The 141126-nt window shown below is 36.9% G+C and overlaps 3 protein-coding genes and 1 long non-coding RNA gene across 4 annotated transcripts in view; all 4 read left to right on the forward strand.

The window, feature by feature from the left end:
• Positions 1-55651: 55651 nt before the first annotated feature.
• Positions 55652-64687, forward strand: LOC140230090 (aqualysin-1-like). The gene is made up of 8 exons (XM_072310297.1): positions 55652-55762; positions 56386-56523; positions 57247-57388; positions 58520-58626; positions 59151-59292; positions 61241-61425; positions 63874-64045; positions 64425-64687. The coding sequence occupies exons 1-8, from the start codon at positions 55652-55654 to the stop codon at positions 64556-64558; spliced, it is 1131 nt and encodes a 376-aa protein (XP_072166398.1). The 3' UTR covers positions 64559-64687.
• Positions 64688-82628: 17941 nt separating this feature from the next.
• On the forward strand, positions 82629-106676 carry LOC140230091 (aqualysin-1-like). The gene is made up of 9 exons (XM_072310298.1): positions 82629-82669; positions 83282-83402; positions 87753-87890; positions 92017-92161; positions 93080-93192; positions 93871-94012; positions 97887-98071; positions 103267-103438; positions 105311-106676. The coding sequence occupies exons 2-9, from the start codon at positions 83292-83294 to the stop codon at positions 105439-105441; spliced, it is 1137 nt and encodes a 378-aa protein (XP_072166399.1). The 5' UTR covers positions 82629-82669; positions 83282-83291; the 3' UTR covers positions 105442-106676.
• Positions 106677-119322: 12646 nt separating this feature from the next.
• On the forward strand, positions 119323-121421 carry LOC140229852 (uncharacterized). Its single transcript, XR_011901320.1, has 3 exons — positions 119323-119475; positions 120687-120753; positions 121274-121421. It is a non-coding gene; the product is annotated as an uncharacterized lncRNA (long non-coding RNA).
• Positions 121422-123584: 2163 nt separating this feature from the next.
• Positions 123585-141126, forward strand: part of LOC140229493 (uncharacterized) — a 17913-nt gene continuing 371 nt past the window's right edge. Inside the window, exons 1-11 of the mRNA XM_072309745.1 lie at positions 123585-123592; positions 125710-125906; positions 126870-126984; positions 128352-128633; positions 129164-129323; positions 130642-130717; positions 136462-137806; positions 138462-138706; positions 138907-139122; positions 139583-139732; positions 140187-141126. The exon at positions 140187-141126 is cut by the window's right edge and continues 371 nt beyond it. Coding sequence (XP_072165846.1) covers positions 125789-125906; positions 126870-126984; positions 128352-128633; positions 129164-129323; positions 130642-130717; positions 136462-137806; positions 138462-138706; positions 138907-139122; positions 139583-139732; positions 140187-140380 — 2901 coding nt within the window. The 5' untranslated portion in view covers positions 123585-123592; positions 125710-125788 and the 3' untranslated portion in view covers positions 140381-141126. The remainder of the gene's footprint in view (positions 123593-125709; positions 125907-126869; positions 126985-128351; positions 128634-129163; positions 129324-130641; positions 130718-136461; positions 137807-138461; positions 138707-138906; positions 139123-139582; positions 139733-140186) is intronic.

The following is a 141126-nucleotide window of genomic DNA, read 5'->3' on the forward strand; positions in this document are numbered from 1 at the left end:
TATAATGTCCTAATTTTTGTTTCTATTATTATTTTACATTATTATTGTTATTTACTCTTCTTTGATCTTTACATTACTGTATTACTGAAACTGTATGATCCATCCCCTCCCTTTCTGGGGGGGGGGGGAGGGAAGAGGGGGAGTGGGTCACAGCTTTTCATAACTCTTTTGTGTATTTGTCTGTGTGTGTGTGGGGGGGGGGGTCGGTGTGTAGGGACACGCCTGATTCTGTTTCATCTTCAAATTAAAATAAGATTTACTCCGTATAATGATCCACAGAGGAGGAAAAACAAAAACAAAACTGTACAAATTTAACGGGAGCGTCTTCGCGAAAGACAACGAGTAAGCAAAACAGAGTTTGAGAGTTGAATGATTTTTTTTTGTAAGCTTCTGGATATCCGCAGTAACAGTAGTCATAAATAATTCTAAGACGAGTGGTATATTTTTTTTTTCATTGTTTCACTGATATTAGTAGGGAAGAAGAGTCTTCCTTGCTAAAACGTGTGCGTGTGTGGGTATGAATGTATGTGCTGGTTTGTTTTGTGTTTGTTTTGAATAAGGGAATATTCCCTTATTCCTTTTTGTGGGTGAGCGTTTCTACAAGGCAGCAAGGAGAAGATCAATTTGGGGGGCAACAGGTTCAAATTCAGTAGCAACCGGTTAAAGCTGAAAAACGGATTTGCCCGTAGGACTCGATGATGTCATCAAAGCATGCTCTCCTTTTGCGAGATGTTTGAAGTTGAAGTTTGAGGTTTATTTGACACCAAAAACTAAATATATATCTGCGATTACATGAGTCATTGATACATAAAAATTCACAAAATACATATTGAATGGACTTCTATGGCCCCATGAAAAGCCACATAATACAATGAAATTAATATTTCACGCCATGACAAAACCATATGCCAACAGTTATTGACAAATCCATTCTTATTTTAAAGGACATCATGATTACTCACAAATAACCAGTATTTATGCACACATACAGGTAAGGAGAAAATCTTGACACATATTTGTACAGAAATATATTACGTCACTTTAAAACATACACTAAAGTGCATATCCGTCATTTCAGTTGATCTTGTATCACAAAGGATAATGCTCCGATCTCTTTAATCAAAAGAGAAAGAATCATGTAAGCAAGGCCAAAATTAAAGGGATAGTACAGTATTGGTGGAGATGAGAATTGGGTCTTTAACTTTTTGCGAGATACCAAGAAAACACTTATGATATAGTACAGAACATACCGTTTTAAGAGGAATTCAATGTTTATTTGACAAAAATCGGGTTTGGAATGACTGAAACATGAAAAAACAAAGTAAAACAAAGTGATCGTAATAAAGTGTGGGTCCCACACTTTATTAGAATCGCTCTTTTTTGATATCTCAGCCATTTCAAAACCAATTTTCATCAAATAAACGTTGAATTCCTCATGGAATTACATGCTTCTCTCACATTTTATAAGAGGTTTCTCATTATCTCACCAAAGAATATTAAAACCTGAAATTAGGTCTCAACCATAACTGTGCAATCCCTTTAACATCAAAAGTGCAATTAAAAAGACATTGTTATACTAAGCTTGATTTTGCACATTACACTAGGTTTTACATGTTACTGCATTTGTAGCAAAGACATTTAGTACTGCTGACTTGAATTTCGGTATGACATATGAACAAGACATTAACCAATAATTAGGCTCATATTTGATTAAAGAGAGTATACAAGATTGCATGTTCGTATAAAGAGAGCTACACTTTCACAACAGGCATATTCGTTCGCTCTCATGCGACTTTGCTTTTGAAGACTATCGAGCAAATTGAGTTGGAACCCATGTATCATACACTGGAGCATCCTAGCGCAGTCGTTGGTTTGACGAGCAATATTGTTTCATTAAAAAAACATGATTATGATGTTTAGCATATATTATTGTATTTTCTTTTCAGAATAAAATGAACACAGTAATTCTTTCACAATACCACAAAGGGTTTCACTACGTTTGAAGAAGTTGAAACAAACAACACACCTTAAAACCTGATATTCTTATTATATCATACTCTTACAATTTGAACCTCTGTTAAGATTTCATCGATCAAAGAAAAACGTGAATTCACAATATCCCTCTGAATATTTGCACACATTTTGTTTTGTTTTGTTTTTTCATTTTTTTCTTTATACAGGGCATTACAGTACATGATTACCTTTACACAGAAAAATCATGATTTGCAACCGTAGTATTAAAAGAGGAATTAAAGACGATAATTAACAGGATGGTATAGTTTCGATTAAGATTAAGATAAAATTGTAAGAGGAATTCAAAGTTTATTTGATGAAAGTCAGTTCTAAAATGGCTGAGATATTAAAAAACAAAGTGGTTATAAGAGGTTGGTCCCACGTTAAATTACAACAAGTGAAAAAAATCTGATCTGAAATTGTCTTAAATCAATAACCCGAGGTAACCTGCATAGCTAATTTTACTCAAAATAATGAAGTATTTCATGACACTATTTTGACCACAGCTATTCACCTTATCAACTATACATCAACTTCATATGGTGGAGAGGGCGCTCGCTATGGAGGTTTGAGGAGGTATTTTTGTGAAGCTCCGGGAAGTCTACCCCAAATTCATCGAAATAACATACAAATGAACTAGTTACATCCCGTAGTTTTGTAACCTACTATGACTACGAGAAAAGGAGAAAAAGTGCCATCGAGAGAACCATATTCGCTCCGGCAAAAACGGGAAAAAGGAAAAACCCCAGCTCGACCCACCGTGGCAACTCGGACAAACCCACGCACACAAGCTGCAGACGCCTCATCTTCACCTGTACAACAAACGGACGCCAGGCCCATACACTCCACGAACGACAGGCCTATACATTCCATGGACGATAGCCCCGTACATTCTGTGGACGACTCAGCGAATTCAAATATGGCGTCATCCTCAGCTGACTGGGTAAGTCGAGCTGTCTTCCACGAAACAACTAACAAAATCATTGATAAACTTGACTCTCTCAATACCAATATAGTTGCAATGAGAAGTGAATTATCTGATATGCGTGCATCATTAACGGATCTACAGGTGGCAGCTGCCGATTCTTCCGCTAGATTAACCAAAATAGAGAACGAATCTTTGCCTGAAATGAAAAAGGAGAATGTGAAAGTTGAAACTGAACTGAGAGAAAAGATCCTTGCTCTTGAGATCCACGACAGAAAAATGAACCTACTGATATATGGGGTAGAAAAAAAGTCTGGAGTAACAACTATTGAAGCTGTGAGGAATGTGATAAAGGAGCTGAAATTTTCATCGGAAGAGGCCAACAACATGTTTCTGGTGAACGCCCACCGTCTTCCACGTCGACCTCCCCCGGGGGGAGAGGAAGGGCAGCGAGGACCCGACCCAATAATTGTCCGATTCGGATCCATGATTGACCGGGACGCAATACTCGGAGCTTTTCAACAAGCCCAGGTGCGAGCAACCAATCACAGGGACCCGCGCACCCCCCGTCCGACTTTCCGCATTGTCACTGATCTTCCCGCGCAACTTAAGAGACGGCGTTTCATGCTGGAACAGACGGCCTATCAACTGCGGAAAAAAGAAAACAAATCAACACGAATTAAGCTAGTTGGAGTCAAACTACAGCTCGAATGTAAGGAGAAGGGCTCCTCTACAGCTTGGCGACCAGTGAGCGAATGATGTTTTTTTTTTTTTTTTCCTTCGACATTTTTGGCAAGAATAATAATGAATTCAAACAGCTATGAACAACAGCCCATGTGCCAGATTCCTAGAAAAAATAAAACGAAATATTGATGTTGTACAGTACATTTGTAGTTGCTTATATGCATACATACAGTACATGTATGTAGGTTGACAGGTGCTGCTCAGAGAAGACGCCGCTCCGCAGATACTTTTTGTAAATGGAGACGGATATCACTATCAAAATAATATGGATGTAAACAGTTAATACTGATCTAATAATGTTACGTTTTGAGCTTGTTTCAATATATATTTATATATATATATTTTTTTTTTTTTTTTTGCTGATATGGAGTGATATTGAACAGAGAATTGTTCGTGTTTACTAGGGGTGGTGCTTTCTGTCATGTGGGAATGTGTTGTCTTTTTGAACATGAAGCTTTGCTCTTGCATGGTTGGAAGGGACGGGTTGGTTTTCACACCTTATTCTTGATTTGGTTGCAAATACATGTGTCATGTATGTATGTGCATGTGTGTGCAGGATATTGATGTGCGTTTAATGTTTATTATACACATGCATGCATAATATGTACATGTCTAAGACGTTATGGTGGTTTGTTTGAAGCATTTTCAGGGTTCACTTGGCCTGATATTCATATCAGACATGAGTACATTTATGTTGGTAAAAAGCACTGGTCTGCGGGCTGCAGAGAAAACAATGTTCAATGTCACGCAGAGGTGCCACCATTCCCTTGCGTCTCCTTTTATGCATGACACCTGCTGTACAAGACATAGTATATTGTGGAGGGATGACACATGCTAATTGTAATTATGTTATTTGCAGGTAGAAATTTCATCAAAGTGGCGACGGTATTATTTAAATATGTTATGAGTTTGTTTCAACTTGCTCTGCTGAAATGGAGTGGTATTGAACGGAGAATCGTTCGTGTTTACCAGGGGTGATGTTTCTGTCAAGCAAGAACATGCAAATGAATAGCCAGATATTCTGTAAGTTTCTTTTTTTTTTTTCTCTCTCTCTTTTAATTATGGGCTGTGTTTTTGCAGGGTTGGCAGGGACGGTTTGGTTTTTAACACTTGTGAAAGTTCATACAGGTTGGTTTATTCATGATTGGGTTGCATACATGTACACGTGTATACGTATGTACATTGTATGTGCACGTGTGGGTACTGAAAAGGATGTGTTTCCATACTTATAGAATACATGCATGCATAATATGTACATGTCTATGACATTATAGTAGTTTGTTTGGGGTATTTTTCAGGGTTCATTTGGCCTGATATGCAAAACAGACACTAGCATTTTGGTAAAAAACATAGGTCTTCGGGCTGCAGAGGTGTAATTGAAAACTGTGTACATTCTAATTGTAAATGTGTCATGCAGAGGTGCCACCATTCCCTTGCGTCTCGTTTTGTGCATGACACCTGCTGTACAAGTGTACTGTGAAGGAATGACACATGCTAATTGTAATTGTGTTATGCACAGGAAAATATTCATCTAAATGGCGGCGGTATTATTTGTGGTCAGTGTGATCAAGACAATAATGGATGCTGAAGTTAATAGTGATTTTAATATGTTAAGAGTTTGTTTCAATTTGTTCTGCTGATATGGAGTGGTATTGAACGGAGAATTGTTCGTGTTTACCAGGGGTGATGTTTCTGATACAGTATGCATGAACGTGCAAATGAATAGCCAGATATTCCGTTTAAGTTTCCTGTTTTGAATATGGGGCGGTGTTTTTGCATGGTTTGAAAGGACGGTTTGCTTTTGAACACCTGTGAAAGTTCACACAGGTATAGGTTTATTCATGATTGAATTCCAAATATACGTATGTATGTGCATGTGTGGGTACTGAAAAGGATGTGTTTCTATGTTTATAGAATACATGCATGCATTATAAATTTTTGTACATGACATTATTCTAGTTTGTTTGAGGAATTTCTCAGGGTTCATTTGGCCTCATATGCAAAACAGACATGAGCATTTTGGTAAAAAGCATCGGTCTGCGGGCTGCAGAGGTGTAATTGAAAACTGTGTACATTCTAATTGTAATTGTGTCACGCAGAGGTGCCACCATTCCCTTTGCGTCTCGTTTTGTGCATGACACCTGCCGTACAAGACTTAGTGTACTGTGAAGGGATGACACATGCTAATTGTAATTATGTTATGCACGGGAAAATATTTCATAAAAATGGCGGCGGTATTATTTGCGGTCAATGTGATCAAGCCAATAATGGATGCATAAGTTAATAGTGATTTTAATAAATTATGTTAAAAGTTTGTTTCAATCTGCTCTGCTGATATGGAGTGGTACTGTACGGAGAATATTGTTCGTGTTTACCAGGGGTGATGTTTCTGTCATGCATGAAAGTGCAAATGAATAGCCAGATATTCCGTAAGTTTCTTTTGTTTTTGAATATGGGGCGGTGTTTTTGAACGGTTTCAAAGGACAGTTGGGTTTTCAGCACTAATGCCTCTTGTGAAAGTTCACACAGGTTAGTCTATTATACGTATCTACATGTGTGTGCATGTGTGGGTATGGACAAGGATGTGTTTCTATGTTTATAAAACACACGCACGCATAATGTACATGTATGTGACATTATTGTAGTTTGTTTGAAGTATTTTCAGGATTCACATGGCCTGATATGCATATAAACAGGCATGAGTATGTAGGTAAAAAACATATATCTGCTGGATGCAGAGGTGTATTTGAAAACTGTGTACATGTACATTCTACATTTGTAATTGTAATTGTGTCACGCAGAGGTGCCGTCATTCCCCTGCGTCTCGGTTTGTGCATGACACCGGTTATACAAGTGTACTGTGAAGGGATGATACATGCTAATTGCAATTGTGTCACGCAGAGGTTGGTATTTCTTTTATGGGTGGATATCACTTGGGGTCAGTGTAATCAAGACAATATGGATGCTAAAGTTAATAGTGATTCTAATATTATGTTAAAGGGATAGTACAGTGTTGGTGGAGTTGAAAATTGGGCTTTTGGCTTTTTGTGAGATACCAGGAAGACTCTTGGGACATAGTACAGAGCGTACCATTTTAGGAGGAATTCGGGGTTTGTTCGGTGGGGATCGGGTTTGGAATGGCTGGGGCATCCAAAAGCAGAGTGAAACACAGCAATCGTAATAAAATGTGGGTCCCACACTTTATTAGAATCGCTCTGTTTTGGATGTCTCGGGCGTTTCGGGGCCGTTTTTCTTCGGATAGACGTTGAATTTCTCATGGAATTACATGCTTTATCATATTTCATAGGAGGTTTCTCATTATCTCACCAAAAAATGTTGGAAACCTGAAATTGGGTCTCAACCAGAACTATATAATCCCTTTAAGAGTTAGTTTCAGTTTGCTTTGCTGATATGCAGTGACATTGAACAGAGAATTGTTCGTGTTTACCAAGGGTGATGTTTTTTGACATGCATGAACGTGCAAATGAATAGGCAGATATTCCACATGTTTTCCTTTTGAATATGGGGCTATGTTTTTGCATGGCGGAAAGGGATAGGTTGGTTTTCAACACCTGTGAATGCTCACACAGGTTGGTTTATTCATGACTGGGTTGCAAAAGTGTATATCATACATGTATGTGCATGTGTGTGTATGGATATGGATGTGTGATTATACATTATATGTCTATACATACATGTATGCATAATATATACATGTTTATGGCATTATATGGTAGTTTTGTTTGAAGTATTTTCAGGGTTCCCTCGACCCGAGATACATGACAGACATGAATACGTTGGTACGAGGCATACGCGGGCTACAGGGGTGTACTAGTATTTGAAAGCAGTGTGTACATGCTAATTTTAATTGTTTCACGCAGAGGTGCCACCATTTCGTGGCATCTCGGTTTGCAAACATTTTTTCTAAGTACTCTGGGGGTAGGTGTTCCCATGGAGCTTCTTTTGGGGTTTTGGGTTTATTTTATCTTTAATTGTTGTTGAGGGGTCGCTTGAGACTCTTCGGGTAAGCAACCGAGTTTTGGTTAGCACGCCCTCTCCCGTGTGTGTTTTGCTATTTGTCTTTTGTAGTCTATTGTGTGTAATTCATTTGAAAACTACTTCCACAGGTTGTCCTTTTGCACGTTTTCTGAAAGTATATTTACCTAATGCAGGATAATGTAACATTTATTTCGATGAATTGTCGTGGCCTAGCGAATAGCCAAAAAAGGCAAGATGTTTTGTCTTATCTGAAGTCAAAAAAGTATGATGTTTGTTGTATTCAAGACACTCATTTTATACCGAGCACTGAGGCAGAAATCCGTAAGGAATGGAAAGGTGAATGTTTTCTTTCATGTAATACCTCAAATTCAAGAGGTGTCGCCATATTATTTAAAGACACAATCCCAGTAAAAGTTAATAGAGTTATGATAGATAAAACAGGAAACTTTGTGATATTAGATTTGAAATTATATGAATATAATCTGACATTTATATCTTTATATGGTCCGAATACTGATAAACCTGATTTTTTTGTTGACCTTCAAAAGATTATATTAGAATTCGAAAACCCACATACTATCCTTTGTGGTGATTGGAACTTAGTTCAGGATACAACCCTCGATACATATAATTATGTACATGTAAATAACCCTAGGGCCAAAAAACAATTAGACACAATGAAAAATGATTTAAGTTTATGTGATCCATGGAGAATATGTAATCCGGATGAAAGATGTTATACGTGGCGGCAACAAAATCCCTTTAAACAAAGTAGATTAGATTTCTTTTTGATATCCTCCGAATTGCTCTCTTTAGTTTGTAACACTGATATTTCTTCAGGTTACCGTACTGACCATGCTAAAGTTTCTCTTAGTTTAAATCTTAATGAGTTTAAACGGGGACCAGGGTTTTGGAAATTTAATAATATTTTATTGAAAGATGAAATATATGTTCAGAAAATTAAACAAATTATAAAAGATACAATTATATTTTATGCAAAGGGAAATGTCCAGTTTGATCACAGTGACAACGTAATTGGTGAATGTCAGCTAACTGTTAATGATCAGTTATTTTTTGAAATTTTAATGATGATAATACGTGGGGAAACTATTTCTTACGCTTCTTATATTAAAAAGCAAAATATTGATAGAGAAAAGGAATTGGAGAAAAATATAGAAAATTTAGAAGAAAAATTATTACTGTGTAATAATAAAAGCGAAATATTAGATGAAATAAATAAACAGAAAGAAGAATTTGAAATATTACGCTCAAAAGAAAATGAAAGAATCGCAATGAGAAGCAGGATTAAGTGGATGGAATTAGGAGAGAAGCCCTCAAAGTATTTCTTAACCTTGGAAAAACAGAATAATGTTAATAGACAAATTCGTCAGCTCTTTTGTAACAATGATATTATTATGAATCAATGCGATATACAGAAAGAAGTGTTTAAGTTTTATTCCAGTTTGTATGAAGAAAAAGAAACCATAGATGTAGATTTAGACTTATTATTGTCATCTTCTGACATACCAAAACTATCACAACAAATGTCGTTATCATTAGAAGGTCCCTTAAATGAAGAAGAGGTATACTCTGTGTTAAAAAATATGAAATGTAATAAATCTCCCGGATTAGACGGTTTTACCGTGGAGTTTTATCGTGTTTTTTGGAAGGAAATAAAATCTTTTTTGTTAAATTCCTTAAATTATGCTTATTTTTCAGGACAAATGTCGGGAGCACAAAAAATGGGAGTAATCACATTAATTCCAAAAGTAAATCAACCCCGACAGTTTCTAAAGAATTGGCGTCCAATTTCTTTATTGAATGTAATATATAAACTGGCATCTGGTTGTATAGCAAACAGATTTAAGAAATTTTTATCATATTTGATACATGGAAATCAAACCGGATTTTTGGAAGGTCGATACATTGGTGAAAATATTCGTTTACTGTATGATATACTTTTATATACAGAGTTACATGATATACCAGGTTTGTTACTTTTAATTGACTTCGAAAAGGCTTTTGATTCTGTGTCTCATAAGTTTCTTTTTAAAGTTTTAGATTTTTTTAACTTTGGCCAATCTATGAAAAAATGGGTTCAGTTGTTTTACAACAATGCTACTTCCAGTGTTTTAGTGAACGGTTATTTTACAGATAGATTCAAAATAGAACAGGGCTGTCGACAAGGAGATCCCTTGTCACCCTACCTTTTTCTGTTGGTCAGTGAAATTCTTGGAATTATGATTAGGCACACAAATTCTGTGGTTGGGTTGCAAATTAATGAAAAAAATTTTAAAGTATTACAATACGCAGATGATACACTTTTAACACTTAACGGATCAGATCAAGATCTAAAAGATGCTTTTGAGATTTTTGATACTTTTGCTAATATATCGAATTTAAGAATTAACCCCAGAAAGACTAAAATAATATGGATAGGAAAGAATCGGAATTGTAGAATTAAATTATTGGAAGATTGTAATTTTGACTGGATTTTTCAGGGTAGGTACTTTAGGTACCTGGGGATAGAATTTTCAGTTAAATTATATGAAATGGTTGAACAAAATTATTGTGAAAAAATGAAAGATATTACAAACACAATGACCTCCTGGTCTAAACGATCACTTACTGTTTTAGGAAGAATTACTGTAGTTAAATCATTATTGATGTCAAAATTAAATTATTTGTTGTTATCACTTCCTGAACCAAATTTTAAAACATTGACAGATATAAATCGTTGTTTTTATTCGTTTATATGGGAAAATAAACCCGATAAAATAAATAGAAATCAAATGTGCCAGCTATATTGTCATGGTGGTACTAAAATGATTGATATTTTCATGCATGCTAAATCTCTTAAAATATCCTGGATCAGAAGGTTTATTAGTGATCCGCAGACTGAAAATTATACGTTCCACATGTTCCGTTCTTTCTTGCCCCAACCAGTATCGTTTCATTTATTTATGGGGTCACTGTACTACAAAAAACTTGCCAATGTAATGTCTAATGATTTTTGGAAAGAGGTACTTCTGGCTTTTTCAGAATTTCTACAAATCAATACAAATGATAATTGGGCAAGCCAGCCTCTTTGGAATAATCCTTTGATTAAAATGAATAATAACACTGTATATTTTAAGTCTTGGTGTGAAAAAGGTGTACGATTTATAAATGACTTGTTAGATAATGATGGAAAATTTCTTTCATATTTTGAATTTCAGAGGAAGTTTGATATACAAACTAACTTTCTTCAGCACGGTGGACTGTGTAATTCTATCCAATCATTTGCAAAAAACCGCATGTCGAAAATAGCAGACCCTTTTATTCCTCATGGTTTAAATGTAATACTGAAACATAAGAAAGGTTGTTCTGATATTTATCAAACGTTGTTAAGACACACGTCAAAACATTGTAACAGTTTTGTTAAGTGGAGTAGCATGTTGGATCTTGATGATGAAACATGGTCTTTATACTGTTTAATTCCTTTTGAATCAACTATTGATATTAATATGAGGTGGTTTCAATTTAAGATTCTCAATAGAATATTATATATGAAAGATGCTCTTTTAAAATTTGGTTTTGTAACAGATAAAAAGTGTACGTTTTGTAATGACAGTGAGGAAACCATAATGCATATATTCTGTTCATGTCCTTATTCAAATAATATATGGAATAAGTTTGAGCGATGGTTACTTTTGAAGATAGATAAACAAATTGTATTTACAAACCAACACAAGTTATTCGGATTTTATGGTCTCAACAACAGTGCATTAAACTGTATGATGATTGTTATAAGAAGAGAAATTTTTTCAGCGAAATTAAAAAAGACCGTTCCGTCATTCGAACATATAATATCTGAGATAAAATGTTATTTTGAGATGGAAAAATGTATAAGTCAAATGAATAGTAGAGAAAAAACTTTTGTGAAAAAATGGGCTTTATTTATTAAGTGCTTTTGAATATTAAAATTGCATGATATTCATAGTGTTTTCAGGGTTATTTCTGCCAATAAAATAAAAAAAATGATATAAGTTATATGTTATATGTACAAGTGCAGTAGGCCACTCTTTGTCGATGTTTTGTATTTAAAAAATTATTTGTAAATGTGACTTTCTGAATATGTGTATGAATAAAACACCCTGTGGAAGGGAAAAAAAAAAAAAAAAAAAAAAAAAAAAAAAAAAAAAAAAAAAAAAAACTTCATATTTTGAGTTTGTTTTTTTTTATCAAAACGGAATACAGACGATTACAGTATCTATCAAACGCATGTAAGGACAAATTCAAGATATCAATTTAGTTACTCATCAGCAAGGGCTTCTCGCATGAATACCAGATTGCTCTGAAACTAGGAAGCTGGGGCCCGTTGCATAAAACTTACCATTGAATTTTAATGGTAACTACCATCAAAATTAGGCATCACAGCCAATCAGCATCAAGGATTATAAAATTTACCGCTAATTTGCAGACTTACCGCTAGAAAGGAGCGGTAAGTCCAGCGGTAAGGGTTTTATGCAACAGGGCCTAGGAAGAAAAGAAACAATCAGAGCTGACACTGATGCTGTGGTGACAATTCACAAGCGTCACCTTGAGCGTCTAGTTGTCGTGATGCCAGCCTAACAAAGTTCTTCTGTGCTTTTTTTTTTCTGTTTTGTTTTTTCCAGAAGGTCTGCCCGATCCTTGAGTTGTATCTCCTTAAAATTTGAACAACGGACTTCGAAGTGCAATGTGGTTACTTGTCGCGCAAGATTAATTCGGGTTATTGTTGGAAATATTCATTAAAAAAGCAATATACATCAGCATTCTGTACGACAGGCACCTCTTTACCCTTGAAGTGTCAAGAGAGTTGTATAAAGAAAAGCTCCAAGCTGCTTTCCATCCACTGTCAAGTCTGACTTAAACAAAAAAGGAGATGTTCTGCTGTTTCATGGCTGCCATTGATTATCCTAATTGAGTGAGAGAGAGAGAGAGAGAGTGGAAGGGTTGGTCTCTATCTAGGACAAGTACAATTCGATATGCGTAATATTTTTTGAAACGAAAGTAGAACGATGTGAGGTTTCAATGACAAAGCAGTAAACTTTATACATCCGGGTGTCATTGCGTCGATGCATAATGCCAGTCTCCATACTTGTGTATGGGTATCACGCTCATGAATACGTTTAGACATTTAAAGTATTATTTTGTTATATTTTATGTGATTTTATCACCTTCTGAGGGACCTATATGATAATATGTTTAGTTTTCAAGCTAGTTCTATCCCACAGACAGACAGACAATCACAATTTTTAAATGCATCCAAATAACACCGGCGACGTGAATCATACCTTACGTGATTCTTGATTGTTATATGTTGTTTGTGAGCATATTGCACTGTGTTCACGTTCCCCATTTATTTCTTTTGCTAACCTGTTTCCATGTATTTAGATTGTATGACTGTGGAAAACTTATTCGGATTCTTAGTTACGCAGGTTCAGGCGAATTTCAAATACCCATCTCTACGCCCATAATGTTAATGCTTCTTCACTCGTGCAACACTTCACTGAGAATCATCATGCTATTTCGGAATCAAGTCAAATTGCGTGATGAGGAATATGCAGCCATAACTCTATCATGTCTATACGATGATGAACAATTCCCCTAGTTTCTTATAAATTGTTGTCACCAATATCGTGAAGCTCTGACTCATCGCCCTCTTGTATTTTCATTCTTACCACTGTGAGCTCTTTACGTAGTTGAGGAAGATTGCATGGTATACACTGGGGGACTGAGCTGCTGCTGCAGTACGAAGATCCATATCAAATGGTCAAGGTTTTATATAACATATTGATTGTAAATGCCCTTTCATAGACGATCGGATCAAGCTTGTCGCATAAAACATATAATAATTATCTATTTCAACTTTTCACTGCACATTCATTGACATTATTCTAATTTATATTATAATTTCAGCCACAAAGTTGAATTTGTCAGAAACTGAAGTGATAGGCAGCTTTATGTACGTATGTAAATAGACGTTTATAGGTATAAATATACTTATTATAGATTTCAGATAATGTGTTGTGAAGAATTAAAATTGACAATTTTTTTTCTTTTTTTTGTAGGGGGGGGGGAGGGGGGTCATGCCACAAGCTTGCTTCACCCGTCTTTAAAATAGGGTACCTATCATTAAAGTCATAATAAGGGCACACTAGATAACAAGCATTAAGATTAATGCCACATTTACGTATATGATTTAAGTAAATGGAATATTGAATTGCACTATGGGCCTGCAAACGAGTATACCTTGACAGGGACAATGGGACTGAATCAAAAGTTGGCACAATCAAGCACTTATCATATTAGCATTATAGTTAAATCATACTTGTCTCCATGTAAGTCTGTGCACAGGGTTTTTTAGTGCAGTGAATGTGAGTGTGTGTGTGTGTGTGTGCGAGAACCAGGAAATCAAGGAGAGGAGAACGAGGAGGAGGTTCTGCTGTGCATGTGTTCGTTCACAACAGCTACAGAACAGTTTAAACAATACAACTGATCACACACACACACACACACACACACACAGAACCCATGCTCGATTTACCTGCTTCTCCACCAGCTCAATAGCTCGTTCACTGTTCAACCTTGCCATGTCTGATTCCTAATTTGGAATGATGAAACGGCAATACACACTTCTTAAGCATAAAAACAAACAAACAAACAGTACATCTGTGATAAAAACACGAACAGCTTCTGGAACACAAAACCAGGCAAATGCTTTATGAAAAAAAGATTTGTTTTACATTTTATCACTCGTTTATGTTGTCGTAATTCATTCTGTTACTGACATTGTCAGCGATACGGAATGTAACATTATCTCCCTTGTGAATCAGAAGTGACTTATATACATATATATATATATATACTAGCAGCACCCGTGGAAATCCACGGGTCTGAGGGGTTTTATTTTTTTTTTTCTCATTCTTTCGTTACTTGTGCTCGATCTCTTCTATACCCATGACCACCATCCCCCCACCACAAACACACACACATTTCCACCCCCGCAGAACAAAAAACAAACAAACAAACAAACAAACAAAAAACAAAAAACAAAACAAAACCCTAAAACAAACATTCAGGTAAAAATTACCAAAAACGCTTATGAGATTCTCCGGAAGTTCTGCCCACAGATTATTCCGTCGGAATGGGGAGATACTATGGACACTATGACTTTGATATTAATTATACCCCCTGCTCTTGCATCCATGCAGGCACCCGAGGGAATCCACGGCTGGTCTTAAGGCCTAGCATTTTTTTTTTTCATTCCTATTTCTTTTCCCACGTTATGAGGGAAAAATATAATATTTTTTACCGTCTTCAATTGCTCCCTCCTTTTTGTTTTTAATCACCAAAACTTGGTTTGATAGATCATAGAACCATCCGTTTATCTGCTTCAGACTATACATCATTATTATTATCATATTATTATTCTCATTAGGCCCCCATTGTTATATTGCTATTATAATTATTATTGTTATTTGGGGAGGAGGATCTCAGTCATTAGGTTTTATAAGTATTAGGCACCCGTTGGAATCCACGGGTCTCAGGGCTTCGTATTTTTTCTCTAATATTTCTTCAACCACGTTATGAGAGAAGAAATACACAAATAATATTTTCGTCTTCATTTGCTCCCTCATTTCTGTTTTCATAATCAAAACTTGGTTTGATGGATCTAGAACCATCTATTTATCTCATTGATACTGTTCATTGTTTTTATTATCATAATAAATAGCATTATTATTATTATTATTATTATTGTTATTGTTATTGTTATTTTTATTTTTATTTTGTGGGAGGGGAGATCATAGTCATTCGGTTTTATTATTTTTTATATTATTCATTGACATGGGGATGAATCAAGGGAATTAAGGAAAAAAGTTTATCGGTCAAGGATAGTGAATATCTTTTTTTTTCCCGTCATGTCAAGGTTTCTCTATACGACTGATAGACGTTTCAAATAGTTTCATTATCATTGCTATTTCATCCAGTACCTGTTTGTGTCTCTTCCGCCCACTCTTAAGTTATGGATCATAGCACCCCCTCCCCATTCATTTGCATTGGCCTATTGTATTATTATCATTATTTCAGTGTATTATTGTTATTGTTATTATCATTATCATTATTACTAACATTATTATTATTTAGGGGAGAGGAGAGAGTAGAGTAATGATATAGGGATGATCAACCAAGGGAGGCAGAAATGTTAATTTGTTACGAATTGTAAAAATCTGTTTCCCCCATTTTTCTGCTCTTGATAAAAAGCATTTCTGAAGACAGCCCTGCGCAAACTGTCCAAAACTGCTTCACTGCACTAACATAACGTAATCTTGTGATGAGTAGGACTACTTCATATATAGACCCCTAGTGTTTTTGTTACTATTGTGCTGAGAGAAATTAAATATTTTCGTCTTCGTTTGCTCTCTTTTTGTTTTTATCACCAAACCTTAGTTTGATGGATCATAGAACCACCCGTTTATCTGCTTCAGACTGTACATTATCATCATTATTAACATTATTGTTATTATTAATATTATAACTATCACTATTATCATTATCATTAATAATAATAATAATAATAATATTATTATTATTATTATTATTATTATTATTATTATTATTACTAAATTATCATTATAATCATCATTGTTATATTTGGGGAGGGGAAGATCATAGTCATTAGGTTTAATAAGTAGGCACCCGTGGGAATCCATGGGTCTCGGGGCCTCGTATTTTTTCTTTAATATTTCTTTTCCCACGTTATTGGAGAAAGAAGCATATTTTTTGCCGTCATTTGCTCCCTCTTTTTTATTTTTATCACCAAAACTTGGTTTGACGCACCATAGAACCACACATTTGATGTCCACTTGTAACTTCAAAAATTGGCGGTCAGCAAAGCGAGGGTTTCCCCCGCGTCCGCTCGTCTTATGAATATTCATGTTTACAGAGCCATGCAGTAAACGAATGAACAGCGGCACGTGTACTCTGATATGGAAGGGTACGATCGGCAAGGACAAAATTTAAGTAGATATTTAGCCGTCCTAACAGTCTGAGTACAATGATAACCGACTTGAGAGTAAACTAAATGACGTACCTGAGCTGCATAGTATCCTGCAGTTGTGAAAAATACAATGAAATAACAGCATTCGTTGTTTTCATTTGGGCACGCCAATGGCGAACGTCGCTGTACGTAAATGCCCTTGTACTAACAATGACCGCGCCGTGTATTATACTACAGTATAATGAGTGTCCAGGGCCCCGTTGCAAGAAAGTTGCAATCAATTGCAAATAATTGCTAATTTTGAAACAACCATTCTGATTGGCTCAGGGTCTGCCCTATTAAGAAGACATGCATGCAACAATGATTTTGATTGGCCATTGACAATCAGTTGCAAGTTGCGTTTAAACGCAAAGTTTCTAGCAACGGGGCCCAGATCACGCGCACGCAGATAGTGTTTCGTGTAACCATCGTCAATACATACACGTTCAGGCGCAGGCCACACACAGGCATACCGTACCCGAGAGTAGGCCTACATTGTGTGCGTGCGTGCGTGTCCGCCGGAATATGACAGAAATTTCGCTGCAACGCCACCATCTTTTTGACTTTAGTATCCCCACTGTCTCTGCAAGCTAAAAGATGGACAATCGAAAAAGGCAGGAGTCCAGCGCAGGATCGGTGAATATTAAAACGCTCGAGTCTGACGTCACGCACAAAAATGCATTATGCATCTATCTAATTAATTTCTCTTTGTCGTCCTCGACGTCGACACGGAGGCGGAGCGCGGACGAAACCCGGTCCAAGGCACGTAGGAGACCCTCCCGCTGCCGACGGCACCGGTCTCGGGGGCCCGGAGCCGACGGCTCGGGAGGAGATAGACAAACCAGCAACGCCGGAATAAAACAGGAAATACATAAGGCCCCGACAACAACAACAACTTCGCCTTTTACTGTATAAGATACATATATATGTAAGAACGCATGCATATAAATATATATATTATATAAACTGATTTTCAACATTTCTTTTTCTTTTTAACCACGTCCTAAACCCCCCCCCCCCCAAAAAAAAAAAAAAAAAAAAAAGAATGCTGCCAGATTTCAGCTTCAGGAAAGTCAGCTCATTATAATCAAGTGATATTTTCTATCTTTGTTGAACTGTTAGTTTTGAATTAAAGGATGCAGATTTTATAACACCGCATATTTCTCCACATTGCATTTCCTTTCTTTCCGTTTCTTTCGTTAACTCCGACATTTGAAAAGCAATGCACATCCATTATTTCGCCTTCTAAAAGGCATAATAATTGCAGTTAAGCACACACAAACACACATACACATCCTTTAGTATGGGACGGCATGCTTGTGCAACACGATGAAGGGACCCACCTATCATAATTTCACTGGCTAGCTCGAAGAATCCAGATTCGTACATCATATTGCTCATCTCCTTACGCTTTTCTGTCATACAAAAACAAATAAAGCGTGTGCGATACAAAGAACCCTGAATTGCCAAGGTAGCTATCCAATGATAAAAACAAAGAAAAAACAATATTTTTAACTCCTTCAAAACAACACATCATCAAATGAATCCATTCAATAACTTAGCCTATGTTATGGTTAACGAAGGCCCTGGAGAAATTAAAGAAAGTTCCCCCTGTGTAAGGGAATCATCGATAGTTTGGGAAATAATTGTCAATAAAAGTGATTATTGCGCGAAAAGAACTTCAACTTTATAAGAAAACACCAAATGAGAAGTGGAAGTGGAACGTATTTTTTGAAAACACAGATATAGAAATAGGACTGTTTTACTTTATATCGTTTGTTACTTGTTTTGTATAAAGAGGTCACTTTCGACAATTTTTAGGTTGTCCGAAATGCACCATTGTCCAAAGACAAACTAAGAACATGAATTTACAATAAAAGCTAATCCTCACATTTGGAACAAAACATTTAATGTAATCATGGTCCGTGCTCTGTTATATACGTTTCTGTGTGGTGGTGGGGGTGGGGTGGGCTTTATTGTTTCATGAAGTCAATTTATTCATTCCTAGATGCAAGAATAGAAAGAGTGAAATTAGGATTTGGAAACCCAAAACATCTACAAAAACCTTGTATGTGTGTGTGTGTGTGTGTGTGTGTGTGTGTGTGTATGTGAGGAATGTTTTCAGCAATAGTTCTGACCAATTTTTGGGAAATTATGAATGTCGTACTTTTGCACTCACGGCTTGTCATTGATATTGACGATGGTATATTTGACATTAACAATAAGTAACTCAAATAAAAAGATAATGCCATAAATATATTTTCCAAGTCGTTTTTTATCATGTTTGAATAAGGCTACCTGATTATTCTTACTTTTAATTTGATGTATGTTCATAGTAAACGTACGCCCTTTGAAGGTGGGCGTGTTCACTTTTTTGTCCAAATAATTTAACTGATCTATTTCTATTGATAAAAAGCAGAAAAAACTAAAAATCCCATGCATGTCTTGTTTAGATTTTACCATTGTAATGTCTTTAATACAAATGCAATTCAGAAAAAAGATATATTAAAACTAATATATGAAGTGTTGGTATTGGCATGTTTAATGTAATATAAATGTAAGTAATCTCAAAAAGAAAATGTACTTACAGAATAACCTGCTATTACCACAGCACAGATATAGGCACTCATTTACTAACCAGAGATAAAATGAAAGGAAAGGATTATACATCTGGCCCAAGGATATGCATGTCTCACAGGATTCAAAGCTAAGGGTCCCGCGCAAGAACCGAGTGCCTGACACCATACATCAGTAATCAACAACTCAACAGGGGCCCGTTTCATAAAACTTGTTATTAGTGACAACTGCTACATTTCTATGACAACTTTGCTCTCAGCCAATCAGATGAAAGGATTTCATTAGCTTGTCACATCTATGACAACTTGTCACTGATGACAAGTTTTATGAAACAGGCCCCTGTTCACTATGACAAGGGATCTTACCTGTTATTATTACATACCTGCAAGTTTATCGCGTTTCTTTGATGGTGCCTCTTTCAGCTTATTAGACATCTTCTTGAAGTCTTCTTTACCCTGTTCTACCCATCTTAGAAGTAGTTCAAGGACGTCGCTGTCCTCGTGTGGGCCAGAGTACTCCCCTTTGACATCCAAAACCTTGCGTAACCGATCGGCTTCACTCGCAGGTATTTGACGTGTCAGTTCTGTGAGGACCGCCTTACTTGGGACGCAGTCCCTATAGTCACCTTGCGGTGGTAATAGCAACCAAGATTCGTCAATAATTCAACATACAAGGTAATGAAAGTCAAGTACGCAACACTTACCTTTCAAGAGAAAGGTGGGATGATAATTTTTTATGCATGCGGACTATAAATTAGTATATAAATGTTAGTATCAATTTCACACAATACATATTGATAACAGAATATCAAATATCAAAATAGGAACTCAATGTGTAGCCTTTCGGGTTGTATTACCCTGAGACTATGAAGCGAAACGTGGAGAATGGTGTGTATTGCAATGTCGTATTGGGTTCAATTTACATATCTTACAATAAGGTTGAGGGAAGACGGGCCAATCTGATTGATTGTTTATTTACTTGTGGGATGCTTGGTATTAAACGAATGTCATACCATTTGAAATCATGTAATTCGTGACTTAAAACCTTACGACTAAACTTATTTTGTCAACACGCTATTAATTAACATTTCAGTTTATTGTTTCCCCGTGTGCTGCGGGACGCTGTCATTCTAAACTGATTTATGCAAGTTATTACATATTACCAAATCATAACGATGTACATTGTCATATTTAGGATAATTATACCGTACCTACTAAGATCCCCATGGCAATATGCTTATATCCAGAGGAATACATAAGATCTGCCAAGGCGGAACGATGGTTGCAGTCGGGTGGACACATCACCATCCTCCACTTTATCAGCATATTCATGTTGTCCTTAACCTTGCATCCGGTTCGGTCTTGGGCCTCGGTGTGATCCTTGATATCCAGCATTTGAGCTAACTCATCGGGTTCGACTCGAGTTGCCACGGCCATCAGATCATTGACACTCACGTCGAAATCTGTATATGATGGTGCACACATAAGTGATATCAACAATGACACCAGCTCCTTCAGTAGAGTAGCCGCGCAAGTGAATGGCTTAAAGTGAAAATTCCCTTCACGTTTACATAGATGAACAGAAAAAAAAAATAAAAGGCACAACAGTAAAAGTGTCAAGACAATCGAACATGAGATTTAAAAAGTGCTACAGATACACAGGTTGCAAACATTTTTCACGAAACAGCGACACTAGACGGGGGCCATCACATGCGTCATTAAGTCACAAGTCGTTACTTTATTTTCCCACCTGCGAATGAAATAATGATCTTCTGCGATACAATTTGCTTTGCAATAACCTGGCAATGATGGCTTTTAGCGTTGAAGAATGACTTTGTTACATCTTATGTGAATTTATTTTGAATCCAATGCATGTCCCGTCACGAAAACGTATGAAACTTTTTCGATATTTTTTACATATTGCAAATGCGATTTCAATAAAACTCTGTCATTCTGTGGATTTGATTTTACTCAAGTAGTAATATTGACGAACCCTGTGGCATTCATCCTTGCCTTGAGTTATTCTTACCCTTATCCTAGAATTAACCCTAACCATAACCTTATCCCTAACCCTTACCATACCCATCTCAAAAATGTCTGTCGCAGAGCCTGGCAATACTCAAATATCTGCATAGTACAGCCCTACCTATCGTTATATTTTTGATGAAATAATACTAGTATTTACATATTTACATATCACAGGGTGGCTACAAGAGATAGTCCTATTACTGCAATCACTTGTGAAGATTGAAATATTTCCAGTAACACATGTTTGTTGTCGTACAAATTCAATGAAAACAAAACGTACAATGTATTACAACAAAAATGCATATATTATGGAACTAATTGAGTATATGAATATAAGAACGACCCAAGTCCAATTTTTGGCCAAATTAAGTTTGACATGGGAAATTGTAGCTTATGCATCGACTCATCTTGTGTGCAAATGATAAATCCTAATTACCCCCGGAAGTGCCTGAAATGAATGAGTTAAATCCTATATTAATGTAAGAATGAAGGACTTGGGTCATTCTTACATTCATATAATAGCGCCCTCTCTCATCCTTCTCCCATCTCTATAGCAGAATATCATGTATATGAATCAAAGAACGACCCAAGTCCATATGAATCAAAGAACGACCCATGTCCACCACACAAAATGGCCTCTCCACAATTAATGTAAATGTTAATTGCCATAATGATATATGTTCTAATTTGTATATACAATGTTGCCTTCCCACCACAGTTAAATAGAATATTATTGGACAAATAAAAAAGATATGAAGTTTTTTTTAGTTTACTCGAAATGATCTTCCATGGACTTGGGTCGTTCTTATGTTCATATACTCAATTACTCAAAATAAATGCGTTCATGGAAAAGAGGGACCCGCGTAAAAGACAAGCGTGTAGTAATGTGGGCCACTCCATATATTGAGTGGCCAATACCAATCATGTACCCCATTCTTGCAGGAAAAAAAAAATATACTGTCTCGTTTCAGATCATAACCTATCCAGCAAATGACTGATCAGTCCTTATGATTCTTATTATTACTTTAATGATTTTAGTCAGAGGCTTGGCATACTGATGGTAGTTTATGTCGTTATGGAATTCGACGCAAAATTGTTCCTCAGGGACGACGGCTTGCTTCTTCACTGCAAATGAGTTCTCCTAAGTTTTAAAACAGTAATCCTGATCTTTATGAATATTCCTTTCCTAATCCCTCCCCCCCCCCCGAAAAAAAAAAAGACGCTTACCAAAGTGATAGGCACGGGCTATACGCCAGAAACCACACTTTCTCAGTAGCTTGGGCAATGCTGCCCTTGGCTGACCCTTTCCAACCTCTTTATATAGGTGTCTCATTATTTCATTTGTTCCCTTCCTCTCCGCCGTCGAGCAATAACTGGGTTGAAATTGGCTCAACCGGTAACAGCTGTAGTCCAACGCTTGGGCGAATGGGTGGACATCTGTCATGAGTAGGCGTATAGCCAGTCGAGGAATCTCAATTTTGAAGGGGACGCTGTTCTTTTTCTCAGCAAGAAGATTTTCTGTTCAATAGTAAAATATTTGATACAGAGTATGTAAGTTAAACAGGAGTGTTTATCAGGCCCACTGGCGAGCAGGGATGAACAACTACTTATTCTTTTTTCCTTTATTTTGTAATCATATACAATAAAATGAAAGAATATTGTTTATTTGTCGGTGATTTTTGCAATTTGCATACCAAATAACCATCATGTCTTGTTCTTTTTTTTCATTGGACATTTTCCATGTACTCAATCCAAAGTGTGTACCTCATCGTTGAATTTCAATGCTTCCTTGTGTGAGGGAGTGTCCTCCCACACACTCCTCCAGTTCGGTTGCAGTGCGTATAGATGTTACGCCAATTAAAAAGAAAACTACGCAACAATGAAAAAAAAAATGTAAATTTGTGTGTTTTTATTTAGCAATTGACAGGATTCACCAACATAATCGCTTTAGTTTATTGATTAAATATATATTCCAAACATCATACCCAAAGTGTCCTCCACCTTTTGGAGGTGAGATTTTGAACATGCACTAGCTCCTAGTTTGGGAAGATCCCACTTCCATCCGCTTACTTTGCATTTTTAGAATCGACCTTTTTTTTGGGGGGGGGGGTTGAACAATTGTCAATGGAACGAATGTGTGCATTTTGACGTCTTTGCGTGTACGTTTCCACGTTTCTCCCACCTCTCTCTCCCTCTCTCTCTCTCTCCCCTAATGAGCCTGTCACCGTAGGACTATATAGGCACCTGGTATACTTGTTCACATAGAGAACCAAAAGTAGCGCAATTTCACAATTTAATTTTTTCTAATTTTCGTCCAATTTCGATCAAGTTTTGACTCTAATGGCAGCAAATCTAATTCTATTCCCAAACTAACTTTCAAGTGAGGGTATAGAATTCTCCCTTTTTCACACTCTCAACATTAACTTGACAGCACTTGCAGTTGTCAATATTAATTACTCTGAGACATTTTTTTTTTTACATAGATTAATAAAATAGACAAATGTCATGTATTTCGTATATCTAGCGAGGTATATTCTATTTAACAACTATCAGAACGAAAACTGACAAAAACGTGATTTATGCCCCCCCCCCCCCATGAAGTTAAAGATGATTCCGTACAACGTAAGCATCATTTAGCAAGTGTATCAAAATTAAGAAAAAAAGAAAGGAAAAAAGTCAAAACAACCAATAATCAAATTAAAAGGCTGTTGGGTAGGGGAGGGGGGTAGAAGATGTAAGTTTAATGCAACACTCCGGTATGATGAAAGAAAAATACTACACGGAAAACGATTAATTTACCGTATCTGGCATCCGTCCCACGCAGAAGTTTCCTAATTCTCCTTCTTTGCCATTTCCTCTCGCTTCCTTTCTCCAGCTGCAGCGCCCGAACTATGGCCACATCATCGAGCGACCCTGAGATGTTAAGCTTTAACTCTTCGGCGATACTTTGCACAATCTTCTGGTCGGCGTACTTTCTGATTAGTTGGATTTCTTCGACCGTTATTCTGCTTACTAAATCGAAGAGACACATAAAAAGAGAGGAGAGGCAGCCTGTTAGGTTGTACAGCGTGGTATATACTGATTTTCAGAATGGTCATATTTCATATCATTTTGACTGCTGCTGTTTAATTTGTTGCTTTCGTTTTTTGAGCGTTTTCATTCCTTTTTTTTTTTTGGCGGGTGTTCAATTGAAAGAACTAATATCCTGTCATAATTCATAAGGGGCATCAATCTCACCGTCGTAAACATCGATCGCATAAGAAAGAGACACACAAAACACTCACAAACACACGCAATAGAATAATTCACGTGATTTGTTTTAGTAACAATAATACTAATACATACAATTTCTATAGCGCCATTCTCCACTTTGATTAAATGCTCATGGCGCTTTACGTCAAAGCAAACAGATTGAAGATACAAGTACATTACCGTAATAGAAGATGAAGAAGCAGAAGAAGAAGAAGAAGAAAAAAAGAACGTATAAACGAGAAAGTAAAGTAAATGTGTAATATATTTTTTTTTCTCTTGACCAACAAAACGTAGAGGGCAATTATTCCGCTCACGTTGCCTCCCGTATTTTTCAAAGTGTTTGTGTTTCATTGTTTGTTTAGTTTGGTGTTTTTTTTTTTTTTGTGCGGAAGTAACTGAAAGAATGATCATTGTTACGTACTATGTCCAAAGGCATGAATATAAAAACGGCCAACGTCGAGTTAGACATGGGAAATTCTTGCTTATTACATTGGCTATCTTGTGTCGAAAATGAAAAATCTTAATTTCGCCGCAAGTGCCTAAAATAAACGAGTGAAATCTTGCATGACTGATATAAGAACGGCCCAAGTCAAGCAGTAGGGTCAGTCTTATCTTACATTAACACCCTCTCTCATCACTCCTTTTCTAATCTCAGTCAGTACTCCAAAACTTCACAAATGTTTGGCAAATGGTTGCACATTTGCACCTGCGATATTGCGCCGGTCTTATTTTTTTTCAAGGTCTAACTTTAGGATTAGAGTTGTAATAGGGTTTTAGGTTTTGTAATTTGATGTGGATAGGGTTAGGACTAGAGTTACGTTTGTGGATAGAATCTGTGTTATGAACAGCTGTCAGAGAAGCAAATGTCATGGAACCCTGACATAAACACAATGAACGTGACATGTTGGACGATGATGAGGAGCGAAGTGAGGAAATACACAAAAGCGGAGTAGAATGGAAGCACAGTGAATAAGAGGATAAAGTACAATGGTTGTAAAGGAACCACGAACCCGCCATTTGAATAAGACACAAGCATTTAGGGTATCGCCATGTCGAATGATTTGTGTTTTCAGTACGTATGTGAGTATGCATGTATATGGTCTGAATTCGGGAGTAAGTAAATACTATACGATATTTTAGAAAGGAGGAGGAATTAGTAAAATGTCAGCAGTTTCGCCTGACTTTTGAACGAAATGTATTTTCTTTTTCAGAGAATTAATGTCTGGTAATACGTATCTTATGTAGACCCTATATAATATAATATTTATATGTATATATGTATATGGACAAAAAAGGGACATTTTTTTTTATTTTGTCAAAGCTTTGACTTTTTAGGTTTGACCATTGACCCTGTGACCCAAAATTTACCGTAGACAATGTTTACATGGCAACACATAAAATAACTTTCACGAAAACACCTTCCGGCACCAGGGAGATATGGGGAATATTATGACATTTTAGAATTTGACCTTGACTAATGACTCTTGACCTTGAAAAACACATTTTTATCCATTCTTTCATACATAATTACGCGAAACTTTGATTTTGATACCCCAAGCAGTTTTTTTTTTTTTTTTTTTTTTTTTTTTTTTTTTTTTTTTTTTTTTTTTTTTATACGTCGTCCACAATATCGCTTCGGGCAAACGTAAGGCATGTGTGCCCACATCATACACACTCACACGCAAGCCCACACGCATGCACGTTCCCATACGCAATGAATTGCCATGGCTAGGTTATCTCTCGAAAAGTAACTAATTATGCTAGTAATGTACATTGCCTTACCGCCATAGTTGAATAGCATATTATTGGACAAATGAAAACAAAAATGTATATTTTTCAATTTTTTTTTTCGTTTTTTTTTTTCAGTTTACACGAAATGACCTGCCATATAGGCCTACTTGATTCGTTTTTATATTCAGATACTCATAATATCAAAAATGTCTATATGAGATTAAAAATCAGTAATGGTTCTGAAGTTAACTGACCTAAAGAATCATCTCCTTCGCCGCCGGCTTCGCTCATGTCTTCCATTTCATCAATTTGTTTCGCTCCAGACTTTTTGTCAGTCTGTCCCGTCTTTTGACGTTCTGTTTGAGACCTCCGTGCGGCTGTATGATGTAGACAAAAATCATGGGAAACGCATTAGAAAAAAACAAGCATATGAAATTACACAGAGCGGCCTCAATTATTTGATTCTTAGGGAAACGTGCTCTAAGGGTACGGAATGACAATCTTCACGTTCCAGAGCACACATAGGCAAATATACACATTGGCATATGTATATTGTATTCTTTTTGGTTCTGACATTATGTAATGTATTTTTTATGCTTTACTGTTTCTTTCATTGACTGTTTGTAATTCGTTGCATTTTCTTTCTGTTTTTTTTTTTCATTTGCTTTGCGCACACATATGTCATTATAATCGTATCGCTATATTTTTTTCTTTGGTATAATGCTCAGAGTGAAATGAATACAATTATTGAATGAAGGGGCACTGATATCATTGGCATAATGTTCAAGAAAAAAAATAGATTATACATTTCTTATCATTTTTGATAACATCTTATATTCCGTTTTTGAGGTTTTCAGAAATTTACCGCCCAAGAGACGTAAGAGATCAGATATATCTTTGAAGAGACAGGGAAAAAAGAAAGACCTAACCTAACATTTGGCTAACGTGCTTAGTGATGTAGGAACACCTCACGCAGACACTCTGGAAGAAAAGCCTTTTAACAAGCTTTCTAACACAACACTTAATGCTTACTTGCTTTTTCTTACTTTACATTTTTCAGTTGCATGAATTAATTTTTCAGTTTTTAGCTTTGTCATTTTTTTTTTGCATTTGAGGTTGGAATGAGTTGGCTTAGTGGATGTTTTTGCTTTTTGAGTGTTTTGTTTAGGAGTTTGTTGTTATCAGCATGATCATTATCAATATTGGAATGTTGAAAATCATTACGCTAATTGTTTTTTTATCATCGTTATTCATATATTTTTTTTTCAAATAATGCATTACAAAATTAATCGACATGATTCTTTACCCGTAATGCAGGCATTCTCGACATCAGCTGAGAAAACTTTGGTGAAAAAACCCCGATAGTGCTGGGGAAACTGTTTCTTTTTAATTAGATAGTTCATGTATCAATGGGTTTTATTAGAAGACAGCGTTGTCAATGAGTAAACAAACACTCTCTAGTGCGCAATCCATTTAATGTGACAGGCCCTTTAAAGTGGCTACCAGATATATATATATATATTTTTTTTTAACAACAGATGAATGAGTATTCTTGGAAAAGACCACTGTGTTGCAGCACCTTTTCTTAATTGTATCACCTTCGGAATAACTTCTGCATTTCCACTGAATATGGTTTATTTCTGCCAAATCTGGTAATTTCGTATATTTAAGGAAATTTTGACAGTGCTATTTTCACCTTTGGCAAAGGAAGAGAAATGTTTGTTTGTTTTTTTTTTTTTTTCTTTGTAAAGACAAATGCTATTTCCACAACATTCCAAACCCCAAAGTGTTTGCTAATTGAATATCTAATGACTATTATCCTACTTTATAAATTCCTACTTAGTAACACATTGTTTTCCATTCATTGTTTTTACATGCACTCTTATGTGGTTTTCTTAGAGGAATATCCTCCAATACAGAATAAATGTGGAAAAATACTGTATCAATATTTTCCAAATAATACAATACGCCGTCCTTGCCGTCACCACTTTCTTGGTTCTCGTATAACTCTCCCTGGCAGTTGTTTGATCCCGCTTTTCCATCAGTTTCCTCAGTCTTCTGATCTTCTGTTCCTGACATCAGTGGGGCTGGACATGAAGAACGATATAGGAAAATGCGTTGTTTTGTTGTGGTTGTAGTTTTGTTTTTGAAGGAGGAGACAAAAATGATTGAAACACGTACGCTCCTAAACACATTAAAGCCGAGCAACATGTTCTAAAAACCTACAAAACTCGTAAGGTTGCTGGCATTATTCTTCGCCTGGCTACATGAAGGCTTATACGACGACAATAACCCTTCTAACGCAGCGAATACATCAACATTGGACCTATTGAATGATTACAGTCTTTCTCATGCAAAACGTTTGCTTCTTCAAATGATTGAGACGCCATGCTTTAAACATATTTCATTAGCGGCAGCACCATCATGTTAAATTGCTTGCTGTAAAGCACTTGCATATCCTACTCTTTACTTTTAGAAAACTTACTCTGTTCTGGCTGCGTCTCTTCCAATGATCCGTCTATAACATTTTTTTCCGCCAACGGTGGAAGTTCCAGCATCACCATCAAGGTGTTTAAGAAATTAATCGTGGAACAAGGAGAAAACATGATGATTTCCTCACAATTCGATTATTTAGGGGGAAATGTGCATTTATTACAGAGATAATCAAGGCAGAATCTCTCTCGTTTGCTTTCGTTCATTTGTCTTACCCTGGACGATTTCCCACAGGGCTACAATTCCAAGTGCGTCTTTTAGATTTGTCTAATAAATTATGTTCAACTTTGGTATTAGTTTTGCTTAAATGTACTACCAAATCAATATTGTATTACTGCGTGAGAAAACGAAACCACAGAAAATCGTTTTACATCTTAACACCTTGTGGCTTTCTTATTTTTCCTTAACAATTTTTCCTTTCCTTTGTTGAACAGTCACAACTGCACAGCCATGTGGTATGTCTACCTCAATCCTGATTCACTCATGATATTTTAGTCTCTTGGTATGAAAACCTATATAAAGCTGTATTAGTTGACATGAATACATACGTATACTTGCAATTTGCTCATCTTTACCCGATAGTCGTCTTTGATCATCTTTACTTGACGTGCTTGGGGTCTCCTCGGAAAAGATGGCATATTGCTCCTTTTCAATGCATAAGTCTACTTGACAAAGAAAACAAAATGGTTTAAAAATGGGAAGTTGTTATTGAGATTAGCCGTGCAGTAAGTTGTGAAGTAGATCTATATATCAATGCATGTTGATATTGTCCTGCTCGGATGCCACAGTAATCTTCTTCAGGGGGTACCCAAACGTTCCTTCAATCCGATACGTGCTTATAGAATCCGTTTGTTTGATATGGTTTGAATATACTGTGAGCTGAAATAATTATTGCCATAGACATCAAAACATATCTATTAAAATTGATTGGTTGTCTTTGATCTCCCGCAATAGTAGTCACATGGGAACTACAAACAATCAATGAAACTAACAGTAATTAACTTTCGTGACACATGCTGCAGCTGACTGCTTAGAATTGAGCTGATATATTTGGTTTCGAATCGAACTAGTTTTTTTTTCTCTGACATATTGCTTTGCCATTTGATACGTGAATACAGATCGTTATCTTGTCTTCAATCCTTTTACCGTTTTATGTGTTTTTCACGTTTCTTCCTGGATAGTTGTAATGTTTTTTGCCAATTTGCATACACTTTAACTCGAAATGATTTAAGATTTTTTTTTTTTAGTATTCTCATATGAATATACACATGTATCGATGAAAGGTGGAAGGAATACCACGTCATCATTACCTGCAATGTCATAGCGTGCACATTTTTCAGCAGCTTTCCGAAGTCGACATCTAATCTCGTAATTGCTGCATTCTTGTCTCGACACCCAGTCTTCCAGCAGCTTGTCTGTCCTAAACAACCATTCTAAGTTCTCCTTGCTTCTTATAAGTATGTCTGCACGCGAGATGTGTGCCTTTCTAACCAGTGACTGGCAGTGACGTGTTGTTATATTAATAGCAAGCTGCTCAATATCTTCCTTACTCAGTGGCTTTTTGTTCTTTTCTGAAACTGTATGGGAGAGTAAAAAAAAAGATCCAGGATTTTTTTTTTTCCCCTTTCTATCTCTTCCTCTTCCCACATAATCATTACTCACTTCTGGCATATACAATATCCTCCTGTTCTTAATCTATTACAAGTAGTATTGAAGACCTGAACATAAGAACCACCCAAGCCCAATTCTTGGCCAAATTCAGTTTGACATGGGAAATTGTAGCTTACGCATAAACTCATCTTGTGTATAAATGATAAAGTCTAATTACCCCCGGAAGTGGCTGAAATCAATGAGTGAAATCTTAAATGAATGTAAGAATGACCAATCCAGGACTTGGGTCATTCTTACATTCATATTATAGCGCCCTCTCTCATCACTTTTCTCATCTCATGATTCAAAGAACGACCCAAGTCCATCACACAAAATGGCCTCTCCACAATTAATGTAAATGTTAATTGTCATAATGGTATATGTTCTAATTTGTATATACAATGTTGCCTTCCCATCACAGTAAAAAAGAATACTATTGGACAAATAAAAAACATATGAAGTTTACTCGAAATGGACTTCCATGGACTTGGGTCGTTCTTATATTCAGATACTCTATCATCTATAGCCTTCAGCTTTAAATGTGCGGGTTTTTTTTTTTTTCATTCTATTTACCACTACTTTGGTTGAGTAATGTTAGTAATTTTACAAGGCTTTGACAACCTATTTTCATCTATTTTTATCATAGTTCTTCAATCCACCTGTGGCATTGAACGTTCCATATATTACAACCAACTTGTCATTTTGAGTGACAAACTATGACATAAATTCTTGTTTTACTCTATTGTTGGCCTGAATACATGAGTGATGAGGTTAGAATGTCATAACACTCATTTTCTGGCAGATGAACACTTACTTTGAAAAAACGTCTTTGCAACTTCCTTGCAGCCAATGTTTTCCAGAGCCAAGCACAAAGTCACCCCAACGTTGCAATGTTGGCCCCCAATTAGTTTCATGCGCTCTTCTTCATCGACATCAGTAGTTTGTTTATATTTATCTGCCCATTTCTTTAGCTCCGCTGAACACTTCTCCACCCTCGCCCTTGTCTCTTTTGCTTGGAGATCCACTTTGATATTGATGTCTAATTGCTTCAGCAGCATGCTCAGCCGTCGGGACCGTTTGACAACACACCAACATATATGACTCATGTCTTCTTGAGAGATATTGCACTCTTCGTAGTGATACTCTGACAAGTAAAGAATACGTAACAAAAAAGAAGTTCATTTGTATATTAAATAAATCATAATGGAGAAGAAAAATATTCACTCGTACTCTGGAGGGAATACCATAGAGGACGACACTTTTAGTTTTGCAAAAACGAACTACGAAAACAAAATATGCCCCCTAATCAGGCACTATTGAATCTTCAAATGCACTTACACACAAACAAACCAGCATAAACTTGAAAAAGTTGCAATGCATGATACAACAACTTAAAGCGTCTGGGCAGATATGCACGAACCCATATAAACGGGCATTAATGCAAGCAAGAACATACAAACATACACGAAAAACCACACTCACACAACAAGCGAACACACACTTGTCGACACGCACACGCATCAACACACAAACGCACAGACACACACGCGTGCGCACGCGCATGTAAAACCTTTCATCTTTTCCTGCAAGGTGATATTCTTGGTAAGGAAGTATTCACTAAGCTGGCTCCACTGAAGTCGCCATTCAGTCTTTTCTTTCCATCGGCATAGAGCCTTAAAGATGACCTCAACTGTCAGCATCAACTGACAGTCCACATCAAGTTCATTTTGGTCAATGAGGAATTCTCTGAGGACCCAAGCAAGTTTGTCGTCATTCTCCATCTGGGAACACATCTCCTTCAGCTCGACGTAGGAAATGGCGTCTGTGAACATCAAATTCAATGTACTCTCACGTAATGGATAGAATAGTACCTAGTATTGTATCTCAAATACGTCGTTAGAAAAGTCATTGCACCACCATACAATACCTGGCCATATGTATCTTTAACTACTGCTCTGAACAATGATGTACGTATTATTATTACATTAAATTTGGATTTTTTTTTTTTATTTCAGTTGTTCATTCATTAGTTTATACGTAAACTTTCTGGCTTAGGTGTTAATTGGGAGCAACCGTTCTCATTGACGGTGGAATATTAGTAATTGGGAGTTAGTAATTTAGGTCCATGTTTCTTTGCATTCTTATGTTTGTGTTTATAAAGGTAATAGGAGCAGGATGGATAAAATGCATCGTTAGGCATTCATGTATCATTGCTTGTTGGTGCGTCAGGTATGATGGTTTTGCATTTGTAGATGTAAACATCAAAAAGTAATATTACCCCTTGCAGCAACTAAATGTATGATGAATTAAAGGCTTGACTTGCGAGACCACAGGAGGGGTGAGGAAGGAGAACGATGTCATCAACTTTTCAAAAATTTTCTTTAAGCTCATTATAATACATTCATATCCCACATAACGCTCCATAGATCAATCATCTATATTTTATCCAAAAACCTTGTAGCGCACAAATTTATTACACACCACGGTCCGGAAACTCTCTGAGCTCCTTTAAAGCTCACACTAAACGTTATTACTGTACAATACGAACATTAAATCCCGAACACACGGACATTTATGAAATAATTGTGGTCATATATCCAATTGCTCTTTCAAAAGCAAAACAAAACAAAACACGAGAATGCTCAAACTGTGAGCCTTTACTCTCCCCATTAATTTTTAATCTCTCATTTAAGTGTAACTTTTCTTTTTAGAGACTGTCAACATTAGATGTCGAACTTGAAATTTTCAACTTCCTGCTAACGTTGGCGGTCTCTTGCATTGTTTTTTTTTTAATCCTTCATTCTTCTGCAAATTTTTAAACATTAGTTCCTCCTTTTAATTGATCCATTTCTATGTGTCCATTTGGGTCTCCTTGATATTATCTAATTGAAAGATATTTCATTATTCATTTAAATTACATAATTTATTGATTGTATTGATTTGAGAAAGAAAATGTAGAAATCAAATCAAATCAAACCCCAAGTTGTTTTGACGTATTGCGTATTGTTTTTGACTTAAATGACTATTTACCATGTTGCTTTGCTAATAAATGAATGTTGTAGTAATCAGTAAAGAAAAAATGTGGGAAAATATGCGAAAAATTCTTATTCTATTGATTTACATGTTGAGCAGTAAACATACCTCGGGCTGATTTTTTCATGGCACAGTTATGACTCATTTCATGAGACAATGGTTGTGCCTCCTCCGAGATTCTCGACTGCTGCGTTCTCCGCTTCCCTGCCAACAAGAAATTTAAAGGTAGGGAATCCCATTTTTTACATGCCTTAAATGAAGAGTTGTATAAGTACAGTGGTATGTTGAAGAGAGTATTATTTTAGAAACTCCCATAAAGTATTGAAAGTGGAAGGTAACATTTAGTACATTTTTATTGACTGTTAGATTTTGAATTGAATTTTTTTCGGGGCTCACCGTAAATTCCAGTACATTACTAGGCTACCTTTGCAGACCCATGCACTGCATGTGTGTCCATCATGTATATTTTGTGAAGAAAGTTCATCAAAACTTACAAACATTTCTATATACATTCTTGCCACACACTCTATATGTTATTACATCAGCTCTTATACTTTTAGATTTGTGTTTATAGATAAGAAAAATACAGAAGACTGCAACAAAAAGGCTTAAGTGTGGCTGACACACAGAACTACTGAGCAGTTGAGTTTTGTGCATTATTCAAATTGTAGATAACTGTTGACTTCCAAATTTCTCAGCAGTGGCCTAAACAAGTCCCCTGAGGTTCATATTTAATGTTTTGCTGCATTTCGGGAGGTCTGTAAAAGGTATCCCCTACCTTTAAGGCTTATATTTTAGAAATGACCTTTGAGATAGGAAAACACGGGGAAAAATTTTTGCCTGTTTGAATTTCAGTCTCATACTAAACTGGGTGCCAGTATACCACCTGTATCAAGATCATGGAACTTTAAAAGTATAATTGATAAAAAATATTATACTGCGAAAAATAGACAGGGAGAGAGAGAGAGAGAGAGAGAGAGATCTGCAAGAAAGAAACGGGCGATGTAACATATTTCAACATGTACTCCAACCCCGCCCCCCCCCCTCCTCCCCAGCACACACTCACAGTAACACACGTCTCTGTCTTGAATGTCTACACTTACTTTTCCTGAAGTACCAAATCGCCAAGCAGGTAACACTAATACCACTAGCAGCAACAACGGCGCAAACAATCACTGCTGTAAACAAAATATAACATGATTTAAGAGTACAGAGAGATTGCAGAAGCAATGCAAGATTTTGACAGCGATTATCGGTGAACTTAATCAACTCATAATTATTTTTCTCGTCTCGCTCTAAAATTATCATAACAATGCACTTTATAAACAAGGGGTCCCTTTCTCTTGCTTGCTTTTCTTATTACTGTAATGATGTCATTTGTTGGTTCTTTTTTTTTCTTTCAGTTTCGTTTTCTTGCATGGCCTTGTACATGAATTTGCATTATAAGTCACGTGTGCCGTAGAACTTTCTAACTCGACCGAGTACAACCTCTTGTTTGCTCTTGATGGTTTAAGTGTTGAAGGTTAAATAGTCACTGCTTCGACACTAATATGTCCGGTTTACTTCATATAGACCGCGTCGTTGTCAAGCGTTTCACGGTTTTCGCACCTCAGTATTTACTTGTCACCAACATCGCATCGTGGACTGTTTGAACACCGATTACCCTTAAAACTATGTTGTTCGTTGTACAATACTCTCTTGCAAACTACATATTTGATCACGTTGTGAGGAGGCAACACATGATATCGTGTGTGTACCAATTACGTTGGTGAATATTGCAAAACATAAGTGAACTTTTCAAACATATCACGTTAGTTTCGTGCTAGAAAGCACTGTGCCGGAGGAAAGACAAGTGTATATCTTACTGTGAGACTTACAATATTCATTGATATCACGAAAATTCTTTGAGATTCATTGAAAGATGAGACAATCTTACAGCACATGTAAATGAAGAATATGATGTAAATCAACAACTCGTTTCTTACATATGTAAACACGCATTCAGTAAAGAGGACAAAGGCGGTAACCGTTGCATTATTTCGTAATATTGTTTATTAGAAAAATACAAATAGCAAAAACATGCTATAAACTGATGTTGGCTGGATATCGTTTTGTTTGCCTAAAATGCATGCTACGAAATGCATATAGCTAACACTGGGATTGTCGTCTAACAACAGCAGACACAGCCCTACCTATTGTGATCCCTGAAGCTGCAAATGTCGTCAACGTGGTTGTCGAATTCGATTGTGAACCCACAATGGTCACAGAATTTCCCTCGAGTTCTGCATAGGAGGTAATAATTATAAAATTTATCAAGTACAATTTGACTATACACACTGTGCCTTTTGTTTGGATTAACATTGCATTTCATGAGCGAATTCGACTTAACTTTTGATAGCAAGCAAATCACGCGAGCAGAACAGAAAGGTTTACGAAAATTGGACATTTACATTATGAAGATATTGAAAACTTACTGCACTTCACGGTTACTTTGGTCTCAAGACTCTGAGGTTAATTGTAAATACAGTGTATTATTGTGAAGCGTTGTCGCGGAATCTTCATTGATCTTTCGTATGCATAGGCTATTCCAAATTTTTAGTATTTATGGTCTTGAACAGGAAGATTAGAAACAAAACAAAATGATGTCCCAAGATGATGTCTCTCTATTTAGAACAAGTCAAACATATTTTATTCTTTCTACCCAAGTTAAACGAGAAGAAAATGATAAGAAATAGAATATCAAGAAGGAGAAGTAAAACAAATGTCTATATGGTGGAGCATATACGTTCTTTTCATCCTCTGCATTCTGTATCATTCTCAATTTCTTTTATGACTTACCGACTCCTGTAGTGATTGCCACCAGAGAAATAGGGAGGATGACAAGAGTCAAGTAGGAAGCCATTGTCCTTTCAAGCTGATAAACACATGAAGAAAGAACGACTGTATAACTGAATGTGTTACTGTGTAGATGCAACTATATATTGTTTGTTTGTTCATTTCCATCTGAGAAGATGGCTGGATAGCCCATATTCAGCTACGCTAAGCTGGTCTTCCATGGGGTCCAGTTGGATGTGGGGTGGGACCACTTCACCGGAATAAACACCCTGCTCAAGTATTTGCGATGAATGAATGAAGCGGGATCTTTTACGTGCATGGGTTGTGACTCTCTCATACATGGTCCTCCATTTTATGTCCTATCCGAGGGAGAGAGTGGTTTTGCCTCTTGCTAGAGGGGACGGTATGATTACACACCCTTGCTCAGTCCAGACTCGGGTTCGAACCCGGGCCCTTAGGATCGTGAGGCAGACGCGCTACCGACTAAGCCAACTCACCGCCCTTATATATAACATTGGGGAAGAGTGAATATAAGCAAGAGTTTGGAAGGTGGGTTTTTTTTTCTGTCTCTTAAAAATGTGATGAGTTTTTCGTTCGTACTTCACTATCAGGTTTCCACCATCAAATTTGTTCTTCCATAGTTTCATTTCTTTCCTAATATAGGCATAAACCCAGCTGTAATATCAGCCACTAAAGTCGCAATGAGAGATAAATCCCACATGCAATGATCTTAATTTACATGTGACTCCATCCTTCACAAAGCAATATATTCTTGAATGAACAGATAAAATTGTAACCCCCTATGGATTGTAAAGGAAGGGCTAAGAAATACATGTGGTTGTAAACTTATTTACACCCTGCAAACATTCGAATATTTTCACATATTATTCACTATTTCATAATTAATGGGAATTTCAAATCTGGCCACCGTATTAGTGGCCATCTTGAATATCTCAAAACCCTCAAGGATGCAAGAGGTGCAAGAGGATTCAGACACCCAGAAATAGAGTAAAATCGTTATAAAAAAACACAAAACAAAATAAAACGGTAAAACAAAGTTCCATCTCTGGCACCTATTCTATAACTGCCTATGCCCGTTACAGCCATGGTACCTGTTGGCAATATCTATTCACGTCATGCTGTACTGTCATGAAAATCAAAATGTGGCATTAATGGTACCATTGGTACACGGTTTTGTCTTTTAGGTTTTTCATCTCAGGGTATGAATCCCATAATCTACTTTTATCCGATTATTATCTCGATGTTTCGGCCCAGCATATCCCATATTTACCTTGATCTGCATATCTAAACTGCATTCTCGTAAATGTTTGCTGAAATAAACCTTCTACATGATTTCACACGCCCTTTGGACAGGCGTTGAATGTTTCTGCATCCACTACAAGGTACATACAAATTTACATGACAAGATTGATCCACACAGTGCTTCGTCTTGGCTCCGTGCAAATGCATTACATAAAAGTAACATGGCTCTCGACCAAGGTCCACATAGGGTTAAGTATTCTTTAGTATGGCGACTCAAAATATTTATGAGATCATTAAAATCACGGGACATGTGCATGCAATCAGACCAGCTTACCTTTGCAGTATGATGTCTATACATTTATCAACGTTATCACATTTAAATTACCATGAATAGTTATAATTCAGGTCACTCATTAGATTATATAAAATGCACAATTTTCACTATAAATAAGCATATCAATCAAATCCAATTAGAGCGTCGCATACCCATCATTGTACCTAAAGGGAAAAAGTCTCCGATCAGATAAACATAAACAGACCTACATTAAAGACAGCCAATCCCTTTTGCATGCAAATTTTTGAAAAATGAATAGTGAGAACAGTTAGGTATTGAAGAAAACCCTATTTGGAAACCTCCTGTAAATTTTGAACTCAAGATGGTCTTTATTTGTTTAGTTAAATTGACCGTTAAGATTTGAATAATATTTGCGAACTTCGCAAAAATTACAAATCTAAATACTAGTCTAGTTTTACAGACCTGTGTGATGCACTTAGTTGTACATATAGTTCATGTTTAGTGGTGTGTTGTTATTTGCCATTGATAAAAAAATAAGAGAAGCTAGTGAATTCTTCTTTTCTTACAGCTTTAACATGCATATCTGTTGTTCGAAGTATAAGTATCATTATTACAATCACAGGAGGATTAGGCCTAATGTGTGCAGCTGTGCCTAGTACACAGAATACGTTACGGTGAGCGTTTGGTGCATTATTTGAATTTTAACGGCTAACAACCTTCAAATATCACAGAAATGTTATAGATTTACAATAGTCTTGTCATTCTGGTGGAATATATCATGTTCTGTGCTTTTTGGGAAGGAATGCAAAAGGGAAGGGCCATCTTTAAAATCTAGTAATATACGAAGAAAATTCGGAATCAACGTGCACAGCTCGGAGCGCACGTATGTTATGTCCGTGTCGTACACTCGCCTGTGTCCGTTTGCCATATGCGTGTATATATGTACAAAGATGCATACACGGGTAAAACACACATGTACTTATGGTAACACCAAAAAATGTGAATTTGAGAAACAGTATTTGAGACTGCAAGCGTAAATGTCAGGAACAACCGAATGCCTGAGACACTCAAACTACAATTCATACACCGCCACTTGTTAAATCAGTCACGAACACCATATTATCCCTATTATAAGAAAGGAAAAAAAATTGCATGCAATTATTGTTGATATTTTTTATTCTCTTTCATACTAGGGAAATGAATTGATTTGAACTGAATTTTGGGGGGTCACAGGAGTCATGATTATACACGAACAACAAATTAAACTGTCACTTTAAAGGCCCGGGAGTTGCTGTTGATTTTTTATAAACTGTACAGCATGATGATATATAAAAATGTGGAAAATGGACGTGAATACTAGGCTTAGAGGCAGAAATAGAAAGTGTAGGCACATTCTGTGGCGAGTATGTTGTTTCATCAAATGAATACAGTAACAGTTTTGTTACAAGTGCGATTGCTTAAAAGAAGCATGTACGCGACACGAAAATTGCACTTACATGTTTCCGAATTGCATTTAGTCTTGGCGATGTTCGAGCTCGTCACCTTCACATATATTCATTGACTAACGAAGCGTCACCTCTCATGCAATTTTGGCCTCTCTGTGCTTCCGGGAAAATGTCAGTGTACCATGCTGCAGCTGTGCGATGAGAGGAGAAACTAGAGGATCATGTGTGGCGAGTGTTGAACAAAATGTTAAACGTTTGTAGGTGCATCGTTTGTGACATAACTGTTTGTGTGTGTAGGCCATTGATATCTGCCCTGTTTTGGTAGAGCTGCTTAGATTTGCCGACAGCATATCAGGTGATGGCAGCATTCCAGTTTACCATACCGACCAAAGCACTTTCGTGAATAGGGTAGCCTTTCCTTTGACATGCCGTGGTGGCTTCATTTTTTGGAGTAAGACAGTTGGGATTTGGACAGGACATAACTTAAGAGATTTTTTTACCATAAATCTAAAAAAGTAATTTTCACCAAAATTGGAGATGCAAGGTCTTGTCACCCCAGCGATGATATATATAAAGGTAAGAAACAAAACTGGAAGAAAGTTCATGCTCTATTCACCAACAATTTATTTCTGCACACAAATTTTCGAGCGACTCGCTCTTTCTCAAGTGTTGGTACTGAGAGAACAATGCCAGCACGTGGACAACGTACTCAATATCTCCCTCCCCCCCCCCCTCTCTCTCATATATATATATATATATATATATATATATAGTGCGAGAGATAGTTCCCTTCCCAAATGTGCGCGGTGCCTCATGGTGGGTAGCATATCATATAGTGAAATAAATTAGTCTGAGGCGGACGTTGCTCTCGATTTTGTGTCTCCCTTTCATTCAGTCAAGCTTTCGGCCAGTCATCAGGCGTTCCTCAGGATCTACCAACAACCTGATGTGTCATAATATATATTTTTGTATTGAATTGAATGATTGATTTGTGTATATAAGGAAAATAATTCAGAAGTTTGGTAATATATGAAATTACATTATATATTATGACACATCAGCTTATTCAGATAATAAATATTCTGTTGGTAGATCCTGAAGAACGCCTGATGACTGGCAGAAAGCTTGGCTGAATGAAAGGGAGACACAAGATCGAGAGTAACGTCTGCATCAGTCTAATTTTTCTCAGTATATATATATATATATATATATATATATATATATATATATATATTAGGTGAAGTGGGCTTGGCCTCGTACGTTGTGGGTGATGCATTATCTTTGTATAGGTATGACGGAGGAATAACTGCTCGCAGACGTTGCAGCATGTTCACTTGCAATTTGCATACATTTGCATGCATGCTGTCTATATTCCGTTTAATTGGCTTTTTTATTTTGCCTTGTTCTTTGCCTTATTCTTCTCAAACGTATGGAGATTGGTTGCTTTTTTGCTTTTGTGCTTACGTCATAAGTCCTTGAAAAATACCGGAAACTCGGTCGAAAGCTCGGGAGAATAAAATGTTATTAGTGAACATACAATGTACAGCAACGTTTGCGAGCAGTCATTCCTCCGTCACACCTGTATATATATATATATATATATATATATATATATATATATATATATATATATATATATATTGAAACAAGGAAGCACCGATCTAGTAATCCGGAGGTGTCGGGTTCGAATCCCGATGAAAAACCATTTTCTTTGCTCAAAGTTTTTGCTATATATATATATATAATATACATATATATGTATATATATATAATATATATAAATATATATATATATATATATATATATACATATATATATATATATATATATATATATATATATATATATATATATATATATATATATATAGTGCGAGAGATAATTCCCTGGGTCCCATACGTGCGCGGTGCCTCATTGTTGGTTGCATATATAGTGAAAGAAATTAGTCTGAGGCGGACGTTGCTCTCGATCTTGAGTCTCCCTTTTATTTGTCAAGCTTTCGGCCAGTCATCAGGCCTTCCTCAGGATCTACCAACAGAATAGTTATTATATGAAGGCTGATTATAGGACACATCAGGTTATTCATATATTAACTATTCTGTTGGTAGATCCTGAGGAAGGCCTGATGACTGGCCGAAAGCTTGACAAATAAAAGAGAGACTCAAGATCGAGATCAACGTCCGCCTCAGACTAATTTATTTCACTATATATATATATATATAGCGGTATATGTATTTTGGTGCCTTGTCTGCTACCGGCGGTTTCACGCTGCCGCGATCTTCAGGCAGACTGACAAAGTGGTGTGTTTCTGTGCTCATATGGCGCAGTGGATCGGTTTGACGCATGGATAGTTTTTCTTTTCCGGTGTCTGCATTTGGATATAAGTTTGGAGATTTTATTGAGTGCATTTTTGTTTTGGATGATGATGGCCTTCTCATCGAGGCAGAGGTTGCACAGGCCACTCCTTCTTAAAGTTAAGTTTGACTTTTTTTGGATGTCCCATGTCAGTATGAAGTTTGAGCGTTTGTCTTTCAGGCTCCAAATAGATTTTTGATGATATTTGCCCCTACATCATTGGGAAATTACACATTCAAGGGTTATAAAGCTTCTCAAAGGGACACTTTTGAAAATCATGCCCTTCGGAGTTTGTTTTTTTAAATAAATCTTGCAGTGTTCATCAGTTCTTCATAAGATGAATACATAGATGCAGGCAGTAATCCTTGATTATGGGGGTGTCATCATCACCTAATTGCCTACAAAGTACTTTAAAAGCCTTTGTTTTGTCAAACAGACAAAATTTATGAATTTTGACCTGTTTCAGTGGTAGCCAAAACAAAGAAATACATTGAAATAACACAGTCATTCAAAGTTGTGTGATACTGATGACTGCTATCCATATACAAAGATCTAATACAACAACAACATAATAAGAAAACAAATTGTAGCCAAGCAGAGTTGGGGGGGGGGGGCAGAGGAGAGGGGTAGAGGGGGGGGGGGGAGTAGGAAGGAGAAGGGGGAGGGAGGAATAGTTAGAGATCTGACATAATAGATCAACATAAACCAGCAGAGCTTGTATGGGATGAATACTTCCCATAGACTTGTGTGCATTGCATGCCTCCTCTATAGGGCTCACACCCATAAATGATTATTTCCCCATAGAGATGTGTGTTAAAAATCAAATTTCAAAAAAAAAAATCTGTAAAATAGCTGGGAGAAATGTAGTGTTTCAGCTTCACTAACCTGGATAAGTGAGATATACCCTTTCATCCATTAAATTTTCAGGGTGGATTCTTCAGTCCAAATTCTGTCCAGCGGTCCGCAAAGCCAGACTACGAGTTCTTGTCACTCAAATAATCGTCTATTTTCCGTACACGTACCCAATGAAATATAGTCCCCTCAAATTCCATCAGAAAAGCTTTCATCTTCCAACCAAAATGCAGTTTGTAGAGGAATTCATACTCAATATCTATAGCTATTCAGGGTTTTTTTCCAAACTACATCATTGATTCTTAATCAATTTTTTCCTTCATTTATTTTGGTATCTTTGGTACGAATTTGTAAAGGGGTCTGGGACATTTCATTGTATTTACGGGTGTGAGCCATATAATTCATACTCTTGCTGCCTGTCGGCAGATGGCGCCATTTTTATTGTCTGCAGCTGGCCGGCTGGATACACAAGTTAGAGATTTCTGTAAAAGACGTGAATAGATGCTTACTTCTCAGCAAACTCAGCAGTTTCAATTTCAAGTTTCAAAAACCAATGTAAGTTGAAACACATCGCCTAGCCCTCAATGCATAAGTCTGCATCTTTAATCACATCTTCTTTTAATGAGAACAGAATTTACACTTTCTGTTTCGCATTATCAAGGATTTTGTTTTGTTTTGTTTCGACGTAATATTTCAAGGTGTATATTTTCTTAATTTACTTCAAATTAAAATAGTTAGAATTATCGGAGGTGATTACAGATTCGATTCCACAACTATTTCCCAAATAAGCCTATAATGTACTCTGAAATTGCAACCGAATGCAAACCCTTCAGTTTACGTTTTAACTATGTCCCACGTTCGCACGTCCGACTCAGTCGACGGCGAGCCAACTTCGCATATTCTGCTCAACAAACAAAGCCGCCAAAACCGATCGATAAATCGCTAATCCCGCGGTACAATCAAAGCGTTTCTCGCGCTTTTGTTCCTCTCACATACGGCTTGCATTCTATGTGGTGAATGACTATCAAGCGGTGTTCCCAACTAGATTTTGCACGTACACTTTAAGTTTCTGTCACTATTTTATGTGCAAAAGTCATTCCTTTACAGTAATGTAGCAACTGGTAATTAAAAAGAAAAATTGAAAATAGAATTGTTATACATTGTATATGCAAGCAAAGTTTGGAATTCCTCTTTAACTTTGCTCACTATTATGTCCAGCTTAACAGAAATTTGTAGAAGTTGTACAGATTGGAAAAACAGAATTCTTTCTCTAAGCATGACTATCTTCGTGTCTAGAACAACGTGGCACACAGGGGGTTTCCACCATGGCACATAAAGAGTTAAAGAAGGTGTTTATCTTGATCACTGGTCCTAATCTCATCTTGTTGCCCTGTTAGCTGCCCACATGAACAGCCACTTGTGAGAGTACCATTTTAATTTGAAAGTTTTCGTGAGTGTGTGTGTTTTAATTCTTTATCATTTCCTTGGGTAAGGAATGCTAGGGGCTATCTTCATTGAGATTACCGTTAGAAAAGTATTTCATGACACGAAAGACTTCTAGCATTAGATACTATTTACCATTTTCTTTTAGCACGGTCGATGCTCTCGTATTTTTGTTGTTGTTGTGGGGGGGGGGTGTCTACAGTTATCGATAGTTTTCTAAGGAATTTGAACATCAGCTTTGGACATCAATGGGACTACATGCAAGATAAAAAAAGTCACCGAAAGTAAGGCACAAACGCAATTTTATGTACACGCTTTACACTTATATTCCGTGGCTTAACGTTACCGTTATGAGTTTCGAACGATTTTTTAAAAATCCACCCAAATAAACATCCACGCAACATACCACATAAGTGTCCAACTGGGTCGATAGAGAGATACGGAATACGGATTTTGCCATCGAAGCTTGACACAATACAACGGGCAGGCCAATACCGAGTTGACGCCAAATCACAAGATCGGACCAAGTCGAGTCGAAGTTCCAGGGCAACACTCTGGTCAGCGTGAAGTTTTGGATGAAGTGGCCAGGATTTTCTTCTTTCTTGTTAGTCGATGTCGCCGTTGCAATTTGTAAGGTCTTGTTGTTTTGTTTGTTTGTTTGTTTGTTTTTTGCTTGCTTGTCAGCTAAAGAAACCCTGAAGTAGCACAACTGACACTCATCGTCTGGAACCCGACATCGAGCTTTTCCCACTTTGGAGAGATACAGTGATGTGAACACTGTAATGTAGCTCGCCATTACGGGAATACAAAATTGATACCTCCTCCATGCAATCCCACAGCCACCTCACCGGTTAGTGTGTGAGCGACACAATTCATACTACATTTTTTCTCTAAGGGAGCTCTATTCTACCTGTTCTACGTTGAGCCTGCAGGATGGTGCAAAAGAAGTGACTCCTGAATATTTGCTCACCTGTCAGTGGCTGATCCAGGGGAGACTCTGGGGTGCGCATTGGGAGTCCGCTCCTTTTCTTTTCTTTGAAAATAAAAGAAATGAAAAGAAATATGAAAAAGGACGTGTGAACCCCCTGTAATTTTCGTAAAAGAAAATTGTGCTGAAACCTTTTTTTTTTTTCTTCTTATCAGTCGATGAAAAACGGAAGTGCCACGAGAAACGAAAAAAAAATGCATGGGAGCCCTTGTTTGTTTGTTTGTTTGTTTGTTTTTTGTTTGTTTGGGTGTTTGTTTGTTTGTTTGTTTGTTTTAGATTTTGTTTTTGTTTCTGGGCTAGTCAGTTGATTAAGCCCGGAAGTGGCACCAGAAATATTTTTTTCCTTCCTTTGAATTCCTGAATCCTCCACTGCCTGTAATCCAGAAGAGGGGTGTCGCGAGTTATGAAATCCCTAATGGATATGCGCATGAAACGTGATGAAGAACCACTCACATTGGTCTATCGCATGACAGCATTTCATGAGCATGAGAGCAAAGGTTCACAAAAACATTTTTTTTTTTTTTTTTGGCGAAATAAGATATGTAAAGGAATGCATGAAAGCACAATGTGAATAGGCCGAGTTGAATATCTGCATTAAATTTTGTATGCCGTTTATTCGAACGACTTAAAAATATGCAATATTCATTCCGCGTGATCAAGGGAATTGAAGTGGGCAATTGAATAATCTAACGAATTTTGTCTTTACCCCTCCTTACGTGTGTGCACAGTGCGATCGAATCCCTTTTGTTTAAAAGTAATTGCAGCTACACTAAAAAAAAAAAAAAAAAAAAAAAACCTCACGACCTACAGACTGAGCCTTGCATCTTTTATTTTTTATATACTTCTGCAAAAGTAACACCATTTCATGGGGATAATCAAAAAACGCCACCAGGAACAGATGAATAATTTTCGATAACGCCACTTCAAAATCGACGCAAAGTTGACGAATACTGATTTTAGTGCCAAGTTGTGTTCTGCGAGGTCTCCAAACCTTCAAACATTATGATAATCTAAACAGATTCGCATGAAATTCTATGATTTCTTGTCACATAGTTTACAAGAATATTCCTAAAAGGGATGTGAACGTTTACAATGACAGTAACTTGACAGTAACAGTATTTGAGCCATATGTGTTAATTCTTCGCTTGCACGTCAACAGACGGCGCTATTCTAACAATCTGCAGCAGTTGTCGGGTGTCTGTTATTCTGCTGCCCGCTGGTAAAATCCTTTGAAGGGCAGTCAGAGTATGTATTGAATATGGCCAGGAATTGTGTTGCATTCTAGGTTACGAACTTGTATGCTAGAATTTAATTGATTTTATCGAAACAAAAGGGCTAAGACATCACAGCGAAATTTGAACGATTAAAAAACGAAGCGAAAAGGATCAACTGATAACAAAAATTAAACAAATCAGCATAATCAGTACAAAAAAAAATACAGTTTTACAAGCAGTATAATGTACATTGTTTGACAAACAGTTTCAAGAAGTTTACGCAGAGCGTTGATTCGCCCCCAAGAGGCCCAAGGGAGAGTATAGAAACATGTATGCAAGTACTTAAAATTATAGATAGCAGCATCACACCTGTCCATCGTTTTGTTTAAAATAATGTGGAACCAAGTGGATGCCCCAGACGTCCCAAAGCCGGGGTTCCACATATTGACAATTATACGGCATGATCATTTTAAACAATAATATCACATCTACAAATTTTTCGCATTTTAGATATTTCGTTCAGCATCATGCTATGCTTACACCATGCATCCCCGTCAATCTCTTTTTTGTTGTTGTTTTATTCTAAAGCGTTTGACGACATGTCTGTACATTCAGCTCTTATCTCTCCTTTCTGTGAGTAAGCCATTCTTGCAAATGAATGGACATAACCTCCACATTAAGACTCTTCGAATAAGTAGTGAGCTCGAGCTACAACAACACATAACATTACATACAGACACCGATTTCAACTTCGGCCCTTGTGTGCCTGATACATTAAAGAAAAAATAATGTAAAACTGACGTGCTAACTCTCCCCTTTACTATACCGTCGGCTTATTCATAGCCGCAAGAAATGCATTCTTTGTCTGTCCGTCGGTAGATGGCGCGATTCTTTTCATACGAGACGGCTGAAAACACGACAACTAAGACTTATCCATGGAGAGAGGTATGAAGATTTATAAAACAAATTTCTCACCCAATTTCCAAAGCCATAATATTAAGAAAATTTCAAAATCAGGCTTGAAGCACATCACCAAACCATAATTATTAAGAAACTACTACTCCTTATCTGTAGACCTAACGACAATCGTTTTTATTAAAACAATAAATATTCTCTTTCCTGGGCACTAACAGTTTAATAGTTTTTGCTTTTGTGCTATATTTGTCTTGGTTCCGTCATTTACTTGAAGATAGTTTTGTATTGTCGATTTTTTTCTGATATCATTGTATTTATTTCTACAGCGATACGTTTCAATCTTTGAATTATAGTTTGATTCCTTCTCTGATGTGTTTGTCTATTAACCCGTTCCGTACTGGAACCTGGTAGCTTGCGTATTAAGTCTATGGGCATTTCAGAATTCAGTATGGAATGGGTTAATAAGTGTTATTATTACTTTTACTGTGAAATACGAGAAATGAATTCATATTGATTCAATTAGATTCTCTGTTAAAGACTCCACGGGAATACAACAGCATATACTTTATCAAAGTGTTGTTCTTTTCCATGTCATTGTATGCATGACTTTGAAAACAAAAATGCATTGCCTCATACTTGACTGGGAAACTGTAAGGAACTGAAGAGAAAGTCAAAATGACGTTGATTTTTTTTTTCACAACTCATGTAGATGTAATGAAGAAAAAGAGAAATAGATTGCACATCAATAGCTGTAATATGCCAATACTCTTATAATGGGACAAATTACTGGTATATTGTATTAGCCGGACTTCACTGCATGGGATTACGGTTGAGTAGACTGACTTCTGAATCAGTAATACATACTCAAACCACTTAAAGCGTCTCTCCATGTCCGTCGGACAGGATTATTCCATACATTTAGCATGTTTGTTTGTTTGTTTTTCCTTAAAAGTTATCATTTTCTGAAAATTTCCTCCTTCTCAAAATGGCACGTCGCACACAGCACAAGGGGACTTAATAGAAAAAAGGGTAAATGGAAAATGATCATACTTAATAATCATATGCTCGTATAGTATAGTCGTGATGGTAGGACCTTTATACACCATTTTTATAGTCGTGTGAATTTCACCGAATGACGAACAAAGGCTTATCGGTATAGTTACGCGTACACTGCAGGATCGTGCTGCCCCGTTTGAGATGACACAGCGTCTAGCTTTTGTTGATTGAATGTGCAAGAGGACAATTTCTTATCAACGTGTTTTCAGCGTTGGCAAAATATTATTCAAACAGGAGATAGATCTAAGGTGATAGAAGAGGGAGACAGTGTTTGGATAACCTAATTAGTTGGTGAAATGACGAGGATCTATTTAGATCAATTTAGTTTATCTATTCATAACTCATCTACATCTGCATGCCTCTGTATCGCATTCTTCTGCACCTAGACGTCTGCGCTCCCATGCTACTACCCATCGCACTAAGACACGCTACGAAGAACGCTCTTTCGCGGTTATTGCACCCAAGATTTGGAACAATCTACCCATTCATATACGACAAGCCCCATCAGTAGAATCATTTAAGGCACTTCTTAAAAACCATCTTTTCCCATATTGATTGCTTCCCCTAAGTTTATGTCCTGAGTGTAATTCAGTTACTGTATTTGTTTAATGACCGGTACACATTGATTTATGTCATGATATTCTTACTTGTGTTTTGATAAATTATGTCTGTAATCTCTCATTTTTCATTTTTCCTCTCGTCCTTTCCCTGTGCGCTTAGAAACATTGTATCAACCTCATTACAAATGTAATGTATTATTATTATTATTACTATTATTACTATTATTATTATTATTATTTCAAGCTTGTGTTGGTCGTATCTGTTCATCTTCATCCTCTCATTTCTCTTCACTTTTCTTACTATCCTGTAATACACTGCTTCCCTCCTTCCTTTTTTTCTGCGCCCTTCATCATAATGTCTTTTGAACAAAATAATCTACCTTCTCATACTGTGCTATTAATACAACACTTTCTCGAAAGAATTTTATATGAACGATCAAATTTTCATAACATCCGAAGTGTCTGACATTTCTATAGTAGAATGGTCCTTTTCTTACAGTACTTTTTTTTTGCCCCTCTACCTTCCAGAGTTGTGGTTGAAAGCGTACTGTTAAAAGAGGCCATTCACATTCTAAGAAGTTGTCGCAAAGGTACCCAATATTGGAGTAGATTTAAAGGGACAGTATACAGTATTGGTGGAGATGAGAATTGGGCTTTTAACTTAACACTTATGATATAGTACAGAGCACCATTTAAGAGGAATTCAAAGTTTATTTGATGGAAATCGGGTTTGGAATGACTGAAACATCCAAAAAAAGTAAAACAAAGCAATTGTAATGAAGTGTGGGTCCCACACTTTATTAGAATCGCTCTTTTTGTTGGATATCTCAGCCATTTCAAAACCAATTTTCATCAAATAAACGTTGAATTCCTCATAGAATTACATGTTCTTTTATATTTCATAAGACGTTTCTCATTATTTCACTAAAAAATGTTAGATTCGAAACCTGAAATTAGGTCTGAACCAAAACTGTATGAATCCCTTAATTGTATCAATCTGAAAAAAGATGGAGGGAAGCAAGACATGTCAATTATTACTTATCACTCTGGTACATCCCACAAGATGCAACGTAGTCACTTTTTTTTTTCTCGTCCTGCTTCATAGATGTTTGTTTTAGGTCGAGCAGGTGTGGAGTTTCTCATTTGTCTCGTGCACGTTGAATCTGAATCATAAATGAAGCTGAGGACACAAACAGACTGGACATCAAGTGTCTTGCTGCCAGTGGCTGCCAGCTCGTCACTATTCGTTGCTCGTTTCAGTGTCGCCCAGCAGGTAATGATAGTATATCATGTCATCATGGTTTTTTTTTTTTCAGCTTTTGTGATCTAGTAAAAGTTGTCGAACCTGAATTTCATTTATCATATCAGTTTATTTCATTCATTTTGACAGATGTACTCGTAATGTATTCTCTTCATCTTATCTATAGTATCTACACTCTCCGAGACCTTAAGCATTTTGTCAACATTTTCATAATTTTAACTTAAATCGAACTGTCATTTCAAAAAGCAGGACATGCTGTTCAAATATTCATCGATTGAATCAGACACAGGCCTATTGGTTACTTATCTAAGTGTGTTCATAAAAAATGAACTGAAAGTGCATGTTTCAGTCTTTTCAGTTATTAGCAGTATCACTCGCCCTTCTACCGTATCCCCTAGAGTGGCCGAATTGATTTAATATGATTTCGATTCAGCTGAAGAGTAGGCCTATCATTATGTGATCATAACATAATCTCAACAACAACTAATCAACAATCAACAACAGCAACAACAACAAAAAACCAGAACAAAAAAAAAACCCAAAACGTTTATGAGCTACTTTTATCTGAATGAACATTTGGAGTCACTATGGATTGAACGGCTTTGCAATGGTTTGGTTTGCTACTCATGTAATCAAATAAAATCAATATGAAAGCTTCATTTATTTTCTTCAAAAAATACAACGCAATTGCAATAATGTTTACGTATTGCGTAGATATCCAGACAGTGAAGCAGAGTAACAAAGTGAAGACAACAAACCCGTACTTTGCTCTAATAATATTTTCCATTCCTTTTTGGCACAAACTGTAGATCGTCAAAGATGAAGTGCTTATTTCTACTCGCCTTGACCGTGGCCGCTGCCAGCGCTTTGGCTCCGTACCACATTCCGGCCAAGAATCGCATCCAAGGTCGCTACATCGTGGTGTTGGAGGTGACTTTGAAACACATTTTAACATCATGATTAGTATTGTTATCATTATTATCATTATTATTATTATTGTTGTTGTTGTTGTTGTTGTTGTTATGTTTCTACATATTCCTTAAAGAAAGCGATAAATAATTTTTTTATACTGGATGTTAGGATATGTGATCAGGTATCCATGTAATGTGTTAATGATTATGTTATATGGGGAGGGCTGTGGGTGGGGAGGATATTTATTGTTGGCAGTTGGGATGTGAGGGGTAGCATTTTCATTTTTTTTTTCTTGTAATGCTGTTTTAGTTGATGTACTGATATATCAATATTTTGTTTGTATGATTCTATCAAGTGTAAGTAAGTGTGTGTACAATTAGTTTCATTGTATGGAGTTTTGATTTATGTGAATATTCAGTTGAACTTGGACTCTTCGGAAGACCAGCACGACCATGCCGGCTGATCTGCGAGCACAGCAATCCATCCGTTTACCTTCGGTTATATAGGGCCTATTATCATCATAGTTGTATTGTATCGTTGTTACTTTGTGATTTTACTGTGAATAAGTGAATAAATTGCCTTCTCGAATATTTGAGAGTGTTAGATTAAACAGTTTATGAATGTGAATCACGAGAAGACACGGACTCTGCTTTCCTTTAGGTATTATGCAGGACGACGTCGATCTAGACTCCTTCATCAGTCGTTTCAACAGCGAAGTTTCAGTGGAGAACATGATCAAGAGAAAGTTCTTAAAGGCGCTAAAAGGATTCGTTATACAAGCAGACGTTGCCGGTGTAGCTCTTAATCTTGTAAGTATAGAAGGGAAATGCCACACTGCGTGTATTTTAGATGTGTTTTGCTCACGAAGCTATACACACTTATGTCTTTATACTTTGGTAATCATCTGTTGTTGTTGTTTTTATTCTAATAACTTATATACATAACTGCAATCAACTCGTTGCCTTTAAGGTTACTAGCTGTTAGCTGTTGTTTGAAAATTATCATTACAGATTTAAACAGTGAAACAAAAAAAGACAACTCTGATTTAACCCCAATTTCAGCATTCCATTCAATTTCTAATAAAAAATAATTTGCACATTTAGAGAAGAAATCCTTTTCAAATATAAACGTGAAAGTGACAAGGAAGAGTAAAATATATATTACGAGTTGAAGGTCACGCTATATTAGTTTGAAATAAGCACAAAAAAAAATCAAAATGTCATAAGTTCCATATATTTCGTCTGATTTGAGTCACATTTTTATCATTGAACTCATAAAATTTTACTTTTTCCTATCAGACTAATTTATATTTAGAATGGATTTCCCCTTTAAACAATTATGACGCCTACACTAAAAAGATCTAAGAATTCCTTGACCAAGAGATATGTCGCGGCGTTATGATCATTGATCGCAAATATTAATTTTGTTTTCCGTTCTCACATGATACTGAAGTAACATTCTCGGTCACATTTTGTAAAATCACCACTAAAGTCCTTGAAGGTGGTTTTCCCTCATCTTACAATGATTTGTTTGTTTTTTTTTTCTATATAGCTCCGATCTCTACCAGGAGTTCGATATATTGAAGAAGACGAATTTATCCATGCCGAGTCCTCAAAGAGATCACCTGGCTCCTGGGGAATTGACCGCATAGATGAAAGAACATTACCGAGAGATGGCATTATGAAACTTAATGGTACGTACTGTTTAATCTTGATGTTTTACAGTATTTCAATTCTATCTTCTTCTTTTTTTTCTCGTTATATTTAGTTTATTTATCTAACTTTCCTAATGACTAACACCAATGGTTCACGCCAAAATCTTGATAATTCCATGACATGTTTCATAATTCCACAGAACAAGTTTTAAGTTGTTGGAAAAAAAAATTAACATTTTAATGCATACAGGTGGAGATAACGATATTACTCGTTTTTTACTGATTGGCGAATAAGATAATTATTGCATTTCAATTCTGAAATATCTACACTGCAAAAACATCGGCATAATATTTAACACCGTGGGTGTTAAATCTCACATCGATCAAATGTCAATAGAGGACAACACCAACATGTGTAGAAAGTGCGTTGTGGTGATGTTGAAAAGTATCCACCTGACACTTTATGGTGTTAATTTGACAATTTAGCTGGTTATATTTTTGACACTGCGCTGGTGTCAATTCAACAGTGACACCGCATCGTGTTGATTTGATATTGCTGGTGTTAATGTCACTGGTATAACCACCCGTCGAGTGCCAACAGCATACCACGCTAACTTTTGTTATTGTGGAGTAAATGTGTTTGTAACTTTTTTACCCCCAAAATTAAGTTCTTTATCGGAATGACCTAAATCGTTTTGTTTAAAATTAAAAATCAAAAAGAATGTTTAAGTGACACAAGGAGGTATAAATCTAACACCAATAATCAGCACCGGGAATTCAACATCACAAGGGGACTGAATAGAAAAAAAAAAGGGTAAATGGAAGATGATCTTATTTTATAATCATAATTATGCTCTTATAGTATGGTCGTGATGGCAGGACCTTTATACACCATTTCATAGTCGTGTGAATTTCACCGAATGACGAACAAAGGCTTATCAGTAGTTACGCGTACACTGCAGGATTGTGCTGCCCCGTTTGAGATGACAGGGCGTCTAGCTCTGTTGATTGAATGTGCAAGAGGACAATTTCTTATCAACGTGTTTTCAGCGCTGGCAAAATATTATTCAAACAGGAGATAGATCTAAGGTGATAGAAGAGGAAGACGGTGTTTGGATAACATAATTAGTTGGTGAAATGACGAGGATCTATTTAGATCAATTTAGTTTATCTATTCATAACTCATTTATATCTGGATGCCTCTGTATCGTATTCTTCTGCATCTAGACGTCTGCGCTCCCATGCTACTGCCCATCGCACTAAGACACGGTACGGAGAACGCTCTTTCGCGGTTATTGCACCCAAGCTTTGGAACAATCTACCCATTCATGTACGACAAGCCCCATCAGTAGAATGATTTTAGGCACTTCTTAAAAACCATCTTTTCCCATATTGATTGCTTCCCCAAGTTAATGGCCTGAGTGTAATTCAATTACTGTATGTGTTTAATGACCGGTCCACACATTGATTTATGTCATGTTATTCTTACCTGTGTTTTGATATGTCTGTTATCCCTCATTTTTCATTTTTCCTTTCGTCCTTTCCATGTGCGCTTAGAAACATTGCATCAACCTCATTACAAATGTAATGAATAATAATTATGATTGTTATTATTATTATTATTATCATCATTATTATTATTATTATTTAAGCTTGTGTTGGTCGTGTCTGTTCATCTTCTTCCTCTCATTTCTCTTCACTTTCCTTTTTTTCCTGTAATACACTGCTTCCCTCCTCCTTTTTTTCTGTGCCCCTCATCATAATGTTTTTTGAACAAAATAATCTACGTTCTCATACTGTGCTATTAATACAACACTTTCTTGAAAGAATTGTATATGAAAGATCAAATTTTCATAACATCCGAAGTGTCTGACATTTCTATAGTAGAATGGTCCTTTTCTTACAGTAGTTCTTTTTTGCCCCTTCATACATTCCAGAGTTGTGGTTGAAAGCGTACTGTAAAAGAGGCAATTCACATTCTTTGTCGCGAAGGTACTCATTAGGGCTTTATTACGAATGAATATTGCAATAAATGCTATCAATCTGAAAAAGATGGAGGGAAGCAATTTAGACATGCCAATTTACTCGTCACTCTGATACATCGTAAAAGATGCAACGTAGTCACTTTTTTCTCTCTTCTCGTCTCCACAAGTGTTTGTTTATACAAGGTCGAGCAGGTGTGGAGTTTCTCACTTGTTTCGAGCACGTTGACTCTGAATTATAAATGAAGCTGAGGACACAAACAGACATCAATTGTCTTGCTGCCAGCTCGTCACTATTCGTTGCTCGTTTCAGTGTCGCCCAACAGGTAATGAAAGTATATCATGTCATCATGGCTTTTTCAGCTTTTGTGATCTAGTAAAAGTTGTCGAACCTGAATTTCATTTATCATATCAGTCGATTTCATTCATTTTGACAGATGTACGTATAATGCATATAGTCTTCATCTTATCTATAGTATCTACTCTCTCCGAGACCTTAAGCATTTTGTCAAAATTTTCTTGATTTTAACTTAAATCGAATTTTCATTTCAAAAAGGCGGACATGCTGTTCAGTTATTCATCGATTGAATCAGACACAGGCCTATTGGTTACTTATCTAAGTGTGTTCATAAAAATGAACTGAAAGTGCATTTTTTAGTCTTTTCAGTTATTAGTCAGTATCAGTCGCCCTTATACCGTATCCCCTAGAGTGGCCGAATTGATTTGATATGATTTCGATTCAGCTGAAGAGTAGGCCTACCATTGTGTGATCATAACATAATCTCAGCAAAAAACAAAACAAAAACAAAACAAAACAACAACAAAAAAAAAAACGTTTATGAGCTACTTTTATCTGAATGCACATTTGGGGTCACAATGGATTGAACGGCTTTGCAATGGTTTTGTTTGCTACTCATGCAATCAAAGAAAATCAATATAAAAGCTACATTTTTTTTTTCTTCAGAATTTACAACGCAATTGCAAAAATGTTTACGTATAATGCGTAGATATCCAGACAGTGAAGCAGAGTAACAAAGTGAAGACAACAAATCCGTACTTTGCTCTAATAATATTTTCCATTCCCTTTTGGCACAAACTGTAGATCGTCAAAGATGAAGTGCTTGTTTCTCCTCGCTTTGACCGTGGCCGCTGCCAGCGCTTTGGCTCCGTACCACATTCCGGCCAAGAATCGCATCCAAGGTCGCTACATCGTGGTGTTGGAGGTGACTTTGAAACCCATTTAAACATCATGATTAGTATTGTTATCATTTGTTGTTGTTGTTATGTTTCTACATATTTCTTTAAGAAAGCGATAAATAGTTGTTTTATACTGGATGTTATGATATGTGATCAGGTATCCATGTAATGTGTTAATGATTATGTTATATGGGCAGGGCTGTGGGTGGGGAAGGTAATATTGTTGGCAGTTGGGATGGAAGGGGTAACATTTTCACTAGTTTTTTTTTTTTTTTTTTTGTAATGTTCTTTTAGTTGATGTACTGATATATCAATATTTTGTTTGTATGATTCTATCAAGTGTAAGTAAATGTGTATATAATTAGTTTCATTGTATGGAGTTTTGATTAATGTGATTATTCCGTTGAACTTGGACTCCTCGGAAGACCAGCACGACCATGCCAGCTGAGCTGCGAGCACAGCAATCCATCCGTTTACGTTGGATAATATAGGGCCTATTATCATCATAGTTGATTGTATCGTTGTTACTTTTACTGTGAATAAGTGAATAAATTGCCTTCTCGAATATTTGAGAGTGCTAGATTAAAACGTTTACGAATGTGAATCAAGAGAAGACACGAAATCTGCTTTCCTTTGAATAATTATGCAGGACGACGTCGATCTAGACTCCTTCATCAGTCGTTTCAACAGCGAAGTGTCAGTGGAGACCATGATCAAGAGAAAGTTCTTAAAGGCGCTAAATGGATTCGTTATACAAGCAGACGTTGCCGGTGTAGCTCTTAATCTTGTAAGTATAGAAGGGAAATGTCACATTGCGTGTATTTTAGATACGTTTTGCTCACGAAGCTATACACACTTCTGTCTTTATACTTTGGTAATTATCTGTTGTTGTTCTTTGTTTATTCTAATAACTTATATACATAACTGCAATCAACTCGTTGCCTTTAAGGTTACTAGCTGTTAGCTGCTATTTGAAAATTATAATTACAGATTTAAACAGTGAAACAAAAAAGACAACTGATTTAACCCCAATTTCAGCATTCCATTCAATTTCTAATAAAAATGATTTGCACACTTAGAGAAGAAATCCTTTTCAAATATAAATGTGAAAGTGACAAGGAAGAGTAAAATATAACGAGTTGAAGGTCACGCTATATTAGTTTGAAATAAGCAAAAAAAAAATCAAAATGTCATAAGTTCCATATATTTCGTCTGATTTGAGTCACATTTTTATCATTGAATTCATAAGATTTTACTTTTTCCTCTCAGACTAATTTATATTTAGAATGGATTTCCCCTTTAAACAATTATGACGCCTACACTAAAAAATCTAAGAATTCCTTGACCAAGAGATATGTCACGGCGTTATGATCATTGATCGCAAATATTCAGTTTGTTCTCCTTTCTCACATGATACTGAAGTAACTTCTCGGTCACATGTAAAATCACCACTAAAGTCCTTGAAGGTGGTTTTGCCTCATCTTACTATGATTTTTTTTTTTCTATATAGCTCCGATCTTTACCAGGAGTTCGATATATTGAAGAAGACGAAGTTATCCATGCCGAGTCCTCAAACAGATCACCTGGCTCCTGGGGAATTGACCGCATTGATGAAAGAACATTGCCGAGGGATGGCACTATGAAACTTAACGGTACGTACTGTTTAATCTTGTTTTACAGTATTTCAGTTTATTTTTTTTTTTTCATGTTTCATAATTCCACAGAACACGTTTTTAGTTGTTGGAAAAAATTAACATTTTAATGCATACAGGTGGAGATAGCGATATTGCTCGTTTTTTAATGATTGGCGAATAAGATAATTATTGCATTTCAATTCTGAAATATCTATACGGCAAAAACATCGGCATAAGATTTAACACCGTGGGTGTTAAATCTCACATCGATCAAATGTCAATAGAGGACAACACCAACATGTGTAGAAAGTGCGTTGTGATGATGTTGAAAAGTATCCACCTGGCACTTTATGGTGTTAATTTGACAGTTTAGCTGGTTATATCTTTGACACTGCGCTGGTGTCAATTCAACAGTGACACCGCATCGTGCTGATTTGATATTGCTGGTGTTAATGTCACCGGTATAACCACCCGTCCAGTGCCAACAGAATACCACGCTAACTTTTGTTATTGTGGAGTGAATGTGTTCGTACTTTTCTTCCCCCAAAAAATTAAGTTCTTTATCGGAAAGACCTAGATCGTCTTAAAATCAAAAAGAATGTTTAAAGGGACTGTACAGTACTGGTTGAGGTAGGGATTCATGTTTTGAACATTCCTAAGTGAGATAATGAAAAGCCTCTTATGAAATATGAAAGAGCATGTAATTTTAAGAAGGATTCAACGTTTATTTGATGAAAATTGGTATTCAAATGGCTGAGATATCCAAAAAAGTGCTAATAATAAAAGGCGACATGCCCCAACTTTATTAGTATCTCTTTGTTTCACCTTGTTTTTGGATATCTCAGCCATTTCAAAACCGATTTTCATCGAATAAACTTTTGATACCCCTTAGAACCGCATGCGCTTTGACATCTCATAGAGTGGTTTCTGAATATCTCACAAAACGTTAAAAGCTAAATCTTCACCTCGACCAGAACTGTACACACACTTTAAGTGACACAAGGAGGTACTAATCTAATACCAATAATCAGCACCGGGAATTCAACACCAGCTCAGTGTTTCATATCTAATATCGGACTTTTTTTTCAGTGCACCAAGCTATTAGATATGCGATTTGAAACTCTTTATCACTTATTACATCTTTATCAGCATATGGATATGGTAAATATATCTACGTCATCGACTCTGGTATCAACCCATACCACGATGACTTTGATGGCCGTGCATGGGCCTCAGCTGATATGATCGGTGGAAATGTAAGACAATTTTCAAAATGCTTCCATTTTGATAAAGAATCTGTGTCGAATAATGGCCGGTTTATATCAGAAGTAGCAGTGAAATTTACTGATCGACTTGTTTTGACTGATGGTTAAGGATCATTTTAGATGTGACTAAGGGAGGTTTGCCAGACACAGTTATATGTCAACAAAAACAAACAAAGAAACTAACAATAATCGACACTCAAAACGGATTATAGTTAAACCTGCATATTCTGTGCACTACCAGGGAAAGCAATAACCTACAACCAAAATAAATGTCATTCCTTTGTTCTTGGGCGTGGATTGCAATGTTTGACTTCTGATATGCTTCTCTCATTAAAAAAAGAAATAAAAATTAAGTGAATATCTTCACTCTTGAAAGAGTAAGGACATTTTCTCTCGATTTTCTGAGAGTATTATAAGATGCAGTATGTATGGCGCCTGACGTAAAGGCTTTGTATTTGAATTAATTTGATACCCCAAAGTCATTTATTGTTGTCTTCCTGAACCACTTTATGTAGGGAATCGACTGTGACGGTCACGGGACTCACTGCGCTGGCACTGCTGCCAGTACCACCTACGGTGTCGCTAACGAGGCACAAGTTCGTGGGATAAGGACCCTGGATTGCAATGGATCGGGCTACAAGAGCGACTCCATTGCAGGTAAGAATGAAAATGTGCTTCTGCATTAGAGAACCGACAAAAAGTCGCCAGATTTTTAGTTAAGGATAGATCATGAAACAGCAGAATTTTAGCGTTAATTGATGTATAATTCAATTGAGTATATGAATATAAGAACGACCCAAGTCCATGGAAGTCCATTTCGAGTAAACTGAAAAAAAAAAAACAAACTTCATATCTTTTTTATTTGTCCAATAATATTCTATTTAACTGTGATTGGAAGGCAACATTGTATATACAAATTAGAACATATATTATTATGACAATTAATATTTACATTAATTGTGGAGAGGCCATTTTGTGTGGCGGACTTGGGTCGTTTTTTTATTCATATGGACTTGGGTCGTACTTTGATTCATATACATGATATTCTGCTATAGAGATGAGAGAAGGATGAGAGAGGGCGCCATTATATGAATGTAAAAATGACCCAAGTCCTTCATTCTTACATTAATATAAGCTTTAACTCATTCATTTCAGGCACTTCCGGGGGTAATTAGGATTTATCATTTATACACAAGATGAGTCCATGCATAAGCCACAATTTCCCATGTCAAACTGAATTTGGCCAAAAATTTGACTTCGGTCGTATTTATATTCAGGTCTTCAATTCAAATGGACTCTTCTATCCTACCTAAATATTTGAGAAAATACACCCACTCTGGAAAAGCGAATGGTCTACTGAGGAAAGAGCTTTTTCTTCTTCTTCTTCTTCTTCTTCTTCTTCTTCTTCTCCAAGAGTATAGGGTCGATACTTCAGTAAGCATTGCTATAGCTTTGCAATGGATGGGACGAGAAAATAAGATGTAAAATGGTGTAGAAACAACAATGGAATGATTATAAGATTAAGATGACGTTAGACATGCCCTAGTAATTTAAGTGAAATACATATGTTTTGCTGAAAAAAAAACGAAAAAGATCTTGAAGTTGATATTGAAATTAAAATCAAGACACGTATCCACGATTAATCCCATCTTCCATGGCATTTACGATGTTCGTTCAAAAGTAAAATAGATTTGAAGGTGAAAGTTGTGTAAAGATTATTTCAAGAAATGAAATGGGACCTCGAAGAAAAAAAATCTACACAAATGTGATCCAAAAACGCCCTCTAAAAACACATTTTTTTTCATTCGTTTTATGACCTTAAATTTCAGAATGATGTCGAAGAAAAACTGCTCTTTTCAAGAAATACAAAAAATCTGAAGATTGATTAGTTTGACCAGTTGCACATGAATATCTGGAATCCTCATGTAAAATCAGAAAGTGGGACATTGTGTTGGTTTTGCGATACACGATATCCAATGATTGAATAAAAAAGAAAATGAGAAGACGAAAGAATTCTTTTTAGCAATGTGCTACACATTCTGGAAAGTTTTTTTTTTTTTTTTTTTTAATGATGATAGCCATAATATCTAATGCGCCCATACATATCAAACGGCATGTTAATCGCTATACATGTACCAATCTGTTAAGCCATGCAAATTCATAAATACCTTTATGGGAGGCCTTTCTTTAAACATTCAAATCAAGCTGATGCAGGTCTGGCTATACTTGGGAGAGTCAATGAAGCTGCGTTAACTGATGTTGGTTAGTAAGACAATGAAAGGGTTATGCAAAATACAAGGAAACATCAAACGCACACAATTTTCGCGATTTCCGTAGGGACTCGAGATTTTGCAAGCGAAAGCTCTTGTGTACTCTGTCAATTGAATGCCTATGGCAAATTCGCGAATATTTAATGTCGCGAAAAATGTTATCGGCTCCAATTTTGCCAAATTGTTTGCTTTAACAGTATGATTGTCTTTGACTTTTTGCTGTCACCAATCTACAAACATGATTTTATTTGATCTTTATAGCAGTGCCCCTTGTGAGATTTTGTGACATTCATCGTTTCTCGTAATTGCGATCTGTTTTCTACCCGATTGAACAGCTTTGGAATGGATCATATGGTATGGTCACAAGCCGTGCGTAGCGTCCATGTCCCTCGGCGGAAGCTATTCAAATTCGCAGAACGAAGCCGTGAAAAGTGCCAGGAAAGCTGAAATTGTGGTTGTGGTAGCTGCTGGGAACAGTGACGAGGATGCATGCGACACGTCACCGGCGTCTGCACCAGATGTATCAAAACTTTTTAGCCTCAAGAGTAGTTTCTTTGCAAGAAAAATTATCAATACTTCGTATATCTGAAAGGTTTACATTGTAATCAAACATTCAGCCTATATATTTCTTCATGATTTCCTCCAGAGAAACATTAATGATGAAACCTTAGTCACGGCAGAGCACTTACCAAAAATGATGCCTCCCGTATTTTTTTTTCACAAAAACAAAACAAAACAAAAAACTAAATGGCAAACACCTGCACACCATTTTCCCTTTTCCAATCTTACTTCATGATTTTGCCATATCGCGAAAACTCCCCTTATCACCATTGCTTTTATCAGGTAACACCAATGACTGTATGATATACAGGTAAAGAATTATAATGATTAAGTGTTTGCAAAACTTTGCATGAAAAAACAATGTAGTCTAATCTTACATATTCGAAACAATGAGATCAGGCTCCAACAAGACAATGGAAAGATGGTGCTGTTATACACCCAAGAAGTTTTGCGCTTTAGTTTACTACATCTTTATGACAAAAAGTACATTCAATTTTTAATGTATAAGTACTGTATGGGAATTATCAATTACCGCAAAGCACAGGTTTTTGGAAAACGTTTTAAAAACGTCAATGGACGTTACACAACGTTTTCGGTATGTCTGCTACGTCGACTTCCTCTTTAATTAACATTTAAAAAACGTTTTTACTTGGTCACCTTATACGTGTTCGTCAATAATGTTTCTTCATCATGAATATTCATGCATACTTATGAATATTCAATTGAGAAAATATAAGATTTGAAAACTAGAGGATATAGATGAAAGACATTGAAATCTAAAGGTGTATGCTGGGTGCAAACTTTCAGCGTTAAAAATTTTATCCTATATGTTATTGTTCAGTTATTCACAATATCAAATTGTGTTATGAAGACGTATTTTCATAATGTTAAAAGGCCTAATTAAGGTGTATTTGACTTAATCTTAGTAATATCTTCATGCATTACAACATTTTGATATAGAAAAGAATGTGATATATATTCAGCAATTGGGAATAGTATGTAGTATAGGTATAGGTGGTAGGGAATCAGGTACAGGTGAGGATAGGATTAGGATTAGGGTACATTAATCCCAGATTGTGCGTGTATAATCTCACAACTATACCTTTTTTTATACCTAATAAAAAAATCAACATTAGACGTTCTTAAAAGGTTTTATGGGTGTTGTAGACGGATATGGAAGGTATGTGAACGTTCTGGAACAGGTAATGAGACTTTTTAGACGTTCTTAAAACTTTTTTTGAACGTTCTACAGTTGTTCTAGACGGTTTTCAAAGGTTTTCTGGTCGTCTGCAGAACGTCCACCAAACGTTTTCTATATTCTTAAAAGGTTTTACTGACGTTTATAACGTCCAAAAGGTTTTCTGCAATTCTTTAAAAATCCGAAAGGTTTTATGATTAGTTTAACGTACATTTGAAACGTTTTATATACCTAAAAAATCTTCCACATAAAGACGTTCAGAAAACTTCCAAATGTAAACTTTGAATAAACACGACGTTAATCAGCATTGACGATTCCAAAACAAAATGGTTTAACTATCATTACATAAGTATGGAATAGGAGTAACAATCAAGAACTTTGCAACATATTTCAATTGTTTTTCAACAATCTTATATGGAATTGCCACCATGATATTTATCTTCTCTTTTTACTCTTACCCGCACTTCAGCTTCCCCTCCCATCCTCCTAAATAAAACACACATTTTTTATCATCATTATTATTATTTTGTATTTATTTTAACGTATAAATAAGTCCCTCAGAATCCATGATAAGGCTGCTGAACCTCACCTGAAGCTGTCATTTTTTGTCAGCCAGGCATATAACTACACCAGTAATATTAACAATACAAAATTATTTATCAATACAGGAAATAAAGAAAAAAATGATTATTACAAAAAGGAAATGAAGAAATGCAAGCTATAATCCACGATAAACGCACTGAATATTGAACACACACACACACACACACACACACACACACACACACACAAACACACCCATACACATACGAAGGTTACCATTTAACCAATGTCGAAATGTAATGCAATGGCATAATATTATGCGTAATAATGGTATGATAGATAGGATATATATACTATAGTATAATGTAGATGGTATTATCGTATTGAAGCTCAATCCTATGTCAACAATAAATCATAACTGAAGATCATAGGAGATTGAAAAATCGTGCAATGTGTTAAAAAAATATTGATCAAATGAGAAGTTGGAGGCATTATAGTTAAGTGCATGAGTGCTGCAGTGAAATTACTGTTTTGCTTTATTTTTCGGATGATGCAGATTTATAAGCAACGTCGACGTTTTTCCTTTACTTGTTTCAACTATTTATCTGTAAAATGACCATTTTTCCGAGTTTCTAAAGGGCAGTGGTTTGTTTCCGTTCTTTACAGGCCATCACAGTTGGATCCACTGATTATACTGACACTCGCTCGTATTTCTCCAACTACGGTAGCTGCGTCGATTTATTCGCTCCCGGCTCTAACATTTGGAGCCTTTCATACAGTAGCACTAACGGTGTCACTGAGAAAAGCGGAACGAGCATGGCCTGTCCACATGTCTCCGGTATGTGACTGCTTCTGACAATAGTCCTTACCATTATATTGAAGAAACAAAAACGCAAATAACGCTTCTTCCATTTATACTTGTTTACTGAATTTCAAATGAGAGTAACACGTTCATTAAGAAATTTCTCAATTTATTTCATGACATGGTATGCAGTATAATCTATCTTTTGCGTGGCCGTCCTATTGTCACTTTTTGATATCAATCATTGATTTAGATTTGTAAAGCCTTGACCTGTTTCTGTTTTTTTTTTTACTTGTATTAATGAATTGAAGACTATGTTATTCCTCTCATTGATTTGATCGTGCTGATGTAATACCGACTGACTTGCTGTGTTGGATGACCTTTTAAAGATGATTGTCTTTCTGTTTTCTCGTAGGTATTGCTGCTGCTTTGCTGTCAATGGGCTACAGCTCTGAGGATGTGTACTACTTGGTCGTTGAGATGGCCACTGAAGGAGTTGTCGATGATTGCAAGCTCCGAAGCCCAAACAAGCTGGCCTATTGTACTTGAACGTATACTGTGGGGTCTAGGGTATTTACCCCCTGGGCAATTACCGCAGACCCTTCCCTGACTCTAACCCTTCTCATAAATCCTGAACTTAAACTTAAGTCCAACCCTAATCTTTACTCTAATCTTTTAGCTGGAAAGGGGGGTGGGGGTAATTACCCTCGGATGGTAATTGCCTTGATACAAACGTGTCAAGATGGATAGACCTACCACATGTATCCCCAATGATTTTCATCCCGACAATAGAAACTTAAATCAAATTTCTCACTGATCTGAAATAACTGCACATCATGTTGATGACTCGGGTAATACGATTCGTCGGGTAGTTACCACACTGCATTTCGCATATCAAGACGTCATAAAACAAAAATAAATTTCAATTAAAGATAAACATGTATAGTCAACAGTAGTAGAAAGCACAGTTTCATCTAAAGGGTAAAACTAATGAGGATATCACGTTAAGAATTTCCACCAATTAAAATTATTAGAACGCAACTATCCTTTCAACATTTAATATAGGTTCAGTAAATATAAGTTAAAACAGCCTAATTTTCCATCACACTCGCCTTGTGTTTGTTGATGAACATGCTACCTACGTCTTAGCATTGTTAATACGATTGTTTAAAATACACCAAGGACTACGAATAAAATATATTCAATATATTATTTGGCCGCCACTGATGAAAATTTGTTTTATGGTATTCACATACCCATTGTTTTAAAGGATTTGAGCTCTTCTCTTTAGAAATAAGTTGGGTTATATATATATTGGGTATATGTAGTTCATGGGTATCACAAGAATAGTCTCAACAATAAAGCAATCAGACATACACACGCACCTATAATATATATATATATGTATATGTATATATATATATATATATATATATATATATATAATTCATATATATCTATGTGTTTATACGTATGGTGAGATATGAGAAAGGAAGGAGAAATCGGTGCGTAGCTTTGACACCATTATCATAATAAAGGTATACATACAATTTTCTTCATTAATCAATCAAGTTGCTGCTGGGAGCTGCCATGTTATCTATATCCTGCTTTAGCAAATTCTCATCACGTGCTTGAGATTTTATTTGTTATATAAAGCTATCTTATACGCATATAATCTATATATATATATATATATATATATAATATATATGAGAAAAATGAAGAGGTTGTAGACGTAGCCTTTGAATTCTCACAATTTGATTTTACTTCTATGTGTGTATATGTGACCTTGCACCTCAAAACAAACAAAAAGTCGCCCGATATGAATTTTTAGTTAAAACCATATTTTGAAAGAGCAGACTTTAAGCTTTAAAATGATGTATAACTCAAACCAAATGGACTCTCCTAACCTATCTAAATATTGGAAAGAAAGCACAAACTCAGGAAAAGTGTGAACTGAGAAAAGAGGCTCTGAAGTACAGTGTCTATTCAAGCGCTTAATCTTTACCAAACCGTGCTGGCTGTGCGATGAATGGGACAAAAAGCAGGAAGTAAACCACCAGAGTAACAACAATGAAGGGATTATCACATTAAACTGAAATTGAGCATGCCTCATTAACACATTCTGTCCATAATCAATGCCAACTTTCAAAGCAGTAGCACTATCCTTTCAAAAGTTATTAGAGTTGAAAGTGAAGAGTGTGGACAAGGTTTTCAGAAATGAAAAAGGGATTCTAAAGACACACCTAATCACACTATTCTACCAAAAATGTTCGAGATGAATTGCTAAAAAAAACCCACTTTTTCCTGCCCGTTTTATGATACCAAATTTTAGCATAATGTAAAAGAAGACCCGCTCTTTCAGAAAATATGAAAAAGTCAAGTTCGGCTAGGTTGACCCATTTCACTTATTTTCAGTCCTCACGCAAAATCAGTGTGTGCGACTTTATGTTCGTTTTGAGGTGCACGGTCACATATATATATATATATATATATATATATATATATACAATATAAGTTTTCGTTTGGGGACATACCGTATGTTGCGAAAAAAAATACAATCAGATGTTTGCATTGATAATAACCAATATGATTAAACTGTCTAAATGCTACTTCAGGGTCTTAAAATATAGTATCTTAGGTCTATTTTGCAGAAAACCCACCCGATTAAAGGGTGTTTACAGTTCTGGTTGAGTTGGGGATTTTGCTTTTAGCCTTTTGTGAGATATTCAGAAACCACTCTATGAGATGTCAAGGAGCTCAATATATCAATTAGGAATGTTCAAAACATGAATTCCCACCTCAACCAGTACCGTACAGTCCTTTTAAGCAGTCATAGAGAAATGTGGATTGTTGTAAAGCATGTCATGAGTCTGATTCTTCCAAGTTAAACACTTCAATGATCTTGTGTGTGAATAATAGACAAAACTTGGAGGGGAGAGATTAGTGACATCCCCTACAAATTTCCTCATTTCTCTCTGACCATTGATGTAAATCGAATGAGGTTTTCTATAAGATGTTGGCAATTAGTTTTATTTTCATACCCTGAAATTATATTTGGATTAATTCACTATACTTAAGGCTAACATTGCGGGGGTACCGTTGTGGTTTGTTTGTTTGTTTGTTTGTTTGTTTGTTTGTTTGGTTTTTTTTGGGGGGGTGGGGGATATACGGTATATATATCTATATTTGTCATGAAAACTACATTTTCCAACAAATCGTCACTGACATAGATAGGGTAATATAACTCTTCCTGCTTTCTTAAAGATTTAGGAAAATGTAAGTCTAGTATTCTTTATTCTATTTATATTCTATTCATTCTTTCATTTATTTCATTCTCATTTTTCTCTTTATTTTAAGGTAAATCAAAAAATCCATCATAAGCATTTATACAGTACAGAGTGTGATTTTTTTTAATTTATTTTTTATTTATTTATTCTCCACTCATGGGACGGATAGTCCTGGTCAGCTAAGAGCTGTTTTTCCCAGGGGTCCGACTATATATTACAAAAAAATACAATCATTAAAATGTACAATCATTAAAATGTACAAACATTGAAATACACGTAAAAGGAATAAAAAAAAAAGATAGAAAAAATATATATATAATATATGCAATGTGCTTAGAAATACACACAATACATTACAATATGATATACATTACATTATTATAAAAAAAAAAAAACATTATTCACACAGAAGAAAGGATGCCTCCATCGCTAAGCATTTTGTATGTTTTTATATGTAATGAGTTCCATGACCTTTTACCCCATGACCCTTAATCCAGATCAGTTCAGCTTCAGAGAAGACATAATTCTATTTGAGTTATCATAATAATAAATTTATTGATTTACTATTATGATGATTTAAGTCCCGTGTCCTTGACCTTGTCGGCCGTAATAAGGCAAAACAACGTAACTCAGAATATCATATTCTGAGAAAAACGAGTTTGAAAATTCAATTGGTTCCCATTTTTCCGTCATACGGGTAAAACACTTTTGAAGCAGCGAAGTTTTTTAGGCATTATTAAAGAATATCTCGGGAAAATTTCAGTAAAATAGGACCTCCCGTTTTAGAGTAATTGCCATGTTTAGAATAGATACAGCACTTTACCGAATCACAGCACTGTGCTGATGAGTAATTCTAGTTTGCCAAAAGAGCGTATCCTCACTTACGTTGTGCGAGAATCCTCACACGGCAACATATCAATTAGGCAAAAGAACGTATCCTGACTTACGGCGCGTAAGCATTCTCCCGCGAAGCCACTTCAGTATGCCAAAAGAACGTATCTTGACTTACAAATATCTGCGCCTCAACCCTTTAATCAATGTAATTAGGCAGAATGACGTATCTCGACTCAATGGCAACAATCTCTATCATTTATTTATTTTGACAATTTTGTTAACTGGATGATAAAAGTCCCGTTATATATGTTTTTCAATATATATTAAGAATAGTAAAACACAGTAGCTTGCAAAATTATCGATGCAATTGAACATGTTCATTTTTTTTTTCTGGAAACTTACCGAGTATATACTAAAATGTAATTAGTTGTTATCTACCAATTACCGTAAATTTTTGTTTTACTTCATTTGCATATACAGTTTACAGTATATTGAGATGTCCATTCTTTTTTATTATCTTTAAGTGTATGGTTTTTTTTTTATCCCTTGATGTAAGATTTTTCATTGGGAACATAAATATATTTGGTTTATCATTCATATTGATTTAACAAAAACATGGATTTGGAATAATATTGACAACTAAACTACGAGTTTCGGTAAAGTCTGTAAAATGGATTTCATTACACTTCTTATGCCATGTGATACAATTAAGATGAACTTGAAATATGTATAATTTTTAGCATGACAATGCATGAGTGACAACTATTATGACTGTGTGAGAACTGGCAAAAAAAAAAATAAAATGGGTATAAAAAAGAGTTGTATAGACATCTGTACATACACTTCGTTTCAAAGACACATACACGCATTTAATGTGTTAATATTGAGACTCCTATTTCAATTTCTATCTTTTCTTTTATTCATTTAACGATTTCCATTGAGATGAAAGGATTTGAACAGAAAGAATAATATTGTGTACTTTGTTTATCGCTATAAGTTGTTAATGTTTGGTTGATTGCATGAATTGTATCCGTAAGGTTAAAACTTCTAATGATAATAATATGGCTCAATTATTTGAGCAACAATAATAACAATGATTTATCAGGTAATTATGAATCCAGGTTTTAATGTTGTTAGGTGTAACTTGACCTCTCACACACACACACACACACACACACACACACACCGGCCCACCGCAGACTTGTCAGAGGTGCAAACATTCTCTCAGTAGAATACCTTTGAGATAGACATGACAGAAACGTAGATGCAGAGACTAATTTACATCTTCTGAAAGGTTTATAGGAAAAAATGTGTGTACAATTGTTTTTCAAAGACAACAGAATTACATAAATCATTTTATTTGCAAGTCCTAAAAATATGAAATAGATATCTACGCTTTCTTTTTACAATTAAAGAGAGAGTTTGATATGCCATTATGCTTTTATCACATTGAAAGCAAATCAGCAGTAACTAAACATTATCATGATGGTAAATAACAAATAGAAAAAAAAAATGTAATTTACTTCCCGAGTAAAGTAGCTTACATACGTACCACAGTTGAACAAAACCCTGGGAACAAAATTTTCAATTTCAATAGAACAGAACATAATTTGTGTTTCTGGAGATTAGCTATACTATTACCATATCAGACCTTCACATCAATCAGAATCAGAATATCCACAAATTACAAATTAAAGATAGCACACATAACATTTTTAATCCTTACTGTTGTTGAAGAGTACATGTAGTAAGAAGCAAATACTTGGGTAAAGAACAATTATTAGGCAGCTGAAACGAAGGGAACATTTGCAACAGTAATCACTAAAAACATATTTCAATAAACGTCGTATCACACCAGCGATTTGCTGTGCTGCAATACATCTGCGTTTTCTGAGAGCTCCCGGAGGGATTAGGCTCAAAATAAATCAAAATTATGCAGGAAATAAGTTTTCTATTTCGCTGGTTTTCTGAAATATGTTGACATGTTTCAATCGACATGATATTGATTTTGAGGGAAAGCATTTACAACAATATTTGACATGAACAAGTGACAGTTTTGTCTAAGTTGATAGTCATCATTTCAAAGGGCAATGAGCCCTCATCATATTTTTTTTTTCGAAATAGAATCTTTAGTTTCAAATCAATATAAAAAAAATCTTTCTTGTGCCTTCATAACGTGAGAATAGTCATTAACACTTCACAGTTCAGTTTTGCGAGTTCTTGATTTAACTGTGAAAAATTTACCTGATCCTATATAAACAATCCGAGTGTTATTATTTTTCTTCTAGAGTTGACTGATCTAGTGCATATTCCACTCCATCTTTTATGAGATTCTGACGGGCGTGCACAGCTGTTCTGAAATTTGTCCAGTTGCTTTTTTCTCTGCTTTTGAACTGCTCGGTAGACCACTGCAGGAAAATGTAAAAGAAACGGAAGAGAATAATTAACACAAAATAAGGCACTCTGCATTTTCGATAAAAGACAGCCAGTGAATTTCAACTCTGTTTTAGTTATATTATGTGATTAAATTCTTCATTAGACATGGTTGTATGTAACAAATCCTTTCTCACAGACCCCCCCCCCCCTCCAAAAAAAAGCAAGGAAAATGAGGATGAGTATTTATGAAACACACTCACAATATCTATTTTACAATATTCAACATCTTACAAATAACCCCTTGAGGATGTACAAGGCTGTTTGTTTGTTAAAGAAAGAATGGTGATTATTTCATCAGTTTTCATTAATTATTTTTTCATCGCTAAGGAATGAACTTTAAAATGTGGTATTCTCAAATTATCAGAGGGTCATCATCATGGATTCTGCCTTCTTTTATTCTTTTTAATAATTTTTTCCAAATGTCGGCTTGTGTCGCAGTGATAATGACAAAGGTGGGGTTCATTTCTTCCCCCTTCTTCTACTTTTTCTTTTTTTTTTTTTTGGTAAATAGGTGATTATTCGACTTGTACCTTTTATTGTACTTGATACACTGCATTCCTTTTCTGTGCTGGTCTAGGCTGGCGGTTTGTGTGGACACTGAAAAGAGAGACAAGGAAATATGTATTTCAACAAGAATGCTTATATCATGTAAAGTAGACGATTGGGTCTTAATATTTGAACTTTCCATAGTATTCAAAACCATCTAACTTAAGAATAAATGTTTGAATTCCATGAGCTTATGCCCTCAACATTTTTATGGGGGAGGGGTGGAACTTATAGCATGTATAGGATCTATCATGACTACAATACATTATATTGTATCGAAATGAAAAAAAAAATAAATGTTTTTAAGAATAAGTACAGCTGACTAAAGTTGCACAAAGAATAAAAAATAAATAAATAAATCAGGCCTCCATAGTGAGCAGGTACAGAGTACCATTAAATATGACTTTATTTTTTAGGCTGATTTTAAGTGGGTAGATTCCTGTATGTATGAAAACGCCACAATCACATTCTTCATCCTTTCAAGGAATAACAAACAAGATCTAAGACTACTTGTGTTTAACCAAAGATGTATACCAAACATTATTTTTTGTCCTTACTTTTCTTGCCAAAGTAATGATGTTAATGACATTATTAAAACATATCGTCTGCCATCAGTTCTTGTTGCCACTGAAGACTAAATGGAATTCATCAGTATCAAGCTTTATTGTCATTAGCTTGAAGTCGAGTCTACTGTTTACTATAAAGCTGTTACTTTTTTATACTTTCAGACGAAAACTGAATTTGAGGTAGGCGACGTCAAGTCGAATGATGTCGATGATCATAGCAGTATATTGGGGTCCACTTAATTTATTTGCGCATAGGTAAATTTCTTTTGAGTCACTACTTGACCTACTAGACCACTAGTATAGTACGAGTATCCTACATTTACATAGTCCTTATTACATTAGTAGAACCACAACCACAACCACACCAATGAGCCACGTTTTGCCAAGCCCACCGAAAAGAAAGGCTGTCATACTCATAGCTCTAAGTTTGCTCTTTATTTTCATAGCTTGCGGTGTTTTTGTTTATTTTTTTTACTCATCGTTTTCTTAAATGTTAGTGAAAACTATTATCGAAAGTACTGGACCCTACTAGCATATCGTACTGTCGTCCACTCTATACAGCCCAATCGCCGTACTTCGCACGGCGTCTGGTTGGGCTGGATCTTACTGCGACCAGCCCCATACGCTTAGAGCTATGCGTATGGGGCTGCTGGTCGCAGTTAGGCTGGATCAAACTTGGACCTGACAAAAAAATAAATAAAACTTACCAGTGTTACCGCTGATTTTCTTTATGGTGGCATTAACTGGTCAGGAGAATGTCCATTCCACGACTGCAAAACAGAACAATCGGCATGACTTCATGGTTCACACTGCAGCAAAGCTTGCCTGCCAGTCAACTAATACTCTGCTGCACCCAGCTGCTGCCGGCCTACTGCAGCACTGCTGCAAGCTGCTGCAGCTGTTGTCGCAACCGGCGCGGCAGCTGTCAGCAGCGGCGGCACTGCATATCTCACTGCCGCGGCTGAAATGGATCTGCAGCGCGTAGCCGTAGGTATTACACATAGAGTTATGCAGCGTAGCGTGTGTTGTGATGGCCACGATGTTGATACGTTGTTTTGCCGTGCTGACTGTAGCTGCGCGCATGGCCCTGATTTTATACAGCAAAGCGCTGTATGATGACATACGTTCTTTTGGCGTCGCAATTTCTTTCTTTTTTCTTGAGAAACCAACATGAAAAAACAGTGTATGTAAAGATACGTTTATTTGCCGTAACAGCGAAAATGCTTTCTTTGTCATTGTCATACGTATCTCAGGTTACGTTGTTTTGCCTAGCTGGAAACAGCAAAGTTGTGAAAAAAGTGTGTGAGATACGCTTTTTATCTCTGAAATGGTAAACATTTGAGAATTGAGACATTCACCATTAAAAAGAGCGCATTTTATTTAGGAGCCATATGCTCATAACTCAAAATACCCAAATTTTGAGTTACGTTCCTTTGCCTTATCACGGCCGTTGTGCAATGATAAATCCAAGGATAAACGATATACAACAAACTTATAGAAATAAATTATGTATATACATACGGGAAACACAAAAGTTATATTTTGAGAAGAAAAGAAAAAGAGAACTGAGAGGTCCACTAAAAGCAGTGCGGGTAAGATTGTGGACCACTCAAGAATTTCTTCCAAAAAGTACTTACTACTATTGCAAATACACGTTGTAATTGTAGTAATTCATTCTTCACAACAGAAACTGAAAATCCTTTCTGATATTTTTCATTCAATATATTTCATTATTTTACCTCAAATTATGAAGAATGTTCCAATGATTTAGATTATCTAGCGATATATATATATATATATATATATATATATATGAGTATATGAATATAAGAACGACCCAAGTCCATGGAAGACCATTTCGAGTAAACTAAAAAAAACTTCATATCTTTTTTGTTTGTCCAATAATATTCTATTTAACTGTGATGGGAAGGCAACAGTGTATATACAAATTAGAACATATATTTTCATGACAATTAACATTAACATTAATTGTGGAGACGCCATTTTGTGTGATGGACTTGGGTCGTTCTTTGATTCATATGGACTTGGGTCGTTCTTTGATTCATATACATGATATTCTGCTATAGAGATGAGAGAAGGACGAGAGAGGGCGCTATAATATGAATGTAAGAATGACCCAAGTCCTTCATTCTTACATTCAAATAAGATTTAACTCATTTATTTCAGGCACTTCCGGGGGTAATTAGGACTTATCATTTAAGCCCTGGTCACAACTCGCCGTGCGTGCTTTTCGTCCGTACGTTCTTGGCGGAAGCCACGGCATTCACGTTTTTTCTAAAAACGTGGGGAGGGAGTGACTAGCGCAGGAAGAAAGAACGTCAACGCACGACACTCGCACGGTTGCGCAGGGTGTAAGTACGTGGCCCGCACGCCACGCCTGGCCATGAGGGGTTACGTGCATCGTACGTTGTGCACGTGGTAAGTAAGTTCTACGTGCTTACAACTTACAATCTGCGTGCGATTGCCACGTTCTCTTGCGGAGGCTGTAATTACACGTGCTGCTCACGCACTGCTCACGCACGGTATCCCGACTCTGTTGTAAGTGCGTGCAAGTGCGATTATTTTTTTTCCCCCGTCAGATGCTAGGGGTATAGGCCTAATTATAGGACCACCTTCCGAGGTTCTTCAGATGTATAATCATACGTCTTCTCCATACGTGTAATGGTAGTTTAACCTTCTGCTTGTCATATTCATTTCATGTCTATAGGTTTTTATATTTTGTTGAAAGAATATGACATTGAAATAAATGAACTAAATGAAATATGTGAAATGTGTGCATATTTGACTCACTGACAGAGAAAGGGTTAATAGGCTATATCAGATATAGGACATAGGTTACATCACGTATTAAATGGCATTGTATACCTGATGTAGGTTAATCGTCTACTATCAATATCAGGTATACAATGACATTGTATAACATTATTTTGGTTGAAACATCCTAACACACTGGCACTGGAGATGAGATGCATATGATATGCTGTTATGAAGTCTACTATCTTTATACCCAGTATCAGAGGTGGTGGCATTTCAGCCATGGAGGCATTTTTGAGCTAGATTTATCATCATAGATTTATCAGCATATTACTAGAACAATGAATGTAGGCCAATGGTTTTGCAGTTTTATCCGAGTCTGAAGGTGTCACGTTTGCAATTAAGGCCCTATATAAGGTAATATTGTCATAGAAATTTCTTCCTTGCTTAATTTCAAAATATACACATTCTCAATTTCAGAGAATGGTACTGACTTTATCACTGGTCTGCATACACAATGATGGTCAATACCTTTTAACCACGCTTGTGCAGCTCTTAAATGTAAAAAAAAAAAATCAAAACTCCAAAAACCTGGTCACTTCATGTACTGACCACTCAGAGCTCAAGATTTCTATATGCTTTGCTTCTTCAAGCAGTTTTTGACTGTGTCTTATGTGCCGCAAAATATGATGCAAGTGTATATATATATATATATATATATATTATATATAATAACTTCGAAAGAGTTTTGAAAGCCCTTTCTAGTGATATAACAATCGTTTTTCTGTGTATGCGATATCTTCGATCCCATAATCCTTACAGGGCATTTCTGCCCGGTAGGTGAAATAGAACAGTATAATTGCCAACATCAGGACATCTTGAAAACGAAATGATGATATTCTTCCGTCGGCTCGGCTCGTGTACATTGCAGAAATCACTGCGCACAACTTGCGTTTAAGTGCGGAGCAGGTGCTTATTCGGCAAGTTCGGTACGGTCTGCGTGCTCTATTGAGCAGTTGAACTCAGGGAAGTGTCGAATAAGTACGGGCTGCGCACTTATTACGTGCTCAACACGTACGTGCTACGTGCGCCGTCCATCGAGCAAGTGACGGTGGGAAAATTTTAAAGCCCAAAGAAAGTTCTGGTACGCCTGCAAAAGTTGTCAAATTTTGCTCCAAAATGTGAACGTGTGCCTAGGAAATGTGCGGAATAACGCTGTAATAACAAGATATTCGATGGGTAACGACGAAAATGGGAAATATTAACCAAAAACGTTCAGTCTCAGAACTTACCCGAACGGGGTCAGGCTAGACTCGGACTCGGGGATAACTCGGTCTCGCTGTGCTTGACGGCGGGATGAGTTGTATTGGTTGTCCCTCTGGATTGTACAGCGGTGTACTATGCATATGGGAGCGGCCTGTATAAACTACATTGTAGCGTTCTGGCTAGCTACTCGCAGTAATGGTCCGAGTTGTTACAACGCGCGCATCAAAAACCTCTTTGGCGCGCATGCAAAATTAGTGTGCGCCTCTCAAGCACCTCTAAAAGCAATCAAAGACGCTTGATAAACAACAACAAAAACTTCAAAGACCGCGCGTCTCAGCAACTGAGGAAATGTGCGTATTTAGGCTTGAGGACCGCGCGCTGTCCATTTGTTTTGTACAGGATTAGCACGCACTTTCCTGTCTGCTCATCAAGGCCTCGTTTGGTACCTGTAGTATAGAGTACTGATGAACATGGCGATCACGAACTGTGTGTAAATTGTCTGAAATAGGGTCGAGTTTTCCCTAAGACCGAGTTAGTCTGGAGCCTTCTGGAATAAAAGTCGGTCTACCGACTTTTATTATTTTTCTCAAAATACTCCAAAACGACTCATCATTCCGGCAAACCGCGTCAGCCAGGTAAGTTTCTTTGTAGACTCTTTCGATATATTGCAAGCAAATGTGAAATGGTGTCAGACGGGTTCTCAGGCCCTTACCAGAACTTAGTTTTCACTTTAAAAGACGCACGGAGTCAGTGCGTTGTACGCACGTTCGCTGTAGAGGGCGCGTACGTTGCCCGCACTCAGGGTGAATCCGTAGCCCGAACGCAGCGAAAGTTCCTCGTGTCCTAAAAGTGCTACGGCGTGTCTGCGTGCTCCAAAATCCGTACTGAGGCGGTACTTACTACGTATGGATCCCCAAATTTTGCCCACGTTTTTGCAAGTAGACAGCACGCACTTGCCAGTACGGCGAGTTGTGACCACGGCTTTACACACAAGATGAGTCCATGCATAAGCTACAATTTCCCATGTCAAACTGAATTTGGCCAAAAATTGGACTTGGGTCGTTCTTATATTCATATACTCATATGTATATGTTTATATATGTATGTTGTTATTTATTTTTTGTGGGTCTAATCAGTAACAATGTCATGAGCTCTGTTAAATCACAGCGCAGTGGAGTATATTATTTGTATAGCTGCGCTATACAAATTTGTCTAGTCATTATAACGACTTAACCGCTCTGCCATACATAATATATATATATATATATATATATATATATATATATATATATATATATATATATATATATAATGGAAGAGCGGTTAAGGCGTTGGCGTTCCCTGCCAAAGACCCAGGTTCGATTCCCGGCTGAGACCAACTTTTCGACACTTGCGCTTTTCCGAAAAGGAGGAACAGTAAGAGGAATAATGATGTACGAAGCTCTGCACCGATTTCTCTTCTCATATCTCACCAATGCAAAATTATTCAGAAGAAGCCAAAAAGCTGTTGTAGCGGTGACGTCTTTTACAAAACATTATCCCAGTTCACCGCTACGTGAATCTCATTCGAAGATCCAGCTGAGGCACGCGGCTGGTTGTTATTCATGAACTCTCTGTCCCAAAAAAGAACATGCGCATAAAGAGTTGAATATAATGTTGGTCCGTCGGGTATTCGATCTTGATTTTGATTTCATTTATTCTCTGTATACCATTTTTTTCTTTTGCAATTGCGCCAACTTTCTGCAATTTCATTAACAAAATACAAAATAAGGGTATAATATGCTTTCAACAATTATCATCATTTTCATCAATTATACAATACATCTATATAATTACATTAGTAACATCTTGATAATTTTCATACAGAACGATTGCCAAAAATAAGCACAAAGTTTCACTGTTTAGCAACCGATAACAATCAACATTATAATGAAGCTTGGGTCTGCTTGAACCGCTGACGTCTCCGTGGCGGAGCGGTTAAGACGTTGGCGTTCCATGCCAAAGACCCGGGTTCGACATGTTTTACTATTACAATGCGATGATTACCATTAGGGTATATCACAACATGCCCAGACAGGAGAAGTTGTGGGAGGAAGAGGCGTTTAAGCTGGACCTGTCTGGCAGGACGACTATTATATATGATTGACCTGCAGTTCAAACCATTGATGAAGCAAACAATAAAATAAAGAAACAAACGAACAAAAAGCTGTCAGGAGCTGATTGTGACATCAAACAATCAACAACAACATCAAAATAAAGCAAGCGTTACAAATGTCTAGATGAACAGCCACAATGTAACGTACACCACACTTCTTCTTTGGAAATGTGCAAACTGCGGCATGCGAAATAACACACAATTTGCATATTCCTCGACCGTTCGCGCATGCGCGGAAATGGGTCAAAAGGCACTTCCCAGGGAAGTCTTCTTGTGATCGCAAGGGAGCTCGCATAATCGACACTGAAGACACTGAATGAGATCGCGATAACTCCCAGGGATCGCGTGCGATTCACAGAGATGACGAAATCGCTATCAACTCGTTGATTGACAGGATGCATAACATTGCATATCCATTTTGTAAGCAGCAGCTTCTTATCAATATTTTGCCGTTGCTGGCAAATTGCCATACAAACAGGAGACTGAACAGAATGATAACAATTGAGAATGATGTCATTTAATGTCATGGTAATCTAATTAAGCGGTAAAATTGATGACGACGACAACGACGACGGTGATGATGATAATGATGATGATGATGATGATGATGATGATGATGATGATGATCTGTTCAATTCGATTGAGCTTTCTTCTCTTCACCAAGAAAGGATGTAACAAAAAGTCCACAGTGTTGGCCATGTCATTCCCCTGGGTTCCGGGTCCTTACAGAAGGAAGTTATAGTGGGGGCACGTCTCGCGTCCCGATACTCACGAATCACACACCCAACAAGTCATAGACAGCGAAGAGCTAGCTTCCAAAAGGCGCTAAATTCATTGAAAAACGATGGATTTAGCGCCTTTTGGAAGCAAGCTCTTCATAATACTTACAATATGAATGCATCCATACTTATGATAGGCTACTATAATACACAAATACATTAATAGAAGCGCCCTCTTTCGACTTCGATTGGACACACTACATGCATGAGTTGCGTTTCGCAGTCTATTAGGTTTTTCATCTGAGAAGAAAGCTGAATATTGCAGCTTATAATGATAATAATAATATAATAATATAATAATAATATATCAATTTATAGAGCGCAAAACCTATAGTATATTCTTTTGCGCTGCAAAAGCTTCTGATGTGCTTGATACTATCGAACAATTAAATGAAAAGATGTGTTTTGAGTCGTGATTTAAAGACTGCTCCTGTTGGGGATTTCCGGACTTCTAATGCTTATATTCAAATGCACTAATTGCAGGTCCACGGACATGCATGGGGTTCAGTTGGATGTCACAAGAGGATGATTACTTTACCCGGTTACACTTCTATTTTGCGCTGAATGCATGAAAAGCGAAATCTTTTACTTTTTATAACAAAAATTCATCCGTACCTAGAGTTGTCTTTTTATACAAGAAAAAAAAAAATGTCTTGAGTTACCACACAAAGTGAAAATTCAAAGGCTCCTTAATACCAAAAAAAAAAAAAAAAAAAGGTGATCGAACTTTAATCATGAGCGTGTAAGTGAATCGACATCACGTGGCAGGACCTTACCACTCCGATTGAGTGGCGTGTGAATGTCACCTCCGCGTCCAAGGAGGGTAAGTAAATGCTTATCGGTTGCTGTCTGTAGCTGAACTGAGACGATAGTGTTGCTCCGATTGATATGAACCTCATGAAACATGGCGACTCTAGTTTTGTTGAACTAAATGTGATATAACGCTTTTTTTTGTTTGTTTGTTTTGTTTTGCAAGCAGGCAGCTTTTTATCAAAGTTTTGTAGCCTCTGTTAAAGATGTTCTTCAAAGAGAAGATGAAACTGAAACACCTGAGAACGGTGCCATTGATATGAGTGTAGGTTATTACACTCATAAGGGAAGATAAGGAAAGTGAAACGGAAAGAGAAGTGATCGTAACTTGGAAGGCGGGATAGGATTTAGACGAGTTTGTAGAATGAAGACAAGACACAAATTTAGGTGCATGGCCGGCGGAACCGTGGGGGCCGTGTTTGCTCGGGCCCCCACACTTTTTGTGCACCATACAAAGGAATATATAAGGTGTCATCACTTTGGGCACCCACACTTTTTTTAACCTGGATATACGTAACGCGTAATGTTATCTTTTTCCACTGAATACCTCTTTGTGTTTTTTTTTTTTTTTTTTTTTTTTTTTTTTTTTGCTTGTCAGCTGAAGAAACCGGGAAATGGAAGGGGAGAGATAATGAGCTGAGGACCTTTTTTTTATTTTTTTTATTTTTTATTTTTTTTTTTTTTTGCTTGTTAGCTCAAGAAACCCGGAAGTGGGCCCCCACGCTTTTGAAAACGCTCCGCCGGCCCTGAGGTGTGCATGGCTGAGAGGACTGTAGGACATCATTATGAATAACCAATGCACAAATTGCAGTGTCCGGCAGTGTCACCTGAACTATAGTAATACTTACAAAATGAATGCGCATCCATATGGGGACCTATGTACTATATCAATACAACTGAAGCGCCCTCTTTCGACTTCGATTGGACACATTGCATGCAGAAGTTGTGTTTCGTGCCTTTTATTATTGTTATTATTGTTAGAATTTTCATCTGAGAAGAAAGCTGAGTATTGCTGATATTCAGATTAACTATCTGCAGGTCCACGGACATGCATCATGGGGTCCAGTTGGATGTAAGGGTGATTGCTTTACCGCGTTCACTGTTAGAACGATGAATGCATAAAAAGCAAAATCTTTTACTTTTGAAGACAAAAAGAAAATCATCCGTACCTGGAGTTGTCTCATCATACAAGAAAAATTAATATCTCATACTGCACGAATTAAACATTCAAAAGCTCCTTAATACAAAAAAAAAAAAAAAAAGGTGATCGAACTTTAATCATGATCACGTAAGCCAGGCTACATCACGTGGCAGAACCTTCCCACACCACTTTGAGTGGCATGTGAATTTCACCGAATGGTAAGTAAATGTTTATCGGGAGCTGAACCTAAAGACAATAGTGGTGCTCCGATTGATGTGACCTTATATGGAACATGGCGACTAGTACTGACTAGTTGAGCATCCAGACAGCTTCATATCAAAGAGTTGTAGCCGTTGTTAAAGATGCTCTTCAAAGTGGAGATGAAGTTGAAACACCAGAGAACGATGCCATTGCTATGATAACCTAATTGGTGCATTGAGTCATCTCGGGGTCATCTCACTAGACCGACACCCACGAGTTCGACATTGAAAACAGGTCCATGAGTCATACAGCTCACGAGTCATACAGCCCATGAGTTCGACACTAGGTAAAAACAGCCCACGAGTTCGACAGATACAACACGGCGCGTAATGTGTCGGTCTCATGGGCCTTGTTGGCTTAGTGTCGAACTCATGGGCCTTGTTGGCTTAGTGTCGAACTCATGGGCTGTATGACTTGTGAGCTGTATGACTTGTGGGCTGTATAACTCGTGGGTGTCGGTCTCGTGACGTGCACCCGGTCTCGTGACGTGCACCCGTCATCTCAGCCATTTGCACCTGAATTTGTATCTCGTCTTCTATCTACAAACTCGTCTTAGTCCTATATCGCCTTCTAATTCTTACGATCATTTCCCTCTTCGTTTCCACTTTCCTTATCTTCTTGTAAGACTACGTCTCATACTTCCTCTCGAAGGTATGGTTACATGAGGTCCATCTTTCTCATTTCTCTTACTCCTCCATGCAATCGTCTACTGCGTCTAGTATTCTCCTCGTATCAATGCTCTGCAATGAGCAACTTCTCACTTTTTGAGTCTATTTCTCCTTTTTCTACAGCTGTAGAGGGATCATGTTTCTATTCCCCCTCTATTATAGCTCTTTTATTCCTTCTCGACGTTTTGTGCACAGCGCCACCCCTGCATCCCAGCTCTGCATCTACCATATTTTCATATTCCAATGACCCTCTCCCCCCCCCTTTTTTTTATTTGTGCGTTAGATAGTCTCCTTCTTGGATAGATTGTCAATATTTTTCTTCGTCTTTGTTTTTTCTTCTTCCCTGGTGAAAAAAACACAGTGTCCAACTTTGTGAAATACTTTATGAACAAAATGTAAAATCTCTTTACACTGTAAAATTCGAGCGCTTGAACAATCCGAACACATTGTGAATCATCTTTTCACACTGTGAAAGAGAACATTACCATGTGAATTGACTGGGAAAACCCCGCCACCAAAGGGTATATTCATCTTCATACTGTTATATTCATTGGTTTTTGCATAGTCGTGTATGTGAATAAACTGTGAACACATGCACTGTGAGGTGAGACACTGCGTACATTCTCGCAGGGTTTTCTACCCATATTCTTTATAGGATAATATAATGTGTGTTCGTTCAATTTCATGTCAAATTATTTCTTTTGTAATACATTCCTAGCACTTCAAATAAGGCTCAGTGTACCACACTTTGTCAGTTTCCTCCTTCTCTTTCTTTTTATTTGTACTTTTACCTTTAAGAGTTGTGATCCAGCAATGCAAAACAACTTTAGAATTACCTTTCACATAATTTGTGACAAAGTTACTCATTAATTTTTACATGATGATGCATTTCATATTGTTATCATTCTAGTAACGGCGACCGCTCTGTCGTATTATCAAAAAATACGTGACGTTTTCACAATTTTCTTTCTCGTCTCCTTTCCTGTTTGTTTAAGGTCAAACATATGCTAAGTTTCTCACTTGTTTGAAGCATGCCTAAACTGAATTATATATTGATACGGGACAGAGAGATTCCTCGCATTGTCTAGTTCTGCCTGGTACTCTTCGTTTCTCACTTCGGTGTCCGACAACAGGTAATAATAATTAACACGCTCAACTCTGACTTTGTCATTCTGATATGACTCTATTGTAATTTGTCTGAACTGAAGACAGATTTTGTAAAATGACTTGTCTCCATTTATTATAAATTCTTTTGAAAGCCTAAAAACTTGTCTTGCCTTAAAACTCTAAATATTTTTTTTTTTTCAGTTTGAAGCGATGGATTTCCTATTTTATACCCATATTGTTGGCGGGTCTTTGCTGCGATATTACCATATTTTATCGTTATGTCTTATCTCAGAGAAACTACGTTAATGAATATATTTTAACAAACCTTGGAATAAGAGTCCTTCCCGTTTGGATTCCTTCCATGTTTACTTGAATGTTTGAGTGTTGTTTGTATGTTGAACTTGGTGTCATGTAATGTCGTTTCAGCAGTGCAGTTCACGTCTGCTTGCTCAGAACTAACCTTTGAAATCCTCAATGTAGTTGGCTTCATGTTGTAAAATGAAACATCTCATCAATTTTCATCAAGCTTCCTTACTTTCTTCAGCAAGGTAATTTTCACCAGTGGTTGATAGAAGAAAGAAAGAGAACACAAGACAACAACGTAATTTGATTTCAATTTCCTTTGACACAAACTGCAGGTTATCAGCGATGAAGTGCTTATTTCTCCTCGCCTTGACCGTGGCCGCTGCCAGCGCTCTGGCTCCGTTCCACATACCGGCCAAGAATCGTATCGAAGGGCGTTACATCGTGGTGCTGGAGGTGACGGTTTAATTTAGTTTCTTTTGGGGGGATGGAGTGGGAGTTGGATTAGCCCCTTTCTTGTAACTTTCTCCCTTTCTTCTCAATTTTCTTTATTCATGTTAAATTTTTGTCCATGCTTACCATTTACGTTACCACTTATTTTGTAGCTGTCATTTCGTTCTTTTTGCTCGTAGGAGTAATTTGTGTAAGGGCAAATACACAAAAACGAATTTCCTTTTCAGGAAATTGTCCTAGCTATCTTACTTTGTTCACATCAACCGAGAGTGTTGTCATTTGTTTTATCAATATCAAAGTTCAAATTTATCATTTCAACAAACTTCATTCCACATTATAATTGTTCATTTTTTGTGTCATATGAATTGAGTAAATGGTGTAAATGATTGAGTGAATTGCTTTTCAAAGCTTTCTTGTCAGGTTAAAATATTATCAACATTTGGAATTGCGGTAATTTTCTAAATTCAGAAGTCCATTTAAAAGGTGATCAACTCTCTTTCAACAACCATCCATTGCATTTGGCAGCCTGTCCTTTTCCTGATTCCTACCCCCCCCCCCCCAACAATGATAAATAGAAAAGAAGAAGAAAAAGAGAATATGTTTTCCACATGACAAGAAATATTGAATTCGAATTCTCGCATGTTTTTGTTCGTTTTGTTAGCATTCACCCTTCCAACATAACATATACATAATATGAACAATTTGTTCGCAAAAGCGATTAGTCAATTTTCATTAAAATCAAGCGATATCTGTGATTTTAGGGACCAATCTGAAAATCAGTTTGTAGTAAAAACACAGTATAACTCGAAATTCTTAATTAAATCCCTTCCTCATTTGTTGCAACATCCAATAAGTCCATATCAACCAATCAGCTCGTCGTATATGTCTCAGGTGATTCAAGATGTCTGCCGTCATGTTACGCTGCGCTGTAAAATGTTGTACACTGTTATACAAGCATGATGAGGACTTCACGATAAGCATGCAGGCTGCAGCGCCAGCGTCGCGACAATGTGTTGAATTAATGAGCGGTGAATGCTTACAAACTGAAAGATAGCGAATTTGGGATTTGGCCAGGGTTGGTCCCAGATAACAATTCTCCGTTGGGCCAACGTCAGCAATGGTCACCACGGTTGCGGTCGGTGAGATGACGTTAGCTCAACGTTGGGCCAATGTTTCTATGGTCGCCATGGTCGCGGTCGGTGAGATGACGTTGGCTCAACGTTGGGCCAATGTCTTTATGGTCGCCACTTGCGGTCGGTGGATATAGTTGGGTACCCTACGTTGGGCCAACGTTGGCGATGGTCGGTACGGTCGCAGTTTGCAAACTAACATTGGCGCAACTTTGGGCCACCGTCTCACCTTGACGATGATGCAAGATAGAGTTGGTAATCCTAAGTTGGGGCAACGTTGGCAATTGTCGGCACGTTCGCAGTCGGTAAGCTAATGTTGGCACAAGGTCGGGCCATTAAAAGGGTTGCAAAAAGGTTCGTTAAACAGTTTTCCCTGTAGTAAACAAATTTCGAACAATTTGCAAAATTTATTTTTCCCTAAACAGTTTCAAGCGTTTGCAAAACAGTCGTAAAATCTTTGCAGAACTTTGTATAACGGTGTCGCTGAAGTTCTTTCTACTTCACCAATGCTACTCACACGCGACCATTATGGCTTCTGTATGAAATCGATTCATTGAGAGAACTTTGCAAAGTAGATCCCCCTGCCGAAGAAACAACCACTCTCTGACCCTAATAGCAATTATCTTTTCCTTCTTTCTCTTCATCTTCTTTCTATATCTAATTTGCACGATATGGTGTAGCAGCAGCAGCCAGGTTGCAAAGCAGTTCTTTAAGGGAGGCAGCACATCAAATTTGGCCTCTTGCTGGCAGAAATTCACTTCCATATTCTAGAAATCCATTTCGAAAAATTCTTCGATTGCTGTCAGAAGAAATTGGAACTCGAGGGAAGGCCATGGTTTGCTCATCCTTTTTCTAGGGTTGGGTCCATAGTTTCGCCTTGTGTTTTCCAGGGGTTAGCAAAGTTCCTAAATATTCATAAATAGTGGTAGATAATACTGGCAAATTGTTGCTCTTCGCGGAACAGATTTTTAACATTATTTTGCTTACGGTCGCTATAATTATCACCAACTGCTTTTCGCAAACACTTTCACTAACGTTCGCTCAAATTTTGCTAATTGTTGGTAAACACTGCTAAAAATATGTTAAATGATGCATATGGCAAAAGCGAAACCTGATTTTCGCCTAAATGTGTCAGAAAGTTGGCGAATCCACCATTCGCGACGCTCGTACGCTTTCGCCGCTTGGATAGAGGTAAATGGCAGAAACTCCTATAAGCTTTCCTCCGACACGTGCTGAGAATAGGAGGTTAAGATGTTACTATGGCAACGCAGTTTTGCACACATTTGAAACATTTGTGATATAGTTACTACAATAGTAGTTGAATCAAAATATTTCGTCCTGATATACTTTTATTCGTGAGCATTTCACTTGAAAAATTAGGATTTTTTTTTTTGATCCGTATCATTTTCCTTATCAACCACTGTTTTATGGTATTACCATGGAAATGCAATGTTTGAAACTTTAACGAATGTAACTTCCAAATGTCCCCCAAGGCCATAGTACGCGCCAAATTCATGATCATTACTCGAAATCTGCGGAAGTATGCGATCACCAAAAATTGTGCCCTGATTTATGCCTGTAAAATGCTCTCACCATGGCAAAATAATTGAGTATATGAATATAAGAACGACCCAAGTCCAATTTTTGGCCAAATTCAGTTTGACATGGGAAATTGTAGCTTATGCATGGACTCATCTTGTGTGTAAATGATAAATCCTAATTTCCCCCGGAAGTGCCTGAAATGAATGAGTTAAATCTTATATTAATGTAAGAATGAAGGACTTGGGTCATTCTTACATTCATATAATAGCGCCCTCTCTCATCCTTCTCCCATCTCTATAGCGGAATATCATGTATATGAATCAAAGAACGACCCAAGTCCACCACACAAAATGGCCTCTCCACAATTAATGTAAATGTTAATTGTCATAATAATCATGATAATATATGTTCTAATTTGTATATACAATGTTGCCTTCCCATCACAGTTAAAAAGAATATTATTGGACAAATAAAAAAGATATGAAGTTTTTTTTTTTTAGTTTACTCGAAATGATCTTCCATGGACTTGGGTCGTTCTTATATTCATATACTCAATTTAAAATGCATTAAAAAAAATAATCCGAAAGATTTGTGACACAGCAATTTTATACTGCGCAGGGTAGACTGTGCACGGTGGGCTATAACAAAACAAGAAGTGGAATTATCAGTTTCTGCGGCAAAACATATTGAAAAGTACAAAATTTCCAATTTTTCTCTTTGTCTAGGCATCTGAACATTCAATCTGTTATTACGTTCGTAACTGACATTTATGATTTATACACTATTTGTGATCTATGCCAACCTAGTATAATTGAAAAAAAAATCGTAATTTAACAACAAAAAGTGAACCAAACAAACTCTTCGTGTGTATATTTGCAGCTTTATTTGCCAACGACTATTTTTGGAATGACATTATTCATAAGAGTAGCCATGTGGACTTCAATGCCTTCTTGAATAATAAGGAATTTTAGGTTTAGCCAAGATAAGGCAGTATAATCAGTTCATCCCTCTGTGAAGAGTGAGATTGTTTAGAAACTTAACCCCTTCTGACACGTCTGGTAGCTATGTGATTCGTGCTTTTCTGACAAGTAATGAGAAGTGAAATATGCAAATGTACTGTATTCTGCATAGAACAAGAACTGTAAACAAAGCAAGTTTTCCAACGACATCAGAACATTTTGCCTTATTTCCAGTATTCAAGGAAAGATGTTCGGCAAAGGCGCAATTATCAAGATATCGATGAATGAAAGTTATCACAAAATAAAGGAAAAAATAAATGCAAATATAAAAAAGGAAGCAACGTTTCATAAAGAAAACATGGGCTGTATCTATTCGAAAGAAGAGACAAATCAACGAAAGCGTATAGATATGAGAAAAACTCAATAAAAATACTTTATTCCGTGCTCATTTAAAGTTTCTGGCTTTGGAGATTAGCCCTATACAGCCCATAAGCTATTTTGACCCTTCCCAGGTCCAAGGGGGGGGGGGGGGGGGAGGGGCACGTTTGTTATTGTTTGATGTTTCATCGTCATATTTGGCACATAGATACAGCAACTCATACTAAGTACTCTACATGACCGCATACTTGATTTTTTTTCCAAGGTCACTCATAGAGGGCGCTATTTAAAAAAATATAAAGAAATATGCTGAAACGGACATTGGTTTCTTTTTTTTTATGCAGGACAACGTTGAGCTGGACTCCTTCATCAGTCGATTCAACAGCGAGGTGTCAGTGGAGACAATGATCAAGAGAAAATTCTCAAAGTTGCTGAACGGATTCGTTATCCAAGCAGATGTTGCCGGTGTAGCTCTTAATCTTGTAAGTAGAAGGGAAAATGACAGACTACTTTCATTTCAAATAGGTGTTTGCTTACTTTTCTCCTTTTTATACTCCAGCAATGATTGTCTGCTCTTCTATTCTGAAATGCGATTTATGTATGTATTTATGTATATACCGGGTGTCCCAAAAGAAGCGGAACGGTGGATTTTCAGTACGTTGCGTTCTAAAAGAGATATATTTTTTTTGACATCACTTAAAAGAGCATCTTCCGGAAAAGACCATGATACCAAAATCATTAAATTTGGTTCAGTACTTTTTATTCTACGTCAATTTCTGTAAATGCAGTCATTTTCAATTTTCGGCGACTTATGAGATAATAATTTGGGTGCGACACGCATTCCATACCGTGAATTGTGTGAGCTCGTTGATCCATGTCAACAAAAGACAACGCTTTCATATTGGGAGTGCACACACATAAACACACACACACACACACACACATTGTTTTTTCCTGGCCCGTGCCCAATGTGAAAGCTGTATCTTTTGTTGACATGGATCACCGAGCTTACACAATATTCACCGTATGGATGGCGTGTCGCACTCAAATTATTATATAGTAAGTCGCAAAAATCCGGCGAAATTTGAAAATGACTGCATTTACAGAAATTGACGTAGAATAAAAAGTACTGAACCAAATTTAATGATTTAATGATGTCAAAGAATATATCACTTTTAGAACGCAAGGTACTGAAAACCCAGTATATATATATTTATATATTTATATGTATGTATGTATATATATATATATATGTATATATATATACATATATATACATATTTATATATATGTATATATATATATATATGTATACATATATATATGTGTATATATATATATATATATATATATATATTTATATATAATTATGATAATAATCAAAAGAAGAAGAAGAATTGTGCATATATACCATTATTATCGGCTGAGGAATAATGATGTGTATATTTGAAGAGTTTGTTTGCAAAAACCGATATGTCCATTTTTGAAGATTTTCAAGTACGGTCTCTGTCATAAAGTACAAAATAATACCTTTTAAATGATATATTGGTCACTTCATATAAAGATACATTTTTGAAGTTATGGTCAAAAGAAGCAAAAATTTTCTTATTATTCTCTTTATTTTTCTTGACCTTTAATATCAAATATCTCCATTTGGCAAATATGGACTTATCGGTTTTTGCAAACAAACCCTTCATTTCATTTCGGCGAAAAAAAAAAAAACAGAAAGAAAAAATACTAGGCCTACTTTGAATTTGATATAGGTTTTCCGGTTTATTTTCTAACATTTTTTTGTTCAATTCATTAGATTTATAATTCATTTTCGTCCCGAAAAATCTGGAATATGCCAATCCTCCTTCCAAATTCGTCTTTTACCTATCATTTTCGAACAAAGTCTATTCCATTAGATCTTGTCCCACATTCTCATTAATTACTATTCAGATTGCTCCGTCACACTCTGTGCACACATATCAGCAAATGCAATTCAGTCACCTTTTAGCCATCGTTTTCGTCAAATTTTACTTTAAATTCATGTCATATCTTGTTGTGATTTCGCAGATATTTCATAATTCCTAGAATCGTTCCCTTTTCCCCGTCATTTCGAAGTGATATATATATATATATATATATATATATATATATATATATATGTATATATATATATATATATCTACACACACACACACCTGTACGTCACTCCCACCCCATCCCCAACAAAAAGCACACGCACACTGATACAAGGAGACAAAGATTAAGAGTTTTATGTGTAGATTTATAACTGGAGTTGTTTTATATTCGTATAGAGATGGCCTCATCCACGTCAAGCTCTGCTTATGATGTCGGTTCCCTGTATACTGATTTCTCCTTTGTTCATGAATGAATAAAGTACGCCTTAAATATTATGTTCTTTTGATTCATATGTTACTACAGAGTGATGTTATTCAAATTCATGAAATTCTTCAGTAGAGATGTTTTCATTGCAACTGATTGACAAATTGCCCTACATTGACGGAAAGTTTTTCTTACAATGAATTTACCTGTTTCCGTCAGTACTTTCTTCGTCATGGATCTTGTGCTTTGCGAAGTGTCACGCTCGGAAATATCTTCCTCCCGCTTTGAAAGAAAAACAAGACACCAAAAATAACCCCTTATTGAACAGAACATCTATCCTCATTTACAGAAGTCAGGATTTTCAAATCCGGAAAAAAAATAGTACCAACTATTAAATGAACAGCAAAAGTGTGCCCTGTCGTGAAAGTATATTGATACCCCAAAACAAATTTTATGGTAATGTACGTTAATTCTCATGGAGTTCAAGTCTGAATATTTCAAATATGGCTATAGAGCAAAAAAACAAACAAACAAACAAACAAACAAACAAACAACAATAAACGCACAAAACAAAGAAAAACAAATAAACAAACAAATAAAAATGCAAAAGCAACATGTTCAAGAATACTGAATATCTGAAGTCTGAACTATATTTCAGGTCTGTGAGTATATTCGCAGACTTAAAACTAATCGAAAAATAACTCAACCGACTTGCACACTTCTGGTTTATAGAATTACAGTAAAGACCAGATCTCAACTGAAGAAACAATGTCCCCTGTATATTGATTTCTCCTTTGTTCATCAATGAATAAATTACGCCTTAAATGTTATGTTCTTTTGATTCATATGTTATTACAGACTGATGTTATTAAAAAAAAAAGAAAAAAAGTCATGAGTTTGAATAATCAAGCAGTTTACCAGCTGCATGCTATAAGGATTAGAACCAACACTTGCTGTCGGGCGGAAGCTCGGTGGGCTATATTGGAGATGACGCCTGTCCGGTGATCAGGAGGTCGCAGGTTCGAATCCTGCTCGAGTATGTACACCCATGATTTTCCTTTATCATGGCTACTACTGAGACAGTGATCAAATTCAGTTCTTATTTACGTCGATGTAGGGCAATTTGTCAATCAGTTGCAATGAAAACATCTCGACGGAAGAATTTCATGAATTTGAATAATTACGCAGTACCCGCTGCATGCTATAAGGATTAGAACCAACACTTCTTGTCGGACGAAAGCTCGGCGGTCTAGTGGAGATGACGTCAGTCCGGTGATCAGGAGCTAGGTTGCAGGTTCGAATCCTGCTCGAGTATGAACGCCAATGAATTTTCTTTATCATGGCTACTACTAAAACACTGATCAATTCAGTGCTTATTTACGTCGATGTTGGGCAATTTGTCAATCAGTTGCAATCGGACTGATGTTGTTATGAAATTGACATTTCTTATATTGATTTGTATGTTAAACTCTCCTTCTTTTGCATACTCTGTATCACTTTGGTTTCACTTGTTATTGTATTTGGAGAAAGAAAATGAAATGCAGAAATAAACCAAACCAACCAAACCAATGTTAAAAAAAAGAAAGAAAGGAAATAAAAGACATTTTGGGGCTGTATTCCATGTTGAATACAGTTTGTTTCATACATAAGATTCAATGACATAAAAGAGCTCAGCGGGTCCAAAATGTTGTCACGACGTAACTAAAAATGGTTTTTCAGAGCAAACGAATTAGGCATGAATGTCTATACTGATCCGAACACCAGGAGACGGTGAGAGAATGCCAGCTTAGAGTTGGTTCACTCTCACTATCATGACTAAAAAGAACAATACCACCTGACTGATTTGTGTGAAAAAACAAAGACGAAATTGATCTTTACATTCTGCAGTCGATGGGCGGCGCGGATGAATTTCAATGACAATTGACGATTCTGACAGCGATGACTTTGAAAATGGTATAGACAAAAAAAAAGAATCCAATGACGATTGACGAAATCAAAGTTAGGACGTGCATTCTGTGTGATTCTCGGGAAGAATCTAAATTACAAACCGTTTAAGCTTTGAATGTGGTTACATATGCTTTGCCCTATACTCCATTACAAAGAAAATATCTTAATTAGAAGTTAGAAAACTGTAAAATGTGAATAGCAAAAGTGCGCTTTTAGCGCATTCTATTTCCTTATACATATGATGGCCGCCTCTATATACGGGTAAAGTGAAGACGAAATAATAGCTTTCCTTCCTTTTTATTTAAAGATCATTTTTGTTAATCCATGTAGCTTCGATCTTTGCAAGGAGTGAAATATATTGAAGAAGACGAAGTTATCTTCGCTGACGCTGCAAACACAAACACTGGATCATGGGGAATCGATCGCATAGATCAGAGGACATGGACTGATGGAAATGACAGAATGACACTTGACAGTACGTACTAAAGTTAATGTTGGTATTTGTAACACTCTTTTAAAATTTGTTATATTTTCTTTTGATTTGTGTGAAGAAAAACATGGATTTTTGTGCACATGCCTCGAGATGTTTTCATGTATTATAATAACTTTACATGTCCCTTAGGAGTGCCATATAATTATGATATTAGAATGTGTCTCGGGAAAATGTTTCGTGTGAATTGATATTTCTTGGGATATAGTGGATTTGATGACCACAAAATTCACATTCATAGTGATGAAGCATTTCACAGCTTATAATCAAATAATACGTTAGTCATTTGGAAGGCTTGTGAAGGTAGCCAGCCTGACCTTATACTCTTGGGTGAAAGTGCAGTCACGGCAATCGTGCACTTGAATCCAGTCAGATGTCGCACCTTTTTACTATCAATCAAAACCAAAAAGAGAATGGCTTTACATCTTCATGGAACAAAACTAATTTTTCTTCGCCTGGTGTTTCCATTTTTACGAAGAAATAATGAATACTTTGAGGAATTCACCGTGCAGGACTACAAGTAGGAATACATTCCTGAAATGAAAAGTCCAAATTTGATGAATGCCTTCGGCACCCTTTTTAAAGTAACTCATCATTTGTATTCTCGTTATTCTTCTTTTTATCTAGTTTACTTCCATGTCTTCGTAATGATTTGAGAAATCTAACCACCATAACAATTATTTATGGAGATTCTCATTAACACGTCTCTCTATGCACTGAACACTATACAGAATTACGACACAATTCACAAATTACATAATCTGATTCATGATATTATTGTGTATTTTCAAATTTTACTCTTTTGTGTTTGCTTCACGAAGAAATAATTATTGCATTTCAGTTGTGAAATATTTACTTGGCTTAATTTGTGAAATTAAGTTCTATGACGCATACATTCACCAGAATATGGAAACGGACAACATATATACGTCATCGACTCTGGAATAAACCCAAACCACAATGACTTTGGTGGCCGTGCGACAGCCCTAAAAGATGCTGATATGATTGGTGGAGATGTAAGATTATTTCAAAAGATGCTTTTCTTCGAGTTTTAAATACGTTCAGTATGATATTCATAAATGATTATGATAGTATAGCCGGGAGAACACTCTGATCGAGATATTAATTAATAGTTAATCTTACAAGCTACATATTATGCGTTATGTATCATTAAACGCACTAGAATGATGATAATAATAATAATAATAATAATAATAATAATAATAATAACAATAATAATAATAATGATAACAATAATATCAATAATAATAATAATAATAATAACAACAATAATAATGATAATAATAATAATAATAACAATAATAATAATAATGATAACAATAATATCAATAATAATAATAATAATAATAACAACAATAATAATAATAATAATAATAATAATAATAATAACAATAATAATGATAATAATAAACCAAACGAACCTCTCATTCCGGAGACTGAGTTTAGTGAATCTGCATCCAGCTTTGACCATCTAGGACCTAATAATTCTCTCCCCCATAAAAAGAAAACAAATACAAATTATGTTTTTCTCACTGATTTTGTTTTGTATTATGTGTGTGTTCCTATACATTATGCAGATTACTATGACTGACCTGAAGATTTTTGTTTTTCCTTTAAATTGACGTATACCTCAAAGTGAGCATCGTTTTCATCTTTCTGGACCATCCATGCAGGGAACTGACTGTAACGGTCATGGGACGCACTGCGCGGGAACTGCTGCCAGTGACACGTACGGCGTGGCTAACGAGGCATTTGTTTATGGAATACGTACCCTGGATTGCAATGGGTCAGGATATAAGAGCGACTCTATTGCTGGTAAACTAACAAGTCAATGTCATTTCATTTAATTTCATCTCATCTCATCTGCTATGTATTGCCATAAAATGGAAATCATGCACCATGTGACATTTCTCTACACTTGCATAGAGCACATGTTACAGAGTGAAACATAACAGATAACAAGATATCACATATTTCATTAACTCATCATCTGGATAAAACATTTCATTTCATTTCATTTCATTTTATTTCATTCTCCTTTTTCCAACATAACGCAACACAATATGAATTGGGTAATTATCACAATTGTATGCACACAACTTGGAAATGATATCAAATGATACAATAATAAAGTTACATATGTATGCATGCATACGCAAAATAATACAAGTCTATGTTTCAGTTGGGAAAAAAAAGGAGAACTGAGAGGTCCACTAAAAAGCAAGCTTGTAGATTGTGAACCACTCAAGAAACTCTGACGAAATAGTTGTTTGTATAATATGCTAAACACAAGTATGATTTTAACAAGACGGAACAAAACAGGAGACACACAATAACATGACACGACTAGACAGAAAGGTGGAAAATGGAAGGAAGAAGGAAGAAAGAGAATGCCTACACGCTGATCAAAGAAACGAAAGAGGGAATTGAAGAGATGCTTTGAACAGCCGGTGGTTGCATACAGCCGTGTAAAGAATATGATGGCTATTTCATGAATTAATGAGTTCAGAGATTAATTGATTGATGGTTGGATGATGAACCCTGTGGTTGTTGGGACTTGGTTAATAAAAACGAACATCAGAGAGGGTTTAATAGAAAGGATTTCAACTTACGCTTAAAGGAATACAAAGAAGGAGAATTTTTTATTTCACAACTTAATGAATTCCAGAATCTAGGACCTGTGTATATAAATGTATTCTGAGCCAATAATGTTCTCAGAAGGGGTAGATGAAACTCAATAGATTGTCTGGTGGGATAATTATGGAAAAATTGGTTCCTTGTAAACATTGAATTGAATATATAGGGAAGTACATTTGTGCTGAAATTAAACACAAGCTGTCCAAGTTGAAAAAAAAATACAAATCTTTAACTTATTTAAAGTCTTATATTTAGTGAATTATGGATCTGTATGGGAACGTGGCGGGACGCCACAAATAACACGAAGTGCCCTTTTTTGTAATAACAATAATCTATCTAATAAAGTTTGATGAGCGTTACCCCATGCTAAAAGACCGTAATTAAGATAAGGTAAAATTAAAGAGAAATATAACGTCAGCAAAGAAGACAATGGAATATAAAACTTAAGTTTATTAATCATACCAATATTACGTGAAATTATTGTACTAATGTTAATAATATGTGGCCTCCATAAAAATTTATCGTCTACTGCAATCCCAAGGAATTTTATATGAGATACGCGTTCTAATTGAGTGTCATCAAAAATAATCTCTTTACGTAAAACTTTAGAATTACTAAATAACTTATACTTAGTTTTCAAAAGATTAAGAGATAATTTGTTAGCTCTTATCCACTGGGACACCTTTTTCAATTCGGAATTAACAATGTGCACGAGTTCATCCGGATTTTGATGTGAAAAGAAAATATTTGAATCATCAGCAAAAAGTATAAAATGACAACACGTCGGATGATCTGCAAAAATCATTGATATAAATGATAAAAAGTAAAGGTCCTAATAAGCTACCCTGTGGGACGCCACCCTTAATGAGTTCGAGACTTGATAACGTTCTCGTTCAGAGATACGTTGTTTGCGGTTTTGCAGGTAGCTCTTGAACCACTCCAAGGCCTTCACCCTTATTCCATAATGAGACAACTTGTAAAGTAAAATTTCATGATTTATTGTATCGAAGGCCTTGGAGAAGTCCAGGACTATACCAATAAGATTGATTATCAATAGTATGCGCTGCGTGGTCGATAAACTTCATAAGGACATGAATGGTACTGTGTTTTTGACGAAACCCAAATTGAGAATTTGTAAAAACATTATGAAAAGTTAAAAAATTAATTGTTCTTTTAAATATCAATTTTTCCAAATCGTTAAATAAAGATGAAAGCAAGGAAATGGGCCTGTAATTACTCATATCAGAACCATCGCCTTTTTTGAACAAAGGGAAAACCTTAGCTATTTTCATAAAATCATGAAACACACATGATATAGATCTATTAAAAATAATAGAAAGTGGATCATCGATTGAACATATAATTCCCTTTAAAATCAGATTACTTATGTCATCGTAACCAGCACTTCGCTTGTCATTCATTGCAGTAACAATATCAATAATTTCATAATTCGTAGTTGGAACAAAAAAGATAGAACTTGGATTTGATTGACCTAAACATGTTGAAAAATGCGTATTTGACTGTGGTAACTTTTTTGCCAAATTCTCCCCAAATCATTGAAAAATAAGAATTAAAAATATTAGCTATATCACTTGGATCTTCATATATTTTGTTATCATATCTTGTTGTTGTAATATTTGATTTCTTTTTCGATATATTCATGGCCTGGTTCAAAACCTTCCATGTATTCTTCGTATCATGTTTATATTTTTCTAGCTGAAACATATAATATTTCCTCTTTTCTAACCGCATAATCTTAGTTAAAGTATTTCTATAGGAAGTGTATTTTTCTTTTGACTTCTCAGTTTTTTCCATTTTGAATTTATAATATAACCTATTTTTCTTATTGATTGAACGAAGAAGAGATTTTAATATCCATGGAAATCTGGGGATGTTTTATAATTAACTAACTTATCTTTTGATTTAGGTATATATTAATTTAAATGATTATTAATTATCCCTGAAAAATTATTAAATGATATATTAACGTCATCACTACCGTAAACACTAGACAAATCAGCCCTATCTAGGGTAGCACCAAGGCTAGCCAAATTTTCTGGTGTAGCCCTTATTCTGGTTGGAGAAAAAACAAATTTATATACCGAATACCCGAGATCGAAACATGCTATGTTAGGGAAATGATCAGTCATATCGGATAAAATTATAGAAGAATTTAAGATTTGCAATACATTAGTGAAAATATTATCAAGAAGGGTGGCGGAATGATTTGTAACGCGTGTGGGTTTCGAAATTGATGGTAAATATGAGGCTGACAAAAATATTTCAAAAAATTCTTGTGAGTATTATCATCATTTTTAATCAAATCAATATTAAAATCACCCATTATAAATCTTTACACTCATCAACAGCAACATAAATCACAGATATAGAATACTTCTCCTGTTTCTTCTAAATACGAATCCTCCTGCAATATTCTAAACAAACAAAACTGCAAACAAGAAAACGATGAAGCCAGAAGAAAGTTCTTGAATTCTTGATATTTTCTGATTCTTCAATTTTTATGGACACTATTTTGCAGATTACATACGCATTTATGCCGTAGCCATTTTGATACACGTAATGTATCGTTATCTATAACTGTGATTGTCGAAATAGATAAAGAATATCTTTACTTTAAGAAGAACAAGAAATTACTGATGTTTTGAAATGTTTACCAAGCTTATATATCTATATTAGATGTAAAAAATAATACAATGACCACAAGGGGCACTGATGAACTCAGCAATGCGCCAGTCAATTATTAAAGGGAGGTGGCGCTATATCCAATGAGATGAACTAATGAGCGATTACTCTGAAAACTTTCCCCTGCTGCCGCTGAGGTTTCTGCAGTTCACATGACTGACTTATAACAGTGGTTGTATCCTGGTCAGTAATGAAAATATTAATGCCTTCTATCGAGTTCTGTGCCATAAAACATACATGTTGTCTCTTTCAATATAGCAGTGTGTCTTGAGACATTGTGTGAATTTCATTGTATACAGTATGGTAATAGAACATCACTTTGATTTTTCCCTTTTCATATCGTGAAAAGCGCTGGAATGGATTGCAGATAAAGGTATAACACCGTCCGTAGCGTCTATGTCTCTGGGCGGAAGTTATTCCTATTCCCAGAATCTGGCGGTGAAAGAGGCAAGGAGCAGCGGCATTGTCGTGGTGGTATCTGCTGGGAACGATGATGGCAATGCATGCGACAAGTCACCGGCGTCTGCACCAGAGGTATTCAAACCGCTCACAACCGCTTTATTTGTTCGAAGTTACAAGAGCACATAATAATGATGATGATGATAATAATGATAATAATAATAATAATAATAATAATGATAATAATAATAATAATAATAATAATAATAATAATAATAATAATAATAATAAACCGTGTCCAAATAAACCGTGACGGTGAACTTATAGCCAAAATTATAATTAAATCAAATCTCGCTCTATAACTCCCATCAGGAAAAAAAAAAAGAAGAAAAAAAATGTCTCTTTAGAGTCTTTATTTCTTCAGCGAAAGCCAAAGAAAAGTGCTATGCCAGACACACGCCACCTTTCTGCCAGAGTAACCCTCTAACATAGATCTACTTTCTATCGGCTTGTCCTCTTATCACATGACTTAAATTACTCCTGGAGTCGGAGTAAAATGCAATTCTATAATTATACCACTAGTCAAGATGAAAATATTAAGCAGATTTAAACCAAAGACTGTGGATGAATGTAATTTATAAACGTGTCTTTAAAGTCGATCCTCGATAGAAACGTAACTGATTCGTACATAATTTGCTCGTTTGAATGTCTGGAAGCAATATATTATTGAAAACACTAACATGAATACAATATATGCGATGATCATCACCTAACAAGCCTAATTTCCTGACGTTTCCCGAAGTTTTTGCAACATTTTTTTTTTCTTGGGAGGGGGCCAAGAATTTTATTAAATCTTTGAATTGGAAATGAAAATCTGTAGCCTTGTAAGAACCTCACACCGATGACTCCAAGGTGAAAGGGGTTAAACTTAACTTGCCCAGCTCGAAACCCACAAAAAGTAGGCCAAAATGAAGTAACACTTTTGTATACTGAGCGTAGAAGAATAACATTTATGTATAGATCATGATAAAAACTAAATTGACAACTCGTGACAATGCTGAAAATCAAATGATAATTGAAATAAAAGAGATGTAGGAAGTGCAGTTGCCTAGAAAAGAGAGAAAAGATGATTTCAGACCAGTTTTAGTCTGACGTTATAGAGTGTCTATGCATATTCGCCAGCGAAGCAGCGACTGTCCCATATTATGGTTCCGAATCTGCAGATATTTCAATTTCCTCTTTACTTTTAGCCGCCAAATTTAATGGTAGTTCGAGAAAATATTATTCGCCCAGGTGAGACAAAATAAATTGTATAATTTTAGTCGGTCAAACCAAGTGATGATATACATCGTAGTTTGCTTCATCACAGAGAATCCTTATCTGTAATATTTTGTTGGCTATAACCTGGGCGATCCCAATGGCAACATTACATTATCAACCAACAAAAAGCAGGACATCTATTGTAACTGTATAGTGTGCCCCCCAAAATTACAATCGGATTTCAGCATTGATAACTTCTAATATGATTTATCTTGCTGAATGCTATTTCAGGGTCTACAAATATGACATCGTATACCTATATGTTGCCCCCCCCCCCCCAAAAAAAAAAAATAAATAAAATAAACAAACAAACAAACAAACAAAATCACTTTGGTTAAGTGGTCACGAAAAAAAAAAAATGGATCCCCTGTAAAGCATTGGATTGGATTGACTAACTATTTTAAAAGTTATTCTTGTGGAAGGTCCCGTTGTATGATTTTTTTTTTTTTTTTTTAATGGGGGGGGGGGGGGGGGTTGGAAGACATACGGTATTGACACTCCAGATGACACTGTGCGGATGAGCACGATGGGATAATAAATGCGGGGATGCAATGGGATCATCACATATTCAAATACATGTGTGTGTGGTTGCTATATCGATATTGGTAGTCAGCGAAAACAGGAATCTTCAGAATACCTTAGCATCATAATTTCACATTTTCATGAAAATGTCACAAGTCTGCCTTTCCAGTTGTCCTTCTTTCTATCAAAATTCGATTTGAAGGACTGCGTCAGTTATCCAACGGTTTCCTTTTAGCACAGGAGTGTCTCTGTTCGTAAGTTCGTGCGTGAGCTAGAACGATCAAGGTTTCAACTCAATCAGGCCCAAAGAGATTAGATCTCTTTGGTCATGTCCTATACTAACAGGGGGTCATCCCACGAGACCGACACCCACGAGTCATAGTTATACGGTCCACGAGAACGAGTATGAGTCATAGAGCCCATAAGTATGCAGCTCACGAGTCATAACAACCCATGAGTTCGACACTACGCACAAAAGGCTCACGAGACTGACACTATATTTATGCAGACAAAGCCCATGAGACCGACAGTACGCAAATAGGCTCACGAGACCGACACTAGGTAAAGAAAGCCCACGAAACCGATACTAGGCAAAGAAGACTCACGTGACCGACAAGAGACAAAAAAAAAAGCCCTCGAAACCGACACTACGCAAAGAAGGCTCACGAGACCGACAGGAAGAACAGCGCCATCTACATGTCAATTATATGTATAGAGTGTTTACATGAAGGGGAAAATTACATACTGGTGGGTGCAATTTCGAGATACGCTATCGAGCAAGAGATTATTACTAACTGAATAGCACAATCTACATGTCAACGACATCATGTATCTCCACACGTATGGCTTTCAGGGGCAGTTCTGTCACGCAACGAGGAGCGACAATTTTAACATGTTTTATTAAATAGATCGTACTCTTCATGGGATTCCCCCCCCCCCCCCGAAAAAAAAAACTGTTATAAAACAATTGAGGACAAGAACAAAAGGCCTTAAGTTTCGATGCCATTGTGCTATTTTTGATATACTTTCTCAATTTCAGCTAGACGGTGGACAGGATTAAAGGGTTTTTTTCGCCCTTTTCTTTCTCACTTCACTAGTTAAGTAGGCTCTATAGATATCCTATCCGCCTGCTTATGTCCCTCTTCTTTGAGTTCAGTTTGTGAATTTCTCTGTAACTACAATGTGTGATATTCAACTGACGGGGGAAACACCATAGCAACTCTCCTTTTCCATCTTTCATATCTTGCTCATGCCATTATCTGAACTATTACATCCTATATGATTAATTGCTGTTCATCTTGTCGGTCTCGTGGACCTTCTTGCCTATAGTAAATATGTCGGACTGGAGAGCCTATTTTGCTTAGTGTCTGTCTCGTGAGCCTATTTTGGTTAGTGTCGGTCTCGTGAGCGTTTTAAGCGTGCATCGGTAACGTGGACTTTGTCTGCGTAGTGTCGGCCTCGTGAGTCTTTTATGTGTAGTGTCGGTCGCGTGAGCCGTATAACTTGTGGGCTTATTTTACTTGATGTCGAACTCGTGGGCTTTATTTACTTAGTGTCGAACTCGCGTGATGTATAACTAGTGGGCTGTATGGCTTGTGAGCTGTATGACCTGTGGACTGTATGACTCGTGGGTGTCGGTCTCAACGGTCTCGTGACGTGCACCCCTAAAAAGGGTCTCCCAGTGTCGCTCGTGATCCAACGTAAAAGTCAATGAAATTCGGCTAAGGAAGTCATTTCGTCATTACTAAAATATTTTTTTTTCGGGTATTGGAACAAAGGGAAAAATAAAATGTCATGATAAAACAATGAGCTGGAAATCCTCGTGATATATGCAGTGTGCATGCTCCGAGGCAAAAGGCTAAATGATATCTAATGTGCCTAAAACGTACCAATTTTCAGCCGGCAGTGTCTTTTGTAATATAGGTTTTTTCCGCTCTGTTTCATACTTTTGTCACTCAAATCAATTAAAGTGCATTTAAATTCACGCACTGACGTCAAACGATCGATATCGGTCTTTCAAGATTAAAATTTGGGGAATGGAATTCATTTGGCTGCTTTAACTTCTGAGCATTCAAATAAATTGATCTGCAAATTAGTTTCATATCGGAGCATATTATCTTTTGTTATCATCATTCGATTTATTTTTAGAGCAAAACAGTTAATTAACATGTATACGAAATCGTGAACGTACTTACAACTTCAGATGCTATGTATTGGATTTTGATACTCGTGCATTCAAATTTTAAAAAGTAGGCCTGGGGAACCTGTTTGGGCGCTCAATTTCATTTTGGGGATTCAGTTTAATGATTCGTTATTTGATTTTAACGATTTTTTTTTCATTTTTAATTTGTTGGTTTTTTTTCTATTATCTATATATTTAATCATGTCTGTATTTCTCTTAAAAAGCTTTGCCATTATGTATTTTCATTTTGTTAACGGCAGTTCATTTTATCTCAAATCAGTCAAATTTTAAACCATTTCACACAACTTTAGAATTGTATATTTATATATATGTGTGTTTATATTGATAACATGGTTGTTATTCATATTTCTATATGAATTCATATTTTCCATTTGTCATCAATGTTCGTTTACACAATTATAATGAGGGGGCTCTGTTAAGCCGTTGCATGATAATTAAATGGTCCTTGTTTACAACTTGTAAGATGCATCTTGAATTAGACGCACTTATTTAAGACTTGCTTGCCCTTTCAGGATTTTGAATGACTGAAGAAACACCTATGCTACTGCCATCTGATTTTGAATGCCCCTTTTCTAACCTTTGTGCTCCTAGTTTAAATGTGAATAACTCTCTTGACAATTGTGTTGCAAGAATAATTATTTCGAACGAAGGAAAATTATTTTGAATGGCCATTCCTTAATCTGCATGCTCTTTGTCTAAATTGCAGGTGATTCATTTGAATTTTGTTTTGCACAAAGAGCAAATTCCAACGAGAGAAAATGAAATTAAATAACCATTCGTTAAATCGTGTGCTCTTTCTATAAATTTAAATCACTCATTTGAAAAGCGTTTTGAAAGAATAACACAAATCGAATGAACAAATACGAAATCCAATGCCAATTTGCGTTGGCGATCACAACTATCGCGAATTTTAATGACGTTATCATTAAACTGAGTAATACAATTTTGAAATTGAGCGGGAAAACCTATAAAAACGAATGAAAAAGATAATAAAATTGTTGATGGAATTTTTAGCTGAAGGTCAATTCTCAAGATCAGAAAGCTCGAGATAAATAAGTTTTAATCGTTTATGAGGATGATATACCACGGGTAGAAAGTACAGTTACCGCCTGACAAGTTAAAGGCATTATAATCAACTCAGCAGTCGACTTATTGTATTTTTTTTCCTTTTATAAATGACTGGATTAAACGATACTTTCTCTTGTTCTTTGCTTCTTAATCGGTTAGATGCAACACAAATATTTCTTTTTCTAAAACAGTGAAGTTTTTTTTCTATTACTTAAAGGCCATTACAGTTGGATCCACTGACAGCGCTGACGCTCGCTCCTGGTTTTCAAACTACGGTACCTGCGTCGATTTATTCGCTCCTGGTTCTAGTATCAAGAGCCTTTTATACAGCAATAACTACGGTACCTCAACGAAGAGCGGAACGAGCATGTCCTGCCCTCATGTCTCCGGTACGTGACTGCTTCTTGCGATAGTCCCTACCCCAGTCAGCTAAGTAATAAATGGTATAATCTTAGTATGAATTCAACAAAAAAAAAGTTTCAACTTACGCTTAAACGAATTCAATGATCAAAGATTTTTTTTATTATTATCACAGCTTAAAGGGGATGGCTAGCAATTGATCAGTGGGAATCAATGGGAATGCTGGTGGATGATTGTTTCAGTCCTTGTAGGATTCATTTAAGAGTACATTACATATCTATTGTGTGAAAATTATTTGCTTCAGAATGGTCTGATAGTCAAGTAATGTGCAGTTTACTGTTTCCATGTTAGCATGCCTGTACAGTAACGGGGCGATCGTTAACATTAAACTGCACATTGCTTGAATATGAGACCATTCTAAAGCAAATAATTTTCACACTACAATATGATATACTCTTAAATGAATCCCACAAGGATTGGTACAATCATCCACCTGCATTCCCACTGATTCCCACTGATCAGTTACTACCCACTCCCTTTAAAGAATTCCAGAATCTAGGGCCATTGTATACAAATGTATTTTGAGCCAATAAAGTTCTCAGAAGGGGTAAATGAAACTCATTAGATCGCCTGGTGGGATTATTATGAAAAGATTGATTTCGTGGAAACATTGAATCAAAAATGCTGGGAAATGCATTTCTGTTATAATTAAACATAAAGTGACGCAGCTGAAAGAAAAACAAATCTTTAAGTTTTAAAATCTTATATTTAACAAATAATAGATCTACATGGGAACTTGGTGAAAAGCCACAAATAAAACGAAGTGCCTTTTTTGTAGTAACAATAGTATATCTAATATAGTTTGATGGGCACGACCCTGTGCTAAAATTCAATAATTAAGATAAGGTAGTATTAACGAAAAATACAACGTCAACAAAGAAGACAACGGGATATGAGATTTAAGGTATTTATGATACGAATATTACGCGAAATTATTTTATTAATATCAATGATATGAGGCTTCCACGAGAGTTTATCGTCCATTGTGATACGGAAAAACTTTATATGAGATACGTTTTATAGAATGTCATCAAAAATGATATCTGTGCGTAAAACTTCAACAGATTTACTGAATAACGTATACTTAGTTTTCCGAAGATGTAGTGATAATTGGTTCTTATCCATTGAGTCACTTTTTTTTTAATTTAGAATTAACAGTATAGAGAAGAGTAATTGGATTTTTGTGGGAGAAGAAAATATTTGAATCATCTGCAAAAAGTATAAAAGAAAGTATGTCGGATGATCTGCAAAAATCATGAATGTAAATGATGAAAAATAAAGCTCCTAATATACTACCATGAGGGACGCCACATTAAATGACTTCAAGACTAGAGCTGTGCTCATTCAAAGATACATATTGTTTTCGGTTTTGCTGGTAACCCCTGAACCACTCCAATGCCATCCCTCGTATACCATAATGAGACAATTTATTAAGTAAAATTTCGTGATTAATGTATCGAAGGCCTTGGAGAAGTCCAGGAAGATGCCAACGAGATGAGAATGGTTATCTATATCGTGCGCGGCGTTATCAATTAACTTCAAAAGACATGAAAAACTCCAAAATTATTCAGAGATTGCTCAATTGATTGTATTACTGAAATGCCTGATTGTGTCACTAGATTGCTTGGCTGTTGTATTGACATTTCTTTATATTCATTTCATTCATTGATTTATAAATCGTGGATTTTTTTTTATTTTCTATTTTTTACTGAGCACACGTTATTTTGTGTCGATCGAATTGATGAAGTTATGTCATTGCTCCACTTAAATTGCTGGAATATCGATTGATTTGATGGATTTGAAATGATTCAAGGCTGATTCTTTACCCGGCTCAACTAAAGGTATCGCTGCTGTTATGTTGGAGATGGGCATGAGTGCGGAGGAAGTGTACACCAATATCGTAAGCAACGCAACCCCGGACAAGGTGAGCGACGTCCAGGGAAGTCCGAACTTGCTGGCGTACTGTGACTAAAAGTAGCCACTGTGAACATCAACTCGCCTACAGAAATGTTAATCAGCTTAATTTTCTAATTGATCTTGAATGTTTAGTACACAGACAACATGTTGTTGATGCAGGTAATGTCATAATACGGTATATAATTGCATGTACCATGCACTCTCAGCATTTCGCAGGAGACGACACCAATTGGCCATATCATCCGATGCAACTATTAAGCATTGAATTGGGGTGCGCAGTAAAAGCTGCTTTATCTGTAGGATGAAAGCTAGGAGCTTAATTATGTCAATGCCGATAAATGGGAACGCCATCTGAATATGATTCCTCAACAGCGCGATCGTAGAATACAATAATTCTTTCATGTTTTAGAGTTAAGGCGGTGGACACGCATCAAAACATGATAAAGAATATCCTCACCTCATTATGAGTTGATAGACATATTAGTACAGTTTCATTTAATTAAAGTATTGTTTTAAATGCAGTTTAGTTTGAATACTGATATGTTTCTCAGAAATATGCAAAGGCCGATGCCTTGAATAATGGTCTACTTAGAAAAGAGTGAATGAAAGATAGCAAAATAATGTTGTAAACTGGTGTAAGGGAAAAATTGTTTCTTGGTATGCACATGTTATGTTGTGTATATGCAAAAACACACAAAGAATGGGGACCTATCAAAGAATAATTTGCCCAATACAATGCTGACATCAAATGTTATAAACAGCTCACAATATTACAACTGATTGCAACACATACAACACACATATATTTACACAACTACAGACATAAGGACACTGGCCTAGTCAGTAATAATGTCCATGAATTGTAAAATTTTATCACGAAAGAAAAGTAAGGGAAAATGCAAAATCTCTCAAACGAGAGATTGGAAATGCTGTTAATGGAGGTTGTACATCCCAACATGGAGACTCGACGAAGTGTTATTAGGCCTACATTAAGCCTGATGGAAAAGGGAAATAGAATTGAGAGAGGATTAAAGGGTATAAAAGAATGAGAATGATTAAAAAAAAAATAAATGTAGGAGTATGAGACGGATAATTCGTACAATAACTATTACATTGTCATGTTCGCTTTATTGAATCACTCCATTGAATCAAGTAATAAATCACTTCAATGCAAATTTTCTCTCTGAAAAGGAACCTTTATTTTAAGTGTAAGAGATGATTGTTTTCCTTCTACCGTCAAGTCATGAGTGAAGGAAATTATTGCGAGAGAAGAACATTGCTGGAGGTGAGTCTGACACAAAAACTGAGAAAATATACAGGACCTGTCGGCACCTATTGCCCTTATTACTTACATTATATACCACGTTCGTTAATTCCGCGTACCTGACGAGAAAGACTTATCCAAAAGTCTGCACGTGTAAAAGCACTGTTACAAATGCTGTTATCACCATTCTTACCTGCTGAATTATTTGATACCTCACATATAATGGCATCTTTGGGCAACATTATTATACTGAATGTCCTCTGTATTTATTCTTTAAAATTATTATTTGATCAACGATGAACATCCAATCACATTTGCAACAGAACATTATCAGGGAAAGATGCACACATACCAGATACCACTTGTGAATTCTGACACTATTATTGAATTACTGCGGAAAGGGAGGAACAATATTAAAAGCCAAAATGTGCAAAATAGTTCTGGTTGTGATTATATATGTCTTAGGGGGCGTTGCAATGAATGTCGAGTTGCAATCAATTGCAAATCGATTGCAATATTTCCATCTGGTACCCTAACTCTATTGCAAAGTTGCAATATTGATTAGCAATTTATTAATTGCAAGGATGCAGTCATTGTAAATTAATTGCATATTTCTTGCAACAGAATTGATTACAAAGTACAAAATTGTGATTGCAAAATTGCAATGAATTGCAGGATTTGCAATAGATTTTGAGGAGTTGCAATTGATTGCAATCTTCTTGCTATAATATTGTCTGTAAAGGTTCATAATTGAAAATTACCAAAAATTGAATAGTTTCCTCTCTTGGAAACGCACCGCAGGCAATAAAATATTTCTGCAGGACAGATTTTCAATAATCGCATTTCAATGAAATAGTTGGGGTCGATTCAGTTCAGCTCAGTATTGTACAGTTTAGTTTACTTTACTTTTGTCATTCATTTTTCAATACAATATATAGCAAAGTTTGACATATTAAATATCATGAATTATTGTTCCAACGCTTTAATACACATTATAGAGTACGATTGTGTAAAGAAAGCATATAAGAAAATAATAGAAAGCAATATCAAACTTAAGGTAAACTGGTTTAAAGATATTGTATACATGAATATATATATATATATATATATATATATATATATATATATATATATATATATACATAGCGAGAGATGGAGGTAGAGAGAGGGAGAGAGAGAGAGAGCTTGAGCTTGAGTAGGAAGATGACCCCAGATAGAATAACTAAACTATGGACCATTTCAAAAGTACATCATGTAAATTATGTCTCCATAGGAAAACAGCAGTGCAGAGGATGTACAGACATGCGTTGTGCTGTTGTTGATAGATAAAAATGTGTTCCCTACACTACACATGGCTGGCGAAAGGGGGGGGGGGTCGGGTCTCCCCTCCCCCCCCCCCCCGTTAAGTTTTTGCAACAAACATATAGGAATACATAAAGTGTCACCACTTTGGCTCTTGTTTGCTGAGGAAACCCGGAAGTGCCCCCTCCACTTCTAAAAACGTACGGTGGCGCCATATACTATACTACTAATGTATTCATGTTATGTTGGGGGATATGATATTACATTCAACTCGTTGTTTTAAATGAGCGGAACTGAATAAGATATATCGATTAGATACGCGTGGGCGCACACTTATAATGCACACTTACACACACACACACACACACACACACACGCACAATGAATAGGCCTATACATCTTTATAATTTCCTAAATACTTGGGGCCTACTGCATACGTCAGTGTTTGTTTTTACGTCACGCTGGTGACGACGCATTGCCTGCATACATTCCGCATATATGTGACCATGAACCACAAAACCAACAAAAAGTTGCCTGACATGGATTTTTAGTTAAGGGCTGATTCTGAAAGATCAGACTCTAAAGCTTTAAAATGATGTATAACTCAATTCAAATGGACTCCCCTAACCTGCATAAATACTGGAAATAAAGCACACAATCTGGAAAGTGAATTGAGAAAAGAGGCTGTAAAGTACACTGTCTATTCAAGCGCTTAATCCGTACGAAGCCGTGCTAGCTGTGCCATGAAAGGGACAAAACACAGGATGTAAACCAATGGAGCAACAACGCTGAAGAGATCATCAGATTAAGCTGACATTGAGCATGTTCTATTATTACCCATTCTGCCCATGATCAATACTAACTTTCAAAGCAGTAACATTATCTTTTCAAAAATTATTAGACTTGAAAGTGAAGAGGGTGCAATGGATTTCTGTACATGAAAAGTGGTCTCTAAAGAATTACCTGATCATTCTACTCTTCCTCAAAGAAGGGTTGTAAAAAAAACTGCTATAGAAACACACTTTCCCATTCATGTTAAGATCCCAAACTGAAGAATAATGTAGAAGAAGGATAGCTCTTTCAGAAAAAAAAAAAAAAATCAAGATTGACTTGGTTGAACCATTTCACCATTTTTGAGTCCTCATGTAAAATCAAGGGGTTCGACTTTTTGTTTGTTTTGTTATGCAAGGTCACATGTAGGACTCGTGAGTATTTTTTAAGTGATGTCAATATTGTCTTAACAGCAGTTTCCATTAGAAGTGATTCATTTAGTGTGGGTTTGGAATTTTCAACCGCCCCCCCCCCCCCCGGCCCCCAAATTACAATCCCCGGGGTTTTATAACCAAGTTTTGGAAAAGGGTAGGCCCTGTTGATGTGAGACGGCGTTCACTTTTGTTTTTGTTTCTTATTATCCTGTGTGTACAGATGTTCGTTAAACATGGATGAAATAATACTGATAGTGAATGAATAAAATAAATAGATAAGTAAATGAGCAATGGGTAATGTGAAGATATCAATTTACATTGCGGAGAGATGATTTGTGTCAGTATAAGAACGCCATATAATGTTGTTGTATAATGTTTATCATAGGAAGAAATTGAGTGGGGATTTATTTGTTCATTATTGTTATTGTTGTTGTTATTATTATCATTACGACTAATACTTTTATTATAATTACTGTTATTATAAATCCTTATAATAATGAATAGGCTTATCACACTTTTAATAGTGCGACGGAGTCAGTGTCTGTATGGTAGCAGTATAACTGTACTGTTGTTACGGCACATTTTGGTAAATTTTGGGCAGGACATTGCCGGCACATTTTGGTAACTATCTGCTCCTCCACAATCATCACAAAAACAAATTTTAAGTGCATGTGGTTTTTGTCCCCACCGAATGAGTTCGGTAGCTGAAACGGCGTGTTTGTGCGTGTTTGTGTGTGTTTGTGTGTGTGTATGTGTGTGTGTGTGTGTGTGCGTGTATGTGTATGTGTGTGTATGTGTGTGTGTGTGTGTGTGTTTGTGTGTGTGTTTATGTGTTTGTGTGCTCGAAATGATAAGATTTGCTTCCTCTCTTTTATTTCTGGGCGGATTTTGCTTCTGATTGCTCTGACTTATGGAGATAGGTAAGGGTTCAGAAACTTCAACACAGAATTCTGAAATTCATTAATTATGCAAATTTAATATTTTTTTCAGAATTGAAATTAACGAAAATGTTACTTCTCCAACATTTAACAGTGCACTTTGATTCTGCTTGTTTAATCTGATAGGGCTTTATTGGGACAACCAGAGTTCAACACAGAATAATATACCAGTATCTGAAATTCATTCAAGTCATTGGGGGCCTGGGGGCCATAAACATGCTCCACATGAACAACTTTGGGTCCCTACTCTGTTAGGATGATCCCCACCAAGTTTGACAGAAATTCGCCCACAGGTTCTGAAGGAGAAGATGAAAAGTTATGTTTCCCCCTACTTGGCCCCCACCCCTCAAACTTTCACCCCCCCCCCCCCCCCCCCGCTAAAGCCCAAGGGGGGCATCTTGGGTCTTGCCATAAACAACTACATTCTTCATCATAAAATGTATCTACATACAAGATATCCATTATAGATTGCGTTGCTTTTGGGTTTGGAGAAGAAGATTTTTAAAGTTTCCCCCTTTTCCCTTGGGGGCCGTTCCCCTGGGCCCCAGTTGGCCCGGTGGCAACATACTCAACATGAAAACTTTGGGTCATTACGATACTAAGAATGATTCCCACTATGTTTGTTTGAAATCTGCCCACCGGGCGGTTCTGGAAGAGAAGATGAACGCACTACGCACAACGGACGGCGGACGGCGGACGAAAAGCGATCACAATAGCAGCTCACTCGAGCCCAATGGCGCCGGAAGCGGGGGGGTGGGGGGGGGGGGGGGCAGGGGTGGCACTTACCCCCCCCCCCCCCCCCAAACAAAATGTTGTGGGGGGGGGGCAAAACGAGTTTTTGCCCCCCCCCCCCCCCCAGTGCCCCCTGTAACAAATAATTTATCACTGATTTAAAGACCAAAATGAACAATAAAGGCATATTTCTTATCTAAATGTTGTAATTTCATAACTGAAAATGCAAAAATTTTCGCCCCTTACGGGGCGAAAATTATAATACACTAACAACATACATTTTTGTATCTTTAATAGTAACTTATGAGTAAATTTAGTGTATAGATGTTAGCCTCGTGTCCTCGAGTGTGCCCGCTGAAACATACCTTTAGTAAACCTTACATTTTTCATTTTCTTCTTTGCTTTCTAGCAGTATAAGAATATGTTTTATTGTTCGAACGATGCGATCACGTTTAAGCTTTTAATGAATACATTTCAGATAAATTGCAAAGTGAAAGTGGCTCGCTCGTTCTGCCCGTACTTAAAGTAAAATGAAAAGTTTTCATAAGTTATTATCATAGTCCTTCGCAGTGATTTCTTTTACTATTCCTTTACTCAGAAATTTAATTTAAAATGCTCTATAAAAGCGACTTTTATGGTCTGTTTTTACAAAAATTCCCTACCGTGGGACGGGGTATCCCCCTCCCACACCCTACCCCGCTCGGTCGCTTCGCTCCCTCGACGAGGATCTCACACCATCACATAATATACCCCCGTATGTTAAGATCATGGTCCTTCCAACTTATTTTTTTTTCAATAATTATGTTAATTCCCTAGAAATTTGCTTTTAAATGTTCTATAAACGCGACTTTTATACTCTGTTTTTACAAAAAGTCCCTACTGTGGGAGGGGGTATCCCCCCTCCCACACCCTCCCCCCCCCCCGCTCGCTCGCTTCGCTCCCTCGCCGAGGATCTCGTACCATCACATTATTGATGTACTTCCGTATGTTATGATCATAGTCCTTCAAACTGATTTTTTCAATATGTTAATTCCCTAGAAATTTGCTTTAAATTCTCTATAAAAGCGACTTTTATACTCTGTTTTTACAAAAAGTCCCTACCGTGGGAGGGGGTATCCCCCCTCCCACATCCTCCCCCCGCTCGGTCGCTTCGCTCCCTCGGCCGAGGATGTCACATCATCACATTATTATGCACTCCCGTATGTAATAATCATAGTCCTTCGCACTGATTATATTTCACTATGTTTAATTCCTTAGAAATTTGCTTTTAAATGATATATAAACACGACTTTTGTACCCTGTTTTACAAAAGCTCCCTACAGTGTGTGTGTGTGTGTGTGTGGGGGGGGGGGGGGGTAATCCCCCTTTCCACCCCCAACCCCCCCCCCCTCACTCGCTTCGCTCCCGCGCCGAGGATCTCACATCGTGACAATGTGCCCCCGCTGAGATTTTGCCCCCCCCCCAAAAAAAAAAAAAAAAAAAAGCAGAAGTGTTCCGGCGCGCTTGCTCGAGCCTTCGGCTCGGGTGAACTAAAAGAGTGCCTGTCTAACTGCGGGACCATAAAAAGTCTTTGGACGAATTTCGGTCGGAAACATTGATGATCGAATTCAAAGTAAATTATCATTGCAGCCAAACGAATAAGATTATATTAAATGGGTTAATCAAATACCGGTTAGTGATTGGCTAAACACGATGGAGGCACACTGATTATGTTCGCCCATGGGTAGAACATTTTTGTAATGTTCTCCCATGGGAAAACATTTTCAGGTAAAAACAAATGACAAACGATACCAAACGATTGAACGATCATAATATGATCGATTTTACGATTGCGTAAAAAATATTATTTTTTACGCAATCGATAGGATAATTTGTATTGTTACGAATCTAGGACGTCCCTACCTTTTCCTCGGGCCGGCCATCTTTTCAAGCAATGCTTACAATGGCGGCCCTCTGCATAGGGCCTAATCGCTTCTTAACTAGGGCTTAATTGTTATTGTAATCCCTACTGCATAGACATGCATACTGTATATTTATCATTAATTTCCTTTCACATCGTTGTTTATGCAAGTCAAACGACTCTGTTTTAAAATATACTCTTTATGTTTCCCACATGTTCATGATTATGTAACTTATGTATATTTATTTACAGAAAATAAAGTATGTATCAAACAAACAGATTTGCCTAGGCCTATTCCATACAATGTGAAAAAGTAGATAACCGATTAGGCCTATTGTAATGCGGACGAAAGTGTGATTTGAAGGACCCGCGCACAGTGAATTTGGCTCTGCGCGAGCGATCAGTTGCGTTGTGCTGGTGGCATATCAAAGATCGTTAAGTAGGCCCTATAGCGATCTTTGGTTGTTTTAACTCATGATGACTTTTGTTTTCGGGAACATACTAAACGTTCCACCCTCAAGGTTTGAAATGCTATTTCGGGAGACTATATCTAGGGGCCTAAGGCATGGGCGTAAATCCCGGGGGGGGGGATGGGGGGATATATCCCCCCCTGAAATGGAGGAGGGGGATGGCCTTTACAATCATCCCCCCCCCCTGAAATTTGAGGAAAAAATGGAGGAAGCAGAAATGTGCTTTTATCAATATTGACATATTTTTATTGAAAGGCCCGCCTTCAGAGAGGTAACAGAGCTGAACAGTATTCCATCTTGTAGGATAATGTATACATAATTTTCTCAAGCGCTCGCTCGCTTCGCTCGCTCGCGAAGAAATTATTATCGACATTTTATGGTCCAGACGTTGACAACGTCAAATAGCACAGGCTTACATGTAAACATGCTATGACGCGAGCAACTCGGGACCATCTGCAAATTATGTACGAAAACAAACAAACAAACAATAACTAAAACCATACCGCCATAGTTGAACCCCCCTCCATTTCCTGAATTATTCCTGAAACGATGACGACTCTGATACATCTATGGGCATACCCAAGGATGATCAGGGGCGTCGAATCTATCTCGGGGAGGGGGGAGGCAAAGAGGCATTTGCCCCACCCCTGCGGAAGTGTTGGGGCAGAAAAGTCATTTGTCCCCCAAGCAATTCCCGAGATAAGGACAAATCTCGAACTTTCTTTGTGGAAAATTGTCCAAATACTGCCAGAACTATGCACCAGATTTCGTTAAATTGCAATCATAAGCATGCAAAAGCTCCGCTACTGGATCCCTTTCGATAGATTTTGAACACTTTTGAGATTGACGTATTTCCTAGTATTTTATCAAGAGCGTGCAGCAGATCTTTCACTTACAAAAGCTCCCTCATATGCAGAGGCGTCGATGGGGGGGGGGGGGGTAATGGTACCCCATAAAAGTATTGGGGACAAACATATCATTTTGCTCCTCGTAACTCCCGAGATGTGGAAATGTTCTTACTTTTTTTATAGAAAACTGTCTAAACTTTTCATCCAAAGATGGCTGAATTTCAATTCTACAAAATAATACAAAATCTCCCTCGGGTAAGAGGGGTTAGGCCTACCCCATGCCTCCTAGGTATACCCTCCCTGTTCAGTCCTTTCTACTTAATACACTTTAGATTAACATATTTTAAAATGTTTCATCTAAAGTGTGCACCAGGTCTGTTACTTCAGTTTAGAAAAAAATGCAAAAGTTCCGTGGGCGGAGATATCTATAGATACCAACGGAGGGTTCCCCCCCCCCCAAAAAAAAAAAAAAAAAAAACTGATGTTGCTGCCAGTAAATGCCAGCAGTTGCGCCCGTTGCGCCCCTCTTAAATTCCAAAGCGAAAAAATAGCTACAAAAGGTGTTTTTGGACCGTAAAATGTCAAAATTTCCAAGCTCGCTCGCTCGCATTTAATCGCAATGCTATTCTCCCGATGTTGCTGAAAGTTTTTGCCCGCAGTTGCACCCGGTGCGCCCCCTTAATTTCCAAAGCGAAAATGTATAGCTACAAACGGTAGTTTTTGGACTTTAAATTGTCTAAATTTTCAAGCTCGCTCGCTTTGCTCGCTCGCATTTAATCGTTATGCCATTCTCCTGATGTTGCTGCCAGTAACTGCCAGCAGTTGCGCCCGGTGCGCCCTCCCCCCTTTAATTTCCAAGGCGAAAAAATAAAGCTACAAACGGTAGTTTTGCGACTGTAAAATGTCAAAATTTTCAAGATGGCTCGCTTCGCTCGCTCGCATTTAATCGTTGTGCTATTCTCCTGATGTTGATTCCAGTAATTGCCAGCAGTTGCGCCCGGTGCGCCCCCCCCCCCCCTCTTAATATCCAAAGCGATAGAAAATATAGCTACAAACGGCAGTTTTGGGACTGTAAAATGTCAAAATTTTCAAGCTCGCTCTCTTTTAATCGCTATGCTATTCTCCTGATGTTGCTGCCAGTAATCGCCAGCAGTTGGGACCGGTGCGCCCCCCCCCCCTTTACTTTCCAAAGCGAATAAGTATAGCTATATAAACGGCAGTTTTGTGGTTTTAGAATGTCCAAATTTTCAAGCTCGTTCGCTTCGCTTCGCTCGCATTTAATCGTTATGCTATTCTCCTGATGTTCCTGCCAGTAACTGGCAGCAGTTACGCTCGTTGCACCCCCTTAATTTCCAAAGCAAAAGATATAGCTACAAATGGCAGTTTTGGGACTGTAAAATGTCAAAATTTCAAGCTCGCTCGCATTCAATCGCTATGCTATTCTCCCGATGTTGCTCCCAGTAATCGCCAGTAGTTGGGTCCGGTGCCCCCCCCCCCCCCTTAATTTCCAAGGCGAATAAGTATAGCTACAAACGGCATTTTTGTGGTTTTAGAATGTCAAAATTTCAAGCTCGTTCGCTTCGCTCGCTCGCATTTAATCGTTATGCTATTCTCCTGATGTTGCTACCAGTAACTGGCAGGAGTTAAAGTTACGCTCGTTGCGCCCCCCTTAATTTCCAAAGCAAAAGATATAGCTACAAACGGCAGTTTTGGGACTGTAAAATGTCAAAATTTCAAGCTCGCTCGCTCCGCTCGCTCGCATTCAATCGCTATGCTATTCTCCCGATGTTGCTGCCAGTAATCGCCAGTAGTTGGGTCCAGTGCGCCCCCCCCCCTTAATTTCCAAGGCAAATAAGTATAGCTACAAACGGCAGTTCTGTGATTTTAGAATGTCAAAATTTCAAGCTCGTTCGCTTCGCTCGCTCGCATTTAATCGTTATGCTATTCTCCTGTGCCCTGTTGCATAAAACCCTTACCGCTGGACTTACCGCTCCTTTCTAGCGGTAAGTCTTCAAATTAGCGGTAAAGCTTATAATCCTTGATGCTGATTGGCTGTGACGCCTAATTTTGACGGTAGTTACCATTGAATTTCAACGGTAAGTTTTATGCAACGGGCCACTGATGTTGCTGCCAGTAACTGGCAGCAGTTACGCTCGTTGCGCCCCCCTTAATTTCCAAAGCAAAAAATAGAGCTACAAATGGCAGTTTTGGGACTGTATAATGTCAAAATTTCAAGCTCGCTCGCTCCCCTCGCTCGCAGTTAATCGTTATGCCATTCTTCTGATGTTGCTGCCAGTAATTGCTCGCAGTTGCGCCCGATGCTTCCCTCCCCTCCTTAATATCCAAAGCGAAAAAATATAGTTACAAACGGCAGTTTTTGGACTGTAAATGTCAAAATTTTCAAGCTCGCTCGCTTCGCTCGCTCGCAGTTAATCGTTATGCCAATCTCCTGATGTTGCTGCCGGTAATTGCCAGCAGTTGAGCCCGGTGCGCAACCCCTTTCGAAAGCGAAAGAATATAGCTACAAACGGCAGTTTTTGTACTGTGAAATGTCAAAATTTTCAACGCTCGCTCGCATTCGATTTTTATGCAATTCTCCTGATGTTGTTCCAAATAATTTCTTGTTTCACGCCGTCATTCTAAAAAACTTACAAATGTTGCTCAATGACTGCGCTGTGGAATGTATGACACATCGTTATGTACTGTATTATAGTCCCCATTAAGTTTGCAGACTGACAGCACACGCACACACGCGCACACACACATACTCACGCAAGCACGCATAAGCATACACACCCTCAAAATTACTTTTCCACGAGGTGCCCCCCTAATGTCTTGTCTTGTGTGTGCGTGTGTGTGTGTGTGCGTGTGGGGGGGGGGGGGGGGCGGGGGCACCAAGCTTCTCCACGCCACCCCTCCCAAGGCTGCAGCGCCGGTCCAGTTATGGGCTTGTAATCGTGGTGATGGTGACTATCGCCGATCACCCCCCCCCCCCACTCCTCAGTACGGATTTACGCCGTTGCCTTAGGCCTATAACCTCCCTCAATAGCATTTCCAACCCTTCCGATGGAACATTCGGTATGTCAAGTTCCCTCCCCCGCCCGTCATCATCTCATGTCAGGTTGCTAGTGGCACCAGAAATGCGATGAAAACTGTTTTTTTTTTATTTGTTTCTTTACTTGTTAACTGATGACACTCCCGTATACTGAAGAAGCACCAGAAAGGAAATTTCCCCACAGTACACCATATTAGGCCTATAAAACCGGGGTCATCACACACACACATACACACACACACACACACACACACACACACACACACACACACACACATAAGCACCGTTTAAAGAACGCGACGCCAGCCTGTGATCAGCCGATGATTTTAGCCAACCAGTTAGTCATTCCACAGGGTCATTTATTATTTTGTATAAATGGTCCCCATTTCATAAAAGATGTTAGGATGACAAATCTTGCTGGAATGACAATTTCCCACAGCAAACAGCCAATCAGGAATCTGGATTCTTGTCGTTACCATGACAATTGTTTGAGTTTGAGTTTGAGTTTATCTATAACAACAACATTAAGTATGTAGTAGGAAAGTTTGAATACATGTTTATACATCAATATTAATACATAGCACATGTAACTATCTAAATGATCTAAACAAAACATACTGATTATAATCTATAATATATAATTGATAAATGATTATGTAATTTAAAACTATTAATCTGAAAAAGAGCTACAGTATGGCAATGTTGTACACAATGAGGCTGCTAAAAGAACCAAGAGGTAACACAGGTGCTAGTATATAGGTGTTGGTCCTTTTAAACACGTATTACATAATGAACTATTAAAATACATTTAAAAAATACTGTCATTCCAGCAAAGAGTTGCCATCATATCAACTTTTTATGAAATGGGGCCCTGGAGTGAAAGGAACATAATATTATTAGCAGTGTTGCAGAGACTCCAACCCCAAGCACCTTCTGATCTGGAGATTCTCCCGCCCGAAACCCGTAGCAAACGGGAGACTCCAAGTTGATGTGTGCGAAGCGCGAAGTTCCTTGGGTTCTAGATGTTCTCTGGTGCTATAAGGCTTATTTTTCAATATACGATAGCAATAAGTAAGAAATCCTTTCCACCGGGAGACACAGAGCCAGGGCGGGAGAAATCAAATCTCCAGCAGGAGAACGGGAGATTTTGCAAAAATGGGTTTTCGGCGAGAGATCTCCCGTCGAAAACTGGAGAGCTGGAGTCTCTGGTGTTACTTGGCCTCGACTTGACGGTAGGCCTACCCCGTGGACAAAAATGGTGTAAAATAGGTATCTCTTGAAATTGTGAAGTGATCATCGGGCTGTAACTGGTACAGCTGTATCAAGGTGACTTTTCTTTTTTCAGGAGTCAGTACCGTGATGAGTTCCGTAGGCCCTATTGTCAAAGAGATTTTTCTCCTCCACTGGGGAAAATCCAAAGAGATTTTCTCCAGTGAGGAGAAAAATCTCTTTGGAAAAATCTCTTTGGCCGTAGACAAAAGGTCGCCCTCAACGTTTGTAACCACGGACAACGCAAAGAGTTTTTTCTCCGTACCACCTTATCAAAGTGTATTGTACCATGATTGTACTGTACTGTTGCATGTTGCGATACGCGCTCGCTATGAGCTAGATTACGTATGCCATAGCGCCAGCACGCACTCAGTACTCGGGCAGCCGAAGCTGAGCGCGGCCGTGATAAGGCAAAGGAACGTAACTCAAAATTTGGGCATTTTGAGTTATGAGCATATGGCTCCTAAATAAAATGCGCTCTTTTAAATGATGAAAGTCTCAATTCTCAAATGTTTACCATTTCAGAGATAAAAAGCGTATCTTACACACCTTTTTCACAACTTTGCCGTTTCCAGCTAGGCAAAACAACGTAACCTGAGATACGTATAGAAATGACAAAGAAAGCATTTTCGCTGTTACGGCAAATGAACGTATCTTTACATACACTGTTTTTTCATGGTGGTTTCTCAAGAAAAAAGAAGGAAATTGCGACGCCAAAAGAACGTATGTCATCATACAGCGCTTTGCTGTGTAAAATCAGGGCCATGCGCGCTACAGTCAGCACGGCAAAACAACGTATCAACATCGTGGCCATCACAACACACGCTGCACTGCATAACTCTATGATTGTGTTAGACCTACGGCTACGTGCTGCAGATCCATTTCAGCCGCGGCAGTGAGTGTATTGTAGTGCCGCCGCTGCTGCCGCACCGCTTTCTTACTTGCGACAACAGCTTAAGCAGAGTTACACCGACTGGTTGACTGGCAGGCAAGCTTTGCTGCAGTGTGAACCATGAAGTCATGCCCATTGTTCTGTTTTGCAGTCATGGAATGGATATTCTCCCGAACAGCTAATGCTACCACAAAGAAAATCAGCGGTAACACCGGTAAGTTTTATGGGTTTTTTGTCAGGTCTAAGTTTGATCTAGCCCGACCAGACGCCGTGCGAAGTACGGCGATTGGGCTGTACAGACTGGACGACAGTACGCTTTGCTAGTATGGTCCGGTACCTTCGATAATAGTTTCACTAAGATTTAAGAACTCGATGAGGAAAAAAAGCTATGAAAATAAAGAGCAAACTTAGAGCTATGAGTATGACAGCCTTTCCTTTCGGTGGGCTTGCCAAAACGTGGCTCATTGGTGTGGTTGTGGTTGTGGTTCTACTAATGTAATAATGACTATGTAAATGTAGGATACTTGTAGTAGTACTACTACTAGTGGTCTAGTAGAAGTAGTAACTCTCAAAAGAAATTTACCTATGCGCAAATACATTGAGTGGACCCTAATATACTGTTATGATCATCGACTTGACGTCTTCTACCTCAAATTCAGTTTTCGTCTAAAAGTCTAAAAAAGGAACAGCTTTATAGTAAACAGTAATAGTTTCGACTTCAAGCTAATGACAATAAAGCTTGATACTGATGAATTCCATTTAGTCTTCAGTGGCAACATGAACTGATGGAAGACGATATGTTCTAATAATGACATTAACATCATTACTAGCAAGAAAAGTAAGGACAACAAGTACTGACAATTTGTTGTCAGTACTTGTGTTTAACCAAAGATGTAGCCAAACATCATTTAATAATGTTTGGGCTACATCTTTGGTTAAACACAAGTACTGAAGTAGTCTTAGATCTTGTTTGTTATTTCTTGAAAGAATTAAGAATGTGATTGTGGTGTTTTCATACATACAGGAATTTATCCACTTAAAATAAGCCTAAAAAAAATAAAGTCATATTAAATGGTACTCTGTACCTGCTAACTATGGAAGCCTGATTTATCTTTTTTCTTTTTTCTTTTGTATTCTTGGTGCAATTTTAGTCAGCTGTACATATTCTTTAAAACATTTATTTTTTTTTTCATTTCGATTAAAAAAAAAAATGCATTGTAGCCATGGTAGATCCTATACATGTTATACGTTCCACCCCTCCCCATAACAATGTTGAGGGCAAAAGCTCATGGAATTCAAATATCTATTTCTTAAGTTACGTGGTTTTAAATACTATGGAAAGTTCAAATATTCAGACCCAATCGTCTACTTTAGATGATATTAACATTCGTGTTGAAATACATATTTGCATGTCTCTCTTTTCAGTGTCCACACCAACCGCCAGCCTAGACCAGCACAGAAAAGGAATGCAGTGTATCAAGTACAATAAAAGGTACAAGTTGAATAATCACCTATTAATTCATACAACAAAAGTAGAAGAAGGGGGAAGAAATGAATCCCACCTTTGTCAAAAGAAAAAAATAAAAGACGGAAAATCCATGATGATGACTCTCTGATAATTTGAGAATACCACATTTCACAGTTCATTCCTTAGCAATGAAAAAAAAAAGTAATATGAAATGAAAACTGACGAAATAGTCACCATTCTCTCTCAAAAATAAACACACAGCCCTGTATATCCTCAAGGGGTATTTGTATGATGTTGAATAATATATATTGTGAGTGTATTTCGATATTAAATACTCATTCTCATTTCCTTTGCTTTTTTTTTGGGGGGGGGGGGGAGGGGAAGGGGGTCTGTGAGAGAGGATTTGTTACACACAATCATGTCTAATGAAGAATTTAATCACATGATATAACTAAAGCTGAGTTGAAATTCACTGTCTTTTACGGAAAGAGTGCCTTATTTTGTGTTAATTATTCTCTTCCATTTCTTTTACATTTTCCTGCAGTGGTCTACCGAGCAGTTCGAAAGCAGAGAAAAGAGCAACTGTACAGATTTCAGAACAGCTGTGCACGCCCGTCAGAATCTCATGAAAGATGGAGTGGATTGTGCACTAGATCAGTCAGAATATAAAAAAAAATAATAACACTCGGATTGTTTATATAGGATCTGGTAAATCTTTCACAGTTAGATTAAGAACTCGCAAAACTCAACTGTGAAGTGTTAATGACTATTCTCACGTTATGAAGGCACAAGAACGATTTTTTTTTTATGTTGATATGAAACTAAAGGTTCTATTTCGAAAAAAAAAAATATGATGAGGGCTTATTGCCCTTTGAAATGATGACTATCAACTTTAGGTAAAACTATCACTTGTTCATATCAAATATTGTTGTAAATGCTTGCCCTCAAAATCAATATCATGTCGATTGAAACATGTCAACTTATTTCAGAAAACCAGGGAAATAGTAACCTTATTTCCTGCAAAATTTTCATATCTTATTTTGAGCCTAATCCCTCCGGGAGCTCTCAGACAACGCAGATGTAAATTGCAGCACAGCAAATCGCTGTTGTGATGAGACGTTTATTGAAATGTGTTTAAAGTGAATACTGTTGCAAATTTTCCCTTCGTTTAAGCTGCCTAATAATTGTTCTTTACCCAAGTATTTACTTCTTACTACACTTGATCTTCAACAACAGTAAGGAGTAAAAATGTTATGTGTGCTATTTACAATTTGTAATGTGTAGATGTTCTGATCTTCCAAGGTAAAAATTGATGCGAAGGTCTGATATGGTAATAGTATAACTAATCTCCAGAAAAAAAAAAACAACAACAACAACAACAACAACAATTATGTTCTGTTGAAAATTTTGTTCCCAGGGTTTTGTTCAACTGTGGTACGTATGTAAGCTAATAACTTTACTCGGGAAGTAAATGACATTTTTTTTTCTATTTCTAATTAACCATCATGATAATGTTTAGTTACTGCTGATTTGCTTTCAATGTGATAAAAGCATAATGGCATACCAAACTCTCTCTTACATTTTAAGAAGAAAGCGTAGATATCTATGTCATATTTTTAGAACTTGCAAATAATCGAATGATTTTTGTAATGCTGTTATCTTTGAGAAACAGATGTACACACATTTTTCCCTATAAACCTTTCAGAAAATGTAAATCAGTCTCTGCATCTACATTTCTGTCATGTCTTTCTCAAAGTTATTCTACTGAGAGAATGTTTGCAACTCTGACAAGTCTGAGGTGTGCGTGTGTGTGTGTTTTGTGTGTTTTTGTACTTGCTTGGTTGTGTGTGTGTGTGTGTGTGTGTGTGTGTGTGTGGTCAAGTTACACCTAAAAACATTAAAACCTGGATTCATGCATTGTTATTATTGTTGTTGTTCAAAGAATTGAGGCATATTATCATTATATAGAAGTTTTATCCTTACGGATACAAGTCATGCTATCAACCAAACATTAACAACTTATAACGATAAACAAAGTACACAATATCATTCTTTCTGTTCAAATCCTTTCATCTCAATGGAACGTGTATAAATAAAGCAAAGAAAAGAGAAATTAAAAAAGGAGTCTCAATATTAACACATTAAATGCGTGTATGTCTCTTTGAAACGAAGTGTATGTACAGATGTCTATACAATTTTTTTAATACCCATTTTATTTTGTTTTTTTTTTTGCCAGTTCTCAAACAGTCCATTTTACAGACTTTACCCAAACTCGTACTTTAGTTGTCGATATTAATCTAAATCCATGTTTTTGTTAAAACAACATGAATGATAAAGCAAATATAATTATGTTCCCAATGAAAAATCTTACATCAAGGGATAAAAAACATACACTTAAAGATAATAAAAAAGAATGGACATCTCGATAAACTATAAACTATATATGCAAATGAAGTAAAACAAAAATGAAAGGTAATTGGTAGATAACAACTAATTACATTTTAGCACATACTCGGTAAGTTTTCAGAAAAAAAAAACATGAATGTTCTCTTGCATCGATAATTTTGCAAGCTACTGTGTTTTACTATTCTTAATATATATATAAACACATATAACAGGACTTTTATTATCCAGTTAACAAAATTGTCAAATAAACAAATGATAGAGATTGTTGCCATTGAGTCGGGATACGTCATTCTGCCTAATTACATTGATGAAAGGGTTAAGGCGCAGATATTTGTAAGTCGAGATACGTTCTTTTGGCATACTAAAGTGGCTTCGCGGGAGAATGCTTACGCGCCGTAAGTCAGGATACGTTCTTTTGCCTAATTGATATGTTGCCGCGTGAGGATTCTCGCACAACGTAAGTAAGGATACGCTCTTTTGGCAAACTAGAATTACTCATTTGCACAGTGCTGTGATTCGCTAAAATGCTGTATCTATTCTAAACATGGCAATTACTCTAAAACGGGAAGTCCTATTTTACTGAAATTTTATCGAGATATTCTTTATTAATGCCTAAGAAACTTCGCTGCTTCAAAAGTGTTTTACTCTTATGACGGAAAAATGGGAACCAATTGAATTTTCAAACTCGTTTTTCTCAGAACATGATATTCTGAGTTACGTTGTTTTGCCTTATTACGGCCGAGCAGCAAGTTAGAGTCGAGATCCGTCCTATTATACTGCGCTTTTCAGACCTCTCTCCGTGACGGTGATGTTTTATGGCGGATGGTCAGTATAGTACAAACAGTTGATTTTATGACTTAAACATCTACAAAATCAATTCTACGATTCGCATTGCCGTAACGTATTTCATACTAGTCACAATGAAGGTGTCCACGTAACGCTAGATTTTCTATAGGCCTATACCACACTAACATACAGCGGAAGTCCTCCGTGGAGTCTTCCTTGATGATTGATGCCAAGAAAATGGGGATGTCTAGTTAACTCTTGGTAGTCTAACACTACTGTTTAGTGTTAAGTTAGAAACGCTAGATCTAACCGTTACCTTCAGTCCTTAGGTCTAACGCTAGAGCTCTAACGTTTGATAGAGTTTACCGGTTTAACATTTAACGTTAACCGTTAAGTCTAACGTTAAACGTTAGGTTCTACCTGGTACTAGTACCACGTCTACGTTAGATCTATGTTAACCACAGGTAGGCTAATCAAGTGTCTAGCGTTGCCTAGCCCTCGAAATTCTCATTTCCAATGTCTACGCTCGCCTCTCTAACGTTAACAGGTAGAAACTAACCACTAAAGAGTGGTTAACGTTTGCAAAGACTCATCTAACGAGTTACCTATGAATATAGATTCTAGACCGAGGACGAGGTCTACTACTAGGACCTACTGTAGACCTACTAGGCCTAGGCCTAGGCCTACTGTAGGCCCTACTAGAAAACTAACGGTTACCTAGGCCTAACGTTAAAAGTTGAACCTAGACAGGGGTCTCATAGTCATACTCATAGGAGTAGGACAGGTGATCTTACCCTGTTAACGTTAGAGGCCACTTGTCCACTAACCTGTTAGACAGCAGCAGTTAGACCTAACGTTACAATCTTAATTCTTTTTTCCAATCTAACGTTTAAGACCCTGGATGGAACTACCTAACTTAATCTAACCATGTAACAAGAAACGTTAACTGGATCTCCTGTCTCTGTTAGATCTGTTAGATTCCTCAAGCCTCTGTGTGTTATGTTAAAATTTAACATTTACTATGCTTTAGACTGAATGACTAACATTAGATGTCTGTCGTTAGTGAGCTTTCAAATGTTAAAACTAATGTTAACATAGGCCTATCTAGAGCTAACGTTAGACAATCTACACTTAGGCAGCCTACGGTTAGTTAGATCCCTGGATTAAAAACCAAAAAAAAAAAATGTTAGGCCTAGATCTAACTGTTAGGCCTAACATTAACAGCTAGTTACAGTGTTACACCTTTGTAGACTAGGTTCCGTATTAAACGTATGTTTATACTTATAGACGTAGGACCTACGTAGCTTAGGGCGTAGACCCTCCTTTCTAAACACAGAGTTGATAAAAACACATTAATCCATCCATGGCATATTGTGACCTAACTTACACAGGTTAGACTAGATGTTCTGGATTCTAGATCTACTAGGCCTATATAGATTCTATAGAGGTTTACATATCTAACTGTTGTGTTGGGTAGATCTAAAGCTTAACCCAGGTTAGAAGTTATAGATCTGCTGCTGGTCATGTCGACTTGTTTCTCACTCTCTGTTATATTAAACGTTAGAACACTATAGACAGTGGGCCTAACTGTTACTTAGTGTTCGAATGGTCTAACGTTAGCTTTACATTTATTTTCTTGTTTCTAGGCCTAGGCCTAATAGATCATCCCTATACTATAGTATTGTCTTCTTCTTCTTTTTCCTCTTTTTTTTTTCCAGATTCGCATAGCAATCACATGTTGGAAAGTACCATTTCACCGTCTTCCCATAATTTCTTTAATTATAACAGTACACGTCAGAGTCTGACGGACACTTTTAGCGGCAAAAGGTCACAAGGTGCGCTAGAACTGGCAGAAGGGAGTTTTGGTATGATGGACATTGACACCTCTGACACCGAGTATCCACAGGATTACAGCACAAATATCAAGCTTCACCGAGCGGCAAAGAAAGGACGCGTACAGAAATTGAAAAAGTTGTGTAAATCAGGTATGCTGTGACGAGGTAGCATACTCACAAACGTATCTTCATAAAAAAAAAAAAATATGACATAAAGATGCCATTAAAAAAAGATATTGTCCCTAGCCGTTACTGGTAAATGAACTGAAGACAATGAAAATCAAAGTTTTGATTCTCTCGCCTAGATGTCCTATGACGACTGTTGTGTTTGGCTATGTTAATATATATTATTAGACACTGCTCAAGCGGATCTATCTAAGTGACATTTCTCTTTAATAACCAGTCCCTTTTATTTACAATCTTGTAACAATGTAGGCCCTAAGCCAAGTCAGTTATCAAATCTATTTGTTCTTCAATGTTTTTAACAGAAATATTTGGAAGCATCGACTGTACACACATCCGTAATTATTTTCTATGGGTAGAATCTATTTCGTCAAATGAGTACTTCTGTGTATTTCTACCTAGGAAGAATTGAATCTTATTTGTGGTGTATTTAGGAATGATACGACTTGAGAGGTATAATTGTACACATTTTCCACACTTATTTCAAAAAGGGTATGCTTTGGGGCACACACACACAAAAAAAAGCGACAAAAATCTATATCGCAATATTTCAGTAGGCCCTACTCTATGTGCAAAAGAAATAGATAGGCCCTAATGCTACTGAGTGAGTATTAGAAGCGAGGAACCAAATTATCAATCAGAGGACAAAAATGTTTTCATGACATATTCAGAAAATGAGATTTTTATCGCGGCTTTCAAACCGCTTGAAGTTTCTATATCTCGTCTATATTTACTGCAATGTTCAAATACATTTTTTTTAAGTAAACCTTATTAAACATGTTCCCACTTACACCTTGTGCTGATTTAAACCATCATTTCCTGTTATTGTTGCCATGGTATGATATTCTATAACTATTCATAAAAAAAAAAAAATAGAAACGTGGTGTACTTGTTTGAATGTTGATATACGCCCCATTTCTAACAACACAGGAACAAACCCAGACGCAAATAACGAGCAGCATCAGAGCCCCCTATTTGTAGCAGCTCTTCACGGAAAGGAGAAAGCTGTAAAATACCTGCTAAATTCTGGAGCTGATCCGAACCAGTAAGTGTTAGAAATATATTTGTTTGTTTGTTTGTTTTTTATATTCTGCTACAATTTTCACTTGTTTCATACATTATGCAACACTACACACTGGCACAGGTCCGATGGTTAAAGACCACAACAACAACAAAAAAAAAAAAAAAATCACTGTTGGACCAGCAGATTTTCAATGATGGCTAAATTTACTGGTTCGACATGACATTTGAAATAACAAAAATAACATTGTTGGAGTCAGTTGAAAAAAGAAGAAGTACAGAACCAGTAAATTTAAGGTTCGGACCTGTAGGGAAAATGGGCTAGTGTTCATTTATAATATGCGATTATGATTTGACTTGAGAGTTTCTCTTAAAACTACATAGTATGTGCATTAGGATACTCAGAAATAGCACTAAATTTACAAAGAAGCACATCCCAAAAGTGAACGACTCTTTTTGGCTGCACCGAGGCCATAAGTTTTAACCAGAGACTTGAAATTAGACATAGTACATGCATTTGCTTTATATTTCGGATATAAAACTCGAACAAAGGAAGGGAAAGATAGGGTGATTTTCATGTCGTGTGGAGCCAGTGGTGGATGCGATGTTGTGGAGAGAATCTGACTGTATCAGTGTATATGCCAGGCAGCGCGCATATATGCAATGTCGCAATTGCTTTGTATTACCGGGTATTTCTAGAAACCGGTACGACGCAACCTCTGCGTGGTGTAACAGTTGCTGCGTGATGTCGCAATTGCTTTTTGACATTATTTCACTGATGTTCCACAATGCACCCTTTCATGGCAAATGTCATAAAAAGTGACGTTATTTTCCAAATAGTGTGCCATGAAGTGTTTAACAAACAAACACTATTCTGAGATAATCGAAAATATATTACTCACGTGAAGTTCTTTCAACTATTCACTACAACATACATTTTTTATTCAAAATATAAAATCAAATATTCAAAACTTGTACATTCGAAACTGAAATTTCAAAGTGTCTTATGATATGTGACATTGTTTCTTCAGTTGTGATGTGGTCTTTACTATTTAATTCTATAAGCCAGAACTGTGCAAGTGGGTTGTGCTATTTTCCGATCAGTTTTGAAGTTTGCGAATATACTCACAGACTTCAAATATAGTTCAGACTTCAAGTAGTATTCTTAAACATGTTGCCTTTTTGTTGTTTATTTGTTTTTCTTTTTGTTTCTTTGTTTTTTTGCTCTATAGCCATATTTGAAATACTTATACTTGAACACCATGAGAATTAACGTACATTACTATAATATTTGCATTTAGGTACAGGTTGTATTGTAACCATCCGTGGTATCTACTCAGTAGTCAAAAGAGATTCATTACAAAAGTTTGTGTCATTACTTTCCTTGTTTAGCCCTTGCCACGACGGCAGCACCCCGGTGCATGCAGCCTGCCTCGCCTGCTGTCCACGCATCTTGTGTCTCCTAGCTGATGCTGGTGGCAACATTAACCAGCATGACAACCGCGGCCTTCTTCCAAGAGACTGGGTGTCCTACCAGGAGGACAGTGGGAAGCGCTTCAAGATGCGAAAGTTCCTGGAAGCGATGAGACTCTATGCGATCGGAACTATCGGTGATGCTTCGTTGAGCCGCACTACCAGAAACAGGTGGACATCTTTTATGGCTTACCTTCGTCAGTAAGTTTCTCCTCCTTTTTGACATCCATCATTTGATGTTTGTTTTGATTTGTTTAATACGGTATATATATAATATACGTTTTGATTGATTATTATTTTTTTTTTTTAAAGACAGAACCCACTTTTGATGAGTGTGCCAGTACATGCGTCGTTGTTAATGTGTACCCACTTCCCAAGGACTCGGACCCGTCATCTACTGCTTTCCGAGCAGCGACACTACCACCAGGCTATCCCTGATTGCCGGCAGTGACACGATGAACTTGGAACAAATACCCAAGCTCCGAAATTCCGACATTGCGTCCAAATGTGTTCACGTGTCCCGTGGTTCCCTTTTTCCGACATGTTTGTTAAATTACAGATCAGCAGTTGCGATCTTACAAATTTCAATTGTTAGAGGGAGACAAAATGAAGAAAAATTTGAACCTCAACCTTCACACCTCTACCATGTCTACTTAACATTCTGTTGCCCTTCATTCCCTCGACCTCGTCTTTTCTGTCCAAATGTTCACTGTTTTATTTTTTCCCGGTAGATCCCCGGAAGGGAGACGATCACGCTGGAGGAGAAGTCGATTTCGCATTCATCGTGGTAGTCGCCGATTCTTTCACGGGATTCCAAGGAGTGTGTTCAACTTCTTTCACAGACTGAACTGTACGACCAATGGCCAATGTTGGCGAATTTCTAATAGCCCGGTATGATTCCACTATTTGTTCTTTTCTTGTCACCATGAGTGAAGATATTAGCAGTTTATCTTTAATATGTGAGTAGTGATCAGTATTATAAGGCGAACTGAAGCCATTTTGCATTCCTGCTGTCACGAAAGAAAGAGATAAAATACGTAAAAAGTCGTTTTCTGCTGGTTGCCATGGTTGAGGGAGTACTTTGTTAGTCTGTTAGTCATTACTACTTCAGATCAGTTTAGTATGTAACGGAAGACAGCCAAAATAAAAATATCACTCATGACATGACATGACGGAGCAAATGAAAAATAGGGTCACTCCGTATTCACGCTGAATATTGAAAGAAGGAGGGAGGGTTAGGGATTTTTCACTTTCTGACGTACATGCATAAGTTCTCTGTTTCATTATATAGGCCGTACTGGTAATCTACGTTTGCATGATATTTCATAACTCTCCCCAGAAGCGTTAAGTCTTCGGGTTGGTCCGTTTGTCCTTTTCAGACATGTGCTATACGTGGATTCGGTTGATACGTAGGCCTGGCTTGACGAATAAGGTGTGTGGGTTTTTCAGCTCTTGGTCACAACCTATCATGGTTAACGGTCCCAGAAGTTATGCCAACAACAGTCCATGCGTGTGTTGTTGGGTTTTTTTTTTTTTTTTGGGGGGGGGGATTTCATATTTTTTCTACGTTCAATAGTAGTATTATTTGATAAGAGAGTAAAAGAAAATGGCTAATTATTTTGATAAATTGAAATTTGTGAAAGATTAAATGTCAGTATCAGAGATGAAAGTTACTATATCTTCTTTTTCTTATCAGCTGTTACACTGCTACTTCAGCCAGAATTACCCATCAGTAATATGAAATATCGAGAGGGTAGAGATAAGCATTAATTAGGTACACACACACACACACACAACACACAAAATGATATGCTACAAGACATACTGCATGTACTTACAACACCTGAACGTGACTTAACAATGTGTACTGAATCAAATGGAAACCTCAAAGATTGCAAAGATGAAAGTTGAGTCATAAATGCAGAAGATTGGAATAAAGAAAAGAATACAATATAAACACAAATGATTAGCGATGGAGAGCGAGAGAGATATAGAGAGAAACGGAATAAGAGATAAAGGGGATTGAAGCGAAAGTATCAATATGTACATTCACGACAGGGGCACGCTTGTGTTATATTGACTTTATAGCTGGTACTATTTTTTTTTTTTTGTCAGGATTTAAAATTCCGGACTTCTGTAAATAGAGATAGATATTCTGTTTAATTAGAGGTCAGTTTTCGGCTGTTTGTTTGTCTTTTTTCTTTCAAAGCGGGAGGAAGATATTTCCGAGCGTCACACTTTGCCAAGTACAAGCTCCATGACGAAGAAAGTACTGACGGAGACAGGTAGTTCATTACAGAGAAACTTTTCGTGTAAACTCATACCATTCAATAGTCATTGGATAAAAGCTTTCGTATGCACTGGTCAGTGTGTTGTTAAGAACACATCAATTTAGCTTTCTATGTATGAAAATTGTAGTTTTCTCTGTGCCGCCAACATTCCCTCAGTTGCGCCTGCACTCCCCCACCCCTACTCCCCCCCCCCCCAAAAAAAAAAAAAAAACCAAGAAAACCAAGATGTACATGTAATATTTTCGTGTATTTTCGCACTATTTTCATACGCAACGGAATTGACGCGGCACTGCTATCAGGAAGAGGGTCTTAGTATACGATTTCCCCTTAAAAGTGTAATTTGATAATAAGAGCAAATCTGTATATGGTCAGTTTTACGGTAAAGGGTGTAACTTTCAATTTTTAGCCTTTTGGCCCACCCTGAACACATAGATTTACAGATCTCAAAGATTTTTTCACATGTGAGTCACCTCATGAGAAGCCACCTTGGGTAGCATAATCAGGTCCAGGTATTGATGCGTTTTGTTTTGACAGTCACATATGTACCCTAAAAATGACCATTTTGTTGCATTGAAATTTATGTACAATTTTTGAAATGTTAATAATTTTCTACAGCAACTGCAGAGATCTAATTTTTTATGTTAAAAGCATAGTTGTATGGTCAATTGAAATGACTAAATTAGTTTGGTTGGTAGCTGGCCCTGTATTTTAGAATACTATGTCTTCAAATTTGAGGTTTCGGAAGCTTCTTTTTCCGTTAACAATTGTTAGCAAACTTTGATGGACAGTAATGATTAGAGGATGTGTTTTGGTTACTTTCTTTTACGCTGAAAATAGTAAGGCATAGCTAAACTTTAGACTTATATCAAAGTTTACTTGATTCTACGGCTATTTGAAATTTTGTGATGATTTTACTTCATCGAGTGAAATTTCCGTTAGCAGTTTTGAAGCCTCCGAAACAAAGTGTTTAGTCAAATAATATGAATATAGATAAAGAGAAGTGACCCAATCTATATGTCAGAAAGTAGGATATGGGGCCCTAACCAAATAAACCACAAATAGTTGGGATCCGCCAAACTCTCTGAAAATAGGAGACAATACAAATTTTCCGTTAACATGTGAAGCCTCCGAAATACATTGAAGCCTCTGAAACAGCAAAAACATCTAATTTGACATTTCTGATAAATTCTTTGAGTGTCTGCCCAAATTATGCCATGAAATCATCAACAGACATGGACAGACAACAAAAATAATTAAAAAAAATGTGATATTGCAATAATTTTTTGAGCCAATACACTTAATAGAGAAAAAGTGGTTTCGGAGGCTTCAAAAGGATGTTAACACTGCATTTTTGTGATTTTCTCTGGATAATATCAAATTAGATTTATTGTTCACCCACCCTATGATCATTTATGACATATCCAAAGATATTTTATCACATTCAACTTTCTGGCTGCTTTGTTTACTCACCAATATAGATTTACTATACGATTTACCTATTTTTCCTAAACGGTGCAGACGTGTCATACATTACTCACCTTTTCATTCGGCAATGAAATATTGGCAGATGAGGATGTTGGCCCACAAATATGTTTAAACAGTGTATATCAACCAAAAAAGACACAATTTACCCATCACTTTCCACATAACATACATAATTTTCTTAAAAACATAAGGCATACCGAATTAATTTTCCAGATGTTTCGGAGGCTTCATTTTATGTTAGCAGCATGTAAATGGAATGTTTTCATTACAGTTTTGTAATTCTAAGTCTATTAAATAACTGTTTGGACTGAATGAGACTTGATGGTTCATCAAGCAAGGTGTAGATAGTTATTTTGTAGGTTTCCTTTTGAAACAATGGAACAGGCTAGATATTGTGAGTAATGAAAATGACTTCCAGCTTGCGTACATGCCCACATCATGCAACAGTAGTGCAACAAAGCAAGTAGTTGTGGACACATCAATGTTGGATTTTATAACTCATTTTGTACTCTTGAGAGAAGTTGAAGTGTTGTTTACCATTTTTGTATCACTCTTTCGACTGGTCAGACTTAAAAAATGAAGACCAAATAATTACTTGATTATTTAGTGTTAAATATACTATTTCCTTTTCTCTTTTTTTTTTTTTTTTTTTGTTGTTGTTGTTGAACTGAACACTATTCCTGGGCTGAAGATTCAAGGACTTTAATAGATGGATATTCAAGAGGGAAACATACACAAAACTAAGAAATATATTACTTTTGAATTTAAGGTTGTACTTTTACTGCATAATCAAAAGCAAATGGTGGAAAATAAGTTACTTTTTGGATTTTTACACTTTTGACTCACTACCATAGATCTGAGTGAATAGGTTCGAAACACGATCTTTTACATGTTCATTTATAACCCATTGACAAATCCATTCCATTGTTACTCACATGGCAATTGTTTTTGCTATACTAAAATCTGACTTTTTCAGCTTTCCATTTCCTAACAAGTTCTTTGGCTTTCATCTCCAATACTTATTTGGAGGAAAGTAATCAATAAATTTGTGATTGGATAGAAAATAGCTAACATCTTGCAGATTATCATTTTTGTGGTGTGACTTGCATCACAGAGTACTGTTTTGGAATTTTGACATTTGATTACTTCTCTCAGACAGGTTTTTATGTCAGTCTGTATGTCATATCTGATGCATGCTAGGTGCAACACAATCTTGATACTATCACTGTACTTTTCCATATTTTGTCATGGTGGCAGAACCACTTGACTACTTTTGAGCAAACAAAATGTAGCTTATATTACGAAACATCTTTTCTCATACATATGTGAGACTCTATGACATGTTTGTGAATGTAGTTCCCAGTGAAATAAACAGTGTATGGATAGTAATGGTTGTGATAGGATTGTTAATAAATGACATACATACCTCTAAATAGCCTGTTGCCGTGGGTACATGTAGTTTACATGGGTGGGGTGACTGGAGAAGTTATGTTCATGAAGAACAATATTGAAATGATTGAAATCTTTATAATTTGTTAAGTCCTGGCCTTTCTGGAAAAAAAAGTTACAACCCTCTACTGTATTTTGAAATTCAAAGGGTTTAAACTGTAGTCTGTGGGTTTATATTCTAAAACAAACTTATATTTAAACACAATTGCTGCTTTTTAATCTGCTTTTCCTAAAAGGTTGTCATTTTTAGAAACAGTAAAAGTTTTGTTAGTAATTTCTCAATGTGTTACTTTAAAAAACGGGCCTCCTAGCTGTCACAGGAGTCACACAAACTGGAATTTTATATAATTATTTAACTACAAAAAAAGCCTTTGAAGCATAGAAAAAAAATAAAAGAGAAAATGATATGAAGCAGAGGTGACTTGTATACCACAGAAAAAGATAGCAAAATTCTAAGTATCACATATTATAGGGAAATATACATTTGGTCAACATTTTTTTTAATTCAAAATTCATACACAATCATGGGTAGGGTATGTATCTTTTCAACAGGCGATTCAAAAAGACGAATAGGATCTTGACCATTTTATTTTCTATTTCCATGATAATATAACCCATATACACGTATTGATTCTTCTGACTCCATTTTTTCAGTTTGATGATAACCCTTACAATGTTGTACATGGAATGGCTGATCGGTGTTTAAGATTGCTGTTCTATAACCATGATCATTGCATTTGATAGAGCTCTATGAGGATATCAGCCATGGTCCATATGCAAAAGAATGTTTAAAAGTCTATCAGCCACAGTCCATAATATGCAAAAGAATGTTTAAAAGCCTTTTTTCCCCTTTTTATATTTTACAACGCTATGTTGTAATCTAACCATCATGCCATCACATAGTCTATTTTCTATCCCATTCTCATCAACAGCTGAAATTGATTTCACATACTCTACAATTATGATGGGTGGTTTACATGTTTGTCAATATACATCCCACAAACTGTCCTTATAAAATACAAATAAAGCAAGCAAACATTATCTTTGCATTAAGTCTGAGCTGCAGTTGAACTCCTTGAAAGTAATCCTTTCTGCATTATGGTGAAAAGTTTGATGAATGCAGACAGCTATACATGTGTGTAGCCTACCCATGTTCTGCATTGCCAAAGTCATGGATATACACATGCAAATATACAACTGAGCATAAAGATTTAAAATCATATTTTTCTTTGTTTCTTAACATAGTTTATGTTGGAAAGGTGTTTTTTTTTTCTGCTTACAAATACATACTATTTTACACGTTACAACATTGTTAAATAATTGGAAACAATCATCTGCATTAATGTACTTCATATCACATTATAATGGACATTTTTTGCATGTTAAAACTTATGATGAAGCCTCCAAAACATGTGTTGCTGCTAACTTTAAGCCGCCAAAATAGGTGTTCCTAATCAGTGTACCTTTATTGCTACTGTTGCAGTTTCCTTTAGAATCATAATGCCACATGTAATGTCATAAATTCGAACTGAGCATCGCTCAAAGTGTGTACAGTTTGTTATTCACTTTTGTGGAAGCCAATTTCCTAATAATAATAGGTATGAAGAGTAAACATTATGCACTGCCATAAAATGTACATCTGTATACTGTTATTCACATTTTATTGATGCCCTGTTGTTATTCTAGCATGTTGTGATAGTTGCTTACTGTAGTTTTCTTATTCTAAGTGAATACTGGACTAGAACTTTGTGTTAACAGTTTTGAAGCCTCCGAAACACACTAGTTTGTTAACTGAAGCCTCCGAAACACACAAGTCTGAAAATTTCAACTTTGTTAAAAATAATTGAATTTCTTTGGGATTTGGATTGATAAATGTTTGTTACCAAGAGATAATTTGGGGCTATGTTTAGAGTGGCTCTTCCTTCTAGAACATTCTTTTAACTTAAAAAGAGTTTGTCAGGTACCATTTTTACCTTGGAATTTGAAGTTCACATTCAAATAATTGCAAGAGCGAATATATGTCTGGGGAAAAGTGTTTTGATATTTCAAATATAAGTTCACAGCAAATGAAAAGTTGCATTGCATCCACCATTTATCTTCATTTGGTCGCTGTGGGTGACCAAAACATTCATGTTGTTTTTGCCTGAATTTATCTAAAATTCCATATTAGTCACTTAATATTTCATATTTAGCCTAAGAATTAAGCTCTGGAATGACAAAATATTGAAAATATAGACATTCCTATATAAAATAAAGGCAAAGCTAAATGTGGAAACATAACTTTAATTTTTGACCCTTGCCACATCAAAGTTGTAAAACTGACCATATACTTGTGATAATGATTGTGTTTGTGTTAACATAACTGCTAAATACAAGTCAAACGTATGATATGTGTTCGTTTTATCAATTCAATTTCATTATATTCGTTTATTCATCTCATTTTCTGATAAAACAATGGAAAGGTAATGAATTTTACTGTACAAAAGAAAAACAATCTATCATCAAACTGTGAAAATGAGAAAAAAAGAACTTGGATAAGGCCAAAAAGACTCGTTACGCAAGTTTTCTATTATACGTGTATGCACAAAATACTTGACATCAGTACAAAATTTAAACGTTGTCAGAAAACAAACATACAAAACAAAGCAAGAGAAAACCCAAAATAAAGAGAGAAAAAAAGATTTCATTGCTCCTACTGCCGGAAATATTTGATAATCATGTATTTTTTTTTCCATGCATACGATTTATTCACTAACCTGTCATGCCATCTTACTATAGTTAGCAACCCTTTTTCACTAACACAGATATAGACCTCGACGGGTGCAAACTCCAGCTGTCTGACTCTAGATATCCGATGCAAACCCTGTACGTCGATGGTGCCGAAGGAAAGATGGTGTCATCAAAGAAGGTGGCTGAGATGGTGCATCCTGATTTGACAAAGATAGAAGAGGAGCGCAGCTCTCAAGGTTCATACGGAGACTTCAAGAGCAGATTGTCGGAGAAGAACAAGTATGAAATCGGCGGGAGTTACGAGGTTCGAGACGGAGCCCCCATGCCGACACCAGAGACTCTGTCAAGGAACCCCGAAGCAATCAACGGTGCACGAGAGGATTCCGGTGACGTCTCTAAAACGTGTGAACCCTCTCTGACAGGAACAAGTGACGGGGATGACGTTGGTCTTCATGGCAAAACGGAAGAGACCTCCAGTGCGAGATTTTCAACTACGGGGCGAGATAGTGTAGAACAAAATGGAGTTCTCGAAGATCAGGAACCCGAGTCAATTTCACAAGTCAATTTAGGGGACACATCCAACAAGAAGGGAATGGGTGAAGATAAACCCTCGGAAGAGGAAAGCTACCTTCTTGTCGAAGTGGACACTGGGTCCCTGCATGACAACAGTTGCAAGAGCAGGCTGATGGAAATCCTCGAAGACGCGTTCAGGATGGAACTTGCACCACGCGTGTCAGAGCTTATGAACGAATACTGTAGCAGCAACCAAGGTAGTTTCGCTGCCGAGGATTCCCTGGATGTTGACTTCCACTCTTACCATGGGGATGACACAGAAGAACTGGATGTCGACGGAGTGGAGTGGGTTGGAGAATGCTGTGACGTTTCAGCGTACGACCGGAACGGAAATCGCCTGTCAGAAACCACCGACTCTTACAGTCAGGTTGAGATGGAGATTGATCAGCTACTGACGAGAAATGCGGGAAATTCCCCTCAGCAGGCAGACAGAGATGAAGAGAAGAATTTCGTCATGGAAGGAAGGCACGTGGATATTCAGAAAATGCTTCCGGGCTATTTTGAAGAGAATTCCGAAGAACCGGAAATGGCTGCTTCATCGGATGATAAAGCAAGCAAAATGGCAGTCAATGTTCGTCTGGAGGATATCCAAGACAGCAGCGTTGATTGGAGCAATCGGAGCTCCCTCTTTCAAGTATCCGCCATGGATGAAGCAGCTTTTGTAAGTGACGTCTCCCTGGAAGTAAACGTCAATGACAGTCGCAGGCTCTCCCAAGAGAGTTTCGAACGCGGGGACTGGGACCATCAGGGTTTCCAGTGCGGAGACAGAGGTTACGATAAGGAAGATGAGATAAAGAAACAGGACCCGAATGAAGGAGACGCCCCTCTTCACAAGGCCCTTGCAAGGTAAGTAAATGATTTCTCTCAGACTGTGACCTGTTTATCATTGACAGAATGTCAATTAATACCTAGCTCTACGCTCATTCTACAGTGACTAGAAACGTTAGGAGGATAACATTTCATCTTGTCATTCAAGACATGCACCTGCCTCTGAGTGCCGCGATATTCATAAACGGTTGTCTTCCCTTTAAAAACGTCATGAGCTCGAAAAAGTATATATGCCAATTGAATAGGAACTGCAGAAATTGTAAGACTCTGTGTCACATGATACCTTCAAATCCCTCCACTCACACTGAAATGCAGCTTGTATCTATGTACAGTGTACTCTACTCTGTGCTCAAAGTTGGGTGGTATAATGCTTTTGTAGTTGCTGATATACTAGCATGCGTGGCCTTCGCTTATAAAGGATGCATGTCATTGTTTGTAATTGAAATTCAGTTAAAATGAAATACTAAATAACAAGTTGGGTTTTTCCCCCAGCGTATGGGTAATCAGTGGTATTCTACAGTGACTCTTGAGTGTTTTTCTGCAATGTATATGAGGTGCAATGTATATTAGGTAGTCTGCCTAATAGTCCATAAATGTGTGTGTGTGTGTGTGTGTGTCTGTGGTTGTGCGGTTTTCTTGTTCATATTTTTTTTTCTGACGCCCATTTTTCAAGGATGGATCTGACCAAGGAAGAGGAAGATGAGGTTCAGCAGTGGTTTGGCGGACACGGGAGCGTCCGGAACCTCATTAAGGACTACGAGACGAAGATTCATGACGCTGAGATACGTGAATCCCTGAAGTCAAGACTGACGAGTCTCAGCGCTCTGCTGCGGAAGGAGTACGCAGGCAGCAGTGGGAATCACCCCGCAACCCGCAGCGTCAGCGATGCTGCTTCCTCTATAGCTTTGCATGACCATGGTAGGTGAAAAATTCACCCATTCAAACATTCGAAAGATCTCGGATAGCAAATATATATCAAGTTTGACAACGTGATACGTGAGTTTACGACCACATCGCTTCATTTTTATATCAGAAAGGGAGAGAAAAAATACAACATGTTAAAATCGTATTTTTAAGTACGTAAAGAGATGTTTTTTTATTGCACCCTCTGTTGACAGAGAACGGAAGGAGCGCTTCTGCGCCTCTCATTGATCCCGCAAAGCATGTCAGTTACGACGAGTCCTGGCTCTGGCCTGAAAGCGGCGACGAAGATGAGACTTTCGAGGAACAACTGCGGCGAAGTATGGAGCAAATAGGTCTCGGTCGTATTGAGGAGGACACTAATGTCGAGCGGACGACGTCAGCTAGTGGAGATGCCGATGTATCTACAAAAGGTACTGCCATTTTGGTGGTGAAAATGAGTTGCATCAGGTCGGCCAAAGGTTATCAGGCATTGTGGAAGGGGGGGGGGGGCACAAAGAATGGAAAAGGATGAGAACAAGAGGGAAGGAGTAGGAGCACAGAAAAAGTAGGTGGAGGACGATATGGATGAGGCTGTGATGAACATTAAGAGGTACAATATTGTGACAAGCCAGTATCATTTCAATGGATGTCTTTTCAATCACAATATGTGCTCCTCAAAGGATCTTGCTGTCATGTTCATCTCAGGGCTACGTCTTGCAGGAGAGGGACATTTGCATGGAACTACATTATAGTCCAGTGGTGAAAACGCCTTGCCGCGTGGAAGTCAAAATCATGGTCTCCCGCCTCGAAGTCTTTAATTTTGTGTACTATTATATGTACTACCGTATGTAGTGCTTCCTACCATTTTTATTCTATTTTGAATCATTCTAGGAAAACTTGATGGAGAATCCCCAAGTCTTGTTTCTCCACCTCCACCGACTTGCACGCCAGAGGAATACTCCCCACACCAAACCTTGCACGACGCCACCGATGACGGGCTAATGAATCGAGTGAATAGCTCCGGTGACTGTGACGCCGCAGGTGTGGTATATATTTTAACTTTAACAATTTGCATGAATGGTGGAACATAAATGTGTGTTGTTGTTTGTTTGTTTTTTTCTATTGGAGAGAACCGTTACCATAGACTTTGATTGCAAATTGTAGTGTAAGTGGAAGTACTGGCAAGTTTGTGATGCATCGCTAAACGTTTATTCAAATTGATATGTGACGGTCAAAATGGCCAATGAGAGAAAGCTCAAAGTTAAATAAAAGCTGGAAAGAAGCAAAGTCTGACGCACAGCCATATTTTACACCATAAGCCCTTCAAGTTGCGTCGATCTTTGAAATGACAAAACCCACTCTAGACTAGTAGCACACCACTACATACATATTATGTGAACTGACAAAGAGAGATCGTTATAACTAAATTATAATTGAGACATTCTGAACAGCTTTGCATGTTTTATTTTTCGAATGATGGGGACGGAATTTGCAGATCAGCCCAACTTGCCGAAGGTAACCACGGATCCCGAATCGCCTAATAGTGGACGCACTACGCCATCTATTGTGGATGAAGCCCACAGTGCTCCCGAGTTCAGCCCGCAGAGCGAAGCCACCAAAAAACTCATAAAGATAAAGGTGATGAGATCCCCCACAGTCGAGGCGATTCAGCACTCGACTCTTCAATAGCAAGGAAGAGAGTTCTTACTGGAAAACCTCCTTGTGCTCAACGTTTCATTTGTGTAAGTGGACAACATGTTGAATTTGATCTATGTATTCCAATAAAATCCAATGTTTCCAATAAAAACGAATTTGCATGTACAGTGTATAAAGCAAATTAGGCTCAGTCTAGATGAATAACCTCGATTCTTTCAAATTCCGTTTTCTTGAAATGCACAGCTTTCGGGCAAGGAAGAAAATATGCCTGCCAGATTTGTTTTGCATTGTAATGTTTATTAATATTTCTTGACAATATCATACTTTCACAGGAGAGGACAACTGTAGCGAAAATTAAGTGTGACATTGTGAAGCAGTGCACCACCAATTTTACAGACCGTGAATGTTATCAAATAAGTACAGTAGTGGTAGAGATAAGAACATGATTGCTGTAATTACTTATTCATGGTTCCAAAGGTTAATTGCGTCTTACACCCATCATTTTCACCATACATCGGGTAGGCCTACATGAATATTTGCGCTTTGTACAGTCGTATGACGGAATATATAATTCTGGCTTATTGATAATGTTTCTATACGTCTTCTTCTTATGGTATGAACATGCAAGTACCAAACAGGGAATATGTTACAAAGATAGTTTACAAATGCTAAACTACAATTCTTTTATGTGTATAATCAATATAAGGTAAGATACATACAAAAGTAGATATTTAATGAACTTTTATTCTTTTCTTATGTCTTGAGTGCTTGCCAATTAT

The sequence above is a fragment of the Diadema setosum genome, chromosome 6 (assembly GCF_964275005.1).
Source record: "Diadema setosum chromosome 6, eeDiaSeto1, whole genome shotgun sequence".
In the NCBI taxonomy this organism is placed as follows: domain Eukaryota; kingdom Metazoa; phylum Echinodermata; class Echinoidea; order Diadematoida; family Diadematidae; genus Diadema; species Diadema setosum.

Coding starts and splice junctions, on each gene's coding strand:
- LOC140230090 (XM_072310297.1), top strand. CDS start 55,652: ATGAAGTGCTTGTTTCTCCTCGCTTTGACCGTGGCCGCTGCCAGCGCT. Junction 56,524..57,246: donor CCGGTGTAGCTCTTAATCTT/GTAAGTATAGAA, acceptor TTTTCTATATAG/CTCCGATCTTTACCAGGAGT. Junction 61,426..63,873: donor CACCGGCGTCTGCACCAGAT/GTATCAAAACTT, acceptor CGTTCTTTACAG/GCCATCACAGTTGGATCCAC.
- LOC140230091 (XM_072310298.1), top strand. CDS start 83,292: ATGAAGTGCTTATTTCTCCTCGCCTTGACCGTGGCCGCTGCCAGCGCT. Junction 92,162..93,079: donor TGACAGAATGACACTTGACA/GTACGTACTAAA, acceptor TACATTCACCAG/AATATGGAAACGGACAACAT. Junction 94,013..97,886: donor TAAGAGCGACTCTATTGCTG/GTAAACTAACAA, acceptor TATCGTGAAAAG/CGCTGGAATGGATTGCAGAT.